Source organism: Haliotis rufescens, unplaced genomic scaffold (assembly GCF_023055435.1).
Source record: "Haliotis rufescens isolate VD_foot unplaced genomic scaffold, xgHalRufe1.0.p SCAF_1, whole genome shotgun sequence".
NCBI lineage: Eukaryota > Metazoa > Mollusca > Gastropoda > Lepetellida > Haliotidae > Haliotis > Haliotis rufescens.
The window spans coordinates 64,067,647-64,199,623 of record NW_025963779.1 but is presented as its reverse complement, the minus strand read 5'-3'; the positions used below and the strand labels follow the sequence as shown (position 1 = coordinate 64,199,623).

The 131,977-nt window shown below is 41.3% G+C and overlaps 5 protein-coding genes across 5 annotated transcripts; 2 read left to right on the top strand and 3 right to left on the bottom strand.

Moving 5' to 3' along the window:
• Positions 1-13,073: 13,073 nt before the first annotated feature.
• On the top strand, positions 13,074-27,044 carry LOC124142406 (guanine nucleotide-binding protein subunit beta-5-like). Its single transcript, XM_046510862.2, has 10 exons — positions 13,074-13,200; positions 17,558-17,694; positions 18,442-18,483; positions 19,224-19,300; positions 19,729-19,855; positions 20,948-21,091; positions 21,866-22,006; positions 23,703-23,799; positions 24,716-24,882; positions 25,876-27,044. The coding sequence occupies exons 1-10, from the start codon at positions 13,083-13,085 to the stop codon at positions 25,885-25,887; spliced, it is 1,062 nt and encodes a 353-aa protein (XP_046366818.1). The 5' UTR covers positions 13,074-13,082; the 3' UTR covers positions 25,888-27,044.
• A 13,172-nt stretch (positions 27,045-40,216) lies between these two features.
• LOC124142432 lies at positions 40,217-42,396 on the top strand. The gene is made up of 2 exons (XM_046510896.2): positions 40,217-40,395; positions 40,862-42,396. Exon 2 carries the CDS (start codon positions 40,924-40,926, stop codon positions 41,755-41,757), a length of 834 nt encoding a protein of 277 aa, XP_046366852.2. The 5' UTR covers positions 40,217-40,395; positions 40,862-40,923; the 3' UTR covers positions 41,758-42,396.
• Positions 42,397-48,116: 5,720 nt separating this feature from the next.
• Positions 48,117-62,208, bottom strand: LOC124142407. Its single transcript, XM_046510863.2, has 12 exons — positions 61,883-62,208; positions 59,857-60,006; positions 58,307-58,409; positions 58,089-58,141; positions 57,237-57,329; positions 56,486-56,686; positions 55,151-55,315; positions 54,241-54,370; positions 50,891-51,036; positions 50,116-50,212; positions 49,289-49,345; positions 48,117-49,096 (listed from the first exon to the last, which is right to left on the bottom strand). The coding sequence occupies exons 1-12, from the start codon at positions 62,108-62,110 to the stop codon at positions 49,023-49,025; spliced, it is 1,497 nt and encodes a 498-aa protein (XP_046366819.1). The 5' UTR covers positions 62,111-62,208; the 3' UTR covers positions 48,117-49,022.
• Positions 62,209-62,612: 404 nt separating this feature from the next.
• On the bottom strand, positions 62,613-68,667 carry LOC124142443 (trithorax group protein osa-like). The gene is made up of 4 exons (XM_046510906.2): positions 65,861-68,667; positions 64,811-64,996; positions 63,550-63,684; positions 62,613-63,264 (listed from the first exon to the last, which is right to left on the bottom strand). The coding sequence occupies exons 1-4, from the start codon at positions 68,665-68,667 to the stop codon at positions 63,075-63,077; spliced, it is 3,318 nt and encodes a 1,105-aa protein (XP_046366862.2). The 3' UTR covers positions 62,613-63,074.
• A 3,066-nt stretch (positions 68,668-71,733) lies between these two features.
• On the bottom strand, positions 71,734-113,440 carry LOC124142444 (arrestin domain-containing protein 3-like). Its single transcript, XM_048399516.1, has 7 exons — positions 113,166-113,440; positions 98,891-99,040; positions 91,596-91,819; positions 90,467-90,649; positions 80,367-80,546; positions 79,388-79,601; positions 71,734-77,844 (listed from the first exon to the last, which is right to left on the bottom strand). Exons 1-7 carry the CDS (start codon positions 113,281-113,283, stop codon positions 77,696-77,698), a joined length of 1,218 nt encoding a protein of 405 aa, XP_048255473.1. The 5' UTR covers positions 113,284-113,440; the 3' UTR covers positions 71,734-77,695.
• Between the last annotated feature and the right edge of the window lie 18,537 nt (positions 113,441-131,977).

The following is a 131,977-nucleotide window of genomic DNA, read 5'->3' as shown; positions in this document are numbered from 1 at the left end:
ACACACAGACAGAGACAGAGACACAGAGAGAGAGACACACATACACACACAGACACACACACACACAGAGACACACATACACACACACACACACACACACACACACACACACACACACACACACACACACACACACACACACACACACACATACACACACACACGTTGACAGTTTGCAGTCAGTGATCATGAAAACTGGTACCCATACCAGGAAGAGTGTGTTTGTTGCTCAATGCGCCTCTCAGCTCGGAGTCTAATAAATCGAGTGTGGGCCAGACAATCCAGGGATTGATATTATGAGCAACGATCCATGTCGTCGGGGTAAATTACAGCTTTCAACCAAGTCACCCTGCCTGAACACCCGATCCGTGAACTCGCTTCTTACAACCAGAGCCCCACTCCACAAAGTGATCTTAGCGCTAAGATGATCGTAACTCCCTTACTTTAACATAGGCATAAGCAGGCCGTAGCGCTAAGATCGCTTTGTGGAACAGGGCCCTACATAGCTTCCTTGGGGCCAGCCATCCTCACGGGTGGTGTAGCACGAACGAGGTGTTGACAAGTCCTGCATTTTACACTATGAATGAACAAATCTTGGTATATCATCGATCGGACGAGGTGTTGACAAGCTCTGCATTTTACACTATGGATGAACAAATCTTAGTATATCATCGATCGGACGAGGTGTTGACAAGTCCTGCATTTTACACTATGAATGAACAAATCTTAGTATATCATCGATCGGACGATGTGTTGACAAGTTCTGCATTTTACACTATGGATGAACAAATCTTAGTATATCATCGATCGGACGAGGTGTTGACAAGTTCTGCATTTTACACTATGGATGAACAAATCTTAGTATTCATCGATCGGACGAGGTGTTGACAAGTTCTGCATTTTACACTATGGATGAACAAATCTTAGTATATCATAGATCGGACGATGTGTTGACAAGTTCTGCATTTTACACTATGGATGAACAAATCTTAGTATATCATAGATCGGACGAGGTGTTGACAAGTTCTGCATTTTACACTATGGATGAACAAATCTTAGTATATCATCGATCGGACGAGGTGTTGACAAGTCCTGCATTTTACACTATGGATGAACAAATCTTAGTATATCATAGATCGGACGATGTGTTGACAAGTCCTGCAGTTTACACTATGGATGAACAAATCTTAGTATTCATCGATCGGACGAGGTGTTGACAAGTCCTGCAGTTTACACTATTGACAGACAAAGCCGAGAAGAACATTTACCGTAATTTATCTTTTATTCAAAATGGAGCGGGCCATCGCCCTATATACAACAATCTTAAGCCCGTTACACTATAAGGTTATACGGCTTTGTCAAGTTCAGATTGCCCCAGCAAGTACAGTTTACACTAACATCAGAAGTAAATAGAGGCTAAAATATGACTATCATGAACAAGCAAGTACATGTAAAGATTTCGGTAAAGTTAATTTGGTGTTAATGAAATCATAGACTGTATAAACCCGCCAACCCCGTTTGAAACTATGGCATTATTAACGTCGACCTTTGCTTTGAAATTGAACCTGGACATCAAATATACCCATAGAAGGTCCTCTGTATATTATGTTTCAGAATATACAGAGAAGTGGCGGCCTTGATTCGTTAATTATGGATATTCTCTTGGATGTCAACATGACCCACGAAAGCGAAACATATTAATAGTGAAAGGTCGCCAGTTTAATTGAATCATTGAATAGAATAGTTTCTTAGTTGTATTTAGATGACGAATATACAATCTTTCAGGGTATAAATATATAAATAGAGCTCCACTTTAGCAATTACTTGAATTAAGAATTAAGCACTACCAAAGACCATTTTCCGAATTCTATATATATTATGCAAGAAAGAGTTGGGGATATTTTGTTTCGAGTCGAAACTACAGGAAAATACACCAATATCTGGCATTGAAAGATAGTGATTTACGCGGAAGAAATCAAGTTCCCAAACACAACAATGTGACAGCCATGAAGCACGTGACCTAGGACAGCATGTGCAAGATATGGTATGCCAGATGTACCACTGTCATTCAGACTCAGTTGTGAGCAAACGCTTATTGTTTTCTTGAAACCAAACGCTAAAAACACTCTATTAATCACATTTAATCAGTAAGAAAGCAGCAGCATTGACCGTGTGACGTTTGCAATGTGCTGAAAGTGCTACATAGGCATGTTGCAGTGGGCACAGGTCAGAATAGTGTTGCCCAAAATTGAGTGAGTTCAGTTTAACGCTGCTTTCAACATTATTCCAGTTATATCACGGCGTGTCAGATTAATGTGGGAGGAAAGCCCGAAGTGATGCAGGTCTCAGACGTTTACCACTTCGGTGAAACCCACTAGCACGGGTATGGTGCTGACAAACCTAGAAACATAATCTGTGCGAACCGGGAATCGAAACCACAATCATAGGTTTCTGGCATGCCCAAGGGACGCAACTCTGCTCAGCGAATCGCGGCGCCTTAGACGACTGGGCCACCCGTGCCCCCGTGCCCCCGTGCCCCAGTGCCAAAAGCTGCATGATGATCGACGCCGCTCTGAACTCCAACCCAAGACAAACTAGTCATAACGATGGCATTAAGACATCAGTTGCAAACTGCCACTCAGATAAGGGACCGGTTGCAACAGGCGACTGGTGTGAGTGTACATTCCCAGACGGTGCGAAATCGTCTGCAAAGAAGGCATTTATATGCACGACGTCCACAAGTCATATCACAACTTACTGTACATCAGTTGAATCAGAGGTGGCAGTGGTGTAGGGAACGGCATCACACAGATAATCGACGTAGGGCCAATGTCACGTTTTCTTACGAGGCGAGGTTGACTATCGACTTCCATGACCGAAGTAATCAAGTTTGGAGACGTGCTTATGAGCTTTTAATGGACGCTTAAGTTGTGCAGCATGATCGTTTTGGGGGTGGGTCCATAATAGTGTGGAGTGGTATCACAAGTACTGTACGGCCGAACTACGCCCCATGGCAGGGTCACAGGTCAATACTATCGGACAACATCATTGCACCACTCGTGGTGCTATTTGCACAACGTTTCATATTTCAAGATGATAATGCACGTGCTCATCGTGCCAGGATTGTGCCCCAATTCCTCCAACAGCAAAACGTCCATGTCATGCCATGGTCAGCACCTTTCCGTCACTAAACACGTCTGGGACGTCATCGGCAGACGTGTACGTCAACGTCCCTCTACTCTCAAAGAACTCAAGTTGAGTGAAACAACATGAATCAAGCTGACATTGGTCGACTCATCAGAAATATGCCTGGAAGAAATCGTTCATGTCTGGCCAACAGAGATGGTTAAACCGATAATAGTGACGATTCCCTTTGCAAATTTTAAATTTCACCCCCGACCTCTTTCACAACCTCGTCCGCCACCATCTCCTCACACAAACCATTAGAACCCCTCAGCTCTGATCACCTACTCCCCGGCAGATATGATCACATCATTTCGATTTGCCAAAACCACATAGATCAGATTATTCTCACTATCCCCTTTTTCCCCCGCACCATATATTAAGGATGTGTAGATCTCCAAAAATCCTGGCGAGCGTCGTGAGATGACATGGAGGGTGAATTGATTTTGCGTAGGTTCTCTACTTGTGTGGTATTTACCAAACCAGGGTTAATAATCAATCATCTCTATAATGCAAAACTCTTGTAAATTATTACAATAATAGTCAATAGAGAGAGGCTGCCTGTTGTTTCACTGTAGATATTGACGTTATGTCTTTATGTCAATAATACTGGTTGCAGTGAGAAGGAAATTTCTATTGAATGGTACTGCTCTGTCTTCAGCAAGAAAGGTGATTTTCAAGGTTAAGATAAGGAAGAGAATTATGGATGTCAACATCGAAGTATAAACTTACTCCTTCATCCGGTATTCCTCATAATAAAGAAGTTGACATCCACATATTCTCTTCCTTGTGTGTATCGCTTCTAAACGCCTTTCAAAGACAAGGTTTAGATACATTTCTATGAACAAGATTATGACTTACTTGGTTGGTCGAACGCTTGTATGATGACGATAAGGTAAGTTTGATTCAAGCTGTTAGAACACCACATCGATTTCTGGAATTTAATAATTCATAATGATATTTATGATTACATAAAGATACAGTCTCGGTATCATACGACGGTTTAATTACAAGTTTTGAAAGATTCCAGCTGGGCTCACTTGCACAAGCGATCTTAACGCTAATTTAACTTTAACTTTACGGTAGTCGTAGCTCTAAGATAGCTTTATGCAAGTGGGCCCAGTGGGCTCGTGGAGTAGTCTCCCATTAAATCCTTGCCGAGTGACGCAGGTCGCAGGCGTTTAGTACTTCTGTGAAACCCACGAGTATGGGACTGGACTGTTACACTAAGGATAATAACGAGGGTGAAACTGTGATTCGAACCTTGGATCAGTGGATCCATGCACGGCTAGGGGACGCCACTCTGCAACTGCAATATGCTCACTTGTTGCGTCTTATATCCATTATTAATGCCGATTACTTAGGATTGAGTTGGATTTAACGCCGCTCTGAACAATAATTTAATTAGCATGGCGTTATGAGTGTTTGAATCCGGCCCGCCTAGCGATGAGCGGACACGCTAACCACTGTACTACTTCATTATTCCCCAGTTAGTGAATGAATTGGATTTAACAATATTTCAATAATCATGGCATGACATGGGGATTCGATCTGGGGTAGTCAGGTGTTTAGCGGACACTCACCACTGGACTACCCTTATTGATTTAATCGACTTGCATGAAGCACGTCATCTTCCCGAGGCAAGAGAGTAAAAAAAGTCCAGTTAGAGTTTGTCTGGACTAACGAGTCATAGGTCATAAATCACCAACTCCACAATACCAGCCTAGTTCGGCAAGGGTGGAAACTGGACTTTTATAACTCTCTTGCCTGGGGAAGATGAAGGCACGTCAGTTCCGAACCTCCTTATTCTCGGCCCGACAGCCTTGTCATGGCAAGGTTCATTCGTCAGCTTCAAGAGACAAGCCAGAGGAAGTCATGAAGACATACTTTGCCACATCCATACCTAACTAGATATACTTGAAATAAGCAAAAACAGAAATAAAAAAGATTATATAGACATAAGAAATGCACACATTTTTTGCTTCCTTGGAATACACGGACTGCCACGAGTGGCGCAAGTAGCCACATTGTATTATATGTTTGACCAGCACTCAAACTTGGCATACAGTCAGCATAGCCAATATTCCCCCCTCTCCTCTGGGTCCAGATTTCGCCACCAACTTGGCGCACCACGACAAGCTCACTAAACGCCACAGAACGTTCGGTGCTCGATATAAGCCCAAAATCGCGATGCGTTCGTTCAGCAGCAATTATCGACACGAGTCTCCAGTAAACCATCGACCTGGCTTTCACACTGCATTCGTGCCCATTCAACCTTCTGTTAATGTCTGTCTGCGTTCAACCATTATCAATCCATCCTCTATAATACCGTGTCCATCAATCCATACGCACCCTTCCCCTTCCATCCCTTCTGATATTATTATGTTTCACGGTCTTCTTTGAGACAACTATTATCAGGCTTACAAACACTCTACTAGTAGATTATTCTGCGCGTAAATTTGGCATTTATGTCATGCTCACGTTAATTTAATAATTTATAGTTTTCGATAAAACGTTTTTTTAATAATCTTATGTACTTTCTACATAAGTTACATTAGTATTATAAGATACTGGAGTAGCAGCGTGTGCTCATCATCGGACAGATCAGTAATCATATAACGTGACAGCCATCAGTAACTTCACCATAGTTAAAAACCCACAAAAGATAGATGCATGAAGTATAATGTATTGACAAGATCAACATCTCAAAGGAATCAAAATTTAAAATGAGAGTCATACATCATCACGATATTGGCATGACAGCTGCCCGAACTGTGGGGTAGCAAAAACAAGCTTTCAAAGCAATGGATATGAGACACACACACCCATAATCGTTCAAGTTCAATGACACGTAACAATAATAGCGTGTATGACCACCCCTTGCTACAAGACACGGTGAAACTCTCTGGCGCACAAACAAAGTCTGTCGTCACGTGGAACACGTCGCCATTCATCCTGGAGGGACTGGATCAGTGTTTTTCGGCTGCCGGGAGGATGTGGTCGCTGTCGAACAAGACTATCCATGACATCCCAGAGGCCTTGAGAGCGTGCAGGCCACGGCAACACGTTGACGTTGTTGCAAGGAGGTTCTGTACGATTCGGGCTGTATTGGGTCTGACGTTGTCATGCTGCTAAAGGACACCGTGTGCCATATGTTGTAGAAATGGTAGGACAATCGGACGAAGAATGTCATCCATGTAACTCTGAGCTGTCAAATTTCCGTTAACGATGACTAGCGGTGTTCTCACCGGCCCGCAAATTTCTCCCAACACCATAACACCCCTTCCGACATACGGCACGACCTCCTGAACGCAATATGCCGCCGTTCGTTCTCCCCTTCGGCGGTAAACCGGCTTTCATCAGTGAAGACAATCCTCTGTATGTCACCTCGCTGCCAACCACGTACAGTCCGGGCCCATCTCAATCTCTGACGACGATGTTGCGCCGTCAATAACTGTCCTATGTAAGGTCTCTAAGCCCTAATTCCTTAAGCCCTGAGTCGACCAACCATATGCCCTTAGGCGTTCGTCGCTGATGACGTCACGGTCAGATGCCAAGTACGCAATGACCGAACTTCATTGGGCGTAGTTACCCTGGGTGTGCCTGTCTGATGTCTGTCCGGTTTGTCTGGAACGTTGTAGCAGGTTATAGTTACAGCAACACGGGAGCAACCAAAAGTTCTATCAATGTGAGCACGGGTGGCTCACATCTGTATCATACCCAGGCCCCGCTCGCGTTGTTCGGGTGTCAGTCGTGGCATTTAAGGGGTGGTGTTTATCAGTGTGTATGTCTGATGCCGTCCGAATAATTTATATTATTACCCTTATTGAACGTGTCCGAGCGGCACGTGTTTGTCACTTTTTCGCATATTCTACAAAAAAAGTGACGTATATCAATTTCTGCATAGAGCATTGTTGTGTTTTGACGATGTGTTTTAACGATGTGTTTTGCATATATTAAGTTTGATCTTGTGTCTTAAATTGTTTGCAATTTCATTTTTAAAGTGATAAAATTGCTTCTGGCCGTCAGTATATTTGTGTTATCTATTAATGTAAAATAGTTTTAATTTTTTTTTTCAAATATTGTCAATTGGTACCGAGAATTCCTCATAAAACACGTTCACATCGTTTCACTACACTCAAACACATTAATTATACAGTGTTTCAAAGAAAGAGATCATGGATGAATGAATGTGTGTGACTTGCTGATTTTACGAAACGGGTGTCAGAGTTTTTTTGTATTTTACCAAGGGACAGCGAGAAATGGGAATTCTGACTCAGGATGACCGCCTACCCGCTAGAAGCATGTGTTGAGGAAGAAGAACAAATCTCAAATGGCCACGATGCGGGTTCTAGCCCCGCTGGAGAGACATGGCTCCCGACATAGTTTGAAATCATTCACCTGAGTGTCAAAACAAATATAGTTCCGACAATTCATGTGTACATGTTGGTTCACGATAATGTCGGCATGAATATTTCACAATAAAAGGATAAATAATAAATTTCACAATCAACCGTCCATTTTCGAAGGTAAAAAAAGTGACGTTACATATGTGTTTTTAATAACTTGGACTGAAATCCGTTAAACGTTTACAATATGTGTAAGCTAAATACGTAGGCAAATGTCACAATCTCTGAATTATTTGCTAGATGTGTCACACTATATGTATAGTCGATAAGTAAAATGTTCATCAGACCCATGAAACGCAGCACAGCTTAATATAATCCATTGAAGCCACTGATGCATAAATGACGAATATAAACACACATTGGTTCCATACCAGAATATATGACAATCAACTAGCAGAAATAAATAATAAAATGAATAATTAATATGCTTAGTTGTATATGCAGTAATAACGGATTAAAAGGTAGGAGTTTAATTTGCGGTTTTAACACTGTAGAGTCGCGGCAAGAGACTGGGAAAATAGATCGTTTGACATTAAAGAAGGCAAAAGAATGTATACAAGTTGTTGTATATGCATAAAAGGGTTAAAAAATTTATTAGTCAGAAGCTTTAATGACAATAAAAAGGATAAATGGGAAATGTCAGTTACATTACGGAAATTGGGTTTAACGTCGCGTCCAGAATTATTGCATTTACATAGCGACGTACATGCACGTCTAGACTGTCTAGACTGATGTCGATTTATAGTGCTAGCTCACTGGGATACAATACCAAACTCAGACACAGTATACTGTATACAGTACACAATCCTTGTTTTAGCCCCTTAATGCCGAGCGCCAGACAGGGTAACAACAAGTACCATCTTTAAACATCCTTTGGTATGACGCGGCCGGGGATCGAGCCCCGGACCTTCCGCTCTCCGGCCGGACGCTGTACCACTAGACCACGTAGGCGGTAGAATAATTAAGAATTTCTTTTAAGTGAGTGAGGGAGTTGTGTTTAATGCCGCTTTTAACAGTATTCCAGTTATATCACGACGTGTCAGTTTCATGTGGTAGGAAAGCCCGAAGTGATGCACGGGTATGGTGCTGACAAACCTAGAAACATAATCGGTGCGAACCGGGAATCGAACCCACAATCATAGGTTTCTGGCGTGCCAAAGGGACGCAACTCTGCACAGCGAAGACGACTTAGACGACTGGGCCACCCGTGCCCCCAATTTCGTTTAAGGTGATTTAAGATAAAATGAGGGATTATTGCACAAATATAGTGACGTTCATGCAAGAATGAGTGAGTGTTTGAGTGAGTTAGTAAGTGAGTGTGTGAGTGAGTGAGTGAGTGAGTGAGTGTTAACTAGTTCGGACTAATGCCGCAGTATTGACATGGATTCCCCATTCACTGGCATTCAGACACACTATACTGACGCTGAGCCGACCCGTCTTTCTTTCATTACTTTAATGTCGAGCGACAGGCTGGGTAACACCAAGTACCATTGTAACGTAACAGCTGTTTGTATGACGCGGCCACAGGATCGAACCACCGGCCTTCCGCTCTCCGGCAGACGCTCTATCTACTGCTAGAACACGCATTTGTATTTTAATGAAACAAATTTGATTGGATATTTAAGATTAGCAATGACGCTGACAAGCTAAAACCGTACACAAAAATCGATTTCGTCAAAGCAAAATATTTATAGGTATCAATATTTTCATAAGACGTTTAGCGTCTGTTATTTGTGCGTAGTTATTACGTAATGTGGCAGAAACAGCTCATTCAGATTGCTTTAGGGAGAACAGTGTTCAAATAGTTCTTCCTGACAAAAGTGTTAAAGATGACATACCTGGATACTATGGATGTGACATCAATTCTGCAGTCATAAATAGACTATGTTCGAAATCTTCCAAAATCATCTTTACAGTATATTCAACCCGTGAAGATCCGGGTTAAAGTAGGTCTTCAGCAACCCATGCTTGTCGTAAGAGGCGGCTAACAGGATCGGGTAGTCAGGTTCGCTGACTTGGTTGATGCATGTCATCGTTTCCCAATTGCGTGGATCGATGCTCATTATGTCAATCACTGGATTGTCTGGTCCAGACGCGATTATTAACAGACCGCCGTCATATGATGGAATATTGCTGAGTGCGGCGTTAAACAACAAATATACAAACAAACTTTATAGTATATTCATCTTGACAGATTTATCTTAAATGGTGAACGAGTTCGATCACTACCGGCAAAATACCTGAAAGGAAAAATAATTCCAGGTTCAGCTGTTTCATTGCATGTCCTTTTCCATCTTGGAAAAATGGCGTCCGCTTGGATTTTCGGTGGTTTACGTTTTTCCTTCTTATTTTGTGCCAAAGATGATCGACCAGGCACCTGTCTGTGCCTGTATCCCCACATTATAACACACACGTTGTGGGGACATTTTAAAGTTTACATATCACACAAATCCTGACAAAGTTTTATGATTGACAGTTTTCATTTCTAATCGTCCAGGGGGGCACAGGTGGCCCAGTCGTCTAAGGCCCCGTGATTCGCTGTGCAGAGTTGTGTCCCTTGGGCACGCCAGAAACCTATGATTGTGGGTTCGAATCCCGGTTCGCCCTAATAATGTTTCTAGGTTTGTCAGCACCATACCCGTGCTCGTGGGTTTCACCGAAGTGGTAAACGTCTTAGACCTGCATCACTTCGGGCTTTCCTCCCACATTAAGCTGACACGCCGTGCTATAACTGGAATAATGTTAAAAGCGGCGTTAAACCCAACTCACTCACTCTAATCGTCCAGTTACAATATAAGTTATCATACCCCCATATCAGAATGATGAGATCTACTTGGTCCACTTGACCAATCACTCTGACATGGAAGTATGATATCTTGTATTGTCCGCCGGTTTCGAGGGGGACCTTCGGTGATATACGTCACAGGTGGGCAACGAATGTATCTTACCTCTTACCTATGGTGAAGGTATGTTTCACTGTGCATGCTTTGCTCCAATTCGGTAAGAATACCACAGTTATGCAATCATCCACTCCTTTAACCGACTTCCCCAGAACGTATTGGCATACAATGTGACGCCATTACAATGTACTAGTTACATAAAGAATGCAAGCTGAAGCCACGGTCTTTGGTCACAGATGTTCACATAGAAGTTCATATAGAAGTACACAAGGCACTTCGACTTGAGGGTCAGTGGCGCTCGTCACGCCGAAGGACCGGGTTCGATTCCCAATATGGTTTCAATGTGCGAAACTCATGTCTGGTGTCTCCCGAGGTGATATACTTGGAGTTTTGCCAAAAGCGGCGTAAATCCATACTCACTCATTCTTCAGCTGAAGTGAGTGAGTGAGCGAGTGAGTTTGGTTTTACGCCGCTTTTAGCAATATTCCAGCAATATCACGGCGGGGGACACCAGAAATGGGCTTCACACATTGTACCCATGTCGGGATTCGAACCCGGGTCTTCGGCGTGACGAGCGAACGCCTTAACCACTAGGCTACCCGGCCGCCCCCTTCAGCTGAAGGACAAGCCCCGAAGCCACACACTTGACATAATAAGCTCCACTGATGCTGTCGTCGCATCAACCCTGTGACATTATGCAGAACTCTGACGACACAAACACATCCAAATGTCAAGCATGTGTGTGTGTAGGTAGGTGTCTATTTCTATATATAAGTATGACTGTAATGTGCGATGAATAACATCAGCATTTTCATTAAGAGTTGTTTTCTTAGTATTGAACCGAACTGTCGAAACGTGCCTATTCTATCCCGGAATCTTCACGGGCCCCTCAGCATTAAATCTAGGGACGCAAGGATCACGCTTGATTTCAAACACTTCATGTAGAATTGTGTTGAATTGAGTGGCATAAAAAAGTTTAATAAAATAAAAATAAAGGGTTAACACATTTCTTGAAAAGTGGTCTCTCCGGCTGGGGAAATTCCATGGTGAAACTATAGTAGTAATACAGCCAGGGTGTTCCCTGAAGTCTTTAAAGATGAGGACACGCCCAGACCAAGCGCTTCAGCTTACAGCAGTTTAATCACAAGGTTAATTGAAGCTTTGGATTTACATGGCAGATTGAATTATGACATTATCTAGTCATAGACGTCCAAAGAAGACAATCCGTAACGTCATCGAATTTTAAAGGAGACACTCTGAAAAATCATCAAATTTAAAATGTGACAATCAGAGACTAATAGATTTACAACAAAGACAATCTGTTCGAAAGAGCCATCGAATTCAAAAGGAGATAAGCAGACATACATCGAAGTCAAGTTGGGAAAATGAGAAACTCACCAAAGGTAATCGAATTCCAAAATTGAAATATTCTGAAAGATGTAAATCTTCTAACGAGTAAATGAGAGAGTCACCGAATTGTAAGAGAGACGTTTGAATACTACTACGTATATGTACGTTTATGAGTGAGTGAGTGAGTTTGTTTTTACGCCGCTTTTAGCAATATTCCAGCAATATCACGGCGGGGGACATCAGAAATGGGCTTCACACATTGTACCCATGTCGGGAATCGAACCCGGGTCTTCGGCGTGACGAGCGAACGCTTTAACCACTAGGCTACCCGACCGCCCCTGTACGTTTATGAAGCCAGCGATAACCATCAGGGATGGCGTTACGATCATCTGTAGAGAATCATGCACTTGGACGCAATAAAGAAGCTGAAATTTATAAGTCGACTCCTTCTTCATAAACATGTCACTTTAAACACGGAGCACATAGCTGTTTGAATAAAAGAATGAACATGACTTACATTTTTACCACAGCTGACGTGAAACAACATATCTACAACAACAACAGCAACAACAACAATAATAATACAGCGGTTTAATATTCAACTTAATTGTATTGTATTTCAAATGAAGCTTGTATTTACATAATTTATGTACAGTTTTGATATAAGGTTGAACATTATTGAGTCTACACTGGATATGTTGCTAAGGAGAATTATGTTTTCTACATTCTTCGGAAAGTGTCTAGACTTTTGGCACCTTTGAGTTTCAATGGGAGAGCATTGTCATCAACAGGCAAAGTCCCATATATGTGTATTTCAACTGAGCAATGCAAATTAAGCTAATTTTATCATGGTTTTGATTTCTAAATCAAACGAAGTTAACGGTTTGATCTTAATATTTTCGTCTTTGAATTGTTGCCATCTTTCATATTGAAAAATACACGCCAAACTACAGCATGTCGCAGAACGAAAAGTACATATAACTTTGCCTTTTCTGAAACAATCTTTAACCATTTTGAACAGAAGTTGTGATATAAGGGAAATAACTCTTGCAACACATTATGACACAATGCGTCAATCTATTAATCGACATGATACCAACATCAGATAAAGGGCTTTAAGTAAACCAAACGCAACTCATAGTAAATAAAATCATGTGTTGAATTTCCACAGCATGATATTGATTTTATTTCTTGTGTAATGAATACGAGAAAACCCATCCGGGCTCTTCACTTCATCAAAATGGCGACGGAAGCTCTTCGGGCAGAAAATCCCGACTCTATGGAGGCTTTGACGCGTGAAGCTGAAACACTCAAAGCTAAATTAGAAGATGAAAAGGCCAAACTAAATGATGTTGACAGTATGTTTATATTTTGGACACAGATTTACTTCCTACGTATTTAATGGCACGCCATAATATGAAACAGACCCTTTCCTTGTAGCAACATTCGTTCGGTTTTCGATCACCAACACCGAGGCCAAATGTCAAAAACAACAACATATATTAGCCTTTAGCCCTACAAGTCCGAAAACAGATAGTCCTTAGAATCACATTATGCAAAAAGCCAATCACCTTGAAAATATGATGCAAGATATTTCAATGAATTCAAGTTGTACGATACTCTATTTTGACAGATTTGACAGAGTTAGATATGGTAAAAACAAGGTTATGTTCAGATCAAACGTACCGTCATGAATGATTGTTTCCTGCTTTTTGTTGCCGGTATTATCGTAGTTTCAACCATTGATGCCTCCTTTATATATGTGTAAATGTTTTCTATAATCAATAGGCATTATATGAGATGAAGAGGTGGATTTAAATGGTTATTCACTTGTAATTTGTATCTTCCAGTTACGTGTTATGTAGCAGAGTGTTACTTTTGTTCAGGCATTCTCAGAGGTTGATATAAATTTAACAATTTTACCAAATCTGAAACAAGAAAATGCAGTTCAGATTATTCATTTCCTATACCAATACTTGTGACGAATGTTTTGGCCTTGCAATGATGATTTGTATTTCAATGATTAACAAGTCCCTCTCATGGGGTGCAGGCTGAAACCGCACCTCAGCAAAACGTCACCGATTTCTCTGGCGAAAACGGCACCACGTTTGGCGAAAACGGCTACTATGTGTCGGGCGAAAACGTCACCTCTATTTTTAATAATGATAATAACGATTTTTGTAGTAATATATATGGTTTATTTACATGGACACAGTTATCACATGATACAGCATGTTGTTTTTTTCTAACCATGATATCACTCCCAAATGTATTATTTGATTGTCTATCATATCATAACCTTCGTGAGGTGGTGACATGTTTAATAGCAGAGGAAATTTTCTGTTAAATAGCTATCTTGGCCACTTCTGAACACAGTGTTTTTCTACAAAATAGCTAAATGTCTTAACCCCACATTTTACATAGATGTTATTTATGAGGAAGTCCAGCCTTTCAAATACTGTAATTCTGGCAAGTTTTGCAAGAAGGAAAAATTACGAGCGACACACACTCGCAAATTGGAGTTGGGGTCTAATTTCTTACTTGTTTTGTTTCACAATTTCACAAATATGTGTGTTTGTAAGAGACAATGTGAATTTAATTTCTATTATTTTTCTTCAAAGCATGTTATGTTTTCACAATAAATTGAGTTGCGTATAAGCTAAGTTGGATTATAGTTGGAGTAGAGGCTAATTTCTAATGTAAACTTGTTTTAACATCTCACAATTATTGGTGTTTGCAAGTTACCATGTAAGTTGAATATCACTTATTTGACCAAGGTAAAAAAAATAATAAGGTGCCGTTTTCGCCAGGCAATAGTAGCCGTTTTCGCTTGAGTCGAGGTGCCGTTTTCGCCAATCGGTGCCGTTTTTGGCCGGTGACGTTTTGCTGAGGTGCCGTTTTCGCTATGAACCCTCTCATGGGGGTTCAAGGTTAGAAAAGATCCACAGCAAACTATGGAGGTTGCATTAGGTGGAAAATGGTTCGGATGGTCTGGCTCGGTGACTTGGTTGATTGTATTTTATCATTCCTTGACAGCATGGAATTTTACTAAAAATAATATCAATTGACAGGATTGTCTGGTATAGACTCTCGATTATTTACAGGTCACCAGCTGGAACATTTCTTTGTAAGACAAGAAACGTTTCAGTAGCCTTGACTGGCGTCTGGTGTCCTATGGAGGTACTGATAGTGATATAACTTTATCATTGTCTGGTAGTGGATGCTCAGCTGCTTATCTGGCATTCGTATGTAATATTGCTGAGTAATTTTGTTGTTTGTTCAATCATATGTATACTCACTGCCACTAGAAAAGCAAATGCCATACATGTTGGTTAATATATGAAGACTTAATCATATTCAAGATATATTAGATTGGTTTGATGCACAAACAAACATACTGGTATGTTGTGTGAACAGATGCTCATGAATGCATCACATGTGACGTCAAAGATCCATGACTCAAGATGCACAATTTGTCTCGTGCAGGGTTAGCGTGTAAAGTTTGGAAATCATGTGCAGCATATTGTGATAAGAGTAAAGTCACGCTGTGGTAACACTTGACTGATTGTTACTTTTGTCATTAATTGGTACACATTGAAAACATCTCTTTTTAACGTACATACTTCTCTATAAGTTTCTATGGTTCACATTTTTTTTGGCGGTGAGTATATATATTATTTTTCTGCTGGCCCATATTTGCAACTGATGTCTGGTAACTTTTGACGTCGAGTGATAGTATGAAAAAAAAGGTGATAGTTTTTCAGTGTTAATCAATAATAAGTACATTGTACATTGCAGGCAATTCAGTGGCTTTTGATTGGCTAAGCAAGCCATTTTTTTGGCATTTGTTTCCTTAAACCGAAAACAAATAAGACCACGCCCAATAACAAACAACTGTTTCCTGATTGGCTTATAATAGAATGGGCGGGGCTTGTGTTGTATTATTGCACTGAACGATGTCACTGATTTCTTACTGTTGGCTTCAGTCTTGTGAGTGTTAAAGAGTAAATAAGCAGTCAGTGAATTTATTGTTGACATATATATATTTATTAGAATTGACATGTATTTGCATTTATGGAGATCTAAATATAAAAGCTGTGCACACATTGTGGAAATCTGCTTTGCGTACATACACAGTTTGCGCACTAGTTTTTACGTTTATACCTTGGCACCTATATACCTATATATATCTCGGCACAAGTGGTCCGTCGTCTAAGGTGCTGCAGTTGGCTGTGTAGAGTTGTGTCCCTTGGTTGCAGCAGAAACCTATCATCATGGGTTGGAATTCTGGTTTTCCCCTCAATATGTTTCTTGGTTTGTCGGCACCATACCCATGCTGGCTGGTTCAGCAAGGTGGTAAACGTCTGAGACCTGCATCACTTAAAGGGCAAGTTCACACGGAAATGAACCTATTTTTCTTGTACTTTTTCCACATTAAAAGTGTTAACCTAGAAGTGTCATAGACAAAAATATAAAAATATCACAATTAATTAACATATTTTTCGCATTAAAACGATTTATATTTTTCACATTTACCAAGTGTTCTATTTCCACAACAAAAACACCATGGCTTATGCCCCTTGCAATATGACGTCATTGGTGCCAATTGATAAACATTATGACGTCATCATGCTTTGTTAGAGCCGCTTCACGTGGTGTAGGTCCAGGTGTGTGATTCTAGCGTCTCAGATGCCAGCCAGCATAGTGTTATGCTGAGTCACCACTGCGCCGGAGTGTGTCGTAGGCCATGTTGTTTTACCGCAAACTGGTACTTGATATCTTTTGCGTTGAGAATAGACAGGGACCCAGTTGAATTGGCACCAATTACGTCATAATCTAAGGGGGATAACTCGGGCCTGTTTGGCTCGAAAAACGAAGGCCTCATAACGGCATATCATTTTCACACTATTGTGAGCTTCCTACGTTCACTGTGAAAAAAATGAGTATATTTTCAAACACAGATACTAATTAATTCTAAAATTGCGTTTTGTTTAGAAAAAGAAAGAAAGTGATTTTTGTGTGTACACTTCCCCTTTAAGGCTTTCATCCCACATTAAGCTGACACGTCATGGAATGCTGTTCAAAGCTACGTAAAACCCAAATTCACTACCTCATATATTTTAGTTCTACCACTAAATTCTACACTTTCTCTTGTACGTGAAGTGTTTGAAATCAAGTGTGGTCCTTAGAGACTGCTGTGAGGATTCTAGGGACTGCCTACTTCATCAGCTGTTACCATTAGGTAATGACAAGTAGAGCTGGCTATCTATATAGATCATAGAGATCGATAATCGATAACTAAATATCGATCAATTATTGAAAAATATCGGAGAAGGAACTTTAAGCAAATAAACAAGGAAGTCCCGAAAGAAATCAACATATTTCACGCCACTTGTGAGCTGTGACACATTTATGCATGAATTACTTTGTGGACATTTTAGATATGTAACAAAAACTGTTGCTTTCAGTCTTAGACAATTGACAATATTGACAATGACAAGTCTGTTTCGGTAAATCTAAACTTTATTTCATCACAATAGTTTATTTGAGTTATTATCTATTACAACAGTTTCATATCCATAATTGTTTATATTTCTTCCCATCGGGGATAATTCCGATTACCGATCTTATTAGCCATACCTAATAACAAAAAACCCGAGACTTTTATGTATACTTTCAAACACTGACATGTCTTTATGCTTGTTCATCCTACAGTGTGTGTACTGGGACAACGCTTGGCCAACCTGCCTCCATTCAACATCAAGACCCGCCGAGCCCTGAAAGGTCACCAGGGCAAGGTGCTGTGCATGGACTGGTCATCGGACAAGCGGCACATCGTCAGCTCTTCACAGGTGGGCATTTTCATCAAAACACTGTTGCAACTAGGGGTGACTAAAGAGGGTGTGTTAGATATTGTGGTATAGGTACAGCTGTTGCAGGCAACAAGAGTCAAGTAAATTAACATCTGTTCATCACCACTAGATTATATCATGAAATTTGATTGGACAGCTATTTTTAGCACTGTGTCATCGAACCTGACTCAAAGTGTAGCAATGAAGGCGAGGATGGTATCTCTGACGAAAGTTGGGAGGTGGGATAGACTTGTGGTTGGGTGTCTTAGCTCATCACGGCAATGACCTGTGTTCAGTTCCCACAAAGGTACAATGTTTGAAGTGCGTTCTGGTGTCCCCTGCCTGGATATTGCTGTAATATTGCAAAGAGCAGCGTAAATCCATACTCTCTCACTCACTCTGAGGGGGCACGGGTGGCCCAGTCGTCTAAGGTGCCGCGATTCGCTGTGCAGAGTTGCGTCCCTTGGGCACGCCAGAAACCTATGATTGTGGGTTCGAATCCCGGTTCGCCCCGATTATGTTTTTAGGTTTGTCAGCACCATGCTCGTGCTCGTGGGTTTTACCGAAGTGGTAAACGTCTGGGACCTGCATCACTTCGGGCTTTCCTCCCACATTAAGCTGACACGCCGTGATATAACTGGAATACTGTTAAAAGCGGCGTTAAACGCAATTCACTCACTCACTCACTCACTCACTCTGATGAAAGAATCTTTGTATGATGTCAGTACCAAGTTTATTGTGTTCCAGGATGGGAAGATGCTTGTGTGGGATGCCTTCACCACAAACAAAGTAAGTATAATCTAGCATATACAAGTGATACCTGTGAGAAAACCTACTCACCAGTTGGCTCCTTTGATTTGATAGGTGTTTGAAACTGTAAGACCCACTGTAACACCAAACTAATCTATTTTCTTGGTGTACAAACAATCCTAGATCCTAAGTTTTGCAAATGTTAAATATTTAATGCTAATTTGATTGATAATATTCCTTCCTGACATTTATGTTGGTGTGTAGTTTTATCAAAAATGCGTATTTCAAGAATATGTTTCAGGATATTAACCTTCAAAGCAGTAGAAATTAACCTAAAGTGTTTACTTGCTTCAATGACTGCCTCCAGGGTTTAGTGGTAGAGCGTCTGCCTGGATAGCGGAAGGTCCGGGTTTTCATCCCCGGCTGCATTAAAAGATTGTTGTTACCCTGTCTGGTGCTAGGCATTAAGGGCACAAAACAAGGACTGGTCAGCCCCGAATCAGTATACTGTGTCTTAGTGGGGTATCCATGTTAAACTGCGGCATGGTATCTCAGTGAGCTGGCACTATAAATCGGCATCAGTCCGGACTAGTACAAGCAGGCACGGGTGGCCAAGTCGTCTACGGCACTGCGATTCGCTGTGCAGAGTTGCGTCAATTGGGCACGCCAGAAACCTATGGTTGTGGGTTCGAATCCCGATTCGCCCCGATTATGTTTGTGGTGGTAGAGTTGCCTGGTTTGTGTACTGTTTAATATTTGTCTTGGTCTTACCTCAACAGGAGCATGCAGTTACCATGCCAACGACCTGGGTAATGGCATGTTCCTACGGTCCATCAGGATCTGTTGTAGCATGTGGGTGAGTACCGTGTGTTGTGGCATGTTCCTGCGATATGTGAGAATCTGTGGTATCCCATGGACTAGTACAGTGTGTTTTTCCCGGCTGCTGGGTGAGTGATGGCGTGTTCCTGAGCACTGGGCGTAACTGCATCATTGGTGGTTCATATTGGGAAAGGGAGGCCACTCACAATCCAGAGCTATCTCTGTTGTTTTCATGTTTGTGGTATGTGGCCTCTGTCACGCACGTGGGAATTTTACGATCACCTAAGTGCTAAGATCACTTTGTACAACGGCACCCTGTTCAATATTTAATCCCTGAGGTAAACGGTAAATTTTTTCGAGAATATTTAACTTATTTGCAGCATGTGGAATATTTCAGGCTCTCCTGCCTTGATCAGCAGTTTGGATTACGTGGTATGGTTCTAACCAACTGTTGTTACATTCCAGTGGTCTTGACAACAAGTGCACCGTGTACCCACTGAGCCTGGAGGAAGACCCTGCCACAAAGAAGAAAGCTGTGGCCACTCACACCAGCTATCTCTCATGCTGCTCCTTCACATGTTCCGACTACCAGGTGAGCTTTAGTAGTGGCACGATACACCGATGCATTGGTAGATCGCTACTTTTTACTTCTCGATACAAGTATCAATCACAATCGCACAAGGAAAAAGTAGCGATTCTTACCTTAAATGTATTCTTTAGTAAATGTTACACCAAACACTAATCACTAGTGAAAGTTGGTATTGAAAAAGTCAATATTTTCATCCATTGTATCATACTTGACACTGCCAACTGTAAATCGTTAGTGAGCCAGGTATTTGGCCACCCTGTCTATGAAAACGATTGCTTACGCACCACAGAATGCCAACACCCACTATCTGTCCAAGAGCTACCGGCTATCTCTCATGTTGCTACTGGGGGCACAGGTGGCCCAGTTGTCTAAGGCGCCGCGATTCGCTGTGCAGAGTTGCGTCCCTTGGGCACGCCAGAAACCTATGATTGTGGGTTTGAATCCCGGTTCGCCCCGATTATGTTTCTAGGTTTGTCAGCACCATACCAGTGCTCGTGGGTTTCACCGAAGTGGTAAACGTTGGAGACCTGCATCACTTTGGGCTTTCCTCCCACATTAAGCTGACACGCCGTGAAATAACTTGAATACTGTTAAAAGCGGCGTTAAACCCAACTCACTCACACTCATGTTGCTACTTCACTGACCACTTCCGTGGCCTAGTGGTAGAGCATCTACCTGGGGAGTGGAAGGTCGGGGTTTGATCCCTGCCGCATCATACCAAAAGACGTTAAAAGATGGTACTTGCTGTTACCCTCTTGGCGCTCGGCATTTAGGGGCTAAAACAAGGACTGGTTGGTCGGAGTCAGTATACTGTGTCTGAGTGGGGTATTCATGTTAAACTACAGCATGGTTATCTCATTGAGCTAGTGATTATTATGTTTCGAAGTTTGTCAGCTGAAGGGTTTTGCCAAAGTGGTAATCGTTCAAGACCACTTCAGGATTTCCTCTCACATCAAGCTGACATGCCTTGATATAACTGGAATACTGTTCAAAGTGGTGATAAACCTAACTCACTCACTCACCTAAGTGTGTTTAGTGGTAAATGTTCACCTTGTCATGCATGATTTCTGTGTAAAGATCCTTTCTGTGTTGCAGATCTTGACGGGCAGTGGGGACAGCACATGTGCCCTGTGGGATGTGGAGAGCAGCACACTCATCCAGAGTTTCCATGGCCATCTGGGGGATGTCATGAGTATTGATCTCTCCCCCACAGAGACGGGCAACATATTTGTATCTGGGGTCAGTGATTTATTCTAAAATCTTCTGTTATCTATGCTATAAACTAATCTGATAAACTTGGTAACATGATCCGATAAATATGAGTTATCAATATGCTTAGATAGTGGTTTCTCAATGTGTTGCCAAAACATGACGACAGTCATGGCTGCAAGTCATTTGGCACTCTACCGGTATATCAAATTGGGTGGTTCACTCAAAAATTGTATTCGTACTTAAACATGGATTATTTTAAGAATAACAGTATATGATAAAGAGATGAACAGAGATCATTACACACGTGTGGTACTGTAGCGTAAATATCATATACAAGGAATAGAAAATATGTACTATGATCGCCATATGTATACGCAGTACAATTATTATTACCACCTCGGTGATCAGACTCGCTGATTTAGTTGATGCATGTCATCATGACCCAATTTGGAGTCGTAGATTGATGCTCATGATGTCAATCACTGGATTGTTTGGTCCTGACTTGATTATTTGCAGCAGTTATACTCCTTGAACGTGAGGCATGATTTGTGCATTGTCTGATGATGCTACTGCAAATCTGTTTCTGGCAGTGTTTGACCAATATCAATTTATGTTTTAAACTGCGATGCTGACACTTCCGATTGTACTCCGATACGAAGCAGCGTCAATAGTAGTAGCATTTATGTCATACTGAACAGTGTAATTTGCTAAATTTGCTTACAATACTGATAATGTAGAGTCTAGAGCCTAGACATGATGGGTATATTTTATGGCTGTCACATGACTGCTGTGTTGTTCTAGGGCTGTGACAAGGTTGCGATGGTGTGGGACATACGAACAGCCGACTGTGTGCAGGTGTTTGAAGGTCACGAGTCGGACATCAACAGCGTCAGGTTCTACCCCAGTGGGGATGCCTTTGCTACTGGATCAGATGATGCAACGGTAAAGTCAACTTGTTTTACCGCATTCAACAATATGTCATGGCAACCTGTATAATAAGCATGGACTGCAAGAACAAGGAATGTCGACAATGACACAGGGTACAATAATGGGACACAGGGAACAATCACAGGGTACAATGACACATGGTACAATGACACAGGGTACAATGACACAGGGTACAATAATGGGACACAGGGAACAATCACAGGGTACAATGACACATGGTACAATGACACATGGTACAATGACACAGGGTACAATGACACATGGTACAATGACACAGGGTACAATGACACAGGGTACAATGACACAGGGTACAATAATGGGACACAGGGAACAATCACAGGGTACAATGACACAGGGTACAATGACACAGGGTACAATGACACATGGTACAATGACACAGGGTACAATGACACAGGGTACAATGACACAGGGTACAATGACACAGGGTACAATGACACAGGGTACAATAATGGGACACAGGGAACAATCACAGGGTACAATGACACAGGGTACAATGACACAGGGTACAATGACACAGGGTACAATGACACATGGTACAATGACACAGGGTACAATGACACAGGGTACAATGACACGGTACAATGACACATGGTACAATGACACAGGGTACAATGACACAGGGTACAATAATGGGACACAGGGAACAATCACAGGGTACAATGACACAGGGTACAATGACACAGGGTACAATGACACAGGGTACAATAATGGGACACAGGGAACAATCACAGGGTACAATGACACAGGGTACAATGACACAGGGTACAATGACACAGGGTACAATGACACAGGGTACAATAATGGGACACATGGAACAATCACAGGGTACAATGACACAGGGTACAATGACACAGGGTACAATGACACATGGTACAATGACACAGGGTACAATGACACAGGGTACAATAATGGGACACAGGGAACAATCACAGGGTACAATGACACAGGGTACAATGAAACATGGTACAATGACACAGGGTACACTGACACATGGTACAATGACACAGGTTATAATGACACGGTACAATGACACAGGGTACAATGACATAGGGTACAATGACACAGGGTATAATGACACATGGTACAATGACAGGGTACAATAACACATGGTATAATGACACATGGTATAATGACACATGGTATAATGACATGGTACAATGAAAGGGTACAATGACACAGGGTACAATGATGTAGGGTACAATAACAAGGTACAATAGTTTTATAAAGTTTTATAAATGTTATGTTTTGTGTGCACATGATGTACGGTTGTTATTATAAAGTGTTGTCATCTCCTTATCCAAGCAGCTTCATATTGAAAGAATACACACAGTTCTGATGGGTTATCGACAGCCTTTGTTACATGTAGGCTCTTGAGAGATTGATGTATTGATACAAATGTGTTTTTGTGTGAAAAGGCTTGTTAATTTAGAGGTATCAAATTCCATTTGATACCTGATTTTAATCACATTTTGACCAATCATGCTAGAAGTAATGTCAACTCTGACCTTGTGGCAGCACAATGACAGACATGTGACAGCCTAGCAACAGAATAGTGGTAGACTAGTGACAGGCCGGTCAGTAACAGAAAAGTGACGGAAAAGTAATAGAATAGTGACAGAATAGTGTACAGACATGTTGTGTACTAAATCATTCAGTGTATGTGTTTCAGTGTCGTCTGTTTGACCTGCGGGCAGATCGTGAGGTCAACTGTTACAAGAAGGAGAGCATCATATTTGGCTGTAATGCAGTTGATTTCTCAGTCAGTGGTGAGTACCGTACTTTGTGGGTTGACTTCTCAGTCAGTGGTGAGTATTGTACATTGTAGGTTGACTTCTCAGTCAGTGGTGAGTACTGTACATTGTAGGTTGACTTCTCAGTCAGTGGTGAGTACTGTACATTGTAGGTTGACTTCTCAGTCAGTGGTGAGTACTGTACATTGTAGGTTGACTTCTCAGTCAGTGGTGAGTACTGTACATTGTATGTTGACTTCCATCAGGGGTGAGTACTGTACATTGTGGGTTGACTTCCCTCAGTGGTGAGTACTGTACATTGTGGGTTGACTTCCCTCAGTGGTGAGTACTGTACATTGTGGGTTGACTTCCCTCAGTGGTGAGTACTGTACATTGTGGGTTGACTTCCCTCAGTGGTGAGTACTGTACATTGTGGGTTGACTTCCCTCAGTGGTGAGTACTGTACATTGTGGGTTGACTTCCCTCAGTGGTGAGTACTGTACATTGTGGGTTGACTTCCCTCAGTGGTGAGTATTGTACATTGAGGGTTGACTTCCCTCAGTGGTGAGTATTGTACATTGTGGGTTGACTTCCCTCAGTGGTGAGTACGGTACATTGAGGGTTGACTTCCCTCAGTGGTGAGTACTGTACATTGTGGGTTGACTTCCCTCAGTGGTGAGTACTGTACATTGTAGGTTGACTTCCCTCAGTGGTGAGTACTGTACATTGTGGGTTGACTTCCCTCAGTGGTGAGTACTGTACATTGTGGGTTGACTTCCCTCAGTGGTGAGTACTGTACATTGAGGGTTGACTTCCCTCAGTGGTGAGTCAATACATTGAGGGTTGACTTCCCTCAGTGGTGAGTACTGTACATTGTGGGTTGACTTCTCAGTCAGCAGTGAGTCCCGTACATTGTGGGTAACATCATGACATGCATGTGCTTGTATTACAGGCCGACTGCTGTTCGGGGGTTACAATGACTACACCATCAACTTGTGGGATGTACTTAAGGGCACAAGGTTGAACATCCTATACGGCCACGAGAATCGGGTCAGTTGTCTCGGCGTGTCACCAGACGGCACTGCTCTCTGTACAGGAAGTTGGGACTATACTTTACGAGTAAGTTGTTGCTACATGTACTACTCAAATTTTGATAGGAATGTCCCGTTTAGTCCTTGATATATACAACTCAAACAAGTTAAAGAACACACGACAGATTGACTATAGTAACAGAGAATTAGATGTTCTTGAACTTCTTTTGAGAGTTATATTAGATTGGTTTTAGTATGTAGATGTGTGTCTATGGTATGAAACATCTCTGTGTAATACATCAGTGATCAACATCATCATGTAGTTTCTTTTTGTGTACGTCACTTTGCTTGGTTAGGTTGTCATGCTGTAACATGGGGTGTCATCAAAGCTGCTGACTTGAAAGTGTACACATCTGGCCTGTCAACGTTTGGTTCATGTAAAGAATTCTATAGCTGTCAGAATAGTTTGTCATCATTCAGAATTTTGTCAGCCATGTCATGATGAAAAACGAAGAGCAAAATAGTGTTAATAGTATAAGATGACAAACATTCATATTTTGTGTATTGGTTTGAAACTTTCAAATACTTTTTGATTCTTAATGAGACTCAAAACACAGCTTTTCATTCATGAAAAACATGTTGAGGACATCATTTACTGCATACATACTGGTATGAACACAATTTTATGTTTTGATTTCTCATCCTTTGAAATAAAAGCAATGTCGACTTAACTGTTCAATAATATGGAATGCGAGGATAATTGTATGTTTTACCTTACCTGATGCTACGCAGTTCTATAGGTGTAGCATCAGGTAAGTATAAAAACATTGTATTTATTCAGAAATGCTCATGTTTTGCCATACCTGACGCTACCCCTATAGCTACCCAGGCAAGTATAAAAACATTGCATTTAATCAGAAATACTCATCTTTACATTTTTCTAATCTATCATTGATATAATATATATGTAAACTTATTTTATGTTTTCTGATTGGTCTCTGTGAGGGTCATTGCCTTACTGCCCTCATATGGCTGGAAGGTTGGTTATAAATGCTGACAGAGTCCCTGTCTACTGTTCCAGGTGTGGGCTTAGGTAGTCTGATGGTAGCCATCGAGATCAGCACAGACAGCAATATAGAGGAAAGTACATGGAACAACGAGCCTTGGCTGCCAGGCAGCTGTTGCCATGGTGATGCACTGCTTGGCAACTATTGCAGGAAGTCTGGAACCAAGAGGATGTTAAACCAAGGGTAGCATCATGTCAAATCAGGACCTTCCAACTTGCAACTCAATTTCGTGCTTTGCAGGTTGTAAAAAGATGATTGTGTGTTAAGTGCTAGTTTATTGTGCAATATTTACAGTATTTTAAAGACGAATAACATGACTTGTTTCTTATTCCTTTAGATCTGTCATAATTTTGTCATCTTCATAAGTGAGGACCAAAGCCATGCATTTTATTAGCAGATTATATTTTGCCTAATAACTATCACAATTATGTTTCTTACCATTTGGATAAGTAAGGTGAGATATGTTTGTTTAATTCTTGCCTAATTTGTTGACATCTTGTATGATATCTGCTATGAGATCTAGGCGAGGGTGTAGCCTGGTGGTTAAAGCATTCGTTCGTCATGCCAAGGATCCGGGTTCGATTCCCCATATGGGTACAATGTGTGAAGCCCATTTCTGGTTTCCCCTGACGTGATATTGCTTGAATATTGCTAAAAGCGGTGTAAAACTATACTCACTCACCACTATGAGATATACTATATGATTTTCGTTAGATCTGCCGTTAGATCTGCTATTAGATATGTCTTAAGATCTACTATGAGATGCTTCATGAGATCTGATATCAGATCTGCCAAGTGATCTTTTAAAGTGATCTGAGATAAAACATGAGATCTACCATGTAATGTTCCAAGAGATCTACCTTGAGATCAATCTCATTAAAATCAGATCTTAGTTCTCGCAACCGCAATCTGAGGACATCCCATTAGGGGTCACATCAGAACGACCTTTCATCCAACCAATCAGAGCGTCGCTTACCAGATAATGAAAGTGACAGTCAGAATGTGATTTCTAGTCATGCAACCTTTAACTTTAACTTGGGGTATTCTGAACGATAGTTACGGGCTTAACGACTGAATCCATACAATCTAGACCATCTATTAACCATTCCAGAATGTTCTTTTGTTCAGGTGTCAAATTTTAATCACGAATTTGTCAAAATATGTTTCCAAGCGTAGTCACCAATTTGAAATTAGTGCTGTAAAGCACGAGAAAGCTGTCTTCTGATTGGCTAATGTCGACTTCTTGTCAGTCATTCCATTGGTCGGTCAAAGTTCGCACAAGGTCGGTCTGACGTGACCCGTAATGGGAGGTCCACAGATCTTTGTTCAGCGATAGCAGGAACTAAGATCTGATTGATCTGCATGATATCTGCTATTGGATCTGCTGTAGTTATTGTTTATGTTGATGAGGATGGAGATGAGTCACTCCAGCCTACACTCCATGATGAAACTAAAATACGGTTCAAAGCAACGTTATACCCAAGTCACTAACTAGGAGAGGAAACAAGGTTGATATAAGTCAGCATAATAAGGACCAACAAGGACCAATCAGTTTGTTTATATGTGCATTATTTCTGACTGCATCTGCATCAAGCATCAGAATAGTGACTAACCTCTTCAGTAAACATGATGCACCTGGTAACAGATGTAAACACTCATCACTCCTACCAGACATCGTTGTTGAGGTCAAGCTGCTCTTAATCAAGGAGAGATCGGCATTGCATCGTATTAACCTCATTCATTTCCTTAAATATTATTCAGCAACACATTCTTGAATAAAAAAATAATAAGACAAAAAAAGAAGAATTTTCAGATCTCAATACAAAGACTACCGTAGGCCACGAAATAAGCGCCCAGAGCATCTAAAAATTAGAAATAGGGGCCTCTTATTAGAATATTATTTTGGTGGAAAAAACAGAGTTGAAAGATAAATTTCGAGGTTTATGCTGATAGCCTGAAATGTTTATATACGACAGATTTATTTTTCCAGACTTAAATTGCCCATAATTAAGGGTGCATATAACACACGAGTGGGTATTATACGTGAATAAATAAGTCTTGTGTACATTGATCAATCGGAATGGTTGCTAATTGGGATTGTTCACTATTCAATATATAAGCAAATATCGTCATGGGCGCTTATTATAGCGTGGCGCTTATCACGTTGAATACGGTATTTACAGTACACAGTTAACTGATTTTCTCTAGTCACCAAATGCCATCTAGGACTATTTCATATCATTGCTTAAATACCTAGATGACTGGTTACTTATATGCCCTCGTGGTGTAACGATATGTCAATACAGTATTGCATCTCGATATGGGGGCCAACAATTGATTTGGGATCCCTGTATCATGATACATTTCATTACAAGTTATTTGGGTATCAATAACAGAAACTGTTCAACCATAAGCTGATGCAGTTTCTCAAGTATTTCATGGTTGGATATAAATGACACAAAATTCACAGTGCCCTCTAGCCAAGATGTTTCTGGACTACAATATCTTTGAGCTCTGAAATTTAATAACAAATGATTCAGGGTTGTGACTCACCAGCAAAAAGAAAAAAATATCAACTTGAGAAATAAAAGTACTGTTTCAGCATACGAATCATATCGCACCCAAAGTAATGGATACGTATTGTACTGCGACCCCACCGTATCGCCTCTTCCCGAGGCAAGAGCGTTTCCACTCTTGCCGAACTAGGCTGGGATTATGGAGTTACATTTTGGCTGGGCTAACGAGTCTATGCATAGTCCAATTAAAATCGCGCACCGAAATCGTAATACGGTTTGTAAACTGTCATGCAGAGTTCAGTCGATTGCAGGATTTGCAAAGCATGTGCATCGCCAACTCGTTGTCAACAGATATTTTCCAAATCTCTTCATGTTTTTAATCAAGGTGCTTATGTGATTTGATGTACTTCGCGAAGTAGGAACCGTTTTATCACAAAATAGATCTTGATGGTCGATCAGATCGTCTTGACTGGGCGCCACCATTTTGTTTGAAGCAAATGCATGTGATACGAGAGGTGGAATCTGATTGGTCCATATGGGAGAGGCGTAGAATGGACATAACTCGTAAAAGCCACTGGTGGCGCTACGATCGAGCCCAGGAATTCCAGCCAAGTTCGGCAAGGGTGGAAATTGGACTTTTATAGTCAGTTAACTCTCCTACCTCGGGAAGATGACCGTATCGTTACACCTCTACTTGTGTCAGTTTGTCAATTTGTCAATAATCATTGCAGGTTTCATAGTTGCATCTATTCATTTGGAAGATTTTATATGATGAGAGATACAGTCCTCAGTTTGAAAGGCAGTTTTGTATGTCAGTCATGTTGGTAAATGGCAAGTGTTTACCGATCCATAATGTATTTGTCATTGTCTTCATTACCTTTGCATAAGAACAAGATGTGCAATGATAGTTTCTTTTGTGCAATATGATATTTGGTATGTTTGAATTACAATTATATTGTAAGCTTAGACAATATTTATTTCATTTTTGGTTGAGATTGTTTTGCGAAAAAAAATTATTTAAAAAAAATCAATTTCCAATATGGTTTTTGGTTTCCTCAAAATTTGAAGTAGGTAGAAAAAAATGTGGGGTGAAGGAATAGGGAAAGAAACAATTCATGGAAAGGCTGGATTAGCAACAATAAATTTTTTTTTTTGACATTTTACTTTTAGGTGGAATAAAAAAACTTCTCTTCATTTTCATTTCAATTAATTGGAGTTCGTAAACCAAGTTTATTTAAAAGTTTGGCCTTTTTCAACCTTGGTGCACTGAGAAATCTGTAGGATTGTCAACACATTAAAGTCTGGACTGCCTGCAGTCAGTGGTTTCTTGACGAGAAATGTTCATGAAAATACATGTACAAAAGATTTCAATTTACTGGAACATATAGGTTTTCTTGCATCAAAATCTTTACAAAGTGTGCATATATATACACTTAATTGCCTTTTTTACTTGCTTATATTTATATCTACCCCCCTAGGTTTAAATATATTTTTTCAAATAATGCATCTCTAACTCTTTTTATTCACACTTTTAGTTTTTGAAAATATACATGTATTTAGAAAGAGTGCATTGCAAGTATTCACTCTGAAAAATGTGACTATCTTTTTATTTGAGAAGAAGCAGCAGGTGTGTATACAAGCTCCTCACAGGAGTGTTTCAAGAATCTTGGTATTCATCAGTTGCAGGGGGCACGGGTAGCTCAGTTGTCTAAGGTGCTGTGATTTGCTGTGCAGAGTTGTGTCCCTTTAGCATGCTAGAAACCTATGATTGTGGGTTCGAATCCTGGTTCGCCCTGATTATGTTTCTAGGTTTTGTCAGCACCATACCCGTGCTCGTGGGTTTCACCGAAGTGGTAAACGTCTGAGACCTGCATCACTTCGGGCTTTCCTCCCACATTAAGCTGACATGCCGTGATATAACTGGAATAATGTTAAAAGCGGCATTAAACATGGCCCTGTGGTGTATCGGGGGACATTGGGTATTAGCAGCAGCGTCCGAAATATCTGCCTGGCCGCCTGCCTGCCTGCCTGTGGCTGGTAACTTTTCTGTCGGGCTGCATGAAATTTGCCTCCACCTGCCTGATGTATTCATTTATAACTCCTTGTAGATTCTCAAGTAATTATTTCAACTGAATCAAGATGCAATAGATGCAATTTGTCTCTTATTTTTTTGCGAGTTTTCAATATTTATAAATGGAAACAAGACTGAGACATTGTTAATATACAAAAGAAGGGTTAACATCCATAGTGCTTAATGAACACTGACAAGATGTGGTAGAGTTTTTGAGCAGTTTGTTTAGACATTTGTGCTTAACAGTATTTACTCTGAACATATGGACATGACATACTTGAGTTGCACTTATTTTTGTTTGATATGTGCATTAGACAAAACCAATGGATCTCCTTGGAAAGACCTCTCTATACACATTAACATTGGTATTTGTGTCATGAAACCAGACCTGGATCTTTATCAAAACCTCATGTTGTCAATCATTCAAAGATTCTGAGCATATTTCCAAATACATATAAATGTATTTGTATATATTTGTGATGCATTTTAAACCTTTACTTTCATGCTACATTTTCTTTGTAGGGAAAATTGTGACTTTTTATGTAAATAGTATATTTACAACCTTTTCTGTATGTGCTTTCACAAAGTGCAATCAATAGGTCTAGTCAGTTTGAAAGGGACACAGCATATGTCAACATAGAGTTGTACCTCCAAGCTTTAATATAATAAGATAAAGACATGTTGATGTATTTGAGGATTATAAAGAGTACACAAACTCATAAGTATTGTACCTATAATGTGCTTTGGAAGAAATGTGTTTTATATATCTGACTACAATAGTTTACCACTGGTCATAAAGCAGTTGACAACCAAGACAGAGTTGACATGGATTGCAATGTCTTTATTCTTGACATGGACTAACAGGATCAGGTGGTCAGGCTTGTTGACTGGGATGATGCATGTCATCGTATCCCAATTGTTTGGATCGATGCTCATGATGTCAATCACTGGATTGTCTGGTCCAGACTTGATTATTTACAGACCACCGTCATATAGCTGGAATATTGCTGATTGCGTCATTAAAACAAACAAACAAACAAACAAACATGGATTTCAATTCTACATTTCACAACAGATGCTAGTAACTTGAAAAGAAGTTGAACTAAAGAAGAAATCTCGAGTTCATTGATGCCAGGAGTTGACTTCTCGGGGGGTCACAATGTGTGTCATGGTCCCCAGACAGCATGACGTCATGCTAGCTCATTGGTTGCCTGCTTTGCCCAGGCTTGATTATTGTTTGCTGTGACTCCTGTACTGCCGAGTGCAGCATTAAACAGCATCCGCTCACTTACACACACACCCTCACCCACCCACTCACTCACTCACTCATGACTATGGTGTTCTTGTTGTATGGCTTGTCCCTTTCACATAGACTGTTCTCTGTGTGTTACTGTTGGCTGTTTCAAACATGTTATTGTCGAATTCTCCACAAGATGTAAATATATCATTGTTTCATTGTTTTATTACTTAGAAACCTTAGTTATTAATTTTGAATTGTTTATATGAAAGCCTTGTAGCTTCCCACTTCCGCATCTGAGAGATACCCGTTATTTCAGACTTGATGCCGTTATTGAGTATTTGATGTTTGGAAATGACTTCATTTTAAAAACAGAATGCCACATATCACAGTTTTCAAATTATTACCGAGAAACAAAATCACATTTATGAAGATGATTTATAGTACCACTTAAATGTCCTTCCTGCCTTCAAATCCCATTTAACAATGATTTTACTGAAGCACCCCCTCACATTAGCTTGAAATAAGCACTTGATATTATGTTCAGCACATCATTAGGGAGAAGAGGCAGGGTGAACTTGATCTTCCATGACTTACCAGATAGATTTAGGAAGTTATTATTAAAGGGGATGTCAAACTCTTGTATGTATTGTGATGGGGGTACATAAAAAGCCCTGTTTCTTTGTTACATGAAAATATACCTCTTTATTGAAATCTTGATGTTTCATGAATATATACCTCTTTATTGAAATCAAATGCTCTTGAGCTAGTATAAAACTTGATGAAAATTGATAGAGAAAGCATGTGATTATTTGTGATACAATGCCATATGATAGATTTCTGAAGTTTGGATTACCAATGAAATTGTATGCCCTTTGAACTGTTTGATATACTTTAAAATATATTTTCTTTATTAATAATCAGCAGAATCTATGCACTTGTACACAAAAGACTTACTTCAAAATTTACATATCGTCTTTAGCTTAAACAGAATCAGTAAATGTGTTATAATGTCAGAGGACTTTCTGGTTCATCACCTGATTGTCTGGTTTGTTTACATGCCACTTTTCATGATCAATTCATTTATTTTTCACCGATATTTTACCTTTTATGCCCAATTGAATCTGTTTCGGTGGTAAATCGAGACTGGTTATTCCCTGGCATTGACATTTTATATACAGAGTAAGAGGACATACCATTTCATTGTTTTGATCATAACTTCAGATTCCTATAGCTAAAAATGTATTAAGATTTAGTATGGTTTTCAGGGTTACCAACAGTTATCTTGTCTGAGAGTCCTGAGCTTTGAGGATGAGTACAATGTGTGAAGCACATTTCTGGTGTCTCTTGCCGTTATATTGCCGAAATATTGATGTGGATGAGGTTGCATGGGTGTCAATGTCTGCCTCCACTGCTGAGTGGTTAAGGCATTCGCTCCTCGAAACGAAAATCTGGGTTCCATTCCCCACAGGGGTAAAACATGTGAAGCCTATTTCTGGTGTTCACTACTGTGATATTGTTAGAATATTGCTAAAAGCGGCATAAAAGCTACATATTCACACACTCACTCCTACATTCTGTGTGATATGACTCCCTGAGACATCATAGGCAAATTTCTAGACTGTAAGTGTCGATTTTCACAGTCATATTCGCCATGCAAACTGCTATGGGAGCTGTTACCTCTATTTCTTTTCCTGAGCCACTTTGAGGACCGTAAGTAAATGACTGGTTTTGCCTCCAAGTTTGTTTTAATAGCCAATTCGCCCTTCAGACATCTATCATTTACTCATTCAAAGAGTAAGGGTGTTCATGGAATCTGTTAAGATTGAATTGCTGTCATGAGATTGGCAATCTTGCCGATCCGCCCGCCCATTGTGCTCTGTGTCACCAGCAGTGTAAATGCTAGTCAATTTTGGACACACGTGCATCGCCGTTCATGTTTTATTTTTCATTAAATATGCATATCTTCATATCAGTTATTCTATTGCGGAACAAATACCCATGCTTTCAGAAGTCTCCAATGTTATTATGTATACGCATTTGTTATTGTTGAAAAGTTTTATGTCAGCACAATCTCAATTTGTTTCTTTCTACAATGTTTTTTTTATAACTAGTTTTAAGTTGTGTTGAGTTTCAACATACTGTTCTGACATATAGGTTTTATGTACCAAGTTCTAGTCTGAGCAAGTTCTCAATAAATAATATAATATTTACTTTTTGTTTATCTAATGTTTACCCTAACAACAACCAAGTGACCTTTTCCTTGTCTGAACGTTGGCAACTGCGTCTCTTGAAGCGTTTGCTTGTCACACTGAATGCCCGGGTTGGATTCCCCTTATTGTTACAATGTGTGGAGCCCATTTCAGGTGTCCTCGCCGTGATATTGCTGAAATATTGCTAAAAGCGGCATAAAACCCACACCTCTCATATCAGTGATTGTGATTGTGGGTTTCAGCAAACGGATGCAGGTCGTACATATTCACATTGACCTGTATCATCTTAGGCTCCTGGGGCGGTCGGGTAGCCTAGTGGTTAAAGCGTTTGTTTGCTCGTCACGCTGGGACTTTCCCGACATCGATACATTGTGTGAAGCCCATTTCTGGTGTCCCCCGCCGTGATATTGCTGGAATATTGCTAAAAGCGGCGTAAAATCATACCCACTCACTCACTGACTCTTAAGCTTCACGAAACTGTCACAACCAGGGAAGTATCTAACATTCTAATGATCACAAGGGTTATAAAATGAGTGACTAGCATGCGATAACCCAGCCTTACTGACCTCAAGCGACAGCGGATATACGGGTTGGTTAAGCCGTGGATTGGAATAAAAATGAAGGTATTGTGTTTGGAGGATGGGGTCAGTAATTGATCAACCATCAAAACTGAAATCCCTTTGATTCTTCAGAATGTCAGTATCGGTCAAGCCCACAATGGGCATCAGTGTACGCCCCAACTCGACGACGGGCAGAAGATGATGTCAGAGCACAAGAAATGGGATTCGACACCGTTCTTCTCGGAGGTCCTGTGCTAACTGCCGCCTGTTATAAGGTCGACCTGTTCTGGCTCTACTTTGACAATCAGTGTGACCCCACAATTGTTGTATAGGTGATAGGCCTGGTGATGAGGCTGGCCAGGGCAAGATGTTGTATGGGTCTTTGTGTTATCGGGCTGAAACAGGGTCCACTGATTCTGTTGCAAGAGAGGCAGTACAACAGGCCGAGAACATGGTCAGTGTAACGCTGTCCAGTGATATTTCCTTCCCAAATCACCCGGTCTCTCTTGACTTGACCACATATGCCGCCTGTTTCAGGAGTGGCTTCGCACGCACCGATAGCAAGGGATTTGTTCTGATATATTCCAGCAGTTGTTGAAAATCGAGGTTCATCCCACAATACCTGGTGGTACATTATATACGTGTCTTACCAAACTCTTCTGAAATCAACCACGGGGGATGAATCAGCTGAAAGGGATGCCTGCCATGAAAACACACTGTTGATGAAAAGGTATTCTCGAACAAAATGCTTCATGACTTCACGTGTCTTATTAAAGTGATTTATTTTTTATTATTTGGGTGATATGGAGAAAACACTTAAATATTTTAAACTTTTAAAACCGAAATATAATGCATATTAGGAAAGCTCCAAATAAAAAGTCCGTTTTAACAAAATTCAGGTTTAACGAACCATCCATGTTCTTTTTGTATATGTAGACGTTTTTAGAAGTGGCCCGCCGTCATACACAATACAGAATTTAAAAGGTGGTACTTGTAACCTTGCCTGGCGCTCGGCAGGGGCTAAAACAAGGACTGGTCAGGTCGGAGTCAGTATACTGTGTCTGAGTGGAGTATCCATGTTAAACTGAGTGATAATCTGATTATGAGTGAGTGAATTACTCATGATCGGCGAGACTTGACAAGTCAGGAGGTTATGGGAAATAACAAGATCACTGAAGATGATATGAGACATAATCGTTATTGTTTTGTCGGTAGATAAGCATATTTGAGAATAAACGCTGACAGAGAGGGCCACAGAACATTTTAACAAATATCCAAGAAATGTGTTTCCAGAACATTTCCTTTTCTTATTTTTGAAACGGATGCTCAGCTTCTTGCTCTGCATCTGCCGGTTGTTTTTGACAGCGGATATACGTTTTCAGACAAAAATAACAAAAATAATTCGTTACTTATGACAGGTGCTGGTAAGGAAACTGATTATCACACCTGTCACATCATTCTCCAGCCTCTTCCTTGCCCTGCTATAAACCCCGTCCTCCCTCTGATGTACGTGACCCGTGAAGATTCGGGTTAGAATGGGTCTTCAGCCACCCATGATTGTCGTAAGAGGCGACTAGCGGGATCGGGTGGTCAGGCTCGCTGACCTGATTGATGCATGTCATCGTATCCCAATTGCGTGCATCGATGCTCATGTTGTCAATCAATGAATTGTCTGGTCCAGACTCGATTACTTACAGACCGTCGTCATACAGCTGGAATATTGCTGAGTGCGGCGTTAAACAAAAAACAAAAAAAACAACATATCAACATATTTGTTAGAATTATCAGGTAACTGGCTCAAACTGTGAAATACCAATAACATTGTAATGACATTAATACTTCATTTGAATGTGAATAGTTGCTTTATTTTCATTTAAAAAAATGTGTTACTTAAACGTGGCTGTGGCTATATAAGGATAAATCCTGGCAGAGAATAATGACAGAAAACCTAGCCTTTGAGAATTTTGTAAAGCAAACGGGGGCACGGGTGGCCCAGTCGTCTAAGGCGCCGCGATTCGCTGTGCAGAGGCGCGTCCCTTGGTCACACCAGAAACCTATGATTGTGGGTTCGAATCCCGGTTCGCCCCGATTATGTTTCTAGGTTTGTCAGCACCATACCCGTGCTGGTGGGTTTCACCGAAGTGGTAAACGTCTGAGACCTGCATCACTTCAGGCTTTCCTCCCACATTAAGCTGACACGCCGCGATATAACTGGAATACTGTTAAAAGTGGCGTTAAACCCAACTCACTCACTCACTGTAAAGCAAACGTTGATTGAAGATGGGTATCATGTTGCGTGTACTTGCCCGCATCATTATCTTAACAGAGTTGAATATGTTGTTCGCTTGTTTTGGGAATATCCGTCAGAAATTTGTCCAGCTATTACAGTCTAATTCAAAGATAAAGTTCACTTTATTTGTCGACATTAATTAAATGTTCAACGCAATAACTTCGAGTTACCCGTTACGACCCAGCCTCTATTCTCTGATATGAATATGTATATCATAATGTAGACGAGGGACCCCTCATCCAATGTCTTGTCCTTGAATAACATTCTGTTCTGTTTGACAAGGACACCCTCTTGTACAACTCGATCTGTATAATTACATGATAGAAAACGTCAACGCGTAGAACGATTCTCGATTATCGGCCGCAACAGATTCCTTTTGGCGTAAGAGGCAAAATAGCGACGAAAATTATATGAATAGATCACTAAAAATCAGCGATGACACGACTCGTTCGTGAAAATGTTAAGCATGTCCTACTTCACCAGAAGCACGCGCCACTTACACAATTTTCATAACAAAACAGTTTAAATTGTTTGATAGGCATTACTTAGAAGTTGACGGATGACAAGGTAGACACAATTTTATGGATAACAACTTCTTTAATACTGTAAAAAGCGATGTTTCGGTATAGATCCTTATATCGTTGTCAAGCAAGACTGAATGAGGTACAGTAATTTGGAGTTTAACTAAGGGAGCTGGGTATGGTGGATGTTTGTTTGTTTATGTGATTTTGATTTGGTAGATTATTGTGTTTTTAGATTCGTTTTATTAGTTCCGTTTTGATTAATAATACGCCTAAGGCCTTGAAGTTTTCTAGTTTATTTTGTGGGTTTAGTATTGCTTCTAGAGTGAGAGCCTTGTTTAGATTGAGGGTGGTTTGTAATGCGGTTCGATGTGTTCGGTAGTGTGTGCAGTGGATGAGTGCGTGTTCTGGGGTGTTCTAGTTGTTTGCAGCGTGGGCAGTTACCTGTAGTGTGTTTTTTTATTTTTTTTAGGTGATTATTTAGGTTGGTGTGTCCTGTTTGGAGTTTAGTGATTAATCTATCGATTTATTTTGATGGATGGAGAATTTTTGGTTTGGTTAGTGGTTTGCTGAGTACTTTTTTGATTTGGCTATTTGAGTTTAGATATAGGTTATGCCATTTTTTGGTGATTTTTTGCTTGTATACACTTTCAATTTCTGATTTTGAGATGGGTAAGTTTAAGCTTATTTCTGGAATTTTAAGGGATAGTTTAGCTGCTTTATCGGCGTTTTGATTACCGTATATTCCTACGTGGGCGGGTATCCACAAGAAGGTTATTTGTTTGCCTGCCTTAGTTAGGTCGTTGGAGCTTTTAAGTATTTGATTTATTAATTTAGGTCGGTTTTTGGTATTTTTGTTTTGGAGGGCTTGCAGTCCACTGAATGAGGGACTTAGTACAAATATATATTGTAGGTGGAGGATTAACAGTAGAGGATTAACAGTAACAACAATTGCACATATGAGTGGGATAACATTGGTATGTGTTGACAACAACTGTCACAACACGATGGACAGAGAACACATAGGTGGAAGCCAATGGCACATGAAGCCAATTAAACAGGATAAGTGATTATTGCTTGATGAGTTCATAGTAGGCGGATGGGATGAAATAGCCTTGATCTCTGTTGATTGATGGCTTGTGGCGGCGAATGTGGATTGCTTCTGTTAGTTTTCTTTTACTGAAATCAATGAGGTTGTTGGAGAGGAGTTGGACGTTGTCCCAGTTGATGTTGTGATCAGGACAGTTGTTGATATGGTCCGAGATGGCTGATTTACTGTCGGATTTAATGGTGGAGGGTTTGTGTTCTTTCATTCTGGTGTTGATTGGGCGGGATGTTTCACCTACGTAAGATTGTCAACGGTATAAGGGTCTATACCGAAACGTCGCTTTTTATAGTATAAAAGAAGTTGTTATCCATAAAATTGTGTCTACCTTGAAAAAAAGTTTGTTTATTGCCCAACGCTGCTCCCATCAATACTCCTTAAGAAATGAGAGTTCGAGAACGAGTTAAACTTTAACACTGCATCAGCATTGTTTCAGCCTAGACTGAAATCATTCATTGTCATGCTTTATCTTGAAGTTCAAATTTAACATTTTTGTTTGGTCAAGAAGCTATTATACTTTCCCTTTTTAAGTTCTTAGGAGATAAGGGCGACCTAGTTATCGAAAGGCACCCGAATACACTTTGCCAGAAGCCACTTGGTTCGAATCCTGATTCACCCTGATTATGTTTCTAGGTTTGGTGACATCTTATCGTGCTCATGAGTTTCACAAAAGTTTTAAACGACTAAGCCTTTCCTTAACACCAAGCTGACACGATCTTATATAACCAAATTACTGTTGAAAGCAGCATTAAACCCATCTCGCTCACTGATTCACTCTCACCTTTAGGTTAAATTGTCAGTTCAATTCGATATGCAGTTACCATTGGCAAACACTGTTTAATATCAGCTCTAAACCATTTTGAAGTCACCGGAAAGCATCATATCCAAATTTACTTTACTGCAAGGTTGCTACAACAACCATGACTGTAGTTGACAGGATGTCATTAGTAGATTAGGATATATATACACACGAGTCTCTATATTGAGACGAAAACCAACTGTGATGTGCGTCAACATTGTTTTAGCCGGTGACATGACTTCCTGCCGCTAGACGATAGTATAAAACTGTGAAACACATTTTGATCTCGACACACAACATGGATTTAATACGAGAATCAAGACCGGAGTCCATTACTATCACCGTGCTTGGGGCGGACAAGGTTGGAAAGACATCCTTTGTCTCTCGCTTTCTGAACGGGACATACCCCCCTGAATGTACTCCGACGAGCCATGAGACTTTCATCCGTTGCGTGCAAACTTCAGGTAATACTTAATTAGTTGTTTGTAATCTGTAAAAATGTCGTTTTATCGGCGCAAAATTACGAGGAAGCACAAAACGGTCATTTGCATTAAAGACGAATATAACTTTCACGTACCATTAATTCCTTACAACTCAGGGATAAAAACAGATTGAATGGTATAATTATTGCAATATTTACAAAATGTTTCACAACGGACAAATATCGGTTATGAGGTTGCCTGAATACCTTTATTTAAAATATTAGTACAGAGCCCACATGGCAGTCAATTGTAGGATTCCGACTGTATCATGAACATGTGTTTATGAATCACTATCACATAACAATGATACAAGGTGTTCGCGAAAAGGTGAGCGTATACTGCCCCCGAGGTGGCACCCGTCACAAACACACGCAAAGGCAAGTCACCTAAAAATAACCGCGGGAAACATATTGGTACAGTTCAAAATAGGGAATTGCATCGACCATCATTTGGAAAGGGTCTCAAACTGTCTCATGTTTGTCATTAAGTTTAAAATACACGTGAAGGCTGATGCAGTATGATTGGGTATGACGCTGGTTTATGTTTTTATGTCACCTGATTTCCAGAAGGAAGTTACCAGCAGATACAGGTGGTGGACACATCTGTGACAAAAGAGGCATTAGACACGACGGACACGCACATAAAAGACAGTGATGCCCTTCTGGTCCTCTACTCTGTTGACAAACGAAAGTCTTTGAAGAAGGCCATCAGGATATGTCGTCATGTTTTACAAATTAAAGGTAAATATTAGCTTATGTTTTCAGTATGACATGAGACCCGTGAAGTTCCGGGGTAGAATAGGTCTTCAGCAACCCATGCTTGCCATAAAACGCGACTATGCTTGTCGTAAGAGGCGACTAACGGCATCGGGTGGTCAGGCTCGCTGACTTGGTTGATGCATGTCATCGTATCCCAATTGCGATCATCGTTGCTCGTGATGTCAATCACTGGATTGTCTGGTCCAGACTCGATTTTTTACAGACCGCCGTCATATAGCTGGAATATTGCTGAGTTCGGCATTAAACAACAAACCAACCAATTACTTGTCATGCTGTTGGATTGTTGCTTTTCGCGCATTCAACACTGTCAAATAGCTGGAATATTGCTGAGTGCAGCGGTAACTAACAAACAAACAAACAAATGAGCCATAAATATTGGAAACATTGTAACTTGATCCTCACGTTATAGTTTGGTTGTCATTTACAGATTCGACAGATACCCCGTTATTTCTGGTAGGCAACAAGTCCGACCTAAAATGCGGATGGGGGATGAACAAAGAAAAGGTTAACAAATTTATCCAAAATCGTGTTTGTTGCTTTCACATGCAAAGTAGTGCCAAAACAAGCCAAAACGTCAGGTTGATATTTGACTCAGTAATAGAACATACCCTGATCAAAGCAGTGAAAGATGCCATGTCTTCCCAGCGGCGAAATACTCATGTTTCACTGTGCGCTGTAAATGGAGACCATCGCCCTCCGGCTAGAATTTCAAAGAACTCACTGGAGAGTACCATGGGTTCTGACGGGGATTCTGAGAAAAGATATAGTTTCTTACGGTCGAAACCCTCTCTTGAGCACGTGACACATCCTCCATGTCCCATTCGTGAAGACAGTATGAAGTCACAAGGCGACAGTTTGATTTCTACCAGGAAATCATCCAGTCACAAGTCCCCAGTGACGGTTATGAACACCCAGGCCGTGGAGGGTAAATCTTCATTTTCATCATCTGAAAGAAGAAGAACCAGCAAACGGTCACCTCCTTCCGTCTCAGATCTCGATAAGCTGAGGAGGACGTCGACAACTGCGGCGATCGTACAACCCAGGAAGTCACGCGGGTCCATGACGATTCACGCTGACAATAATATGGTAATGTCAAGTCCCCATCCCCACGAGGTACATGTCGGTGTAGACACAAGCTTTTGCGTTACTCGGGTCCTTGAAACTAGGCACATTTGCAGTGGAAGCTCAGAGTCGTCGGCCCTCGGGGAAGGAGACAACACAAATGGGAGACGTAGAAAAATCGGCATGTCTCTCCACTCTATCCAGGACCGACACGTGGAAGTTATTCGGCATCTGTTTTGCGTCTGTTGGGGTAGAAATTAAGAAGAATGGACAGAAGAAACAATGTAGCATCATGTTGCCAAGGTTTACATTTGTAGGGAGATAAATGGTGAAACAGGCCGTGTTGATTTAGGTTTTAGAACAAACCAACGAACACGGTTTGGTGCACCCCAATGATATCCTGATGGTCTAAGGGAGGTAACCCATCCTGTGGCTGCTACTTGTTCACCGAAGTGGTAAAAGTCAAAGACAGGAGCACGGGTGTGGTGCTGAGAACCCAAGAAACATGATCGCAGCGAAACGGGAATCGAACACACAATCACGGATTCCTGGCGTGCCCAAGGGACGCAATTCTGTACAGTGAATTCTTTCGCCTTTGACGACTGGGCCACCCGTACCCCTTTTTGTTTTGAAAAGACACTTTATCAGTTTGTGTGACATCGACCCTTATGTATTTAAAATTTGTGAAAACACTCTTGGCTTTTAAGAATATATTTTGAAGACAATGTATCTGTAACCTGTCTTTGAGACTTTATTGACTTTTAATGTGGTTTACATAACTGACATTGAGTTGGATGTTTTGATGTGATATTATGCCCTATGTGATAAGTCCACACTGGCTTGACCTTCCCAACTGTATGTATCTGTAGAACAGTGATCGATTTCTATCATTAACTTGATGATGAGATAAGAAGTAGCCCCGAAAGAGTGTGAATAAAGAATACAGAACTTTAATCCATGTGCGTTGTGTCTCTGTTAAGTAATATCTTCTTAATGCCTGTAAAAAACATGATGAACATCCTTTTCGTTTGTATACTGCTCAAAACAAGCTAAGGACCACCCAAGTCTTTCATATCACTGTAGTTAATCTATCATGGCATGACAGATTAACTATAGTAATATGAAAGAATGGGATGGTCCTTAACTTTTCTTGAGTAGTATAGAACAGGAAACGTCAACGCCAGAGGATAACCAATCTCGATTATCCCCCGAAACATTTTCCATTGGGCGTAAAAGGCAAAAATAGCGGTGAAAATGAAATGAATGGATCCCTTAAAATCAGTGATTATGAACACCAAGTGTTCGCGAATGTGATTATGTGCCACCGTCTAATTGTTTCTGAAGCGTTTCAAAATGAGATTCGAAGCCCGGAAATATCTGCAGAGACGTTAAACCCCAATTATCCTCAGGTCGCCATCTCTCTCTCCAGCCAACACACTACGTTTTCACAACGTTGTGGTATTGTTGTGGACTTGTAATATGACCTTCTTCAAACATTCGCCATCTTGGATGGAAAACGAGGCTCGGAGAGCATAGTTGATGGGGAACAGAGAGCATATTGTGACTCAGTGTCCCCGCATTTCACTGAAGGACATTACAAACAAATACTAGGTATCCTCTGTGTCCAATCCAGAAGATATTGCACATTTAATCCTGAGGTGCAAATAAAGTATGCTAGTATTACACTGGAATTCGCATTTTGCTGTCAGGATCCCGGAAGTGAATCGACAGGTGCATTTCGAGATACGTATCTCCGAAATAGATTGTTTAATCATAGCCTCGTCTTCATATGGATACAGTGTGATAGTATAATCAATGACAGAAAATTGTGTAGTAAACCAACAGCACAACATGAAACACGTCCGTGTATTTTGCTAATTTGATGAGTCAACGCGTGGCTTGGCGAAGTCGAGATATTCATGTTTATATCACGAGTTATAGAGGTGTTAGCTGCACCTCGCACTATCGTTTTGCCATCTGTCCAGTTGACATAAGGCACTTTTTCTGCTTTGATTTTCATCCAAACATATTACGATGTGAATGAAAATAGACTGAACATAATATGTGTACTTTCTTTGGTACATCTTCCCGAAGCAAGGGAATTGACTGACAAAAAGTCCAGTTTCCACCCTTGCCGAACTAGACTGGAGTTTCATGACTCCATCGTAGCGCCACCAGTGGCTATAACGTGTTATGTCAATTCTATGGCCGTCCTATTGACCAGATTCCACCTCTCATCCGTGCAATTCCTGCAATCTACCGAAATCTGCACTGCAGTCACCATGTTGTTTACGAATCGGTTGTCGAGTGCGTTACGCGATTTTTGATCGAACTGTGCCCAGGACTCGTCAGGCAAGCCAAAATATAACTCAGAATTTCCAACCTAGTTCCGAAAGGATGGAAACTGGACTTTAAAGTCAGTTAACCCTCTTGCCTCGGGAAGATGCGTTTCGTACGAATGGATGCTTAGTCAGCACAAAATCAGCTGCTTGGACTACTCCACCTAATCCCACTCTAGTCGCATCTTAACATTATATATTTATTTCAGTTATATATCTTGGCGCGTCAGCTTGATTTTGAACAAAAACGAAAAAAAATCCTTTCCATATTCACAAGAAATTGTACGCTTCCGGGTATAACATGAGGATGTGTTCAGGAATCACCATCAAATAGTGATGTACCTGGGGAGCGTATCCTGCCCCACCGGTGGCTCCTGTCACAAACACATTCAAGGCGACGTCATTTGTTCTCCTGAAAAAATAAAACAGGAACATATGGTTCAAGTCAAAACAGGGAATTGCTTCGGACATCACTTTTGTCACTGATGCGTTGGAAATGTCCACGTTTCTACCATAAAACGTTTTGAAAGCTTTTTTCAGGCCTTGAATGGTGTAACCTTGATCAAATAACACCTGTTACCAGAATGTCAAGACCACGCCCCAGCCCGGGCTAGGTGAAAACAAGAATTGCAGTTAGATCCGCTATCTCTCGTAGATCTCCTAAAGCCAAGAGATGCAATAGCGAAGGCCAAACTAACACTATTTATGGGTGATGGACAGCTACTCGAACGTATATAAACAGAGCAGCCAAAGATAAAAATGAGTGCGAAATACGCATCAGTCGGAAAGCGCGCGTTAATCTCCAAAGTAAGATAAAAATGAAGACTTAGTGATATCAATATACGAAAATAGAAATCATATCAATACAAAAACAGAAATTATGTGAATACCAAACTCACAATAGATATGTGTACCCAACTCGCACACACGAGTCTCAAAGAGGGACAGGTCAGCCGAAATTGCTTAGGCAGAAGGCGACCTCTTAAACACTTAATACAACAACAACACTCGTAACTCAGAAGTATTTGATAATTTAGATAATGCAGAGTGAAAAAAACATTTTGAAAACTATTTAAAACATCAAAACGAAATCACGTTTACACTAAATACAATTTGTCAATCAGAAATCGATTATCTATATATTGTGTGCAGATCTAAAAACTTTTACTGTTTATGTTTTAAGTTGAACCATTCGAAATTATAATGTGTGAGGCTAAAATATTAAAAAAGGTTGTTTAATATTGGATCCATTTTGACAGCTTTCTCACTGCAAAACATCCCATTCCCTTACTTAACTATATGTGCTCTATTGTCTTGGAATATCAAGCCTTCAAACAGATATGAAAAGCAAATGTCAATATACCAAAATTAGAAAACTGCGCCAAATATTCTAACAGTGTTAGTCAAGTGATAAACGGTCTCATTTACTCGTCGGTCGCCTTAGAAAAATCCCCATTCGTGATGTACTGGATCTACTTTCTAGTTCAGTCAAAGAGAATATTATTATTTGGAAACTGAAACCACGTGTATCCATTATACGACCACAACATTATATCAGATGTTTGACGTGACGTCATCCCCGCTAGGTCTGATCACGCGCACCTGTCTAGACGACAAATTCACAGCGGCGGGAAGTCAGCGATCGTCTATTAGACTACACAAATAACTGATTGTAACGTCATCGAATGACAAAAATAAAGCGTTCACACATTGCTGACATTTCACATAACATATCAAATAAAAATTGCAGATTTAAAATAGATTATCATACGATAATCGAGAGTACAGTCTACATTAATAATTTTTAAATCTAATATTAATTAGATCTAATATCCATGACAGAATGTTGGAAATACGAACCTGTCGTGTTATGATAATATATTATATTATCTGAAGAGATTTTTAATGTGTGTTTGATGATATATATACATACAAAATTTGTTATCAGTTATCTTGTGCAATCACAGCATGTACCGTGTATATTAGACTCACGGGAAATACTGTTTCATCAAACCAATCACCATTCGTGACCAACTCGTGTTATTCCGTGACAAGCCGATCTTCTTGCAGGTTACGGAAAGGGGCGAGTGGTGACGAATGACCAATCACAGCGCCATTATCACAGTTCCACAGTTTTCAATGTGACATGGGTGCATAATCAAAATTCGAAGTCGTTCGCTTGAAGTTCAAACATGGAAGAAAATGATGGAGAAGCGCGGTAACCACTTTACTAATCTGACCATATTTCGCAATCCGTAGCACTGTATAAAATATGAGTTACGCGATGTTAAAACTGAGATGATAAGGGCGATGATGGTTATTATTTTGATTTTGCGAACTCAGTGTTTGATATCCTTTTTTTTTTTTTTGGTGGTTCCTTTTTTTACTTGAGTAAAATATACATTTAGGTTTTAGTCGAAAAGTCCGAAGCCCATGTCTTCGTCTTCTGACTCAGACTCTTCCTTCTTTTCCCCTTTCTTTGCTTCAGCAGCACCACCAGCTGCAGGCGCGGCACTGCCACCAGCTCCGGAAGCAGCAGCACCCCCTGTTGGCACCGAGGCAAGCTTCTTCTGGCCTTAATTCACAGTTGAAAAGGGAATGTTCATTTTGTGATTTATCGCGGGGGAATCTTCTATTTATATACTCTCTCTGTTATTGTGGGTTGTGGGGTTTACTGCATGCTGATTTACATTTACGAAATAAACCACGAATGGGAGTTGTCAATCGTACAATAAAACACTGCTGGGAGAATACACCATGAGAGGCGCAATCCCGAGTGGTTTATTCTCCCTGCACTTTTATATTGTACGATAAATAACGACCACGGGTCGTTTATTTCTTATATAAGATACCAACATAATGTACGTCCTCTTTAAGCATATAAACAAAATGTACAAGCTTTAAACATATTTACCCGTATTTTAATAATGATGACTCCTAAATAGAACCCAACCTCGGCAATGTCGGACAAGTCCATTTTATTAACAGGTGGGTTTGGTATTGGTATGTCCCACATATTCTCCCAATACTCACGTCGATTATCTGTACCTTTTCTCCCAGTACCGATTATCATATCTCTCCCAGTTTTGGATGCGATCGTTTGGCCACTCATGACTGCGTCTATCTACGTTGCCCATCTACACATATGGGAAACAACTCACTCGGCACTTCCCACTAAACAATAACGTCGTCCAATAGATGTCGTCATCAAGTTGCGAGCGCATATTCGAATCTCCAGAAATGACGTCCTGAATTGTCTGTCCGTCTGTCACTTCGGGCTTTCCTCCCACATTAAGCTAACACGCCGTGATATAACTGGAATACTGTTAAAAGCGGCGTTAAACTAAACTCACTCGTGCGTGCGTGCGTGCGTGCGTGCGTGCGTGTAAATAATAATTATGAAAAAAACTCCTACTGAATTTCTTGACATCAAGATGTATTTCTTGCCAATGAAATTCAATACGTTTTCAACAGACGCCAGACTTAGGAAGCCCTTTTACGTCATAAACTACCCTATAAAATACTTTTACTACAACTACTACTACTAGACGAAGTATCTTATCAGCTGATCGTGCTTTGTTAATTCTCAATATGAATCAGACAACACAAACATTTATTACATATTTATTTACATATTTACACTGCGACAGTTGAAAACCATGGATATTGTTATGGTACTAAACCTTAAAGGTCATAATCAATTCACAGTGATTCAAACTAACAACATCAACATCAACCACTGCACGTTGTGGGCCGGCCTTGTACCCAGTACATCACATACTGCACTGCTACAAGATTATTACTCACAACACCGGGCGCTTATCAGTATATGGAAGCGTTTCATGGTCACACATGCCACAGGTTTGTTAGTTATATTTGGTCGTATGTACACATCAATATTGATGTAAGCTATAAGACGGCGACCTGTAAATAATCAAGGCTGGACCACTAAAACCAGTGGTGGATACCATGAGCAACATCGGGGCACGATGATACACAAATAAACGAGCCTGAACACTTGATATGTTTTGAGGCGCCTCGAAAGAAACGCAAAGGTTGATTGGGACACCCTGTAACCTAGGCTTCAGACGGGGATATCATGCCCACGTTGGCGCTGTACATCCACCACTTGCATTGTAGACTATGCTGTTGTATCATCGCGGTCTGTAAATAGTCTCGGATCCGGTCTTCAGCAACCCATGCTTGTCGTAAAAGGCGACTATGCTTGTGGTAAGAGGCTACTAACGGGATCGGGTGGTCAGGCTCACTGACTTGGTTGATGCATGTCATCGTATCCCAATTGCGTGGATCGATGCTCATGATGTCAATGACTCGATAATTTACAGACCGCCGTCATAAATCTGGAATATTTATTGCTGAGTGCGGCGTTAAACAACAAACAATCCAACAACCAATCACAGCAGGATCAACAATCCATGCTGGAATGTACGGCGAGCTCAACGAACCAAGTTACACGGGCTGTAATACTTTTTCGGCAAGTCTGAGTGAGTGAGTGAGTTGGGGTTAACGCCGCTTTGAACAGTATTCCAGTTATATCACGGCGTGTCAGCTTAATGTGGGAGGAAAGCTCGAAGTGATGATCTGCACAGCAAATTGCGGCGAATTTACAACTGGGCCACCTGTGCCTCCCCCAACCCCCGCAACACAGCAAGTCTTATTCATATTCTGAAGGAAAAAAGTAAGGCAACAACTATAAATTTCCGTATATACACGAATATGCCCAGATAGCTTCATCAAATATGGTTAAAAGCCAGAGTTGTAATCTAACATTTGAATCTGTACAATTTCATAGATATGAAACTACCGGAGCACTGATTTTCACAATTTCGGCTGTTTCTATATGATTTCCATTGTGTCATACGATCAGTGTATATTTTCACGAACTTCAGGATTATCTGAAAGTAGCTGCTGGTGAAAGCGCGCGTGCAGGGTCCCATTTACCATGTAACAATCAGTGCTGACACTCTGACTTAATTATGTTCCATCAACCGCATACAGAGCACTCTTCCGTCGAACTTGATGCAAATCAGGTGCAAAATAGGAGCCGGTTTTGTTGAGCCATAAACAAGTTCTAAAAACACGTGTGACGTGAGTGTCAAGTCAAGACGTGTTGGCGACATTGTGCTGGCAACACAAGTAACAGATGAAGACAGTCGGAAGCTCACTTCACATGACGACGCAAGCCCGCTTTCGTTTGTTCTTTCTCTGTGAGACAGTTGATGAGGGAAGAGATGACGGAACTGAAACAGAAGGTAAATTGTGAGTGAGAGAGAGAGAGAGAGAGAGAGAGAGAGAGAGAGAGAGAGAGAGAGAGAGAGAGAGAGAGAGAGTCCCCCCTCCCCCCCCCGTCAAACATTGTGCTATTTTAAAAGTAGCCTTTGCTTGGCACGATGTCAGTCAGAACAAAGATGACCAAATATCAACGCGCCTACCTCGTGCTGAGGAAGAAGTCGATGCTCCAAACGTCGGCCTGTAACTACTGCAAGGAGCTGAAATAAGAGATGTAGCCTCTTGAACATATATCTATATTTTTGGTGAGGATCAAATTTATTAAATGAAAGTATATCTGCCCGGAACGGACTTTGTGCCATTAAAAACTTCCACATATCTAGGTTGTTGTTGTTTGTTGTTTAACGCCGCAATCAGTAATATTCCAGCCATATGATGGGGGTCTATAAATAATCGAGTGTGAATCAGACATTCCAGTGATTGACATCATGAGCATCGTTCCACGCAAATTGGATACCATGATATGCATCAACCACGTCAGCGAGCCTGACCACCCGATCCCCTCATCACCTCATACAACAAACATGGTCGCCTTTTTACGACAAGCATGACCTATTCTACCCCGAATCTTCACGGGTTATCTCTACATGTTCATACTCCTGGCGAAATGGAAGCGAAAAACTCGTGTAGCATCCAATGAATGGAGGCTTACGGATCTTAAGATTTTTTGTTTATTTGTTGTTTAACGCCGCACTCAGCAATATTCCAGCTATATGACGGCGGTCTGTAAATAATCGAGTCTGAACCAGACAATCCAGTGATTGATATCATGATCATCGATCCACGCAATTGGGATCGATGGCATGCATCAACCAAGTCAGCGAGCCTGACCACCCGATCCCGTTAGTCGCCTTTTACGACAAGCATAGTCGCCATTTACGGCAAGCATGGGTTGCTGAAGACCTATTCCACCCCGGAATCTTCACGGGTCCGTATCTTAAGAACATCAAGGTGAAAAACGTTTACCTACCTACGTATTTAACCCACTGATCGTCATTCGCTTGGTAGGAGAACTGGGGAGTGCCCGTGGCGTGTGATACATTCCACCAGTCGGATAGCACGTTGCGCTGGAATCAGGAGTGAGTACGTGAGGTTTTACGCCGCTTTAAGCAATATATGTAGTGTTCATTGTTTCCTGTAGGTTATAGTATTTCTTTGTTCCTATGCATACGAATAGAGGTATACTTTGGCCCTTGAATAACACATTATATTCCTGATCTATAAAAAATCCACGTTCATCATACTATCTGAACCGTTGTATACAAGCCTGTCATCATTAGTTTTATCATGTTATGTTTGTTTGTTTGTTGTTTTACGCCGCACCCAACAATATTCCAGCTATATGATGGCGGTCTGTAAATAATCGAGTCTGAAACAGACAACCCAGTGTTTGACATCATGATCATCGATCCACGTGATTGGGATACGATGACATGCATCAACCAAGTCAGCGAGCCTGACCACCCGATCCCGTTAGTCGCCTTTTACGACAAGCATAGTCGCCTTTAACGGCAAGCATCGGTTGCTGAAGACCTATTCTACCCCGGATCTACATGCATCAACCAAGTCAGCGAGCCTGACCACCCGATCCAGTCAGTCGCCTCTAACGGCAAGCATGGGTCGCTGAAGACCGTTTTATCATGTAAATGTATCTGCCCACTTTATATACTTTATCACCACCCACCTTGAAATGGTAAATAATGCATTAAAAAGCACGAACAAAAACTCATTGATATTTATCTTACCTCTTTTTTCGCTTTAGCTTTCGTCTCGGGCGATTTTTCCTCCAATTGTTTGAACATTTCTTTCTTTTCCTCCGTCATTTCCCCCTTCTCTTCAATCTCTCGCTCAAAGGCGTCCAGTTGCTCTTCATTAGACTCCCGGTAACATACTGCAATAGATAATGTCAATATCATGCCATGGTAGGAAACTGTTCCAGAGATTCTGGATGAATCCTGTGTAAAGACAGCACGTGTCTTTAAGCACTATAGCTATTCAGTGAGGCTTCCTGCAATATTAAAATCATCACCCACTGGCAAACGTTTTCATATATAGAACATACTTTATGTTTAATGTATTATTTGTGAGATGAGTCTATTAAAATATGGGTCGAGACGAGATGACCTACTGAACACGTCTCAAGGTGAATTCATAACTAAAAGTAATACGTCAGGTGAGTTTTTCACTGTAAGCAATACGTCAGGTGAGTCTGTGACTAGGTAATACGCTCAGGTGAGTCTGTGACTGTAAGCGATGCGTCAGGTGAGTCTGTGACTGTAAGCAATGCGTCAGGTGAGTCTGTGACTAGGTAATACGTCAGGTGAGTCTGTGACTGTAAGCAATGCGTCAGGTGAGTCTGTGACTAGGTAATACGTCAGGTGAGTCTGTGACTGTAGGCAATGCGTCAGGTGAGTCTGTGACTGTAAGCAATGCGTCAGGTGAGTCTGTGACTAGGTAATACGTCAGGTGAGTCTGTGACTGTAAGCAATGCGTCAGGTGAGTCTGTGACTGTAAGCAATGCGTCAGGTGAGTCTGTGACTAGGTAATACGTTAGGTGAGTCTGTGACTGTAAGCAATGCGTCAGGTGAGTCTGTGACTAGGTAATACGTCAGGTGAGTCTGTGACTGTAAGCAATGCGTCAGGTGAGTCTGTGACTAGGTAATACGTCAGGTGAGTCTGTGACTGTAAGCAATACGTCAGGACTGGTGAGTCTGTGACTGTAATACGTCAGGTGAGTCTGTGACTAGGTAATACGTCAGGTGAGTCTGTGACTGTCAGCAATACGTCAGGTGAATCTGTGACTAGGTAATACGTCAGGTGAGTCTGTGACTGTAAGCAATGCGTCAGGTGAGTCTGTGACTAGGTAATACGTCAGGTGAGTCTGTGACTGTAGGCAATGCGTCAGGTGAGTGTGACTGTAAGCAATGCGTCAGGTGAGTCTGTGACTAGGTAATACGTCAGGTGAGTCTGTGACTGTAAGCAATGCGTCAGGTGAGTCTGTGACTAGGTAATACGTCAGGTGAGTCTGTGACTGTCAGCAATACGTCAGGTGAATCTGTGACTAGGTAATACGTCAGGTGAGTCTGTGACTGTAAGCAATGCGTCAGGTGAGTCTGTGACTAGGTAATACGTCAGGTGAGTCTGTGACTGTAAGCAATGCGTCAGGTGAGTCTGTGACTAGGTAATACGTTAGGTGAGTCTGTGACTGTAAGCAATGCGTCAGGACTGGTGAGTCTGTGACTGTAAGCAATACGTCAGGTGAGTCTGTGACCAGGTAATACGTTAGGTGAGTCTGTGACTGTAAGCAATACGTCAGGACTGGTGAGTCTGTGACTGTAATACGTCAGGTGAGTCTGTGACTAGGTAATACGTCAGGTGAGTCTCTGACTGTCAGCAATACGTCAGGTGAATCTGTGACTAGGTAATACGTTAGGTGAGTTTGTGACTGTAAGCAATGCGTCAGGACTGGTGAGTCTGTGACTGTAAGCAATACGTCAGGTGAGTCTGTGACTAGGTAATACGTTAGGTGAGTCTGTGACTGTAAGCAATACGTCAGGACTGGTGAGTCTGTGACTGTAATACGTCAGGTGAGTCTGTGCCCCTAAGATAATACGTTTTTCATTACGTGAGTCTAAGAGTATAAGAACACCTCCAGGTGAGGCTATGAGTTTAAGTTATACGTCCAAGTGAATCTGTGATTATACGTAATACGTCCAGGTGAGCCCACGAGTTGATATAATTCGTACAAGTGAGTAAGTTTGTTTGTTGTTTAACGCCGCACTCAGCAATATCCCATCGAGTCTGGACCAGATAATCCAGTGATTGGCATCATGAGCATCGATCCACGCAATTGGGATACGATGACATGTACCAACCAGGTCGGCGAGCCTGACCACCTGATCCCGTTAGTCGCCTCTTATACAAGTGAGTTAGTGATTATATGCAAGACGCACAGGATAGCCTCTGAGGCAACGGAACACCAGGTGAAAATGAGTATAAACGGTGACTACACGTAATGATGTCACGTGAGTCAACCACTCATACGCCCAGGTGAGTCTGTAACCATTCATGATGCGGTGTGGTGGGATCGTGAACCGAAGTTGAAAGATATTCGTTCGCACAAATCTAGAACTGCAGGGGGCACGGGTGGCCCAGTCGTCTAAGGCGCCGCGATTCGCTGTGCAAAGTTGCGTCCCCTGGACACGCCAGAAACCTATGATTGTGGGTTCGAATCCCGGTTCGCCCCGATTATGTTTCTAGGTTTGTCAGCACCATACCCGTGCTCGTGGGTTTCACCGAAGTGGTAAACGTCTGAGACCTGCATCACTTCGGGCTTTCCTCCCACATTAAGCTGACACGCCGTGATATAACTGGAATACTGTTAAAAGCGGCGTTAAACCAAACTCACTCACTAGAACTGCACATCAGTACACAAGAAAGTGTGGTCAGTCTATGACGAGACCTAATGACTGTGTAAGTCACAAGCCATGTTGGAAGGTGAGTAGATGGCAAATATTGAGTCCATATTGTTTGTTTCTTTCCTTAACGCCACACTCAGCAATATTCCAGCTACATGACGACAGCCTGTGAATAATTGAGTTTGGACCAGACAATCCAGTGATTGGCATTGTGAGCAAGATCCGTGGGATACAATAACGTGCAATTAACCAAGTCACCAGCCACACCACCCGCTCCATGTGATCCCCTCTTATGAGTAGCATAGGTTGCTAGGGACATATTCTAACCCGGACTCCCCAATGGGGACTGAGTCTGTACTAGTATACAGCAAACTACGTTTATAACGAACACGCTTATAACGAACTTACTGATATAACGAATATATTTTTTAGCCCCGGCCATTTGTTGTATGTATGTTGTATATATGCTTATACCGAACTACGGTTATTACGAACCAAAGTTAGTGGTCCCTTTGAGTTCGTTATAACCGTAGTCTGCTGTATCACATTGAGAGGTGACAACAGATATTCGGATATGACAAGGCCTGTACTGTAGGAATACAACACAACATGATCTCTGCCTGCTGATACTCAGATGTAAAGCACAATGTTACAACGATGCCAGAATTCTCTCCTACCTGCCAGAAACATATCTGTGATGACGTTGAAGTGACGGAGCTCCAAGAAGCATCCCCCGGATCTCTCGGCAAGTTCTTCGTAGAAAGGTTTGGCAGATGCTGAACTAGAGTTCGCTTTCACCCCATACACCTAGAAGTTAAGGGGTTAACTTTGAAATGATAAACCGTAAGAACATGAGGTATAGTTTGGTATGTGGCGAGGTGAAATGGGGTTTAACGTCGCGTCCAAGATTATTGCACGTATAAAGCGACGTGCATGCACATGTGTGTGCGTGTGTGTGTGCGTGTGTGCGTGTGTGCGTGTGTGCGTGGCTGCTTGAACTAGTCCGGACTGATGCCGATTTATAGTGCTAGCTCACTGAGATATCATGCCGCAGTTAAACATGAATACCCTCAGACACAGTATACTGACCAGTCATGATCGAGCCGACCAGTCCTTGTTGTGCGCCTTAATGCCGAGCGCCAGACAGGGTAACAAGAAGTACCATCTTTAAACGTCTTTTGGTATGACACGGCCGGGATCAATCCCCGTACCTTCCGCTAGCCGGGCGGACGCTCTACCACAAGACCCAGACTAGGCGTTTTCAGAGAGAGAAACCACATGCACAAACAACATCACAGTTGACATAAATGCTTTGTTTGTTTGTTCGTTTGCTGTTTAACGCCGCACTCAGCAATATTCCAGCCACATCATCGCGGTCTGTAAATATTAGAGTCCGGAACAGATAATCTCGTGATAAACACCATGAGCATGGATCTACGTAATTGGGATACGGCGACATGCATCAACGAGGTCGCCGAGCCTGACCACGCAATCCATTTAGTCACCTCTAATGCAACAAGCATACCTTGCTGGTGACCTGTCTTAGTGTGTATCAAGATGACAATAACCTTATGAAGGACCACACACCTTGACGCCCATGCCTGTCAGCACGTCCAGTTCGTCCTTCCAGTTGATGTTCTGGTCAGTGTACGATGGGGGGTGGGGTTCGGCGTCTCCGATCACCACCAGTGCTTTGGCCGACTCCTCAGACCAGTCGAGTTGCTGAGCCTTGCGGAGCACCCACTCATAACACTGCAAAATCAGTCGCGGCAAGGTAATATTTACTGCAAATCGTGAAATTAATGCATGAAGAGGAATAAAGTCTGTTTTTGTAGTCGGTTAAATAATTTGAGTTGTAAGAAGAGGATGGTGCATCTTCCCGAGGCAAGAGAGTTAACTGACTTTAAAAGTCCAGTTTCCACCCTTGCCGAACAGTGGCTATTACGAGTTATGTCCTTTCTATGCCTCTCCTATGGACCAATCAGATTCAACCTCTCGTATCACTTGCATTTGCTTCAAACAAAACGGTGGCGCCCAGTCAAGACGATCTGATTGATAATCAAGATCTATATTGTGATAAAACGAGTCTTACATCGCGAGGTGCATCAAATCACGTGAGCACCTTGATTAAAAGCATGAAAAGATTTAGAAAATATCTGTTGACAACGAGTTAGCGCTGCACATGCTTTGCAAATCCTGCAGTCGACCGAAATCTGCATGATACTTTACGAACCGGATTTCGATTTCAGTGCGCGATTTTGATTGGACTATGCATAGACTCGTTAGTCCAGCCAAAATGTAACTCCATAATACCAGACTAGTTCGGCAAGGGTGGAAACTGGACTTATATAGTCAGTTAACTCACTTGCCTCGGGAAGATTTGGGTAGTGTGGGAAGGGAAGTAACTCGAAGTTACTTGGTTCTAAATAGGACTCATAAAAAATAAATGCCTTGGACAGCTACGTATTCTTTCGCCGTTTTCCACGACTATTCCCATGAGCAACGTATTGTATTCAGAGGACATGCGCCGTCTACATGACGCACGAAACATTGTGAAATCGTGAAATGTAATTAAAACTGATTTAGAACATTAACGTATGCAGGGAGAGGAGCCCTTTTATTAAATAATCAGGTCACTAAACTCAGATAAGGGTTGAAATTGCGATAAATCTGAACAATCATTGAAATAATATTACAAATGGATCATAAACTGGACAAAACTTTCTATAAACAATCCTGAAAGAATACCAATCACTGGCACAATGGCGAGGAACATTAAAAAAAACATTTCAAAGCTTAATGTTTCCATTTTATTGTGAGGTTCCTGTACCTTGGATGCCTGACAAGATGAAACAGTCCCTGCGGACCACCTTGGAATATGCAGTACTGATACTTTTAGACAATATTAAAAACGGTTCCTACCTCGGGAGTGTCGCCGCCGCCTGTCTGCGGTACATCCATGGTGAAACTGACCAGTCTCTGGACATCTGACGTCAGGTCAATCGACCGCAGGACGTATTGGGAGTCTTGGTCACAGTAGTCTCCATGGGCAATGAGGCCGATCCTGATGGACGGGATGTCGGCGATGAGGCGCGAACACGTGTCTCGCAGCTTCCGTCGGACCTACAGAAGGTTGGTTGGTTGTTTCAGATACTAGGGAACTGAACATTGAGCATGCTTCATTGTGTAGATTAACGTTATGATTACCAAGGCTATTCACTGTGCATGGATTCTTTAAATTATTTACTTAAAATACAAATGTTGCTATCTATAAGATAAAAGTGACGCATCATATTCCTACGGAAGCATTGTTTTTTTCTTGAAATTTCAAGATACTAAGTTAAAATTTCAAGACACACAAGTTGAAATTTCAAGAAACTAATTTTTAATTCCAAGATGTTATGTTGAAATTTCTAGATACTACGTTGAAATTTCAACTTGGTATCTTAAAATTTCATCTTAGTATCTTGAAACTTCAACTTATGTATCTTGAATTTCCAACATGCCATGTTTATGTCTCAAAGTAAAGCATGTTCTTTTACGGCTGAAACGTCTTATAGCTGGAGTATTCGGCCGGGTGCGGCGTTAACATCAAAGGCACAAAAAGAGTATGGTATTTGGAAATACAATATGAATATCGTCAATGTAACGTTCAATATAAGGGAAAACCTACCTCATTTAAACAGCTGTACATGCTCCCTGTTGTGTCGAAGGAAAATACGACCTCCACTCGCCGGCCTCCATTGTCAAAACTACCCATGATCTCCTGTGAAAAGAAGGGAGACGAGTTTTTCATACTCGCTCTTACTTCGCTATATATAAGCTGAGGAGCAGAGGAAACTATACTTCTCAGCTGATTTCATCCTATGCATCCAAAAAATAAACTGTACTGGCGCTTAGTCAGCACTCAAAGAATACTTCTACATGGTTTCATTTTTTAAAACAAAATTTGATTGAAAACTTTTATAGATTAAAAGAAGAATCGCATAATACACAACTGTTGATAGGTATCTTAAACATCTTATCTTTGAAAATCAATAAATTTGCTTTTTTCGGCCCAAATTTACATTTCAAACATGGTATGGGTCATGTGAAGCAAATTCATTTCTTACCCCAGTCTCCATTGAACCCGTTTATTTTTACATACAATTACCCAGCCACAGATTACCTTTTACAGATCGTATGGTGGTGAAATAGACAACTTTAACAAAAGTTCTTTCAATTTCCAATATATAATCACGGTGTGAGAAACAGTGTGTATCGTATATTAACATGAAGATGGTCGACTTCAAGACACGATGCTCTGTACTGTTTGCAGATTGTCTTCATCAACCATATTTCTTCTTCCGACATTATGTAAATATCACTTTTACAATATATCTCTATTGGGGGATAGGGATCGTCTCACGGAAACGGTAAGTGATTAAGGAACAGATTGCTATTTACATATTAAAATATAGTTCATGATTTGATTTTGCTGTGATTTACTGACAACGGAGTTCAAACACCTCAAGCTACAACTTACACACAGGTGTTCCTGGTTGATCTCCTCAGACACCGGGGTCGCTGACGCACCCTCTGAAACATCAGTGATCACATCATGTCACAGCCCATAGCGGAAGCATCATCATACAATAAATAACTGCAACTACAACTACAATTACAATTACAACAACTACAACTGCTGATGTTACTACTTGTATAAAATGATGATTAGGATGTCGATGATTTCGATTTACTTACCCGATATTTCAGATCCGACTTTTTTAATTTCCACTTTGATAACAGAGCCATCGGTGATCCCCGCATCCAACAAAGTAACATCTAGGAGTTGTCTCCCTTCACTCTGCAACATTGATTGTTTTGTAAGTGAGTGAGTGAGTGAGTATTGTTTTACGCCGCTTTTAGCAATATTCCAGCAATATCACGGCGGGGGACACCAGAAATGGGATTCACACATTGTACCAATGTCGGGAATTGAACCCGGGTCATCGGCGTGACGAGCGAACGCTTTAATCACTAGGCCACCCGACCGCCCCGTTTTGCAAGTGTTGACAGCACACTCTGTTGGTTGGTTTGTTGTTTAACGCCGCACTCAGCAATATTCCAGCTATATGACGGCGGTCTGTAAATAATCGAGTCTGGACCAGACAATCCAGTGATTTTTACATCATGAACATCAATCCACGCAATTGGGATCGATGACATGCATCAACCAAGTCAGCGAGCCTGACCACCCGATCCCGTTAGTCGCCTTTTACGACAAGCATAGTCGCCCTTTACGGCAAGCATGGGTTGCTGAAGACCTATTCTACCCCGGATCTTCACGGGTCGATAGCACATTGTGATGTTAAAACGCGCACGACCACACAGAATACGGCACTTTATAATACAATTCTAAATATAGCCTTATACAAATTCGTTCGCTAATTCTAATCTATGTAGTCAACTAATAAAATCAATAATTAAGTTATAATGAAAATTTCCATAACGCGTTCAACCATTAGACCGATGAATGTTGTAAATGATGAATGTGTTTATTCAACTTTACGCCATTTCGAAATAGTGTATACGTTTCACAGAGGCTATTATGTAGGTTACATTAGGAAACATATACAGCGAGAGAGTTGTGAATACGCCGCTTTTAACAGTATCCCAGTTATATCACGGCGTGTAAGTTCATACAGGACAATTCAGGAAATGGTGTACTCATATTGAGAAATATATGGAGAGTCGTAGAACACGCAATAGGTTCATGCGCATTCTTCGGTGACCATATTAATAATGTGTGTGCTGTTCGTGATCACAAACTACTTCGGCAATGGATCTTTCTCTAAAGGGGGGCGGTCGGATAGCCTAGTGGTTAAAGCGTTCGCTCGTCACGTGAATACCCTGGTTCGATTCCCGACATGGGTACAATGTGTGAAGCCCATTTCTGGTGTTCCCCGCCGTGATATTGCTGTAGTATTGCTAAAAGCGGCGTAAAACCATTCTCATTCCCTCACTTTCTCTAAAGCATTTTTCTCAATTGAAGGGATGGAAGAAAAACAAAAGCTTTCACAGTCGAGTGTTTTCAAGTAATCTCATAGGAAAATGTCGGGCTTGTGGAATAAAATAAATATGAAGAGTTTATGAAAAGTATTATGGATAACCTTTCTTATTTTTACCTGCATTTAAATTTTTATTTCAGTATTGAAATTAGTTAACAGATTCAACTGAATGAAAAATAATTAAAATTTTCGGACATTAGTCCTTGGATTACTAGACCAACTCTCTAAGTAGTCGCTACCTACCTTGAGGACGACGTTGGTAAACGACACACATTCCGCCTCTGCTATTTTGTTTTGTAGGTGGCGGAAATTGTTTGTATTCTGCATGGCATACTCCTCAGTGCGGCCATCCGGGAACTTTACCAGCAAGTTCAGCAGCTTTGGAGTGACTATCTGAATACAACGAATTTATGGGTTATCAGTTATAGACCTACTCTCCTTACAACAAATATATTTAGAAATTCTTACGTAACAAAAATTGAAGGGGAGAAAGAAATGTTTCTATCACCCAAAACTGGCTTCCACAGTAGATAGCGCTTACGTGAGATAAATCGTTACCTCCTAGGATGACCTAATATAAGCTGGGCCCAGTCTCTAATGCGCAAGTTGACGACGGGAAATGTTGAGCCAATATCTTGAAAGAATAGACGAATGGATAGCTCAAAATAGGAGAAAAAGCTACACTGTGTAAAATCTGTATTTTGCTTTGTTTACATTTCAAACAAGTGCAGTTTTTCGAGCACAGCGTTCGTTTTCACACCTTACATATTTTGCTTGATTTTATCCAGCCACTTTGCATTGGTGACAAAGACCATTGGTCATTTGATTCTAAAACGTATGAGGAATGTGTGTATCGCAGCTAAGTTTGAAATATACATGATGTTACAGGCGTCTCATTACCGGTGTACCTGAAACTTAATTTTGTAAATACTTTCCAATATGGCGCAAAGTTCACTTCGGCGTTCGTGTTTGCGTATTTTACATTCGAAACGATTGTAGGATTATCGGAGACGTTTTGGAATGTTCATTGTTGATTTGATAAAAGACAGATACCCGTGATCACTAATATGCCATTTTTGAAATTCATATCTCCGAGTAAATATCCGAAACTTAGATGTCAAAACATGCTGTAAATAACGCCGTGAGTGGTGATTTAGCAATGTGTAAAAAATGGCGCCATTAACGATGTACCTAATTTTCAGAGGTCATTTTCAGTACTTTTGCTTGGCCTAAAATGCCAGTGGATGATATCATAGAACAGGGAATTTCCCACATTATTCAAAAATGTGAAGTGTACCTCCGTGCATGATGTATTTTGAATTTTATTCGACTACAAAGTGAGGGTTGTAGAGGAGGGACATATATATGTCCCTGTGGCATCCAGGGGGTTAAGGATTACCTCACAATGATTGTGACATGGACGTGACTATGACGTCACGATAAAATGGCACCATGCACTAATCACTCTGCCACTGAAGCTGGTAAACTGTATTATTTACACCCGGCAAGCTTCGGCGTTTAAAACATATATCGACTTGGGTTAATATAGTCGATATAAAAAGACACTCGGTGAGATTCTCTACAGAGCTATATGATATACGTATAATAAACAGACGACACACATACATGATTAAATAAAAAAAGCCATAGAGGCACACACCCTGTGTCGCAATATGAATATATGAAAATAAGCAGTCACTGAAGAGAGAGCGGAGTGGCAGGGGAGGGCTATCGGCCGTGGATTTTATCAATGAATGTACGGTACAGCTGAACAAAACCAGTGCGTTGTATCTTATACATGGACAACTAAACAGGCAATTGTTAGTCCCGATATCTTGAAATAACATTTACCGTATTTCCTCTACTAGACGCCCGGGCTTCTATTTACTTCGGACAAGCCTTTGACCCGGTGTCAATTAGAGGCCCGGCGTCTATTGGAGGCCCGGCTTCTATTAATACCCCCATTATGTAATTTAGGTCCCAAAAAGGGATAATTAATTGTATCAATTGATCCACCCGGTGCATGTCTATTTTTTGCACTGAACAATTGACCCGGCGTCTATTAGAGGCCCGGCTTCTATTTTTTGCACTGAACAATTGACCCGGCTTCTATTAGAGGCCCGGCTTCTATTTTTTGCACTGAACAATTGACCCGGCGTCTATTAGAGGCCCGGCTTCTATATTTTTTGCACTGAACAATTGACCCGGCTGCTATAGAGTCCCCGCGTCTAATAGAGGAAATACGGTAGACATGTAAAGAACACCATACCTCAGCCTTCAGGATAGTCTCTGCCCGAACTCCGAGATAGTCCAGCGAGAGGGACTTGTTGAGGACTTTCCCCTGGTATTTTATGCGGACCACCTCTTCAGCCACTTCCTCTTCCCGCGCGACACGCTCACAGACAGTGCGGATGGTGGCAGTCGGGAGCAAGTCATACTGACAGTTTCTGCCTGTCGGCAATTTTACATACACATCAAGACCGGACTTGGCTGCCATTTTCGTTGAAACTTTTCTGTTGCTTCTATGTCCGACAAGTTGCTAATACAAGTTTGGTTTGCGGATAAAACAAATCTTGCCATTATTAATAACACGAGGCTCCATGTACTAAATATAGCAGCCAATCAAATTTGCGTCTATTTTAAGACCCGGCAGCTCGTCTAATTTTAGATTTAGTAACGCGAACTGATTATGTTGATTAGTATTTTTTCCTGGATTATATATGTTATTATTATGATATTTACACACAGTTTGTCCATATCGCTATATATTCACGTTTCTAAAGATGTGGCAACAAGCTTACAACGACAAACGATATGCCTATTTACATGTTTCGATTTGAGGAAGGGAGGCAACTCTAATTAAGTACGTTGTCAAGAAAGTTAGGTGGTAGATCTCCCGCCTCGGAAATGCACATGTATGCTTGTATCATTTCATAAATATCACAAGAAAAAGAAGAGAAAACACAATTATAATGACTTTGTTTTAATTGGCATAATCCGTGAATTCTGAAACACACCCATAAACTAAGACCGAAATAACATAAATAGTTATATGATATATATAAAATCGAGCATGTTTTTTGTGTGAAGAAAATACATCATAATCGAATAACAAATATGTTTCCGAATAAATACGTCTCCATGTTACATGTTGTTGAACCTATCATTACACCAAGTCTGTCCATGTCCTTTCTGGTATGTACTCGAACGTTCTGTGTGGTTTGACAATAAACCTAAAATGTTATTAGCGTCTTTCTGTGATTGTATCAGCAAGAATGAATCCTCACCGTGAACCGGCTTCATTGACAGCATCGGACGTCCTACTAACATTTACGGCACTGACGTATTTCAGAAATGATGCGGAAAAACAAGAAAGGCACTGTACACAACAGTATAGACACAACACATGTCTTGTCCATAGTTTCCAATTCAGCAAAAAGTGGCGGCAGTTGTTGATGACATCAGCAGTAAAATGTCTTACAACTGCACCCCGTGGGCAGGTATAGTCTCAGTTGCCTAACCCTCTGTCCGGGGGGAGCCTTTTCACAGTACCCCCACACCTTCACCCACTCATAATCCTCCGAACATCTGCCCCCATCCCCAGAAGTGCCGGATCTATTACTGCAATTGCCGCACTGCAGACCAGGTGCGCTACAAATAGAAGAAAATAGCAATATTTTAAGGCTTTTAAAAAAAACTCTGTTGCGTTATGCATGACCTTAACGTTTGTTAAGAAATATTGGAAAGGTGCAACATCATTGACAGTGTCCGTTTAAGCCCTCTAGACTACTATCAGTAGTCGCTTTGTCCTGAGCAGTAACTGCATTCACTGTTATGTGTGGTCTGAGGACGGGTTTTCACTGTATTTTACACGGAGCCTTAGCCAACCGTATCTCTACAATTTATAAAATGTTACCATTTAATGATGTATCATACCCGCAGGACTTGTAAGATACCCGTTGGTAGTCGGGGTTGACAGTCCAACATCTCCCGCCATATAGCTTGAACATGCGCAGTGTGGTCTGCGTACTTCGACAAGTGTAGTCACTAGGAGTAGCCATCTTGAAATCGCTGTAAGGAAAACAACTTATGGTCATACAACTGCCTCGGTTTAATTGTAAAAAATTGCCGCTTTATCAGATTCGTGTTTATGATTGAGTATGGATCAACGCTGCAGTATTTCATGATTCATTTCACGTCAAAGGGACACGGCTTGTAGAAATTCGCCACTTTGGATATTACCGTGAGCACAGGTATGGTGCTGACAAACTCAGGATAATAATCAGCAAATCCGGGTGCGACTAAGGGACACAACTCCGCATTACCATGCACTGGACTACCACAACTTGGACGTGCGTACTCCGTTCATACTCATAAGGGACGACCTCAAGCAATAGGGATGCCATTGATAAAATTGAAATACAATATATTTAGTTTTCGTATTACATGTAATAAAAACTGCTGAATGGGAAATGTAAGATAGAATTTGTAAAGAAGGTTGTCGTGGCCTGGCAATCTCGCGTTGACCACCTACAGTCTCCTACAGCACGGAGACTACAGTGAGACTACGAGCCTTGAGACATCAACATCCCCGTGAAGATCCAGGTAGGAAATGGTGATCGGAGAACCCCACCCCCTCCATCCAACACTGACCAGAACCTCAGCTGGAAGGGCGAACTGGAAGTGCTGACAGGCATGGGCGTCAAGGTTTGTGGTCCTCCATAAGGTAATTGTCATCTTGATACACACTTAGGCAGGTCACCAGTTACATATGCTTGTTGCATTAGAGGTGACTAAATGAATAAGGTGATCAGGCTCAGCGACCTTGTTGATGCATGTCGCCGTATTCTTATTGCGTAGATCGATCCTATGAAGTCGATCACTGGATTGTCTGTTATAGACTCGATTGTTTTACAGACCGCAGTCATACAGCTGGCCTTTATTCTTATCATAACAACACGTTCTACAGCTGGAATATTGTGGAGTGCGGCGTTAAGCAACAACATTAACAACAACAAAATGAATAAACATTGTCAAACAAACTGCATCAACTCTCGAGAATATACTTACTAATCTCGGATATCGACTCCTCTTTAATATGTCCGAACATTGTCTGCTGGAGTCGAATCTTAACAATAAGCTGGTGTTACTGATTAATGCTGTGTCCACGTTTGAAAATATACAAGCTTACTCTTACCCATCTTTGTACCCGGTTGGGTAGACATTCTCCGAATACAAATAATCGTTGCTACGTTGGTTATTATTTCCATTCAGACTCCCAAACGGGATGAGACCAAACTGAGTGTTAGGTTGTGCGAAATTCTTGAATCCCAGAATAGGAGCTAGGAAAGTCCTCTCCCTCATCTCGGCACTGATGGCATCGCTGGAACACATAGATGGAACATGTAGAAGACACTCGAATGTGTGCTGTGCACGTTAATCGTTAGCCTTGCAGCTGAACATACCATCAAGCATTTATTTGTCTCATAGCTGCTCTACGTTCATACAATTCAGGACTGTTGTGACAAGGATATATTACAAGAGCATAATCAAGTGTACAGTGGAACCCCGCTTTCCCGTACTCTGTTAAACTGGGATTTGTTATAGTTAAGAGACATTCCGTTTATTCGTTAACCCGGAAAATTTCCCCCGGAACGGCACCGTGCGGACTAGCGAGGTTTAACTGTATACAAGTACTATCTGCGTTCTGTTGACGCTGTGTGTGTGAATATAGCAATTTAGCATCTACTTTGTGTCTCCTCTGTTATCCGGAATCAACATGACAATTATTACACTATGATTAATCAAATAGAATCAAGGTGACAAAATGTGTTACGAGAGCATTCTTGAAAATTGTTCAAAACAATTAATTGTGGTTTCTGACAGACCATTTGATATCTGGCTGAAAATGACCACCCGTTCCCCAAAATTAAATCTTGCAATGAATATACCACTCTCTTGTATATCAATAACAGGATCGGGTTGTCAGGATCACTGACTTGCTTGATGCATGTCATCGTATCCCAATTGCGTGGATCGATGCTCATTAATTCAATCACTTGATTGTATGATTCAAACTTGATTATTTACAGACCGCCGTCATATACATGGAATAATGCTGAGAGAGGCGTTAAACAACAACAACAACAACACACACACACACACACACACACACACACACACACACACACACACACACACACACACAGAGTTTTATATATTAAACGGTCGGTCTCTACAAACTCACTCGGGGTATTCGAAGGCATCACCTGATGGAGAGTACCCGGTGGAGAGGTCCTTGTACTTGTAACACTGTCCTTGAAGCCCTGGGGGTACGAAATGGGCGTGGCTCGGGTTCAGAGCCTCCAGAGCATCAGACACTGGCTGCTTCGTTGTGCTTCCCGTCAGGACCGGGACCTGTGTCCCAGATGTTTGCACGGCCTGTCTTGGAGAGAAAGTGTTTTCCTGCACGTGACGGGACCCTACTTCAGTATCGGACAGTTTAGGTTGCACCGTCGCTGAAAATTTGTTACTTGGATTTGTTGGTGGAATAGCAGGACCAGACGACTCGGCAACAATCGGTGTCTTAACAGGTACGTTATTACCAGAATGACCGGGAGGGATAATACTGGCGTCGTTCAATGTTACCGGTTTAGCTTGTGTTGTGTCGGGGATAGCTGAATTCCTATCGTCAGATGGATAAGTGCTCGTGTGACCTAATGATTGGCGAACATTTCCAGGAGATCCAGCGGCATTAGGGTAGGAAGGAAGATTTGGACTTATATTCGTAATGACCGAATGACGGGGAGGCGAGGCATCACTTCCATGAAGATTTGGGCCTGTATTGGCTGTTTGTTCTGGTGAAGCACCGTGCGATAGATTGCTGTTGTCATATGGGCTTTGCCTTCCGTTGACTCTGCTTGATCCAGCGAAAGGATATTCTTTGTATTGACTTGGATGTGTTTGATCCTGGTTGGTAGCTGCAGTTGGGAAAGATCTATATGCCTGTCCAGGTTCTAAGGTCGGATTATATCCCTCATCAGGACGTTGTCCTTGACTTTCTGGAGAAGGATGTTCCTGTTCTAGATGACCTCCTGGAGGGGTGTATTGCTCATTGTGTGATTCTCCAGACGGGGAAAAGTGTTCGCTGGATTGGTCCTTTTGAATGTCCTGACCAATCGGAAGATATTGTTGGTTCGGTTGGTCCGACTGACTTCCATGGCTCACCGGCAGATACTGTTCATTCTGCATGTCCTCTTGACCTCCATGCCCCACCGGGGAATAGTGTTGGTTTGGCTGATCCGCTTGACCTCCATACCCCACTGGGGAATACTGCTGATTCAGCTGGTCTGCTTGACCTCCATGCCCCACCGGGGAATACTGCTGATTCAGCTGGTCTGCTTGACTTCCATGCCCCACTGGGGAGTACTGTTGGTTTGGCTGATCCGCTTGACCTCCATGCCCCACCGGGGAATACTGCTGATTCAGCTGGTCTGCTGGACCTCCATGCCCCACCGAGAAATACTGTTGGTTCGGTTGGTCAGCATGACCTCCATGCCCCACTGGAGGATATCGTTGATTCGGCTGGTCCTCTTGACCTCCACGCCCCACCTGTGGATACTGTTCAATCGTTTGGTCAGCCTGAGCTTCATGATCCACAGGAGAATAACGCAGACCATTTTGACCTAAAGGTTGTTGAATAGGTTGATAATTTGAAGTTTGTCCCTGTTGTATTCCAGAAGGTGATCCAGGGTATTGACTGGTCTGATCAGCTTCTCTCCCAGGATTAGACTGTCTAGGACGTAGTCCCCGTTCATCAAACGGCGTCTCCTGACGATCACTAGGACTTCCGTATACAGGACCACGCCTCTGATCGACGCTTTGAACATGTACGGGATTGATTGGATTCGGAGGTCTAAGGGGTACACCGAACTGAGGAATGGGTGGTAATGGTGAGTTAGGGCGAGAACTGTGATTTTCTGTTGGGAATAGTCGAGAATCAGAGGACAAATCTTGCCTGCCTTGGTACTGTGATTGGCGCGGCGGTGATCTACTACCGCTATATTGAGGTACGGGCCCGTGAGAGTGCGGGTTGATCTGTCTAGGATATCCCGTGGCAAATTGATCACTGATTGGTTTTCTGTTTGTATTTGGTGACTCGAAAGGTCCACTTCCTCTTTGGTTATTCCCCTTCGATCGGGCGTTCAAATAGCCCACCGGCGTATTGCCAGTGGTTTGTAAATCTGGGTTTAAAAGGCGCGAAGGTGTTCCCGTAAAGATGCTATCCGCTGAATGATCAAAACCACCATCGGGCTTGACGTAAGGAACAATACGTCTTTGAGGACCTTCATGAGAACTCTCAGGGGAAACCTTCCTTGGATAATACCTCCCCTCTGGCAAGTGTCTTTTTCCAAACGCAGGACCTTCAATATGGCTGGGTACAGGGCTGGGTGGCCCTCTTACTAAACTAATCACATCTGGTCCAGGTTGCCCTGGATATCTTTGACGAGGGTTTGTTTCAACCGGACTGACCAGATCCCTTTGTCCAAAAGGGTTTTGTTGGGAACGTGGTAATTGGATTGGACGTTCCCTTTGAGAGAACGGATTCTCTTGGGGTCTGTTCGGGTTATATTCAGTAGAATGTTCAGGTGAATTCCGTGAGTCTCTTAGGGATCCAGATGATCCTCTTCTATCAAATGGTTCAGGGACTCTTTGTTCCAATAGGCGTACCCCTCCTTCATTGTCGGGATGTGGTTGTATGAAACCCTCCCTAGGGCCATCGGACCGGGGATCGAACCCTTGACGTCTTTGTGGATTATAACCCCTCGGTTGTTGTATTCTGTCGTCTGGGCGTCTGAACTTGTCAGGAGTGTTTCCTCTTTGTGTGAAGGAATCCGTTGGTTGGTTATTCACGGCGAATTTTTCCGGCTCAAATGAGAGTTTGTTGAGAATGGAATCAGGAGGCGACAGGTCCTGAGCCACGGACAAGCGGCCAAGGCAAACGACACACAGCAGGGCGGACTGAAACGGTAAGTTTTGCTTCATGAAAACCATATCTCTAAAAATGTGCAAAAGTATTCCAAATATGTGTGTGTGCCAATTGTGTAGTCATTTTCGAAGAAAAATGTTGGGAAAGTTATGAAAAAAATATTTTTTTGATGGAAACCGGGGCTCTTCATAGGGATGTCATATTGGGTTGAAATATCAATACACTGGATATTTTGTATATAACACATGAAATCACTTAATTTACCCACTTACTCCCTCAGAACATGCCGAGTAATATACAGCATTAAGGACATTGAGGCGTTTTCGGCTACAGTTTTCACCACTGTATTCTATATATTTTCTATTTTTCTTTTGTTTAAGAGAATCTTAAATCGTTAAACTTGAACCATTTTTATTTTCAGAATTATTAAGGTAAGGCAATACGAGACCAACTTTTTTAGTGGAAACGTAATACATGTTCTGTATTTGCACTGGATTTATTACCTGATCATATAGAATATATTAAAAATTAGTTTTTATGAAATATACAAATCAGTCAGTCGCTGTGCTTAGGGACAACTCCGTGAAGATCCGGGTTAGAATTGGTCTTCAGCAACCAATGCCTGTCGTCAAGTGGATCGGGTGGTCACGCTCGTGACTTGGTTGATGCATGCCATCATACTTCTTCCCGAGGCAAGGGCGTTAACTGACTATATAAAAGTCCAGTTTCCACCCTTGCCGAACTAGGCTGGGATTTCTAGGCTCGATCGTAGCGCCACCGGTGGCTATCGCGAGTTATTCTATGTCCTATTGACTAATCAGATTCCGTCTCTCATATCACATACATTTGCTTCAAACAAAATGGCGGTGCCAAAGTCAAGACAATCTGTTCGATAATCAAGATATATATATTGTAATAAACGAGTCTTAACCCGCGAAGTGCACCAAATCACTTGAGCACCTTGGTTAACAATATGAAAAGATTTGTAAAAATATCTGTCGACGCCCAGTTGACGGTACGCATGCTTTGCAAATCCTGCATTCGACCGAAATCTGCGCGTTGAAATCCATGTTGTTTACGAACCGGATGTCTCTTTCGTTACGCGATTTTGACTCGTTAGTCAAGCCAAAATGTAACTCCGAAATTCCAGCCTCCCAGCCTAGTTCGGCAAGGGTGGAAACTGGACATTTATTGTGAGTAAACGCCCTTGCCTCAGGAAGAATTGCAGTTGCGTAGATCGATGTTCATGTGAAACAAACAACCCTGCCTGGCGCTCGGAATTAGAGGTGGTGAAGGTGAGGTGAAATGGGGTTTAACGTCGCGTCCAAGATTATTGCACTTATATAGCGACGTGCATGTACGTGTGTGTGTTTGTGTGGCTGCTTGTACTAGTCCGGACTGATGCCGATTTATAGTGCTAGCTCACTGAGATACCATGCCGCCGTTTAACATGAATACCCCACTCAGACACAGTATACTGACTCCGAGCCGACCAGTCCTTGTTTTAGCCCCTTAATGCCGAGCGCCAGACAGGGTAACAACAAGTACCATCTTTTAACGTCTTTTGGTATGACGCGGCCGGGGATCGAACCCCGGACCTTCCGCTCTACCACAAGACCACGGAGGCGGTCCGGAACACAAGGCCTATTCATGTTAAACTGCTGCATGGTATCTCAGTTGGCTAGCACTCTAAAATCGCTATCAGTCCGGACTAGTGCAGGCACACACACACACACACACACACACACACACACACACACACACAGGCACACACAGGCGCGCGCGCACACACACACACACACACACACACACACAAAGTTTTAAATATTAAACGGTCGGTCTCTACTAACTCACTCGGGGTATTCGAAGGCATCACCTGATGGAGAGTACCCGTTATCCGGAATCAACATGACAATTATTACAATATGATTAATCATAGAATAAAGGTGACAAAATGTGTGTCGAGCATTCTTAAAAATTGTTCAAAAACATTAATTGTGGTTTCTGACAGACCATTTGATATCTGGCTGAAAATGACCACCCGTTCCCCAAAATTAAATCTTGCAATGAATATACCACTCTCTCGTATATCAATAACAGGATCGGGTTGTCAGGATCGCTGACTTGCTTGATGCATGTCATCGAATCCCAATTGCGTGGATCGATGCTCATTAATTCAATCACTTGATTGTATGATTCAAACTTGATTATTTACAGACCGCCGTCATATACATGGAATATTGCGTTAATAGTGTGGCGTTAAACAACAAACACACACACACACGCACGCACGCACGCACGCACGCACGCACACACACACACACACACGTGAATGCACGTCGCTATATCAGTGCAATAGACCCCATTTTACCTCACCACCCCTCCCTCTCTCTCGTCCCCCCTCCCCCTAAAATAGAGTTTGGTATTTCATTTGTATTAAAACATATCTTTGATAATATCATTACAAACGATAATTCATCAGAAACAGAATATTAAATACAACAATTATGAAAAGATCCATTAAACACTTACCTTGATTAGAAACAAAATGCTTATTTATGCATACACAATTTAATAATGATCTTGATTAAGTACCATCATTCAATGTCCCGTTAAAAAACGTGTAACGTCAACGATCAATTAATTCAACAACTAACATGGCTTGTCAAATGTGTGTACCTACCAACATTCTCCTCCCGATCCCGATCTAAGAATGACCCCTACAAACGTCCATCCAAACTTGTCCGTTCACCAAGCCTGTCATAAATACACATTCAGATAGCTTTTATAGGTATCTGGACTTGCAAATTGCAGGGTATCGCGACAACAGCGGGTGGCGTCTGCTTAAGAACTGTGGTTTACCGCAGTTGTCATATAACAATTTCACAAGTACTTAAAGTAGCCACAATTATGTTACCTTTAAATCAAATGTCATAAAATTTTCAGCCATTCTGGAGTCATTAAAAACCAGAATACGCCCCTTCCTTTCCAACCCAGTGACTTGCCAAAGGTTAGAGTGTGTCATCAATGGACAACAAACTTATAAGGAAGACAATTATTAGATTTGAACCTCACTTTATTGATATATGCAACATTAATATGCAACATGTCAATTTAACGAAAATGCAAATTGTAAGGAGAAAGGATCGAGATTTTTGTTTACATTAATAATTAATAATTTATTCATAATTAGTAAAATGTACATAAATTCATGCATAATTTAGTTAGTAAAAGAGGTTCTTGAGTCGTAAACATATTATATTTTGACATATTGTGTATTTAGTATTCTTTTCTTTATATGAAATATATAATTCTTTTGATAAAACAAAAAAAATATTTTCTGGATTGGCTTTTAAAGTTGTGGAAATGTTCATATACGACGAGGCAATGAATGAATTCTTTCTGGGAGATATTTTACAACTGATTAATTTTGTCAGGTAACAATCCATGAAAATGAAAATGTCATACAAAGAAAGGAATTAGGCGGTGTCCTGGCATTATCAAACGGGAGAAATATAAATGTCATTGATTATTGATAAGATGACAGCTGTCAAACTGAGCCATCAAAACGCCAATCAGTGTATAATCACCTTTATATGCAGAGGATATAAACAACAAGAAGGTTTAGCTGTACATTTCGAAAATAACACAATGGATTTGACAAGAAAAAGAATGTGTGTCACATTACATATCCTCAACAATACTGAAGGGACTATAAGCCGCTTCACACTATCTGAACGGTTATTTGAAGCAATGGAGCTGAGGAGAAACAAATGTTCTTCTTAATTTTGTTTACTAGATAAATTCTTATTAATGGTTATGATAATCATTTTATACTACCTCATTATCATACATTAATAATTTATATGTTCCCACTGCTCCAGGTTAATTATCACACGATGTTTATAGCTTCAGCCATCCCTTGGTGCATGAAAACAGCTGTTTGGTTTTGTGGCTGTCAGTCAAGCATGGCAGTTATATACCTGTACGGTCGGGAATGTATCTCTGGGTTTGATGTATTAAGCTTTATTTCACCGTCTTGAAGGTTGTGTGGACTGTATAGTATCACAACGACTCGACCCGACCCCATCTCGTTAAGACATCGCCTGGTTCGAGATGCAGGAGATATGCACAGTGCATTCCCATATCACATCGGCGCGTGCAAGCCGTCAAGTGCATCACACGTGGGAGAATATTTTTTGTACTTTCTAGTCAACAATCGTCGTGATTTTTATGGCGCCTGTTCAAGAGTCAGCATATCGGAACGAAACACACCAAAAATATCTTAGTGTAACTTTTCTTGTGCCTGGTGATGTTATGCTTTAAGGAATAATGTAGCGCAAATGTTATATGGATGTTCTTATTATAATCACCTTTCACGAAATGCTGATACGATATGGGATAATAGTTATATATAGTTACAGTAATACAGATATATTTGTGAATATATTAAGATTTCAGTCAATAGTTGATCGATATCATCTCACATCGCCTAACATATATTTGGTAGGTATGTGGATATAATAGGTAAAGTGGGCTGACACCGTTTAAGTATGGGGGCTCCGATAGGCATAACGCTACAACCGTTTCATACTTTTCTTGCTTTAGCCTATCGCGCCGTTCCGTCACGGTCACGCAGGCACCCAAGTCGGGGTTGTGTTTTATGATTCTGAACGCAGCTATAAATTGACCTCGTTAACAGTTAAGACGCGTGAAAGTAAAAATTCATGAGGTGAATTATATTTACTATCACCTACTGTTGCTATGGAAACTGAATAAAACGCATATTCCTTTCGAGTCGTTTTAGATTCATATCACCGTGCCCTAGGTGAAGATCGGGGATGTGTACAACTGATAGGAATCTCGCCAACTCAAACAGCAAATACACCAAGTTTCGTATGTTAAGAAAATATAAAATAACATCTCTAGCTTAACACAAGAAGACGAATGAATTCCAGCTGGAACTCGTGTGTAGAGCTGCAGTCACCAAACCCATTATTGCGCCTGTTACTTTTCTTAAATAAAATTCCACAAGGATATGTAATATTTCGCGAGACTATTCCTGAAAACTACAGAAAACTATTTTAAACCTCACTTTCAGCAGGTCATGCCATGTGCTATCTTTATGTGTATTTAACGCTTGTAGGATATGCGATCCCAGTGCAGTGGAACGCGCCGCTGAATTCTCCTCGTGCTTGGAACCAGGTTGAATGATACAAGCAGCGTAGACCGTAACGCTTATTGATAGCTTCACGCACAAACAGGACAACTGTCGTTGTGTTTTATTATTTTTATTAGTACGTAAACATTTTAGCATATAAAAGTGAAAGAAAATAGCGTTTCATTCAGTAACATGTCAACTTTCATAAAATACAGATTGTTTTCAAATATTTTCAAAAATATTCATCATAATATATTGACACGATTAATGATATATCCCATATACGATTATAGAATTACACAGAAAGATTATTAATATACATAAATAAAACTCAATGATCTTTGCATTGCAATGGGTACTTGCTGTGTTATTTACAAATAAAATCAGAAGGCAGAGAGACAGCTGTCCAACATGTAGAGCAATGCCTCAGAGTTGCTGGAACTAAGGCTAAACTATATATTGTCAATGTGTGAACACATGGACTGTAAGAAATAGAACACCTGCTACCCGGGGCCACGTCCACAAAGCGATCTGAGCACTATGTCGATCGTAACGCCCAAACCTTAACACTGGTTTACAGTCGTAGTCCGAAGAAGGCTTTGTGGATGCCGCCCAGGGCCATGTTCCGAACAGAGACCTTAGCCCTACGATGTTTCGAAAGTCTTTGTTAATGAAGCGCTAAAATCACTTTGTCGAACGGCCAAGTTCTATAGGACGCTACCTGTTGTAAGCCCTTCGGTGGAAGCAGTCTCCCATGAATCCTACATTTGAGTGAGAGATTTGGTGTAAGCCGCTTTGAACATTCTCATTAATATTGCCATAATCAGAGACCATATACCGGTATATGGTCTCTGCCATAATATATATGTGCACGAAAACGTAGTTTGAGAGGACTAAACTGACGCTGTCCTTGACGTTTACCCCTTTCATGAACGTCACTGTTAGCTAAGAATGCTAATGTTTTCTTCTAAATGCGAATATTTCTATAATTCCAGCCTCATGATGATAAACTAGTGTTTACAATCATTATATTAATACCGTGTTTCTTAAAGGTATTATTCACTATGGAATACAGGATGATTACAATAAGCTTATGACCGTAGACGATAGCAACGACGTAGATGTAGAGCTACAATGCACGTTTCCACACACAGTGAAACCTCTTTATTCCGGACGGCACCTTTCCGAATGAATGCGAGACATACAAAAATCCAAATGACGAGGCAAGGTCACAGAGAAGGTCATTTTGTTAATGTGGACGGTCCTTTACGGTATTTGCCCGGAACGCGGTGTCCGGATGACCGAGGTTTCACTGTACGCACGATAGTTGAAGTTGTGACATCGGATCCGCTGTTGCAAACGCCACGGTCAGTATAGCAGAATAAACAATGCCATTATATAAAACATAATGGTAATGTGTAAACAATCATTTTTTTTATTAAAGAAATAGATGTATAGCCAATATCTCTTACCAAATAGGTCTAAACGCTGAAGTATGTTATGCTTTTAAAAACATTGAAATGTCAGCTCTTTTGTGAAAAGCTGAGACGTAAAAAGGCAAGGTACGGATTTGTGTTGATGAACCACAAACAGTAAACAATATAATTCCTTGTAACTGTTCCGAGCAGAATAGTCAGCCATGACATCCTATCCAGCAAGGCGTGTAAAGAAAGAATGTGTAAATGACGCTTTGGATGTCGTTACCAGGCCAACATGATAAAACATTTGCACTCTTCATCACAGGAAATAGGTAAAGAGGAATGGTGGGTAAATATATCATAATAAATGTACATGGTATACTGACATTCCGGACACGGCCGATGTGTTCCGATGTATATACAGCCGACGGCTTCATCTCCACTCGCATTATTCCGTAACCGATGTGGCTTTTTCCGTAATGACACGAGTGGTCACGAATGCTGCCAACGTGCACTTGATGTCTACGATGATAAAATAGTTTTACTCCCACATGTGTCTCTGACAGTTGACGTAGGTCGCTGACACCGTTGCTGTTGACGTTGACGTTGATGACCGAGGATCGTGTCAGGAAGGTAAGTAGTGAACGGAGTCTCCAATTAGATGAGATGTCGAATGGAGAAACTATTGCGACGTGAACTCAGGTACATCGAGGACTGACAGACCTATACACAGTGAAATCTCCAAAGGCCGGACCCCGTTAATCTGGAAACCCCGCGATTACAAGGTGATATTGCTCCGTATATGATTCTCTAATTCGGACATTTGTTAATCCGGTCGATCCCAGATATAGAAATATAATAGTCGGGTATACGAAGGCGACGCATTCAAGGTCATTGTTTTCCCTTAAACCTGAAATACACACTCTCAGTCGATTTCTTTCTGAGATCTATTGCCACAAATACTTGGAAAATTGTAATAACTAAATTGTTGGATTGGCTTTGAAGAAGAATGTAAGAACCAACATCGAAACATCGCTACATCCAATAAATCAAAAGTTGTTATCCAAACAGTTGTACGTTTTGTTATGTATTTACTAAAACTATGCATTCCGTACTCTGTAAATGTACATATCATTACTTCGCAATCGACAAGTTCTTTTCTGTAAATATTAGCTCTCGCGGTGATGCGTTGTCAAAATATCTGTTTAATCAGAGGTGTTTATAGTGATTTGAAACCTCTGATTGACTATTCAGAAAAGAGTATTTTCCATGCACGGTTAAATAAACATCGCGTCTTGTATGCTTACATAAACGTTAGATAAAAATACCTTTATGCACCTTTGTAATCTTTGCAATAGAAGGACGTCGACTCAATCAGCGAACAACGGAACACTGGACTAAGTGAAAGTCGTTCAGAACACATACGTTGACATACTGATGGGGTTGTTTTATAGGTAAAATACGGTTCGACATGATAGGCTTAAGGCGACGTGTCTTTAAGGAGCCTAAACGGTCTATCTCTACATGTATGACTCTACATGCATAACATGTTTGTATTGTTACATTTTACCAGTACAAAATACGATTGTTCAAAATATAACTGTACAATATGAATGTCGTATCATTTTATCACTGGTCACATGACGGTTATATTAATTAATTTAGAAAATCATACACGGTTTGGCGAACTTAACATATGAACTAAGATATGCTTCATATACTATCTGTCCAATATTTACAGGTTGAAAAGTAAACACTATAATTCTGCATTCAGTAAACAATTCATATTCGTATGTCCACTATCTTATACGTGTACGTGACTCCCGTTATGTTAAAGCATAAGATACCATAACATACGAAACATTAAATTCGAGGTAAGATATATGTTACATGGAATCTACAAACAATACCTCCTAATATAGGGGCAGATGTTGCCGTGAGATGAGCAGATCCTCTTACCAGAAAATAAAGACGAGGGAACAGAATTAACTGGATTCCGTTACAAGTAACTACTTCCTACAACAGCTGCTATAGCTTTGCTTCTGATGTTGGGAGATTGCTCAATGGCGATAAAAAGCCATATTTCTACAGAATTGTTCTTCTGACAAAACCTATTCTCATCCCAGCCTCGACTTGGCTCGCCAAACGGTCCTGTCAATCACGGGGTCCTGTCTTGTAACGGAGAGCGTCGCCTTTTTCTGCTTCTGTCAGGAATTCCATTACTTGACATGCGCATCTTCAACGCAAATAATTCAGCACTTAACCTTTTTCCTGATAAGGTTGATTAAATATACATAAAAAAGTCACATTAAAAATAACTTGAAGTGACATAAAGTTTCTGAAAATACCGAAATTACGCCGACCTTTCAGCTTTAGCCATCATATGACAAATTGTTTTTACTCAAGTACGGTAACACCGCCAACATCAGATGGTATGTCAGCCTCGTTTTAATGAATTTGCCAAACCTCGTTTTGAAAATCGCTAATATACCCGACTACCCCCGAATGATCGTTCTAATCATCAGTATCGTCCCTTGTTTGGTCGGCCATGTCGTAATATGCATACATAGGGGTGAAGACGAGGTCGCCCTGGGTGTAGTCGGTGTCGTCCTTGTCTTTAATGTTGACACGACCGAAGACACACTCCTCGTAGCTAGGTGGCACTGTGTGTAAGAAAACAACCATGGATTGTAATTAATTAAACAATTAATAAGGATTTTCATTATTTTAGTGTATACTTTCAATCGTGACATTCTGATCATATTCCGTTGCCAGTGTCTAACATTCACTGTATATATCTAACAACACTCTCATTTAAATCAGATCTTAGTTCTCGCTACTGCTAAACAAAGACCTGAGGACATCCCATTAGGGGTCACGTCATCCGACCAATAAGAGCGTCGCTTACCAGATCATGAAAGTGACAGTCGGAATGTGATTTCTAATCATGCAACCTCGAAAACTTTAACATGGGGTATTCCGAACGATAGTTACGGGCTTAACGACTGAATTCATACATTCTAGACCATCTATTAGCCATTCCAGAATTTTTGTTTGTTCAGGTTTCAAATTTTTAATCGAGAATTTGTCATAATATGTTTCGAAGCGTAGTCGCCAATTTGAAATTAGTGCCGTAAAGCACGAGAAAGCTGCCTTCTGAATGGCTAATGTCGACTTCTTCTCAGTCATTCCATTGGTCGGTCAAAGTTCGCGCAAGGTCGTTCTGACGTGACCCGTAATGGGATGTCCTCAGATCTTTGTTTAGCGGTAACGAGAGATTTTAATGAGACTGATCTAAAAATGACTATGACTGTAACAACATATTATTATTTTTTAATTCGCGGGGAATGTTGAGTAAACTATCCGATTATGTTAACGCATACCCGAGCAACTAAGGGCATCAGCCACTGGTTTGAAGGCGTAGGTTCGAATATTTGCATAAAACCTATAATACTCTCTGCGTCGGCATGATTGTGGCATAAAGCATCAATCACTGTATGAATTGTTGTATCTTCAGCATGATAGATCTCTAATCTGATATAAACTACCTGGCAAAAGAAAGTATACGCCCATGTTTGATGGTGGCCAAAACAAACAGAAAGGAAATTGTTATTTGATGGTGATGTGTTTGATACGGATATCGTGGGCGATATTACATGCATCTTATCAATGAGTATCTCACAACTTGTGACGTGTACATCAGACAAAACATTCATGAGTGAAGTGTGAATTTTCAAGTGGTTTCTTTCTTTTGTCCGACAGTTAATTTGTATTGGTGCTAAATATTAACACCTGAAGAAAATATGATTGAGAATGAAATTGATTTTAAATAATAATAATAATAATATAAAAAAAACAAATAAAATAAATAATAATAATAAACAACCCATTTTCGTATTAATATGAAATCTCTGCTTAAAGCAGAGTCGAATGTACGATTCCGACTACATCATGAGCATGTTTTTGAATCACTACCAAATAGTGATGATACCAGGTGGCACGCGTCACAAACACATGCAAAGGCAAGTCAAATACAAGTACTTCATCACTCCTATTGATCATAACGTTTACCAAGGTCGATTTATTACATTCGTGCAGGCTATATTTATCTTCTTTCACGTACATATACACCGCCATGACAAACATGAACTCCATCGCAACGACGCACGAAATCTCAGACACTGGAAAGAAGGTTGCTAGACTTACATTGCTGAATGAGTTTGGTTTTCTTTGCTTTCGCTGCTGCTACTGCAACTGTGTCTTTGGATGAGAAGGGCGTGTAGTAGGGTGGTGGCTCGACGGGTAGGGGGTGGGGCATGAAGGTCCCTGGGGTGGGCCCACACATGGGGATGGTGCCGATAATTATTTCCTTGTCAAACTCTATCGCGTCACAATTACATCCATCAGTCTCACAGATGAACTATAAGAAAAAACTATAAATAAATACTAGTAGTACAGTGAATCCCCATCTCACAGATGAGTGATTGAGTGAGTTAGGTTTTACGCCGCTTTGAACAGTATTCCAGTTATATCACGGCCTGTCAGTTTAATGTGGGAGGAAACCCCGAAGTGATGCAGGTCTCAAACAAGCACACAGAAATAGGTTTCTGGTCTGCCTGAGAGACGCAGTTTTGCACAGCGAATTGCGGCGCCTTAGACGACCCGTGCCTCCTCACAGGTGGGCTATAACAGAAAACAATAAATGTGAACAACCATGAGATCACGGACCTTATGGTTGAAAAATCAAATTTTGACTTCTCATTTTACAATAAAACTACAGTCACTTAGAAACACAAATATACAACAAGCTTCAATTCATATTTATTACAGAGTTACATGGCATCAAACGTTTGAACTCATTTTCTGCAAAGCCCCATTTTCAAATTTGATGTAGTTGATGTAGCCTGATTAATTGAATGTAGACATGTTTGCTGAAATGTTTTGAAATAATGTTTTTATTAAATTACCAACTAACGAGAGAGCAATAATATTTTTGTACAGACCGCACACCTTAAGTTGACGTCAAAAGCACAGCTGTATCCAAACACCAATAAGGTCCCTTTTCTCCTGGTGGGTCACAATTATTTTGTACACCCGTCTGAAACCCCGTGTCCCCTTTGTCACCTCTAACATGCATATGACGTTCGCAAGGTCATGACATGCAGCTACATATTGTCACACTGACCTGTAATACATATTTGGTATCTATGATGCTGCAGCCTGCGAGATGAGACGGGGGAAGAGGGGGGATAGTAAACGCTTCAGTCCAGATGTCTTCATTCCCCGTGCTCAATCGATCACGTTTTAGCCTCGTTATCACTTTCTTCTCCTGGCGGGACTTTCGATCTGCGTGGTACGACATCACCTGGAGAGACGAGAACAAGATAATCAGCGCCAGTCCAACATTTACTAATAATCTTACCTTGACTAGGTCAGGCCAACATTTACATATGATCTTACCTTGACTATGCCAGATCAACATTTACTAATAAGGTTACCTTGACTAGGTCAGACCAACATTTACTAATAATCTTACCTTGACTAGGTCAGGCTAACATTTACTTATGCTCTTACCTTGACTATGCCAGACCAACATTTACTAATAATCTTACCTTGACTATGCCAGACCAACATTTACTAATAATCTTACCTTGACTATGCCAGACCAACATTTACTTATAATCTTACCTTGACTATGCCAGACCAACATTTACTAATAATCTTACCTTGACTATGCCAGACCAACATTTACTAATAATCTTACCTTGACTAGGTCAGACCAACATTTACTAATGATCTTACCTTGACTAGGTCAGACCAACATTTACTAATAATCTTACCTTGACTAGGTCAGACCAACATTTACTAATAATCTTACCTTGACTAGGTCAGGCCAACATTTACATATGCTCTTACCTTGACTATGCCAGACCAACATTTACTAATAATCTTACCTTGACTAGGTCAGACCAACATTTACTAATAATCTTACCTTGACTAGGTCAGGCCAACATTTACATATGATCTTACCTTGACTATGCCAGATCAACATTTACTAATAAGGTTACCTTGACTAGGTCAGACCAACATTTACTAATAATCTTACCTTGACTAGGTCAGGCTAACATTTACTTATGCTCTTACCTTGACTATGCCAGACCAACATTTACTAATAAGGTTACCTTGACTAGGTCAGACCAACATTTACTAATAATCTTACCTTGACTAGGTCAGGCCAACATTTACTAATAATCTTACCTTGACTATGCCAGACCAACATTTACTAATAATCTTACCTTGACTAGGTCAGACCAACATTTACTAATACTCTTACCTTGACTAGGTCAGACCAACATTTACTAATAATCTTACCTTGACTAGGTCAGACCAACATTTACTAATAATCTTACCTTGACTAGGTCAGGCCAACATTTACTAATAATCTTACCTTGACTAGGTCAGGCCAACATTTACATATGCTCTTACCTTGACTATGCCAGACCAACATTTACTAATAATCTTACCTTGACTAGGTCAGACCAACATTTACTAATAATCGTACCTTGACTAGGTCAGGCCAACATTTACATATGATCTTACCTCGACTATGCCAGATCAACATTTACTAATAAGGTTACCTTGACTAGGTCAGACCAACATTTACTAATAATCTTACCTTGACTAGGTCAGGCTAACATTTACTTATGCTCTTACCTTGACTATGCCAGATCAATATTTACTAATAATCTTACCTTGACTAGGTCAGACCAACATTTACTAATAATCTTACCTTGACTAGGTCAGACCAACATTTACTAATTATCTTACCTTGACTGTGCCAGACCAACATTTACTAATAATCTTACCTTGACTAGGTCAGACCAACATTTACTAATAATCTTACCTTGACTAGGTCAGACCAACATTTACTAATAATCTTACCTTGACTAGGTCAGACCAACATTTATTAATAATCTTACCTTGACTAGGTCAGGCCAACATTTACATATGCTCTTACCTTGACTATGCCAGACCAACATTTACTAATAATCTTACCTTGACTAGGTCAGACCAACATTTACTAATAATCTTACCTTGACTAGGTCAGGCCAACATTTACATATGATCTTACCTTGACTATGCCAGATCAACATTTACTAATAAGGTTACCTTGACTATGCCAGACCAACATTTACTAATATTCTTACCTTGACTAGGTCAGACCAACATTTACTAATAATCTTACCTTGACTAGGTCAGGCCAACATTTACTAATAATCTTACCTTGACTATGCCAGACCAACATTTACTAATAATCTTACCTTGACTAGGTCAGACCAACATTTACTAATACTCTTACCTTGACTAGGTCAGACCAACATTTACTAATAATCTTACCTTGACTAGGTCAGACCAACATTTACTAATAATCTTACCTTGACTAGGTCAGGCCAACATTTACTAATAATCTTACCTTGACTAGGTCAGGCCAACATTTACATATGCTCTTACCTTGACTATGCCAGACCAACATTTACTAATAATCTTACCTTGACTAGGTCAGACCAACATTTACTAATAATCGTACCTTGACTAGGTCAGGCCAACATTTACATATGATCTTACCTCGACTATGCCAGATCAACATTTACTAATAAGGTTACCTTGACTAGGTCAGACCAACATTTACTAATAATCTTACCTTGACTAGGTCAGGCTAACATTTACTTATGCTCTTACCTTGACTATGCCAGATCAATATTTACTAATAATCTTACCTTGACTAGGTCAGACCAACATTTACTAATAATCTTACCTTGACTAGGTCAGACCAACATTTACTAATTATCTTACCTTGACTATGCCAGACCAACATTTACTAATAATCTTACCTTGACTAGGTCAGACCAACATTTACTAATAATCTTACCTTGACTAGGTCAGACCAACATTTACTAATAATCTTACCTTGACTAGGTCAGACCAACATTTACTAATAATCTTACCTTGACTAGGTCAGACCAACATTTACTAATAATCTTACCTTGACTAGGTCAGACCAACATTTACTAATAATCTTACCTTGACTAGGTCAGGCCAACATTTACTAATAATCTTACCTTGACTAGGTCAGACCAACATTTACTAATAATCTTACCTTGACTAGGTCAGGCAAACATTTACTAATAATCTTACCTTGACTAGGTCAGACCAACATTTACTAATAATCTTACCTTGACTAGGTCAGACCAACATTTACTAATAATCTTACCTTGACTAGGTCAGACCAACATTTACTAATAATCTTACCTTGACTAGGTCAGACCAACATTTACTAATAATCTTACCTTGACTAGGTCAGACCAATATTTACTAATAATCTTACCTTGACTAGGTCAGGCCAACATTTACTAATAATCTTACCTTGACTAGGTCAGACCAACATTTACTAATAATCTTACCTTGACTAGGTCAGGCCAACATTTACTAATAATCTTACCTTGACTAGGTCGGACCAACATTTACTAATAATCTTACCTTGACTATGCCAGACCAACATTTACTAATAATCTTACCTTGACTAGGTCAGGCCAACATTTACTAATAATCTTACCTTGACTAGGTCAGACCAACATTTACTAATAATCTTACCTTGACTAGGTCAGACCAACATTTACTAATAATCTTACCTTGACTAGGTCAGACCAACATTTACTAATAATCTTACCTTGACTAGGTCGGACCAACATTTACTAATAATCTTACCTTGACTAGGTCAGACCAACATTTACTAATAATCTTACCTTGACTAGGTCAGGCCAACATTTACTAATAATCTTACCTTGACTAGGTCTGACCAACATTTACTAATAATCTTACCTTGACTAGGTCAGACCAACATTTACTAATAATCTTACCTTGACCAACATTTACTAATAATCTTACCTTGACTAGGTCAGACCAACATTTACTAATAATCTTACCTTGACTAGGTCAGACCAACATTTACTAATAATCTTACCTTGACTAGGTCAGGCCAACATTTACTAATAATCTTACCTTGACTAGGTCAGACCAACATTTACTAATAATCTTACCTTGACTAGGTCAGGCCAACATTTACTAATAATCTTACCTTGACTAGGTCAGGCCAACATTTACTAATAATCTTACCTTGACTAGGTCAGACCAACATTTACTAATAATCTTACCTTGACTAGGTCAGACCAACATTTACTAATAATCTTACCTTGACTAGGTCAGGCCAACATTTACTAATAATCTTACCTTGACTATGCCAGACCAACATTTACTAATAATCTTACCTTGACGACGAGGTCAGGCTAACATTTACATATAATCTTACCTTGACTATGCCAGACCAACATTTACTGATAATCTTACCTTGACTAGATCAGACCAACATTTACTAATGAGCTTACCTTGACTAGTTCTGACCAACATTTACTAATGAGCTTACCTTGACGAGGTCAGACCAACATTAACTAATAATCTGACCTTGACTAGGTCAGACCAACATTTACTAAAGAGCTTACATTGACGAGGTCAGACCAACATTTACTAACAATCTTACCTTAACTAGGCCAGACCAATATTTACTGATGATCTTCCCTTGACGAGGCCAGACCAACATTTACTAATAATCTTACTTTGATTAGGTCAGATCAACATTAACTGATGACCCCAGCTTCATTATGTAAAAAGAAAGGACAAGTGCTTCTATTTTGTACTTACTTTAATGGTAACATATTTAAGTCAAGTAAACCAGTACCCTTATTTTTAACAGACCTGAATTCTTAATATAGTAACAGAACGTATAAACTTGTTTGTAGTCAGTATTCTACAGCCAATCCGGTTATTCTCTTTCCCCTTGGCATTTTCGAATATTTCAACGGACGGAATGTATGTATAGGGATTCCGGAATACGTCAGCGGGAATTCAGGTGATGGACTTATCCGAGAACATGTTTATTAGTAGTTGAGACACCTTTAAACAAACTCTACAAAACTCCCCTAAATATAATTGGCCTCGTGATGGTGAGTTGATCTCTCAACTATCTTAACTGGCAGCATAGTTTGGCAACACACACGCTTTGGGTTCACACGAATAAATAATATTTGTTTCCTCTGTGGCTCAAGAAGAAACCCATAAGTACTACATAAACACTGTGATCTCACTGGAGACACATAAAGCTATGCTTGACTGCATCCTCGAACTATCTCAGTACAATAGAGACATTCTTTCAAGATAACAACCCAACATATTGTTAACGGAAAAAGTATGCCAACAAAAACTATTTTCCTTACGAACTTCAAGACAACTAACTCTCCGATCTAAAGCATTATATTTCTGAAGATGTAAATATATTTAATCAGTAGTAACTATTCGCTCAGCGGCTAGGGTGTCCTTTTCCACTTTTTGAGTAAGATCTTAGGCCGCGTTAGCAATATGTCAACTATATGACGGCTGTGAATAATATACATGAATATCCAGGGTTGCTTGTTATTACCCTGTTAACAGCTGATGATGTAGGCAGTCCCTTGATTCACCACAACATTGATTGGTTTGTTTGTTTGTTTGTTTGTTGTTTAACGCCGCACTCAGCAATATTCCAGCTATATGACGGCGGTCTGTAAATAATCGAGTCTGGACCAGACAATCCAGTGATTGACATCATGAGCATCGATCCATGCAATTGGGATACGATGACATGCATCAACCAAGTCAACGAGCCTGACCACCCGATCCCTTCAGTCGCCTCTTACGACAAGCATAGTGGCCTTTTACGGCAAGCATGGGTTGCTGAAGACCTATTCTATTGGTTTAGTACATGTACAGACAAGGTCTAAACTGTTTTGATCTTAGTTGTCTCCTGGCAGTGCGAAGGATGTACTTTTTAAATTTCAGTGAATCAGTATAAAAACTAAATGACACAGTACGTGACTGAGGTACAGATAGACGTAAAAATGACCGCGTGATGGTCACGTATGAGTGAGTATGGTTTTACGCCGCTTTTAGCAATATTCCAGCAATATCACGGCGGGGTACACCAGAATGGGCTTCACACATTGTACCCATGTCGGGAATCGAACCCGGGTCTTCGGCGTGACGAGCGAACGCTTTAACCACTAGGCTACCCGACCGCCCCGGTCACATATGATAAAAAAAGAGAAAAGTTTGCAATAATTCCAACCTTTAGTGAGCATGATACGTGGTTCTCTTCTGCGAAACGCTTGCATTAAAAATATACTTGGGTCATCACTGACTGGGTTGATCAAATGATAGCTTCATGGTTCTATGCGCCCTATAAGTGTACAGTGGTACCTCTGCAAAGCAAGCTGATTCCCTCTCGTTTTAATAATATTAGGACAAATGCATAAAAAATAATTGGTTCTCATTTTTTGGACTCTAAAAAAATATTGTTCATAGGACATGATGGATGGTCTGAACAACTATGTGTTTTGGAAAAAATTATGGCATAAAGAAATGTTTAGCTATCCCTTTCCGAGAAACAGAAGGATTCTGTCTCAAACAACGAGTATTAATTGGTCGGTAAATTAACTTTTTGAAGTACACAAGTGATGCTGAAATGCTCTGTAGATCTGGTGAGATGAGTAACGGTGTCTGGTGGGATACGAAACAGCTGTTTCACGTCAGACAGAGGGTTACGCCATCACATTGTAACACAATCCATACCTCGGCAACAACCGTGACACCACCATTACAACACCACTTGGCCAGCAGAGCGCGTCATGAGTTTCTATTTTCAAGCCACGTAAGCTTTTTGCCACAACACTCTGTTTACCAGTCTGTGACACGCAGTCGAAATTAGGGGTTACATGTTGGTTAACATGGACATTACTCTCCTGGACGGCGTTCCGCAAAGGATCAAATCCCAGCTTTGTGGAACAAGATCCAGGTCTACTCAGTGGCTTGATGGTCTCTGCAAGATGGGAGTGTTACAGATACTCTGGAACTTGAATTATGCAACACTTTGCATAATTCCAGTTCCAGAGTATTTTTCGAACTTTGGATTGACTGCCCATAAGGTTGTGGTATGGATTTCGCCACTTTTGTCATTTATTGTGTTATTAACTTAAAGATTTCTGTATATTCAATGAACAGTTACGAGTTAACCTAAGTTGTGATATTCTTGAAGAAACGTGAACGATAATTAATCCATATGCATATGGAATACTGTAAGGGTCATTCTCGCGTTTTCGCTTTCTCGCGATCTCGACCTTTGGAAACCAGATAAACATGCAAAAAGTGCGAGAATGCGAGATCGCAGGAACGCGAGATTTCGTCTGTATCATTTGGCCACAGCGATATATTATAATACATCGTCAGTAGCATTTAGCCATATGAATATGTACATTGCCAGTAGCATTTAGCCATAAGAATATATATAACGTCAGTAGCATTTACATATAGCCATAGCGATATTTACACCGTCGGTAGCATTTAGCCACAGCGATATTTACACCATCGGTAACATTTAGCCACAGCGAGATTTACACCGTCAGTAGCATTTCGCCACAGCGATGGTATTTACACCATCAGTAGTATTTAGCCATAGCTATATTTCTACCGTCAGTAGCATTTAGCCACAGCAATATATATATCGTCAGTAGCATTTAGCCACAGCGATATTTATGCCGTCAGTAGCATTTAGCCACAGCGATATATATATCGTCAGTAGCATTTAGCCATAGCGATATTTATGCCGTCAGTAGCATTTAGCCATAGCAATATTTATACCGTCAGTAGCATTTTAGGCGTAGCGATGTGCGAGTACCCATGACATTGTGTGACACGAATAGCCGTAGCATAAAGCGAAAGCGACATTAATTACACCGTCAGCGGTACTTAGCCATAGTGACATATTTTGCATCGTCGGCAGCATGAAGTAATAATGAAATATAGACTAAGTGTATATGGTAGGCAACATTAAGCAATAGTGACATGACGCCCAATCCTATCAGCCCGTGAACCCAATAGCGCCAAAGGAATGTCTCCAGACATGCCTGATAAACATCCGTGAATGCTTGCCAGACAAACCTCGCTTGCGTTAAACTTTGTTGATGCATGATTGTCAGCTGATCAATTCCACAGTCCTGTTTTGTCAGGTTGTAAACGGTACGGTTGATGGAGACGAACACGTCTCTGACCCTGTCAGGCCTCCAGGGAGATGCTACTTAACTCATGGAAGAAACTAATTACCTGGTTTTTGGTTTAAGGACGTCACACGCGTAGATAACGCCGCATGTTTTTGGCAGTTTAGGATACATTATACGGATGATGTCTCTCGGTCCATGCACAAAGTAGCCTTAATGATGAGACGTAAGGGTTTATATTTCCCAGATTTTACCGAGGTCGTGGTCTGAACCTTTACTATTAGGTGTCTGGGCTATATATATATGAGTGAGTGAGTGAGTGAGTTGGATTTAACTCCGCTTTTAACATTATTCCAGTTATATCACGGCGTGTCAGCTTAATGTGGGAGGAAAGCCCGAAGTGATGGAGGTCTAAGACGTTTACCACTTCAGTGAAACCCACGAGCACGGGTATGGTGCTGACAAACCTAGAAACATAATCGGGGCGAACCGGGATTCGAACCCACAATCATAATTTTTTGGCGTGCCCAAGGGACGCAACTCTGCACAGCGAATCGCGGCGCCTTAGACGACTGCCCGTGCCCCCTTATATATATGAACAAAATTTTCTTAGATACATACAGTTAGGAAGTTGCGGGTCTTGCATGCGGTACTTCTGTCCCATGATACAGAATCAGTCTAGTATCTAAACACGTTGCCAATGTGTAGGAACATTTCAAGTTTGATATATAGGTAAGTGCTGTTTTGATGTTAAACGATTCACGCCAACGTTTGAACCAGTCCCAAGTTACATTCCCCCTTACATCATATCTGAGTAGATCATCAAGCAATTTAGCTATTTCACAGATTAACTAGCAGTTATCCGAGTTAGTGGTCCACCTTGCAATACATGCCTTATCTCCCCAAGGTGATGTGCGTGCACCAATGTGCACAATGTGTGGTGGCGGTGTAGGCCAACTAATAGTTTTCGTCCCTCGCGTTCTCCACGAACCATTTCGGGTGTTCAGAAATATGCCCAAAATGAATAGTTTGATGGCAGGGGTGACTATTTGATTGACTGTGCTCAGTAAATAAATAGTGTTTTGGATGCAGGTGGGAATATATATTGTTCTGATATAATTCCCTCTTTACGAATCAAATGCTCACTTAGAGTGTTTCGTCCCGGGTGTTCTATATTAACCGTTTAATAGCCATCTGATGACTGACATGACAGCATTGAACCTACACATACCTGTTTGGGTCTGATCAACTAGTCAGATCTCCGCTGAGTAGATGGACCACCTACCAGTTTGAGCCTGATCTCCGCTGAGCAGATGGACCACCTACCAGTTTGAGCCTGATCTCCGCTGAGCAGACGGACCACCTACCAGTTTGAACCTGATCTCCGCTGAGCAGACGGACCACCTACCAGTTTGAGTCTGAATTCCGCTGAGCAGATGGACTACCTACCAGTTTGAGTCTGATCTCCGCTGAGCAGACGGACCACCTACCAGTTTGAGCCTGATCTCCGCTGTGCAGATGGACCACCTACCAGTTTGAGCCTTATCTCCGCTGAGCAGATGGACCACCTACCAGTTTGAACCTTATCTCCGCTGTTCAGATGGACCACCTACCAGTTTGAGTCAGATCTCCGCTGAGCAGATGGACCACCTACCAGTTTGAGCCTGATCTCCACTGAGCAGACGGACCACCTACCAGTTTGAGCCTGATCTCCGCTGAGCAGACGGACCACCTACCAGTTTGAGTCAATTCTCCGCTGAGCAGATGGACCACCTACCAGTTTGAGCCTTATCTCCGCTGAGCAGACGGACCACCTACCAGTTTGAGCCTGATCTCCGCTGTGCAGATGGACCACCTACCAGTTTGAGCCTTATCTCCGCTGAGCAGATGGACCACCTACCAGTTTGAACCTGATCTCCGCTGTGCAGATGGACCACCTACCAGTTTGAGTCAGATCTCCGCTGAGCAGATGGACCACCTACCAGTTTGAGCCTGATCTCCGCTGCGCAGATGAACCATCTACCAGTTTGAGCCTGATCTCCGCTGAGCAGACGGACCACCTACCAGTTTGAGCCTGATCTCCGCTGAGCAGACGGACCACCTACCAGTTTGAGTCAATTCTCCGCTGAGCAGATGGACCACCTACCAGTTTGAGCCTGATCTCCGCTGAGCAGTTGGACCACCGTGTATGGTTCTCGACTTCTGTGTACAGGAGGAGCACCTCCCCCGGGACGCACCCCCGGCAGTTGGTGCAGAAGATGGCGCTGTACCCACCACACTTGCACAACCAGCACCCTGCGTTCACCTCCCCCTCACACCGGATAGGGTCCTGGCGAAGAAATCATAGCGGTAAGATAATGATTGTAAACATGTGTTCAGGACTTCATTTCAGTTTTACGAGCGACGTCGTTATGAATGTCAAAACAGAACGTCGCCAGAGATCGATAAACTATGAATTGTGAACTGTAAACTGTTTGTTCGCTGTTGAACTGTAATATTTGCTACAGAGTGACATCAGAACATACGATCATTTCCGATTGTCTAAACCACAAGTGTTGAGCTACACAGATAACAGTATACAAACCTACAAGCTAACAAAACTTCCGTGTCGATTAGGACAATATGTATGCAAATATGATCGTGACCAAATATTGTTAGAAAAAATGACCATTTGCCAGTTGTATAATTATGGATGGTAATAACGCTTAAAAATGGAAACTCGCTGTGCGGAGTTGGTCCCTGAATGGTATGCTCGTGGCTTCGAATAACACATTCGACTTGATTATGAATCTTACGTCGTCAGCACCGTGCAAGTGGGTTTCACCAAAGTGGAATACGTCTAAAGCCTGTGTCTCTTCAGGTTGTCGTTTCTTATTAAGCTGTGATACAACTCAAGTCCAACTCAGTCAATTCATTGTATCTAGACAATTTCGGTAGTCCAGTGGATAGAGCGGAGAGCGGAAGATCGGTGATTCGACCCCCGCGTCATACCAATAGACGTTAAAATATGGTACTTGTTGTTTCCTAGCCTTGTGCTCGGCATTAAGGGGATAAAACAAGCACAGGCCTTGCTAGCAGTCCGTATTCAGTGTCTGAATGGGGTATTCAACTGCGGCGTGGTATCTCAGTTGGCTAGCACTATACATCAACATTAGTACATGCAGCCACAGACATGTATGAATGCATTAAATAAGTAATAATCTTGAACGCGACGTTAAACTCCATTTACCACACTTCACCTTATATCGACGTAGGAATGTAACGGGTATTCTCACCGCAGCACGCGCCTCCTTGTTGAGGTCCAGGTTAGCTATGACAGTGAAAGCCTTTTTACAGTGATGGTCAAACTTCCAGGGTTTGTCGATGGTACCTTTCACCCAGTACCGGATGTAACCGTAGCTGCCTTCGAACGACGACGGTAACGTCGCTGGCAACAACAGGTCGAAGGGGAAGGTGTGGTGGCCCGGCTGCAAACAGTTTGTATCCTCGCCTCGCACGTCTGGAAGGTGAAGACAACATTTATAACAAGCCTGCATCTTGTAGGATGACACCAACTTTGTGAGAGAGAATGACGGGTGGTGGTTTCTACCTTTAAAACACATTGTTTGTCAAATTCATACATTTCGTTAAACTAAAGTAAATAATTTAAAAAAAAACCACGCCAACGGGGTCATATATGGATGACAATTTACCACCAGGGCCCACTGGCACAAAGCGATCTTAGCGCTAAAATGATCGTAACTCCAATACTTTAACATAGGCCTACAATAGTCTTAGCGCTAAGATCGCTTTGTGCAAGTGGGCCCTGGACGATTAAACCTAACCGTGAGTGAATGAGTGTGTGTTTTGGGTTTGAATCTTTAGCATGTTTGTTTTTACACCTACGACCCTTATCATACACTAAATATTCTGATCTCAATAACATTTTTAATATCCAGTTCTTGTTTTGTAATATATTTGTATAATATTTAGCAAACTTAATAAACAGATAATGGAAGTGTATTTTCCTTGGTTACACATTTAGCGCAAGGAACAAATTCAAAAGATCTTATGTAAATCACGATTCTGAGTGAGTATACATTCGTCACCACTCGTCCCTTTCCGTAACCTATTCGGCTTGTCCCGGAATAACACGAGTTGGTCATGAATGAGTGAGTATAATGTTCCAACCAATCAAACCCGATTTCTCTTACTACAAGGTTTATCATTTTTATTATCTCTCAGCTTTTCTACATTCCCCGTGTTTCACCCGACCAAAGTCAAACCCCATTCATCCGAGAGCTGGTGAAATTGTCAGGATTAAAAAATGTAATACAAAAAGTACGATTATGTACGACCTAAGCAGCCGGGCAGACGAAAGTGATGTTGGCAAAAAATGAAATAAACAAGAATGGTTATTTGATGGTGATGTATTTGATCTGGGTATCATGGTTGTGTTTTGGATCTAAAGTTTGCACTTCTTCGGCAACTGTTTTCAACCTAGTAACGTTTTGACAACGTTTGTAATTTTGTGGTCAAATCCAATTTCCATTGTATGCGGAGGGGTCTGCCAGTTTGCGGTTTACGGTAAAATTATGCAGTATTACTAATCCATTCCATCCGTAGTAGTATGTAGATAACGGAATACGATGAAAGAACCTGAACGAATCTGGAAGCAGGTAAATAAAAGCGAAAACAGCCTTTCCATTTTCATAAAAATCGCTTCCTAACGAGTGTACGATTCCGACTATATCATGAGCATGTTTAAGAATCACAAACAAATAGTAATAGGTGTTCTCGGAATGGTGAGCGTATCCTGCCCCACTGATGTCATTCGTCACAAACACTTGCAAAGGCAAGTCAATTGTTCACATGAAAAACACTGGAACTTATGATACAAGTCAAAATAGGGATTTGCATCGGACTTTATTGTTGTCACTGATGCGTCATATTTGGAAAAGTCCTCCACATGTCTGCCATAAAACCTATGGGAAGCATTACTGAGACTTTGAATGTTGTAACCTTGATCAAACAACTTCTGAGCAAGAGTCGTATGCGTTCTTTGAAATCTTGTAGAAAGATAATGCTCGACATTATCTCAAACGTTGTGAAATGTGGACACCAGGGTCTGGAGCTGTAGGAGTGAGTGAGTGAGTATGGTTTTACGCCGCTTTTAGCAATATTCCAGCAATATTACGGCGGTGGACACCAGAATTTGGTTTCACACATTGTACCCATGTCGGGAATCGAACCCGGATCTTCGGCGTGACGAGCGAACGCTTTAACCACTAGGCTACCCGACCGCCCAGTGCTCGAAATAAAGGTTAAGGTGACTATGGATGGGAAAGTGGAGGTTATCCCTCTTGTCACACTGAATCTTTATGCACAGATCTAAATATGAAACCGATGTCCTTTATTTCTAGTTCAGGTGGGTAAATCAATAAAAGGGAAATGGCTCTTTGCTGGTTATTGAACGAGATGTTTGCATCTCAAATACCTCTGACGACCAATGTTTAGAGACCACACACGCGAGGCAGCACCTTCGCTTGCCAGGTAACTTCATTCAAACAGTACGAAGATGTCAAAGTTGTTTGTTGCAAAGACTCAGTTTTTGCAGTTTTTGAAAGAAGCAATATGTATCAGAACACGTTAACGTCAAACCCACGAGAACTCTTCACACGTGTGTCAGCATCATTTCATCGCCAAACTTTTAGAACACCTGTTAGCGATCATGGATAATTAAGAACAGTTCGTGCGAACGCAACCTGATATACCGTCTTGTGCAACTGATTGACGCTTGGATTTAACAAGGAGCAGCCTCATGACATGATGTCATATTCTGGTTGAATTGAGTTATCGTTCTTGACAACCATTACACACAACTGGCATAACACATATATCGCTAACTGGCTGTGTAAAGTGTTAGTTATAATAATTCCAGCAATTAGCCATTGATATGCAATGAAATACATTTGCTATAGTTCACGCGTGAGTGGAATATCCTCCGTGTCAGGAGCTCTGATCCCATGTTCTATTCCCAGATTCACCCCATTAGAAACCTATGATTATGGGTTCGAATCCTGGTTCGGGCTTTCCTCCAACATTAAACTGACACGCCGTGATATAACCGGAATACTGTTAAAAGCGGCGTTAAACCCAACTCACTCACTCACACTTATGGTCGTAGGATGAACCAACACCACGACCTTATACTTTGGGCTTCCCCCGCCGTTCAGTTGATATAATCGAACTGATGTTCAAAGTGGCGTTAAAACAAGCTCACAGATCACCCATGTGTGATAAAAGGGTATGCGTCATCGATAAATGAGGTGAGTGAAAGTTCATCACCATTCCACCAGCCATCACGTTACTTATCCACGCAAGAATATCTGGTCTATGTACCGCAGCACCCGAGACCAAAATAAACAGACAGGAGCATGTTGTAACGACTACCACGTGCCAGAAAACTGCAGTCCATCCATTTATCCACTTATCAGCCTCAAGCATTTAAAGGACTAAACGTCTGTGCGTGATCGCGCTGCATTATTGTACAGCCCTCACACACCGCTCTCACCAGAGACTTATTCGCCACCATTTCGTGTATACCATCCTTATCTTAAAAACACGGTTAGGTGAGCTTTAAGTTAATTCATCAAATAATTTACCTCCTAAAACTGACTGCAGCTTCTGAAATAGTCCAATCTGTTTAATATGAGATTCAGTTATCAGTCTCCAGCGAATACGTCCGTGGAGGTACATGTACCTGTCGTCATCACGGCTCGCGCTGTTGGCTTACTCGCTATCCGGTTTACTGCAACTTAGCTTGGATGTATACAAGTTATCAGGAAGTGTGGTGAGAGAACTAGTATCAACAGCGCAGCCAAGACAAGAAGCTGTGCCGGCACTTTGTCTTGGCTATCCATTATATTTGGCATTTCCTCTCCATCCTAACCATCAGAAGGATCGGGCGGAAAGAAATTAAAGAGGCATGCTTTTGTTCGAAAACTAATATGTGTATGATATGACAAAATGGATCACAATTTAATCGTTATTGTGCAGAAGTCGGAGTTTCCGAACGGTGCACGGTCGGTGTTAAGAACTGAAGGCGAAAAAGCCCAAAGCAACAGACAGACTAACTTCCCTTCTTCGAATATCTTTACGATAAAAAAACCCCTAAAAAGTCGTTGATATGTTCTCCAAGACGGGGTGATATATACATGCAAGCTGGCGTAATGATAGATAAGTCAGATGAAAAAGGATATGTGTAGGAAACGAAACGTAAGGGAGGCCTAATGCTGTACTGTTTACGATAATGGAATCGATGTAAATATCCTCTGTTCATATACGAGGAACAATATTTGAGGGAACCCCAGAATGTATTCAGAAACGATATCATAATGTAAAGAAATGACATTGTGGAATTCATTATTCATAGTCAAGTGAATATCTGGTCCATGACCGCGAACATCAACACATGCACGACATCTTCTGGGCATACTGGATATCAAACACCGGATTGTCTCCCGTGGTAGCCTTCGCCATTCTTGTAAGACCTTCCCATATTCTGGGAACGCTGAGGAACGCTGAGGTCGGTTGCGAAGACTTCAGCCCAGAACATCCCAAAGGTGTTCAATCGGTGCCATGTCTTAAGATTGGGCTGACCAGGTCAATGTGTCACACATTGCTGCCTCGGACAGTTGACTGTAACACGAGCTCTGTGAGGATGCCCACTGTCACCCCGGAACTCAAAGGTTCTCTCTCACCTACGCACTGGGCAAATGGGAAGACCACTGGTCGTAAAATATTTGTCCACATAACGTTGTCCGATCATGTTCCCTTGCATAATCTTCAGATCCGTCGTTTTGTGGCATTTGATGCCAGCCCAGACCATGATGCTGCCAGCACCGTGCCTATCGTGTTCTGCTCAACCAAGTGGTTGTGACGTTTATTGGCACATGCAGGTATCTAGGATGTGTCACTGTTGATGGCATGTGTTACATGTGCAACGTGCAAACTTTGAGTGAGTTTTCTATCCGTGTTCAGTAACTGTGCCTTGTGCTAAAAGCTGGGCATGTGATTGTTACAGCTGAAATGACAGAGGTTCCCTTAAATTTTGTTGCTCGTATATTGTGACATTTATTGGTATTATATTTCATGAAAGATATTTAATCAAAGAAAGTCTCTAAAGCAAGAATACATAACTCTTTTCTTGATGTTTTATTGGAAATATCTTGGTTTGCTAAATGTTTCAATGTTCCCAATGAACCAATCACAACCCATTTCCTAAACTGACAAATTTAGTTTGCAAACATGTCGAGGAAACAGTGAAACGTTAAGAATTGTAGCCTTTAGCGGAATCAAACCCGAAACAAATGACAGTAAACACTAGCATACCTCATGCACCACCGAACAATGTGTGCACTATTACTGATATTTCTAAAAAAGTGTATGACGTCATGGATTCTAGGTTTCTAATTTCGTCAGTATATGATTAGGATAAAGAATGTGTATATCAACATGCCTACGTGGTTTGGTAGATAGAGTGACTGCCGGGAGCGAAAGGTTGGTGTTTCTATCCCCGGCCGCGTCATTCCAAACGACTTTATAATATGGTACTTGTTGTTACCTTACCTGGGGCTAGGTATTCAAGGGTATAAAACAAAGACTGGTCGGCTCGGAGTCAGTATACTGTGTTCTGTGCAAACATTTTGAACGCCAAGTAAAACCCTACCTCACCTCACCCCAATATGCCCTCTGCTGACGCTGCTGCTGAAGATACGCCGACAACGGTGATAATGGAAATGAGAAAACAATTCAGAACATATGCAACATTACACTGCAGACGGCTTTCTCACTCGTGAAGCAACAGACCACAGCAAACAATAATAGCCATCGCACTGTGGGGCATCATTAAGTGAGTCGTGTTGGTTTTACGCCTCTTTGGGCAGTATGTCACTTGTATCCGGGAGTGTAGTGAGTGAGTGAGTGAATATGGTTTTACGCCGCTTTTAGCAATATTCCAGCAATATCACGGCGGGGGACACCAGAAATGGGCTTCACACATTGTACCCATGTCGGGAATCGAACCCGGGTCCTCGGCGTGACGAGCGAACACTTTAACCACAAGGCTACTCGACCTTCCCCCCTGGAGTGTAAGGTTAATGTAGGATGAAAGTGATGTAGGTCTTACACGTTACCAATTTGACGATACCTACCATTACAGGTGTAATGCTGACGAACCAAGGATCAATCCGGGACTCGAACCCTCTGTCAGCAGATCCTGGCACGATTAACGGGCGCAACACTGCACAGCAAACGGCTGCACTCTATACGATAAGGCGACCTGTGCCCAGTCACCATATGGTTGTTTTGATGGCGATTATGACACAAAGGATGTTTTATATTTAATCCCTATTTACTCTAAATCAGCTGCTTACGTTCACATTTTAACAGCAACACGTTGACATGTAAACCAACAAATATTTTTTTTTGGTACAAACTCTAACCATCTGTTTCCTATCATGCACGTATCTTTTTTCTATGAGTTAACAGCTAACAGAAGTGGGAAAAGGAATGAACTCAACTTTTCTTGAAAGGGAAACGTCTCGAAACCAGATGAATTGATTACACAGTTATTTAGCGTGAAAGTTGGGTTCGTGATAAAGATATTTGCACCTGAGAATCCATGATGACCAGATATACATCCCCCGTGTTCTCCAGTGTGACATTTGGTGCATTTATCCGTCTTCTAGTGTAATAGTTCCAATGGGTTTCTTATTTTGGAATGCAATTCTTTCATACAGAGCTTTTGAAATCAATCTCATACATATCCACATGTAGGTGTACATAGAGGGGTGTACTATTTATCTGCAACACAGCGGTGAGGTGAGTGAGTGAGTGAGTGAGTGAGTGAGTTGGGTTTAACGCCGCTTTTAACAGTATTCCAGTTATATCGCGGCGTGTCAGCTTAATGTTGGAGGAAAGCCCGAAGTGATGCAGGTCTCAGACGTTTACCACTTCGGTGAAACCCACGAGTACGGGTATGGTGCTGACAAACCTAGAAACATAATCGGGGCGAACCGGGATACGAACCAAAAATCATAGGTTTCTGGTGTGCCCAAGGGACGCAACTCTGCACAGCGAATCGCGGCGCCTTAGACGACTGGGCCAACCGTGCCCCCAGGTGAGGTGAAGTGTGGTGTAAGATTACTGCACTTATACAGCGACGTGCATGCACGTGTGTGTGTGTGCGTGTGTGCGTGCGTGCGTGCGTGCGTGCGTGCGTGTGTGTGTGTGTGTGTGTGTGTGTGTGTGTGTGTGTGTGTGTGTGTGTGTGTGTGTGTGTGTGTGTGTCTGCGTGTACTAGTCCAGACTTATGCCGATTTTATAGTGCCTGCCAACTGATATGCAATGCCACAGTTTAGCATGAATATCCCATTCAGACACAGTTAAATGAATCCGAGACAACCAGTCCTTGGTTAAGCCTTTATGCCGAGCGCCAGACAGGGTAACAACAAGTACATTCTTGTAACGTCTTTTAGTATGACGTACAAGTCTCATCGTTGCCCCACACTACATGTTCAGGTCTCACCTTTGCCCCACAGTCTGAACCTGTGTTTGAAGTAGCCCTCCTCCGCTGAGTACTCCACCGTCTCCAGACGTTGACGTCCCCCACGTCGCCCTACGTTCTCCAGCTCCGACCAATGCACATAAGCTCGGCCCAGACACGTCAGCCGGAGTTCTGTACAAACAATGGATGCACACGTGAGTTGTGTGAATGTATATGAAAATTAAAACACAGTTGATACTTATGGGTAAACCGTAACAACTTGCAATGCATGTACGTAGCATTTATCAATCCAGACACGATATTATGCTTTCGGTACACATCAACGACCCTCGGACGTAGGAGTTTGTACAGTAAATTATGTTTATAACGAACACGCTTGTAACGCACTGACGGATACATGTATAACAAACTGTTAATGGGTCCTGTTCATTTACTGTGTATAGGCTGTACTCAAAGTCAAAGTCAAAGCACTTTATTGTACAAAAGGCCCCCGGCCCATATACAAGAGAGAGTTACTCATGTAAATACAATCATAGATGTTATACACTGGGACATACACGTTGTTTGATTAATTCATGTCTTTTGGCTAATTCATGCTTAATATATAGAGAACGATTAAATATATTAGATTCGTTCTTTGTCGTCAGATTAACTACAAAGACGTTTATCGGTGGCATTGCTATTAAATAATCGTTTATACATTTCTCTCGAAGATCATTGTAAAACGGACAGACAAACACAAAATAAATTTCATTTTATATCTCAAGATTTCTTAATGGACAAATTCTTTTCAGATTTTCCATGGACAGTTTTCTTCCTTCATTTACAAATAGGTCCAGTAAACCAAGTCGATATTTAATGAAAATGTTTTCTTAAGTTTTCCGAAGTGTGTACTCATAAATATATTTCTGGTTGAAGTAAAGTCTTGAATGTTTTGTTATATTCATAACGTGAACTATCCTCTAAAGTGGAATGGCATTCTTGGTAGAGCATATTTATAGACCGATTTCAAAATTTATTAAGAAACATATTTACATTTCCAACTGACTGACATAGCCAAATAAAACCCAAACCATGAGAAAATATAAGATTTCTTATATTCTATGTCCAAGTATTCTTTCCCATGTTATCTAAATGTAGGAGCATGTTATAAGCTAGTTTAGGGAGACGTTGTTCATGCATATGAAGGATTTTAAACCAGTATTTTACACATCTAATCTGTGAGTTAATATATAATGGGTATCTACATCATTCACCATAAACCATACAATTTGGTGTAGAAGATCCGACACACAGAACTTTTTTACATGTTAATAAGTGATCCTCTTAACAGTCATAACGTTGATACCCCCATACTTCAGAACCATACAATAAAATTGGTTGTATCTGGGTATCAAAAGGCTTAAAGAAGATATTAGGTCACATCGTTCCAACTTTATGAGCAACAGACATTACACATATTAAAGCTTTCTTTGCACGCAAGGACAAGTCAAGGGCACATTTTCCCAATTCATTGTGTGTGAGAACCAGACTCCAAAATATTAATAGTAAAGGCTGTTGATGTGCCTAATGAACTAACAGTAGTGGTCCTTGTACATATCAAATATGGATACACGATAACAAGATATGGAAACGAGTTTTTATTGCATTTGTCAAACAAAACACACGTTCAACGTATTTTATTTATCATACAAATCCAAGTGCTATCGAGGCAGATGAACATTAATAAACACCAATGCGGCTACGTATGTTACTATGTTTTCATGTTAAACACAGTATACTGTTTTTGACCACAAGTTGTGTCACGGCAGGTTTCCTGCACGGCGTTGTTCTAAGATCGTGTGATGAGGAAACACGAAGGGTGCTCCTGTAATGGGTCTTCCTATCTTGATATACCTTGCCACTCAGTATTCGCCGTTGTACTCACCAGACAAGAACTATATATATATATAGCTTCACTGATAGTTCTCCCCCAACACTTCGGTTTACAAGAACGGTTATCTTACAATATTGACAGCAGGGAAATAATCAGCTTACTGAGTAAATATTGCGGAAGTTTTAAAACGAGAATGGGTGCGGTGTATGGAAACGAAATTCTTCTCACGGAGGCTTTAATAGGATATGTTTGTAAATAGACTAAACTCTCTGCGTGAAATTGATTAAACTTTTGGAGATAAGAAAGCTAATATTCACAACAACATGGATTGGCTATATCTTCACGAGATTTTAATTAAGAATTGAATTTCATTTTGGGTTGATTGGAGTATGAAGCTTCATGGCGTGTGAGTGTGAGTGAGTGAGTGTGTGTTTGTGCGTGAGTGAGTGAGTGTGTGTGTGATTGAGTGTCTGTGTGTATGTTTGTGTCAGTGAGTGTGTGTGTGTGTGTTACAAAATATTTCCCATATTTAGACTTCATTACTGGTAATAATCGTAAAGACACACTGGTTAGAATGTTAAACTCTTCTGATGTAAACCGCCTTGAGAACTTAGCCAATTATGTTAAAAATGCTATCTGTCTTCGTTCTTGTTACCTGTAAATATTATTTCATGCAGCACTTGATGTGAAACTAAATTATATATATCTGTACGTGGGCCTGAGGCCTTATTACCGAATAAACTGATTGATTGTGTGTGTGTTACACGTTGGTGTAGCTTCGGGGAAAAGGCATTGTTTCGGTTATGCTCTGAAAATACAATTACATGAGAGTGTGCTATTCAAGATATTACCAAACATGGAACTTCATACCATAATGTCTTAAAAAACTGCAAAATATTGTTGCATTTACCTATAAGGCTCAGCTGTAATGAATGCAAGTACACAGACTCTCAAGAAAGTAGCCAGAGAGCTAATATACCAAGCAGTGTCTACACACGTCACTGGGAAAGCGTCAGTTAATGGTGGACTATATACAGGCCGCTATATATAGATCAGACTGTTTTTGATTTCTTTTTATTAAAATACTGAAATTACTACATATTTGGTTCTTAGTATAAGATGGTGTCATATAATAACACCTGCATTTTGGTGTGGGGTTATCACCACATGTATGTAGAGTTGACATTCATCAAAGGCTCCCTCTTCTGGGCTCTTTAGCTTGAAAGAGCTACATAGACATATTGACATCTTTATGAGAGCTTTTTCAAAGTCAAAATATCTTTAACACTCTCTTAAACCTGGTTGTGATGCAACACACGAATAACCTAGTTCAGCTTTCGTCTTCATTCAGACACTGCCCCGTGGGAATTCCAGGTTACAGTTGGTACCAACCTGTGCTGGTCGTTAGAGTGAATGGGTGAGTGAGTATGGTTTTACGCCGCTTTTAGCAATATTCCAGCAATATCACGGCGGGGGACGCCAGAAATAGGCTTCACACATAGTACCCACGTCGAGAATCGAACCCGGGTCTTCAGCGTGACGAGCGAACACTTTAACCACTAAGCTCCCCGACCGCCCCGCTTGTCGTTTGAGGCGACACTAGTCGGGTTATAAGCCCCGGGGACTTCGTTAACCGTATGTCGCCGTACCCCGACAGCGTAGATCGTTGCTCATAATATCAACCATATAATCAGAGCGAATCTTGATACGACTAAAATACTGGTAAACGAGACGCAAAACCCAACAAATCGTGTACAGAAACTAGGTTAAGTCTAGTTGATGTAAACATAATTTATTAACATACATACGATTCCTACGTCATATCTGTTCTTCTACAAATGTGAAATCGGCAAAACGATCGCGGATCCGGGTTTTAAAGTTGGCAGAAGGGCGTGGGGGTGAGGGTGGGGGTGGGGTTGGGGGTTGGGGGGTGGGGGGTGGGCGTGGGGATGGGGGTTGTGGTGCTGGACACCCGTGCCATCACACCTCACTTTGGTTCTGCCAGGATAATGGATACATCGGCTATAGGGCAGCATTAGCTGCGGTGAGTATAAATGCTGCACCCTGGGCAGTCCACGCTGATGGCATTTGGATCTGCCCAAACGCAAGTCACGTGGGAAGTTGCACAGGCCAGCACACTGTCTGGGCAATTTCCTCTCAGTGTTGGAAACAATTTTTCAAAGATGTCCAAACCTGCATGAAACACATTTCAGTAGACGCTGCTACTGCAACGATGGTCTACCAGCACTCGCCCATGAACTATTTCTAGAAACAGTAAGCTATTGTTTACCTTCAACATCAGACAAAGAAGAACAGATGGACCAAACATAAACTCGCGCCACAAAACACATGTACACTTGCTTACCTTGTATCAAGGAGACCACATCACCAACAAACGTACGTGAGAAGAGTGGGCAGTTGCGATTAACCATATACCACTCAACCAGAGTACAGGCATTTAGCTGACAATAACAACGTGAGTTAATATGGTTACGTGACACTCAAGACGTTTCTTGTATTTTCATTAATGAAATGAAGGAATATATGAGTTTTATGCAGGCAAGCCGATGGCTGATGAACTGATATTGAGTGTCGCCGGGGTCCGATGATACACTGACTCAGCCAGGTCGCACCTCATCGCGTCTACTGGATCAACCGTTCAGTCTTATCGCCAGACAGGAGTTTTTGGGTCGTGTTCCACAACGGAGACAAGGGTCTGCCAATAGAGACCTCCCTGTGCAGGGGGCCGTGGTGGCCAGGTCATCTAAGCCGCCGCAATTTGATTTTTGGGGTTGCCCCCCTTAGACGTTCAGGATCATATGATCCCATTTTCACCCAAAGTGGCAAACGTCTAAGACCTGCATTACGTCGGTGTTTCCTTCAACATCAAGCCGACATACAGTGATAGGACTGAGATACTGGTCAAAATCTTTGCTTATATGACAATATATCGGTGATATCTAAGTCCATTAAGTTCTTAAACCCAAAACTTTATGCTTGAGGTCCCTTATCTTAACATAGGCAGCCGGCTGCTACAGCTTTGAGGAACGAGCTGCTGGGGAGTTAAGGCTGGAATGGTTATGGTATGCACATCATATTTATTCACACACGCTCAAGTAAAAGTGGTTTTACAATTGGTTCCCTGCCTGTGACTATTAAGGAGAGTCTGCTCAGTTTGCTCTCTAACTATGACTATAAATGAGGGTCCCTAACTATACTACTACGAATAATAATGTGTCTTGACAAGATTCCCTAATGTGATTGACAAGATTCAGGGAAAACACGGCAAATATGTAGACCTCGCTTTCGAAATGCAAGATGCCCGACTTCCCATTGTTCTTGGTGCCTTAGGTTTGGTACCTCCCAACCTGTTGACAGACATTGGGAGAGCACCCGGGTTTGCTACCAGGAATGCAGTCCTTCTGACTATCTGGGTAATGCGGAAGGCTGCAGTGTTGGGGAGTCTTCACATTCTCCGAAAATTCTCGGTGGCTTTGACTACGCAGCGCTTACTAGGAGAAGTCCCATTCTCTGTCTGGGCTGCGTTTAGAGGGGGCAAGGGCCCTGATCTGATGACGAGCCTAACCAGCCTGACTGTGCCAGGATCACCCAAACTCTATTTGCGGCATTTGTTATTTGAATCTGTACATAACAATAATAGATATATGTAATGTACTATAGGCCATCCCTTGTTGATCCCTTGACTAATGATGAAAGAGCCAACACCATTATTATACTAGTCAATGGATCAGTTTGCACTCGACTTTTTCTCTCAGCTCCCTAAGGAGTATACTACCCTATCTGACTGACTTAGTAGTACTTGCTAAATTTAGTTCCCCATAATAATTAATAACTTTCTACAAGCTGCTGTGCTCTTGCGTTAATTTTGACACTGACAATTACGGCTGCATCTGGGCCCTGTAAACAGCGATGATAAAACTAAGCTGGAAACTCAGAATGTGAGCTATGCACCGGTACAGACCTTCAACAATACACTCAACAGTGTGGGCGTGCTGGGAACGTGAAAGTGCAGTCGGCATACGCGTGTATCACACGTAGGTTAACTACACACTTACATACATCAGTACACATAGCAAGTGGCCGCCAGTGGAGGATGTTTGATTACAACATGCACTACGCATATGCATACAAGAGTATGCAAGAGTGTGGCGGCTACATCTACATACATTAGGGAGGCGGTATGTCAGTGGAGTGTTCGTATGGGAGGCATGAGTATATTCCCAGAATGTGGGGGTGAGGGGTTCAATTAGGAAAGATAAGGCGGCTGTGCCTGGAGTCTTACTGTCACATCGTGGTTGCCCCTCAGTCAAATATGTTTACTTCGGCCATACCTATGTCCTGTGTTGTCTCCTGCACTTCTATAGAGGATTCGACAGCACAGGTAACCGTCATGGGTCCGTATTCAGTGATGATGGTGAGTGAGGGAGTAGGGGGTTTAAGCACTATTTTAGGCATGACATGGCGAAGTGGCTTCACATATTATACCATAGCCGTTTGAAGCATTGATTACATATTTTACATTTTTTGAAATAGTACTTCTCTGACGTTCATGCATGAAAAAGAAGCATTTACTTGGAATTTACCTTGGCAGTTGTTGGCTGAAAACATTACATTCCAAGTTTAATAAAGAGGATCCAGAATATTCTTTGACATGCATGGTTCTGATGGGTATCTCATCTGAGTCAGTTAATAAGTATTGTCAGAGCGAATGATAAATTGTCAGTGAACATGCTAGTAATTATAAAGCATTTCCTGTCCATTACACACTTCAAACACTTCACTATAACGGATGCTTTAATACTTTAATGAAACTACTCATTTAAGCTTTCTACATATTTTACACACACACACACACACACACACACACACACACACACACACACACACACACACACACACACACACACACACACACACACACACACACAAACACACATACAAACACACATACACACACACATACATACATACACACACATACACACATACATACATACATACATACATACATACATACATACATACATACATACATACATACATACATACATACATACATCTGGGAAGCACCTGATCCTTATTTTAGTTAGCTCTCACAGAAGGCATAACCAAGAGGAATTATGCCACTGAATCTCCACGGAAACAGGTTAACTTACATATTTATAAAGTACTTCAAATTCGTATATTGTGTACCCAATTCGTTTGTAAAATAGTTCCGTCAGTGTGAAGAAGGCCTTGTAAACACGTCATCGTATTGAATGTGGATTCGTTAAAAACGTAATTTATAATTGAGAATAGGGCTTGAAGTTTTTGTCACAGTGTGAACCCTGCTATGCGGACATTGTTGCACTTTAGTGACAATGCCGCACACAACCATCATACAAGTTCAGTAATTCGAGGAGAAATACAATGTTCGATGAAGGTTATTGACTGGTACCGTTTTGGTGAAACTAAAGAAAACGGGCATAGTACCGACAATGTTCATGATGATTCATGGCAGGTTAGGATTCGAACCTGACTATCAACGGATCCTGGTACAAATGCGGAACAATTACCACTGGACCACACATCCCCTCTCCCCTAAACATATCGAGGTGTGGTGAAATGGGGTTTAACGTCGCGTTCATGCATGTGTGTTTCTGTTTAAACCAGTTCGGACGAATGTCGGGTTAAAAGTGCTTGCCCACTGAGATACCGCAGTGGCGTCGCACTGTGACGTGAATACCCACTCTGACACAATATATACAATGATCTCGAGCCGATCAGTCCTTGTTTCAACCCCCATATTGCCAAACACCAGGAATGGTACCACAAGTACCATAATTGAACGTCTTTTGGTATGACGTGGCCGGGGATCGAACCACCGACCTTCCGCTCTCCGGGCATACGTTTACTCTACCAGACCACGGAGATGGTCCCAAACATTACGAGTGAGTGAGTGAGTGAGTTGGGTTTAACGCCGCTTTTAACAGTGTTCCAGTTGTATCACGGCCTGTCATCTTAATGTGGGAGGAAAGCCCGAAGTGATGCAGGTCTCGGACGCTTACCACTTCGGTAAAATCCACGAGCACGGGTATGGTGCTGACAAAGCTACAAACATAATCGGGGCGAACCGGGATTCGAACCCTCAATCACAGATATCTGGCGTACCCAAGGGACGCAACTCTGCACAGCGAATCTCGGCGCCTTAGACGACTGGGCCATCCGTGCCCCCCAAAACATTACGAGAGCTAACATTAGGATTGGAATGTAACAGCACAGCGAAGAAAGAAAAGCCTGATCACAGTAACAAACACATAGTCCTATGTACTTGAGATCAAACACGCCTCTTCAACCACTGTGTGCGTGGTCCGTGATGTCAGCCGAAACTCATGTAACTTATCACAGGTACTTACCCGATATGACATCAGTCTCAGCAGGCATACCGTCACGCCGAAAACCCGGATTCGATTCCCGACATGGATACAATGTGTAAAGTCCATTTCTGGTGTCCCCCGCTGAGATATTGCTGGAATGTTGCTAAAAGCGGCGTTAAATAAAACTCACTCGCTCAGCAGGCATACGAATAGGCGTGGAGCGCAGATGACATTGACACAACACAGCACTGGAGTAAAACGTATTGAGAACAGCAGTGCTACATATTGGATATTTTTTGTCTCGGGAATAATGATCTCTGTCAGCTGAAAGGCTGCCGAGAAGTGAAGAAAAAAATGTTCATTATGATGACTGGCAAAACACAAATTCAGTAAGACACACGATACCACTATAGAGACAGTTGCTTTCTTTGTAAGGAGTAAAGGCAGCATCTCCCAACTGAGAACGCACTCACCCCGGCACACCTGACAGGTGCCCGTGTTTATCAGAGAATGACACTTTCATACAGCATTGAAACATCCGAGCTATGAAATAGTATTTTACTCTGGTTATTTGACATAAACGTATGGATCTTCCCGTTGAATATGACAAATAAATGTTGGCGATACTTAACTGCCTGGCAAAAGAAAGTGTACACCCATGTTTGATGGTGGCTAAACATGAAACAAACAAGTACTGGTTATTCAATTGTGATACATATGTGATACCAGTCCGGCAGAATGTTGACACGACCTTGCAATTTAGGTCCCACAGTTGTTTTTGCATGATTTCATTTGTTCAGACACTACATATGAATAAACTAATGGATGCCACTTTGGCACCCTTGAGGGTTTTGAAATTCCAAGTGTATATTTAAAAATGCATTTTAATTATAATCCTCAAGGGTACCAAGTTGGCATCCAGTTGTTTCTTGATCTACATATCTTAAACTTATAAAATCAGCAATAAAACACTGTGTGGCCTCAAAAGCAAGGTTAGCATAGAAAGTTGCTTTTAGCTACTAGACATATACGTGTATTTGATACGTGTTTCATTATGTTTTTGGATCTTAAGTTTGCAGTGTTTGGGCGACTGTTCTGCCTGTAAGGTTTTAATGACGTTTGTATTTTTTGGTCAAATCCATTTTCAAGTGTACACTTCCTTTTGCCCGGCAGTTTATTTTTTCATTTCAATGAGTACTTGGTGAGCAAGGGTACTATTACGCATGTTTTAGCAATTTACCAACGAATTCAAAAAGGGAAACAAAAAATGGTTTATGTTATACCGTACCGGATATGAAGAACGGACACCTTTATCACAAGATTACGTCAACTAAACTTAAGGAAGAGAATATATGGATGTCAACTTCTTTATTATGAGGAACACAACGTTTCGGAGTATATGCTTACTCCTTCATCAGGTGAGCATATACTCCGAAACGTTGTGTTCCTCATAATAATAAAGTTGACATACATATATTCTCTTCCTTGTGTGTATCACTTCTAAATGCCTTTTAAAGACCTGGTCATCTAAACTTGTTTATAATGAGATGCACATGCTGCCCCTAATATACGCGTTGACGTTTCAAACATGTAGTTTCTCAACTACCTGAGATGAGATGGTGTATCCTAGTGATATAAATGTTCGCTCGTCAAGCACCTGGATTCGAAACCCCACATAAGTACAATGCGTGAAGCCCTTTTTCCCTTATTTGGGCATGGTTGCAATATTGCTAAAAGACGCAAAATACATATTCACACACTCACTGGCGCAATTTCAGAATCGCCATTAGCTTCTATTAGAATGTCAATTACATCTATCAGCTCCATAGTTCCATGTGCATACTTGCAACACGTAGTTGTACCTGATCCCAATGGTCTAGGGTTTGAATCCAAGATACGCCTGATTTTGGATGCTTGGTTTGTCAGCACCTTCATCAAATGTCAAGGATCTGTATCACGTTACCCTGTATCATATTTCCCCTCCCATATACAGCTGACACGCCTTATTTACATTAATCATATTAATAAACCAAAATAAATATACAAACACTTAAGACCATCCACAAATGGATGGTTATGTGTTGCAATGTCCATCAGCCGTGAAAGATTAACTGTCGTTATTTAAAAAAATCGGATGTTCTTTTAACTTCTTAATGAGTAGTTGTCAAGCCGAGTTATGCTCGAGAGACATTTTAGTATAGTTTTCTCTATTGCTCAAGGATTGGTTGATGCTATCAAATGTTTACAGGAAATAAAAAAAACATGTTTATGATAAACGTATTTAGTATGACACAGAAAAGCATCGAGTAGACAGTTGTTTTTATCGTGAAGATATAAACACATCTGTTTTGAAGAACCGGGTTGTACGTAATCACCTCTCACCGTAGTGAGATGCCGGATAGCCAACTCGCACAACGGGTGTCACATGCAAATAAACACGCAGATAGATACGTTGTGAGAGTCCAACTCATCTTATAAGATCAACTTTCAATTATTAAACTTCATCATAAACATCGGAAAAACACCCTTAATAGCTACTGCTGTGCTCTGACGGTGGCAGTGGCATTAACCTGTATGAACAGTTCCCAAAGGTATCATCACACGTCGCAACACGAAAATGCAGTTAAAAAGACCCCATGATAAAGTCTTATCTGTTCCCGTTAACACTGAAGGATAAGGGAGTCAAATCAGCCCCCGTATATATCGTTCCCCAATGACAATAAAGGATAAGTCACATCATACTCCGATGAATCAGCAGGATAAGTGTGTCACATTGGTTCCTGACGCACTAAAGGATAAGTCATATTTTTCCATGATGATACAAAAAATTAGGAGAGTCATTTCGTTCCCTAAAGATTCTGAAGGAGAGAGAATCATGTCGTTCCTTAAAGATTATGAAGAAGAAGAGAATCCTATCTTACCAAAAGATTCTGAAGTAGGAGATATTCCCATCTTTCTTTAGGGATTCTGAAGGCGAAGAGGTCTGTCGTAAGCTGATTACATTGCATGATAAGAGAGTAATATAGGTCTCTGACGATACCGAAGAAGAATAAGAGAATCCTATCGTTCCCTTAAAATTCTGAAGATGAAGAGCGCCCTATCGACCCCTAAAGATTCTTAAGAAGCAGAGAGCCCTATCGTTCCCTGGTGATATATAGGTCCCTAACGATCCCTAATGAGAAGAGAGTCCTATCGTCCCATAACGATTCTGAAGAGGATGCGAGTTTTGTGAAAAAAGGAATGTCCGTGAAATTCCTTTAAAAACACTTATGCTTCAGATTGTTTGAAAAACGAAATTACACGAAACATACATTTTTGCAAATGTTTAAAAGTATTTAGGCTCATAATTTTAAATTATTTTTGTGTGGTGTTGCTATTGTAGATGAAAACGTATCCCTTCTACATACACAATACATGAAAACTGTGAAGTATAGGAAGGTCCTATCTATCCCGGACTAGAGGATAAGTCATATCGTTTCCCGGTGGCACTAGAGGATATTTCCTATAGTTTTCTGATGGCTCTAGAGGATAGGTCATATCGTTCGCTGAACACTCTGAAGTGTAAGAAGGTCCTATCCTTCCCTGATGGCACAAGAAGATAGTCCTATCTTTCTCTGATGGCACGAGAGGATAAGTAATATCGTTTCCTGTTGGCACAAGAAGATACACTCTATCTTTCCCTGATGGCACTAGAGGATAAGTCATATCGGGGTTTTTTGGCACTAAAAGATACGCCCTATCTTTCTCTGATGGCACTAGAGGATAAGTCATATCGTTAACTGTTGGCACAAAAAGATACGTCCCATCTTTCTCTGATGGCACGAGAGGATAAATCATATCGTTTCATCGTGGCACGAGAGGATAAGTCCGATTTTTCCCTGATGGCACAAGAAGATACGTCCTATCTTTCCCTGACGGCACTAGAAGATAAGTCATATCGTTTCCTGTTGGCACTAGAAGATACGTCCTATCTTTCCCTGATGGCACTTGAAGATACGTCCTATCTTTCCCTGATGGCACTTGAAGATACGTCCTATCTTTCCCTGATGTCACGAGAAGATACGTCCTATCTTTCCCTGATGTCACGAGAAGATACGTCCTATCTTTCCCTGATGTCACAAGAAGATACGTCCTATCTTTCCCTGATGACACGAGAGGATAAGTCATATCATTTCCTGAAAACTATGAAGTATAAGAATGCCCTATCGTTCCCTAAAGACATGAGAGGATACGTCCTATGGTTCCTTGACGGCACTAAAGCGTTAGTCCTGTCATTCTCTGAAGATTCTGCAGGATGAGAGCGTCCTATATTTCCCCGATGGCAGTATAGGATAAGTCCTATCGTTCCTACAAAAGACTTTGAGCGATATCTTAGTGTTATCGTTCCCAAATACTTTGATGAAAAAGAACGCCCTGTCGTTCCCTGACTGAACTAGAGGACACGTCATATTGTTCCCTGAAGGGACTAATGAATACGAAAGTCCTACCATCGCCCGATTACAAAGAAGGATTCCTTCCCCGACGACACCGTGAATAGAGATAAGAATATATGATGGAAACATGCTAAAATTAGGCTGGTGAAATACAAGACAGTGGACGTGTACCAAAACTGTAAGAACTGTGACTAGGTACGGGAACCCGAAAACAATGAGACCAGATGTGCTGCATACCGAGTCACAGCCACAGCAAAACACGAACCGTTCCCACCACCAATACTATGTGACATTCAACAACACATGCTCGTTGCCCCTGCAGCATAGGCGAAAACTGTTGATAACACGAGACGATGATGCGCTCTTCCTCGGAAGCTCGGTCCTCATATCAAGGTAAATATAGACAGGAATTTACTTTATTTTACTGGGGTATGTCTGGCAGTGCTTCGTTAGTCCGGCAACTCATCTCGGATGGTCATGAGTCCCGACGTTGTATATCCGAACCTTCCTCTACGCACTGAAAGGACAGTCCGAAGATACAGTTGACGCTACAACCAGTGACTTGGGTGCAGTTGTATTCAAGCGGTTAATTTATTTCCTAAATTTATGTACTAGTACTTAATATGGTTCATTGAGAGTTTGTGGTTATCTTTCGATCCCCCAAATCCGGGCATCTGTTTCTAGGAAAAGGGGAAAATGAAACAGAAGATATTTAACAATTTTGAATTTTGTTTCTATGTTAAATTGATCAAGTAATCCCCGAGCCCCATTAATAACACTACCCTCTCGGCTCCATAAACCCAGTTGTCCTTCACAAAACCAAGCAAATATTTCACTGTCAAGTGATTGATAGCTGTAGCTCATGTTGTTGTAATACATGCATGAGACGAAATACACACGGTAGAGATTTATTGTCGGAAACCGGAAATCTTCTTAAGTCCCTCTTTGATATACGAGGTACATATGTGAGACACATTACAAGCGAAATAAACACCTTCTGCTTGGAATACCCACTGATCTGACATTTCTAATAAAGTAGCAACATTAAAAGAGTAAGTCGTTATCAGTGTCTTTTATCAAGAATTGCTTTCGATATCTGTGTAAGAATGTGTTTATGACCAAAGCCATATGTTTTCCCGTTCTGTGCAGACCTATCAATACCTGCCAGCCGACAGCTTTCTCCTCACTTGTATGACCTTTGACATGGATGCCACTGAGTTTATACATTGTTGCCGTCGGCTTCTCAACATAATGGATGTGTATGCAGTGGTATATGTTAACGGAGTGAGTGTTTAATGTGCCCCTACTGACATACCATTGGAGAGCCAAGTGAAACAAGCTTTAACGATTAAAACATGAGGGGATCATCTTCCCAACATCGCTGGCTGGTTGTATTGTCATTTCCACGATACGTCTTTCTGAAGGGCTGTGTATTACCTGTACTAATTTGGTCGAGGGAACGTGTTAGAAAACTGATCGGATAATCAGCATCTGGCTTTCATACCACTCATCACAATACGTCACAAATAACCATAGCAATAGGTACCGCTGCAATACCACATCATGCTCCTCAAATGATTATGTTGAATAAAACGATATCCATAACTTACCTCTCATTTTCATGGGCTCATTCAGGTCCACGGTAATCTGACCCCTGAGCACTTCCCCTGCAAAGTAAACTCCTTTACTGTTGTCAAAGGTGATACTGAACACTTTAAGTTTGCCCATGTTGAGAGTAACGTTCCTTCTCTCATCACGTGCAGAGAGCACTGAGCCTGGCAGCAGAGACGCTCGCAAGCAGCATCCCCCTGTGTTGTCTACCTCCCGTACAAGGGTACTCTAGAAATAGTAGCCGCTCTACTTCTGACTTCTCCCCCCTGGCACATCAGCAGGACCAAGTCCTCAAAATGTGTCCTGATGCTTCTGGCAGGGGGAGATCACTCCCACTATTTCTCGTAATCATGTTCAAAACTGTTTATGATGCGAGATGTTAATGAGGTGCATGCATGGGAGAAACAAGTCAGGTTTGAAACCAGTGCTGTCCACGAGGGTACGAACATTGTTACTTTCCCAAAATTATTTATTTTTTAACGTGACCACATTTCCATTATTTTTGTGACCCGGTCTTTGTTTTTCTTCATTTCGTCTTAACGTTCAACAACGAACCAACAAGAACCAACTTTTTTTTTCTTTTTTTTTTCATTTTTAAACACTTAAATGATCCCTCCCCCCCCCCCCCCCCCCCCTCTGAAAGTATTTGTGTCGTTAATATAGTCCTCCTAACGGAGTTCTATTTGAATTTTTCTATATAACACGTTCGAATACGTAAAAAAATGAAATAAAAGACCTATCTCGTTCTGGAAAATCTCGTACGTGTGGCTTAAATAACAGGTAAAACCATTGTATAATTCCAGTATATTCCGTGAGTTGTTGTTGTGACCTAAGACGATGCTATTTGTCGCTGTCTGTTTTTAAACGGTCGGGCAATAGAATGTATACATACAATGGTGTGTTTTAGACCTTAAGTTTGTAGTGTTTTCAACCTAGTAACGTTGTGACAACGTTTGTAAGTTTTTGGTCAAATCTATTTTTCTGTCCGGCAGTTAATCTCTACTTATCTATGGTGAGCTACCTCCAATTCGACATTTGACATGACGACAAAACATTTACCATTCGTGCTGATGATAATGTTTTATAACTGAAAATTATTTAAAAAACCCTTTCATATACGTTCAACGGAACACGTACGGAAAACATTTTGTAAAAGTATCAATTCGTCTTGTTTATTATTTTGGGAAACATAACAGTCAATATTACGATCTCACTGTCAGCTGGGCCCGAACAAAGGTGATATATGAAACAACTGCTTTTGTTGTAGGTTGGAACCAGCCTGGGGAGACGGCGTTGATGGGTGTAACACTCCCAACCATATTCCACACCTGTTATAACTATGATTATACCTGGCAGTTTCCAAAAATACTCCCCACTCACAACCCCACTGCAGCGACACACAGGGAGACTTCATTCACGTTATGTAAGACTTGGAATGAATGTAACGATAACCCATTGATATTCCGCCTTGCCTGCAGGTCAGTGCATATACCTTTGATGCCGACCATGGCGCACAGTACCCCCCCAGGTCTAAACGCACCCCCGGGGACCTGTGATGGGGGTGGTGCATGTTCAAGCATTCCTGTTCTACAGGCATCACCTGCATATGTCCGAGGCCACATAACTCAGTGTATCAACTACATGTAAACATGAAGCGCAGGTATATACAATGTTACTCTCAACGTCGGGGTGTGCGGTGTACACCGTTAGCGTGTTTTGTGTCTCACTTTTTCCCACATGTTTTGTATCACACTTCACGTTTGATTTTGATCATGTTTCCCACGTGATTTGTAACACACTTCACGTTTGATTTTGATCATGTTTCCCACATGATTTGTAACACACTTCACGTTTGATTTTGATCATGTTTCCCACGTGATTTGTATCACACTTCACGTTTGATTTTGATCATGTTTCCCACGTGATTTGTAACACACTTCACGTTTGATTTTGATCATGTTTCCCACGTGATTTGTAACACACTTCACGTTTGATTTTGATCATGTTTCCCACGTGATTTGTAACACACTTCACGTTTGATTTTGATCATGTTTCCCACGTGATTTGTAACACACTTCACGTTTGATTTTGATCATGTTTCCCACATGATTTGTAACACACTTCACGTTTGATTTTCATCATGTTTCCCACGTGATTTGTAACACACTTCACGTTTGATTTTGATCATGTTTCCCACGTGATTTGTAACACACTTCACGTTTGATTTTGATCATGTTTCCCACGTGATTTGTAACACACTTCACGTTTGATTTTGATCATGTTTCCCACATGATTTGTAACACACTTCACGTTTGATTTTGATCATGTTTCCCACGTGATTTGTAACACACTTCACGTTTGATTTTGATCATGTTTTGTAATGGGTGCCACCGGAGGGGCAGGACGCTCATTGTTTGACAGTGATTCCAAAACACATGCCCATGATACAGTCGGAATCCTACACTGGTCTCTGCTTTTCTGCTTTTAGCAAGCATTGTTTATAATTATCGAAAGCGCTTTGTCGCTTTTATTGTAAAATAGTTTTTTTTTATGGACGTTAATGATCCGAACTACTTGCAATGAGATAATAAGTGTCTTTCACTTTGTGAACTTTTCAAAGTTAACAAGTAAACTGACATCAGTGGATAAACCCTTTAGAGTGGGTGGGTGGGTGGGGTGTGGTGGTGGGGGAAGGGGGGTGGGGGTGGAGGTGGGTGGAGGTGGGGGGGGGGGGGGGGGGGGGGGGGTTGGAGGGGGAGCTATGTTGCGCAAAAGTTTTTTTGTTTTTTGTTTAACGCCGCACTCAGCAATATTCCAGCTATATGACGGCGGTCTGTAGATAATCGAGTCTGGACCAGACAATCCAGTGATTGATATGAGCATCGATCCACGCAATTGGGATATGATTACATATATCAACAAAGTCAGCGAGCATGACCACCCGATCTCGTTAATCGCCTCATTTGACAAGCATAGTCACCTTTCAAGGCAAGCAAGGGTTGGTGGAGGCCTGTTCTACCCCGGATCTTCAGGGGTCGTTGCGCAAAAGGGATGGCCTTTTACATACGCTTGGATACTAATTGCTGAGGGAACGTCTTTATTTAGCTGGCGAACAATTACACGATTTGACCCCATCGGATGTATTGGGTTATAATAAGAAGCAAGGAAGTATGGGTTATATGTCCCTCGTAATTCCTCGTAGATCGTAATATTTTCTCTAAATTCATAACCCTATACATAGTGTGACGTCATACTGAATACGTCGATGATCGATAAAATTCCATGTAGCAGTTATCTGATTTAATAATAGGGACTTATCTGTACCAATATACAGACTAACGCCTTGTATGTAATCTAATAGTGCCACAGATGGTTCACACGTCCCCTTCCACGGCAATAGTTTTAAAGGTAATCATCAAGCGAATATATACCAAAGCCTGCTTAAACCCACCACGAGGGTTACATAACTGTGCTATTTGAGCGCACTGAGGTTTTCTACTGATAGTACATTTTGTGTGTGCTGATGCTTAAATCAGTCTGTGAAGTTAGTATTGTTGTCTTGTTTATTTATAAGAAATGACTTCAATATAATTTTGCGTTTATGTAGGTATCAACGTAAAAAAGCGGAGTGCACACTCTGTTAAATCCGCTTCGGATTTATACCTCCATAAACGCAAAATTATATTGAAGTCATTTCGGTTAAATACCACAAGCGTCCGGTGGAGAAAGGGAATTCCATTGTGCCGGATCTGGTCACGTGTTACTTGGGTCTTCCAGACTCCGGGTATCGCTCGATGGCTTCTCTAGATCTGATACTATTTATCCCGAGGCGACTGTACACGCCTACCGAGCCCTTCACGTCAGTGTAAGAATCCTATGGCGTAACTTAGACGTCAGTGAATTCCCCAGTTAAGATCATTTGTGATAACCCTTGAAGCACGTTTAAAGCATGATGTGAAAGTAATATTTACCTAATCTCCTATTTTGAAATAACTACACAAGTCGATTGCATCAGTTTGTCGTAGTGGTTGTCGACAGCAGGGAACGTCATTAAACTCGTGTTACAGAAATCGCAACTGGCAACGTCTTCTGAGTGTGTTAGATGGTAGTTGGTGTTTATGTGTTTATTTCTTGTATAACATATACATGAACAGGCAAATGTGATTGTCATATCAAACTATCACATATTACACTATCAAAATACGCGAGTCGTTAAAATGTGTTAGCCGGTAAGAGCTTGCCACGGTGGGAAATGTTATGAAAATATTACCTGGCATATGCTTGTTTGAAATGCAATGATGACTTCCACATCGGCAACCCTCATTTCTGATAATAAACAGTTTATGGCATAATGTGTCTGGTAATGTTAGATTAGCGACTCGTTAGGAATACGTTCTGGTCAGACACTTATACAAGTTTAGCGAGTGATGAATGATCTCTAATTTTTGCAGGGCTAAACAACCTTTCTGTTTGAGTAAGTGTGTGTTTGTTGTTAACGCCGCACTTACAAATATTCCAGGTATATGACGGCGGTCTGTAAATAATCGAGTCTGGACAAGACAATCCAGTGACTGACATCATGAGCATCGATCCACGCAATTTGGATACAATGACATGCATCAACCAAGTCAGCGAGCCTGATCACCCGATCCCGTTAGTCTCCTCTTACAAGCATAGTCTTTTACGGCAAGCATGGTAGCTGAAGACCTATTCTACCCGGTATCTTTACGGGTCGTTTGAGTAAGTGAGTGAGTTGGGATTTACGCAGTGTTCAGGCAATATTACGGCGGGGAACACCAGAATTGGGCTTCACACACTGTACCCATGTTGTCAATTGAACCCGGGCTTTCAGTGTGACAGGCGAACGCTTGAACTACCAACACCGGCTCTTGAACTAACTGATTTGGTGATCTGTTTAACAGACATAACACACTACTACACGTATATTGCTTCACGGACCTTTTGCAGTCGCCCAGCACTAAGCCTTCCAGTGAACCTGTGACCACAGATTCACCCCTCGATTTAGGAAAACAGTCAGTGCTTGCACGATATTTTGTGTAAGAAAACAAATCTACAATACACTTGGTACGGAAATGCTGTGTTTTTAAGCACGAGTGAATAATGTCAAAAGCTTCATTATAAGTTGTGCATAAATCTGCTTCCTTCTATTTGATGTTGTTTTGTCATTATTTCTTGTTGGGATTATCATCGTTGGGTGAAACGAATAAGGCCAAGTCTTCAAATAAACTTAGAGGCAAAAGAAAGAATACCTAGTTGCTTTTTATGTAATTGAAAATTGAAAGAACTGTTGTTAAATTTGATTATGTCTATTTAGAGACTGTGCATTTTACTATAGGGAAGCGGGCGAGTGGTAAGATCTTTAGACTGTATCAATTTGACGACCTCCCTGTTTTTTCCGACATTTTTTTCATGCCCACCCCCATCCCACCTGTAAATTTAGTGTTTTTTCGTAACTTTCAAAAGTTTTAAATCAAATGATATTTTAAACAAAAAACCATGGATATTTCTTTGAGTGCGGACTAAGCACTTAGTGTCTTTTGCTCCTCGGTTTACATCGTAGGATTTAAGGGAGAGCTTAAAATTCATATGTCTACACAAATTCACGAAGGAACAGGTCAAAATTCAAATGTGAAGCTTAATCTGAACCGTAAACCGAAACCCGATTCAACTGTTACTCCTAGTGTTTGGGGGCGGTCGGGTAGCCTAGTGGTTAAAGCGTTCGCCCGTCACGCCGAAAACCCAGGTTCGAATCCCGACATGGGTACAATGTGTGAAGCCCATTTCTGTTGTCCCCCGCCGTGATATTGCTGGAATATTGCTAAAAGCGGCGTAAAACCAAACTCACTCACTCACTCACTCCTAGTGTTTGCCCCAGTGATGGTTTGGTGAAGAAAGGATTCCCAGGATCTCATGCCAGTCGGAACAGCCAACAGAAGGGGATCGGGTGGTCAGGTGACTTGGCTGACTGCATGGCATCGTATCCCGATGTAGTTGGTCATGCTTTCAGTCGTGATATACATGATGACTACAGTGTTATATTCATCACTCACAACTGTCATCGCTGATCCTCAAACCTACTGGAGTTGCACAAGGCCGACAATACATCACTATTTTTACCCAAGCTGATCTAAAGTCCGCCTGGGGTTACATCTATTTTGTATTTCAGCACATCCTTAAATATTCGCTTCGTGAAGCAGACATAGTTACATTTATGGGAAAATATCACATACTCGACTAAACCTATATTTTTTGTATCCTCCTGGGTTTTTGTGGTTCCCCATAGCGCTGACTGTATGTGTATCAGAATAGCTAGACTGTCCCGCTCCGACACCCGGTGTTGACATGGACACGATAAATCTCACATTTACAAGCGATTTCTCTCTGGCGAAGTGAGGGCGTTGAGTAAGGTGATGATAACACAGACATCCACATGTTACACAATACGTTCCATCCCACGGAACGATCTACCTGTGCTGCAAGTCATGGCGCCTTGTGTTGAGCAAGCCGATATTCAGCTACAGCTGGTATATAAGGCGAGATAAAGTCGCTGATGTTTGCAAAGCTCATGTATTCTCGATGAGTGAGTGAGTGAGTGAGTGAGTGAGTGAGTGAGTGAGTGAGTGAGTGAGTGACATTTTAACGCCGCATCGGTATTCCCTCGACGACAAATATTTGTTCTTCGACACATTTCATAGGGACTAAAAGAATAAAATCCATACGCAAATCAGTTTTATTATCAATCGTGATGTGTTAATATTGACTACTTAAGACTTGAAGTACGCCTTCTAAAAGTGTTTTCCTTCAAAAGTTTCTAAAGCTACATGCATGTGGTAGTCACAAATCCTCAACTGATTATGGTCATGCAACTCCCTCCTTTCTATGAAACAAAATGTTTTGTTTTCGTTTGTTTGTTGTTTAACGCCGCACTCAGCTGTATGACGGCGGTCTGTACCAGACAATCCAGTGATTGACATCATGGGCATCGATCCACCCAATTGTGATCGATGACATGCATCAACCAAGTCAGCGCGCCTTATCACCCGATCCCGTTCGTCGCGTCTGTGTGTGGATGCCAGGAATAAGTAATAGTTTTATAGTGTTAGCCCACAGATTCCATGGACACACCACTCCGAGCAGACCAGTCCTTGTTTTATTCCCTTAATGCTGAGCCCCAGGCAGGGTAACAACAAATACCATCTTTTAACGTCTTTTGGTATGACGCTCTCCTGGCAGACGCTCTGTCAACTAGACCACGGAGGCGGTCGTGAAAACAGGGCATGATAAAAGGTGCCTTGTTATCTTTGCAGAAACTCGCAAACAAGCATGATTAGAGCAACAGACACCGGCTATCGACCGAGCAGGACTGGGATACAATACTGCGCATAGCATATATAATTGAATATATATTTCAATAATGGATTTACAGCGTGTATTGCATCGTTAGACCATGGCGGCAAAGGTGACTCCATGTTGGTGGGAAACATGGCGAAGAACTTACAAACTGAAGCGTCTGACTTCAGGGCTGGTATTTCCTGACAGAACATGTCTACACGATGTGTTGGTTCTGTCATGTTCAGACATGTTCTGTCTTTATGTAACGCACGGTGCACCTTTATTGTTTTTACATTTGTGGATTTGGTTTGAGGATATTACACAGAAAGTGTGACGTCATCAATGGAGCGTTGTTGTTGAAGGGCTTGTGGCATGTTAATAAGCTTACATCATCTCCCACTTGTGTAAATATTCAAAATCTGCCAAAATAATCTCTGAGTTAGCGAACGGAGTGGAAAGAGTTTCATAGACACTCAGGCACAAACAAGACGATGATGACTAAATGTGTTCCTCGTTAGCCTCCGCTCGCGTGGCGGGGTATCACAGCTCTCAATTTGCGGGGGTTACGTTTAGGGAAATATTATTTATTTACAGGTTCAGTAGTATATGTCGTACATGTTACAGATTAATTACATGTCACATACTTTGCCGATGTGTAGATGTTTATCGTTGCCCATCTAAGTCTGTTTCTGTCAAGATATTAATTAAGTAAGGCTGTTTCAGGAAGCCATGTGGCTATCACGTCACTATAATGTAGACCAAAGTTCCAGTTGTGTCGATGTAATATCGTGACTCATCCCTCACGCTGAAGATGTGTTTATGGTACTGCAGACAGATCAGGACTTGCTCACACCTATTATGAACACCCGGTGCCGTTGTTATAAACATTCTCAGAATTAAAAGTAACTCCTAAGTGTAGGGCGTATTGAGCATTCTCTGAGAGTTAATCTTAATGTTTGTTATACTGAAGGTTTCTCTTAGAGTGAGCAAACATTAGTCCTCGCTGAGGATTCTTTAGTCCAACTAAGAATTGTCTTATTGAGAATTGAGTATTCTTGAGTTACTGTATATTATGAGAATATTAGATAACAAAGGCCCATGATGGAATATTCTCGCTACGACCCATCCTAATGAACATAACTGAGTGAGTGAGTTTGGTTTTACGCCGCTTTTAGCAATATTCCAGCAATATCACGGCGGGGACACCAGAAATGGGCTTCACACATTGTACCCATGTCGGGATTCGAACCCGGGTCTTCGGCGTGACGGGCGAACGCTTTAACCACTAGGCTACCACACCGCCCGAACATAACTGAAGAAATACACACCCAAACTAGGCTTATATGTTGTAACTATACTAGAACAATCTGAGAATTTACTTATGTCGTCTCACGTTTTGAGGAATCGTTTGTTTTTAATTTTAGTTTTAAATTTTATTAAATATAATCCTCACATTTTGCAAATACGTGGCATGGATATAGGCTTCAAAGACTTCCATGAGGATTAGTCATATAAATATCACTTTTAATAGAGAATGAATTAAGTTTACATTCCACAAAATTATTTGCTGCGGTAGTTTGATGATAACATTGAACCATGGATCTCGATATTGTTTAAGGCACCCGTAATAAACACCTTATGGATGTTGTAACGTAAGTATGTCACGACATGCACTACTGATCGTAACTTATTCTCTGTGTTATTGTAAGTCTTATTTGTTTTAAATATTCGTTTATCTCTATGTGGTTTTACATGGACGAAATGGCGTTATTGATTCAGCTAATATTGTTTCAATGTCATCTCAAACTATTCACAACATTATTATAATGATTACACAAGGCATTATATATTATATGGTTCAGTAGAGAATGAGTGAGTGAGTGAGTGAGTGAGTGAGAAATTTCTTATTTCAAACCTTTTTCAAATATAGCACTAACAAGTTCAAAGATTACTTCAAATTGGACGGCCATTATTTTGTTAATTAAATTTGAGAAGTTTCAAAGGTTGCAGTGTTACTTTTATGAAACCTTAATCCACAGACAATAATTAATACCAGTAGTGCCTGTCTTGAAGTACCTGACATGACAAACACCAGGTAACCGCACTTACCACATGACGGAAAACCAAGGTTTGAGTCTTACCTGTATATAATCTGATATTCTGTAAGTACTCTTTAAGCCTAACAAATGTGACATTTCTCCTAATTTGAATTAAATGTAAATCAAGAAAATAAACACACGGGATCAATGAATAATCGATACATTATATTGAAACACACCGATTTAGGTTGACAAACAAACAAAGTAATGCAACTGGTCAAACAGGTGGCAGCGGCAGTAAGTAGACGACTCTGGAGCTATTATAAATGTACTTGCAAATGTTCACTATAGTGTCACTGTTGATTGCTTGAGTTGATTGGTTCAACTGTGTCATATGGCCCTGTGACGCAGGGGTAGCATTATGCAGATGGCTGTTTCAATGAATGCTCGTTTCACCCGTGACGAACAGGTCTGGTTGTTGATGAAATATAGTGATAGCTAAATAGACAGAATTTTTATTCATGCACCGATTGTCTTTAAATGTAATATCCAGTTATGTATGACTGTTTAATAATCTCATACCACCTTTGACTGGAGTAGGTCCGATAGTTTTTCGAATATTGTAGTAAACGTCGGTACCTTAAATTACCTTCCAGATTATACCACGGACTTGTATAGGTCCATGATTATACCAATGCAGTCATGTCATGAATTCAGCTTTAACCGCGGTCCCCGGACTCCCTTTAAACCACCATGAGCTGCTGCTATCTGTTTCTGACATCTACTGAGGTATTTCTCTCGTGCAGGTAAACAACATGTATACACTGGAGAAGTGTGAAGACGTCAACGTTGAGGGGTTTGAATCAATTCTCGCCGTTCAATGCCCAGTTGTAGAAAGAGGGCCTCATTTGAATAGTGTGGTGGTACGGTTCATGTCAGCATGAGTAATGTGGATGTGTGGCTGGTGCAGTCGCTGATGGACGCACTGGGCGCAGGTGGAGACGACATATGAAACAACGTATGATGGACTGGAGGCAGTGTGAGTGCTCTTGACGTACTCTTCGTGCGTAGAGGCATTATTATCCAGTATGACTGCATGGAGGCAGTATTTTCTAGTATGACTGCATGGAGGCAGTATGATCCAGTATGACTGTATGGAGGCAGTATTGTCCAGTATGAGGTGAGGTGAGGTGAAATTGGATTTAACGTCGCGTCCAAGATTATTGCACTTATATAGCGACGTGCATGTACGTGTGTGTGTTTGTGTGGCTGCTTGTACTAGTCCGGACTGATGCCGATTTAGAGTGCTAGCTCACTGAGATACCATGCCGCCGTTTAACATGAATATCCCACTCAGACACAGTATACTGACTCCGAGCCGAGCAATCCTTGTTTTAGCCCCTTAATGCCGAGCGCCAGACAGGGTAACAACAAGTACCATCTTTTAACGTCTTTTGGTCTGACGCGGCCGGGGATCGACCCCCGGACCTTCCGCTCTCTGGGCGGACGCTCTACCACAAGACCACAGAGGCGGTCTGTCCAGTATGAATGCATGGAGGCAGCATTGTCCACTATGACTGCATGGAAGCAGTTTTCTCCAGTATGACTGCATGGAAGCAGTTTTCTCCAGTATGACTGCATGGAAGCAGTTTTCTCCAGTATGACTGCATGGAAGCAGTTTTCTCCAGTATGACTGCATGGAAGCAGTTTTCTCCAGTATGACTGCATGGAATCAGTATTCTCCAGTATGACTGCATGGAGGCAGTATTGTCCAGGTTGACTGTATGGAATCTAGTATTCTCCAGTATGACTGCATGTAGGCAGTATTGTCCAGTATGACTGTAAGGAAGGTAGCTTCTTCTGAAAGGGTGCACAGCGGCTGTAACCTCCAGTATGACTGCATTGAGGCAGTATTGTCCAGGATGACTGCATGGAGGCATTATTCTCTAATATCTAGTATTGTCCAGTATTGCTGTATGGAATCAGTATTGTCCAGTATGAGTGTATATGAAGATAATATCTTCTGAATGGGTGCATAGCGGCTGTAACCTCCAGTATGATTACATGGAGGCAGTATTATCAAGTATGACTACATGGGGGCATTATTATCCAGTATGACTGCATGGAGGCAGTGTTGTCAAGTATGACTGTATGGAATCAGTATTGTCCAGTATGAGTGTATATGAAGATAGTATCTTCTGAATGGGTGCACAGCGGCTGTAACCTCCAGTATGACTGCATTCAGGCAGTATTCTCCAGTATGACTGCATTCAGGCAGTCTTCTCCAGTATGACTGCATTCAGGCAGTATTCTCCAGTATGACTGCATTTAGGCAGTATTGTCCAGTATGACTGCATTCAGGCAGTATTCTCCACTATGACTGCATTCAGGCAGTATTCTCCTGTATGACTGCATTCAGGCAGTATTCTCCAGCATGACTGCATTCAGGCAGTATTCTCCACTTTGACTGCATTCAGGCAGTATTGTCCAGTATGACAGCATTCAGGCAGCATTGTCCAGTGTGACTGCTTTCGGGCAGTATTGTCCAGTATGACTGCATTCAGGCAGTATTGTCCACTATGACTGCATTCAGGCAGTATTGTCCACTATGACTGTATTCAGGCAGTATTGTCCAGTATGACTGCATTCAGGCAGTATTCTCCAGTATGACAGCATTGAGGCAGTATTATCAAGTATGACTGCATTCAGGCAGTATTGTCCAGTATGACTGCATTCAGGCAGTATTCTCCAGTATGACAGCATGGAGGCAGTATTGTCCAGTATGACTGCATTCAGGCAGTATTCTCCAGTATGACAGCATGGAGGCAGTATTGTCCAGTATGACTGTATTCAGGCAGTATTCTCCAGTATGACAGCATGGAGGCAGTATTCTCCAGTATTACTCCATTCAGGCAGTATTCTCCAGTATGACTGCACGGAGGCAGTATTCTCCAGTATGACTGCATGGAGACAGTATTCTCCAGTATGACTGCACGGAGGCAGTATTCTCCAGTATGACTGCATGGAGACAGTATTCTCCACCTTGACTGCATGGAGGCAGTATTGTCCAGTATGACAGCATGGAGGCAGTATTCTCCAGTATGACTGCACGGAGGCAGTATTCTCCAGTATGACTACATGGAGGCAGTATTCTCCAGTATGACTGCATGGAGACAGTATTCTCCACCATGACTGCATGGAGGCAGTATTCTCCAGTATGACTCCATTCAGGCAGCATTCTCCAGTATGACTGCACGGAGGCAGTATTCTCCAGTATGACTGCATGGAGACAGTATTCTCCACCATGACTGCATGGAGGCAGTATTGTCCAGTATGACTGTATTGAGGCAGTATTATCTAGTATGACTGCATGGAGGCAGTATTCTCCAGTATGACTGCATGGAGGCAGTATTGTCCAGTATGACTGCATGGAGGCAGTATTGTCCAGTATGACTGTATATGAAGGTAGTATCTTCTGAATGAGTGCATAGCGGCTGTAACCTCCAGTATGACTGTACAATAAGGGACACCGTGTGTATGTTGATTGTCGTTTTGGAGGGAGAACCCACGTTGGTGGTATGAAGAGAATACTAAGCATCACTGTGATGTAACTTTGCCAGTAGAACACCACTATTTTTGAACAACTCATTTGTTTTGTTTATAGTACCAATAGCTAAATCCTAAGTTCAGGTAATTTTCCAACACAGGTAATGTCCAATAACACCAATAATATCTCTGGAAAGTGGTGATACTAATTAGCTATCTTTTCGTGGAGATTGAAGCGACGGGACTGAAGACAAAAACCTGAAACCGAGCCTACATAAAGAACATAGGCCCTCGACATTTAATTCAGTTTAACATGTGAAGTTGAAAGAAATCACTGTAGGATGAAAACAGCTTTAATCTGAGTCCCCGCCACCTGTCTCGTCGAGATGTTTCAGATTAGTCTGACATTCCAGCACGCTATTGCAGTGTGAGCTGAGAGTAGGAGAGTAGGGTAGTGATATACTTGGAAGTGGAGATAAAGTAAATTACCATCAAACATAACAGTGGAGTCCTGTTCCGCATTTAATCGCGAGACTGATCGTATAGTGGTATTAAGGATAAGGTAGTTCATCAATCACAGTCACTTCCAAGGAAATTGTGCGACGTGCGTTCTTCCCATTTGTTGTCAGCCTATGGCTCATCCTCTCACTCTTAACCGTTTAACAAAGAGATAATAAAACTTACTAGTATTCCTGTCTTCACTCTACACCGTTTTACAAAGAGAGAATAAAACTTACTAGTATTCCTGTCATCACTCTACACCGTTAAACAAAGAGAGAATAAAACTTACTAGTATTCCTGTCATTACTCTACACCGTCAAACATGAGAATACACCACTTACTAGTATTCCCGTCATCACACTACACCGTCATACAAGGAGGATACACCACTTACTGGTATTCCCGTCATTACACTACACCGTCATACAAGGAGGATATACCATTTACTGGTATTCCTGTCACCCCTCTTCACCTTTAAACAGGGGGAATATACCACTTGCTAGTATTCCTGTCATCACACTACACCGTCATACAAGGAGGATATACCACTTACTGGTATTCCTGTCACCCCTCTTCACCTTTAAACATGAGGAATATACCACTTACTAGTATTCCTGTTATCACTCTATACAGTTAAACAAGGGGAATATACCACTTACTAGTATTTCTGTTATCACTCTATACTGTTAAACAAGGGGAATATACCACTTACTAATGTTCCTGTCATCACTCTTCACCTTTAAACAAGGGGAGTACACAACTTATTGGTATTCCTGTCATCACTAACTCTTCAACGTTATACAAGGGGAATATACATCTTACTAGTATTCCTGGCATCACCCTATACAGTTAAACAAGGAGGATATACCACTTACTAATGTTCCTGTCATCACTCTATACAGTTAAACAAGGAGGGTATGCCACTTACTAGTATTCCTGGCATCACCCTATATAGTTAAACAAGGAGGATATACCACTTACTAATGTTCCTGTCATCACTCTATACAGTTAAACAAGGAGGATATACCACTTACTAGTATTCCTGTCATCACTCTATACAGTTAAACAAGGAGGATATACCACTTACTAGTATTCCTGTCATCACTCTATACAGTTAAACAAGGGGAATATACCACTTACTAGTATTTCTGTTATCACTCTATACTGTTAAACAAGGGGAATATACCACTTACTAATGTTCCTGTCATCACTCTTCACCTTTAAACAAGGGGAGTACACAACTTATTGGTATTCCTGTCATCACTAACTCTTCAACGTTATACAAGGGGAATATACATCTTACTAGTATTCCTGTCATCACTCTATACAGTTAAACAAAAGGAATATACCACTTACTAGTATTCCTGTCATCACTCTATACAGTTAAACAAGGAGGATATACCACTTACTAGTATTCCTGTCATCACTCTATACAGTTAAACAAGGAGGATATACCACTTACTAGTATTCCTGTCATCACTCTATACAGTTAAACAAGGAGGGTATACCACTTACTAGTATTCCTGTCATCACTCTATACAGTTAAACAAGGAGGGACTACCACTTACTAGTATTCCTGGCATCACTCTATACAGTTAAACAAGGAGGGTATGCAACTTACTAGTATTCCTGTCATCACTCTATACAGTTAAACAAGGAGGATATACCACTTACTAGTATTCCTGTCATCACTCTATAAAGTTAAACAAGGAGGGTATACCACTTACTAGTATTCCTGTCATCACTCTATACAGTTAAACAAGGAGGATATACCACTTACTAGTATTCCTGTCATCACTCTATACAGTTAAACAAGGAGGGTATACCACTTACTAGTATTCCTGTCATCACTCTATACAGTTAAACAAGGGCAATATACCACTTACTAATGTTCCTGTCATCACTCTATACAGTTAAACAAGGAGGATATACCACTTACTAATGTTCCTGTCATCACTCTATACAGTTAAACAAGGAGGATATACCACTTACTAATGTTCCTGTCATCACTCATTACAGTTAAACAAGGAGGGCATGCCACTTACTAGTATTCCTGGCATCACCCTATACAGTTAAATAAGGAGGATATACCACTTACTAGTATTCCTGTCATCACTCTATACAGTTAAACAAGGAGGGTATACAACTTACTAGTATTCCTGTCATCACTCTATACAGTTAAACAAGGAGGGTATACCACTTACTAGTATTCCTGTCATCACTCTATACAGTTAAACAAGGAGGGACTACCACTTACTAGTATTCCTGTCATCACTCTATACAGTTAAACAAGGAGGGTATGCAACTTACTAGTATTCCTGTCATCACTCTATACAGTTAAACAAGGAGGATATACCACTTACTAGTATTCCTGTCATCACTCTATACAGTTAAACAAGGGGAATATACCACTTACTAGTATTCCTGTCATCACTCTTTACAGTTAAACAAGGAGGATATACCACTTACTAGTATTCCTGTCATCACTCTATACAGTTAAACAAGGAGGATATACCACTTACTAGTATTCCTGTCATCACTCTATACAGTTAAACAAGGAGGGTATACCACTTACTAGTATTCCTGTCATCACTCTATACAGTTAAACAAGGAGGATATACCACTTACTAGTATTCCTGTCATCACTCTATACAGTTAAACAAGGAGGGTATATCACTTACTAGTATTCCTGTCATCACTTTATACAGTTAAACAAGGAGGGTATACCACTTACTAGTATTCCTGTCATCACTCTATACAGTTAAACAAGGGCAATATACCACTTACTAATGTTCCTGTCATCACTCTATACAGTTAAACAAGGAGGATATACCACTTACTAGTATTCCTGTCATCACTCTATACAGTTAAACAAGGAGGATATACCACTAACTAATGTTCCTGTCATCACTCTACACAGTTAAACTCGCCAGTTCAGGTTTTAGGACATGACATTGTGCGAGTTTGGAAATTATTTTTCTCCTCACATTTTGCGATGAACATTTTGACGAATGCCACCACAACACTACATTCTGAGATTTTGAAAACACAAACGTAAGGAAGTTCCACATACAGCTGAAACCCTACTGGTGTTGGCCTAATAGGACATATATTACTAGACAGACAGGTGAAAAGACTTGGATGACTCCTGACCGCCTAGAGTGAGTGAGTTTGGTTTAACGCCGCTTTTAGCAATATTCCAGCAATATCACGGCGGGGGACTTCAGAAATGGGCTTCACACATTGTACCCATGTCGGGAATCGAACCCGGGTCTTCGGCGTGACGAGCGAACGCTTTAACCACTAGGCTACCCGACCGCCCTTGACCGCCTAGAGGATAACAGACATTCAGCTATTTCTAACACCGTATACCAGTTTACATCATTGAGACGGAAAGAAACCACTCTTGAAAATGTATCCACCTTGTGGCATAAATCCCATAAGTGCATAAAAATAACATCTTCAGCGACATTACAACATCTGTCGACCGAGAATTAACTGTATGATCAAATAACAATTACTGTCAGAAATTTGATTTTTCTGCAAATACATGACAACGTTTTTGAAAATTCGATCCACCTTGGCTTTAAGAAAACGCAGTGTCGATAGTATCTCCACTCCATCTTAATCTCTCCCCTAGCCGCCAAAACATAACAGTTGTCGGCCCGACCTCTCAAACATCATACAAAAACAATAAACAAACACAAAAAGGTCAAAACATCAAGTATAGTTAAGCCGAAATGAATCACAAACATCCATACTGAGATTGAGAGGCAACAGTATAAAGTTGATGTATTTGTGTAATGGGAAGTACTTGCACACTACAAGGAGCTTACGCCTCTCCGTTAATGACGCGATAATGGCGTCTAACGCCGTCCGAGACTGACGTCTATCAGTGGATGTTATCAAAGCAGGTACATCAGCGTTCAGTGAGCTGGCGTCCACATGTTGGCATCGCCTCCCACAGTAAATGGTAGATTCCCTGCCATGACGGCTAGTTGATAGTTTGCAAGAGTTCACGATCGCAACGTGGATCTTCGTTACGTAAGGAATTACCACCTAAGCATGCCCGCTTACAGAGGCAGGAAACTGGTAACCGCTGACTAGGTATAACGTACTTATCTTGTTAGACGAACATTAAGTCCCAGAAATAATGGTATCTCATTTACAAATTACATTTACACAACAAACAAAACCAAAACCAAATGGAGCCAAGAACAATCCTTAATTTCACGCCAAGATCTGAGGCAATCATGGCTTGCCAAATCATTCTAGATTTGATTTGGTGTCCTTTTCTGAATTTATTATCTAGGGTCTGGGCGACAGACTACTATCTTGTCGGTGTAGTTAAATACACAAGTTTGTGATACAGTCTCAGGTTTGTGACACCGACGGAGATGACTTTTTGCTACAGAGGGATAACGGCTACTTCAACACACATGCTGGCAACCGCCTTCTTGGACTGGATTACATCATTCAATGTTTTATGAGATCGCATCTGAAGAAGCCTGTTACGAAATGTGATGATGGCAGCTGCGATTGTAGTTGTTCTTCAGTAGTTGAAGAAGAAACAAGCATAGTTGCCGTTGATGCTGTAGAGGTAGTAGCAACAAATAGTACCGACGGTACCAGTGACACTGCCTGGGTTGGATGAGGTTTGAGCGGCCAAGCGGTGAAAGGCAACTGAGGCGCTGCTTGTTTTGTAAAGAGTGGCGTTCCTTAGCCGCTCCCGGATCAGTTTGTCGTGCTGTGGGTTCGAATCGTTGATTCGCCGCGATTTTGGTCAACATCCTGCCCGTGGTCGCTGGTGCTCTGTGAAGTGATACATGTTTATGACAGGCCGCTGAGATTCTGGGCATTCTCCTGAATCAGCAGAAATACTCACTCACTCAAACAATCGTATCCCAGTGAAACTATAAGGTATATAATACTACAATGTTCCTGTCAATCCAAACTAGTTGTCTACCATAAGGATAGAGGCCTTTAGACCTTAAATCCTATGATAGTTGGTTCGAATCTCAAATTCGCCCTGATCATGTTTCGTTATGTCAGCAGCAAGCTGTTCTCCTTGGTTTTTCCAAAGATGTTAAACGTCTCCAAGACCTGCTTTATGTCGGGATTTACTCCCTCGCGCACTGATATTACTGATATACTGCTCAAAGACGCTTTAAACCCAACTCACCCAGTCATTGTCTATCATGTGGTATCAGCCCCTTTTATCGTTATAGACGGACAGGGCAATAAGAAGGGAAGGTAAGATAGGTCGTCTCCAAACGAAGGGCTTCTATTCCGTAAACCCGGAGAACGGAAGGTAGGGGTTCGCGTCACAACAACTGACGTTACAAATGGTTCATGTTGCTACCCTGCCTGGC

Coding starts and splice junctions, on each gene's coding strand:
- LOC124142406 (XM_046510862.2), top strand. CDS start 13,083: ATGGCGACGGAAGCTCTTCGGGCAGAAAATCCCGACTCTATGGAGGCT. Junction 13,201..17,557: donor CAAACTAAATGATGTTGACA/GTATGTTTATAT, acceptor TTCATCCTACAG/TGTGTGTACTGGGACAACGC. Junction 18,484..19,223: donor ATGCCTTCACCACAAACAAA/GTAAGTATAATC, acceptor TTACCTCAACAG/GAGCATGCAGTTACCATGCC.
- LOC124142432 (XM_046510896.2), top strand. CDS start 40,924: ATGAACAAAGAAAAGGTTAACAAATTTATCCAAAATCGTGTTTGTTGC.
- LOC124142407 (XM_046510863.2), bottom strand. CDS start 62,110: ATGGCAGCCAAGTCCGGTCTTGATGTGTATGTAAAATTGCCGACAGGC. Junction 58,410..59,856: donor TTACCAACGTCGTCCTCAAG/GTAGGTAGCGAC, acceptor TCAATGTTGCAG/AGTGAAGGGAGACAACTCCT. Junction 55,316..56,485: donor GCGGCGGCGACACTCCCGAG/GTAGGAACCGTT, acceptor CTGATTTTGCAG/TGTTATGAGTGGGTGCTCCG.
- LOC124142444 (XM_048399516.1), bottom strand. CDS start 113,283: ATGGGCAAACTTAAAGTGTTCAGTATCACCTTTGACAACAGTAAAGGA. Junction 80,547..90,466: donor CGGAGATCAGGCTCAAACTG/GTAGGTGGTCCA, acceptor TCGTCTCTCCAG/GTGATGTCGTACCACGCAGA. Junction 79,602..80,366: donor ATACCAAATATGTATTACAG/GTCAGTGTGACA, acceptor TTTTTCTTATAG/TTCATCTGTGAGACTGATGG.
- LOC124142443 (XM_046510906.2), bottom strand. CDS start 68,667: ATGGTTTTCATGAAGCAAAACTTACCGTTTCAGTCCGCCCTGCTGTGT. Junction 64,997..65,860: donor GATGCCTTCGAATACCCCGA/GTGAGTTTGTAG, acceptor TATGTGTTCCAG/CGATGCCATCAGTGCCGAGA. Junction 63,685..64,810: donor CCAACCGGGTACAAAGATGG/GTAAGAGTAAGC, acceptor TTTTCCTTACAG/CGATTTCAAGATGGCTACTC.